Source organism: Diplotaxodon limnothrissa, linkage group LG8 (assembly GCF_057381915.1).
Source record: "Diplotaxodon limnothrissa isolate DT_005_m linkage group LG8, D_limnothrissa_male_GT1.1, whole genome shotgun sequence".
Lineage (NCBI taxonomy): Eukaryota > Metazoa > Chordata > Actinopteri > Cichliformes > Cichlidae > Diplotaxodon > Diplotaxodon limnothrissa.
Genome location: NC_140603.1, coordinates 29,438,035 through 29,561,540, shown reverse-complemented (window position 1 = coordinate 29,561,540; position 123,506 = coordinate 29,438,035). Strand labels below are relative to the sequence as shown.

The 123,506-nt window shown below is 42.0% G+C and overlaps 3 protein-coding genes across 5 annotated transcripts; 2 read left to right on the top strand and 1 right to left on the bottom strand.

Moving 5' to 3' along the window:
- The first annotated feature begins 3,254 nt into the window (after positions 1 to 3,254).
- btbd17a (BTB (POZ) domain containing 17a) lies at positions 3,255 to 8,420 on the top strand. Of its 2 annotated transcripts, XM_085361086.1 has the most exons (4): positions 3,255 to 3,518; positions 3,867 to 3,869; positions 4,918 to 5,209; positions 7,346 to 8,420. In XM_085361086.1, exons 1-4 carry the CDS (start codon positions 3,434 to 3,436, stop codon positions 8,418 to 8,420), a joined length of 1,455 nt encoding a protein of 484 aa, XP_085217212.1. In that variant the 5' UTR covers positions 3,255 to 3,433. The 2 variants fall into 2 exon arrangements, with proteins under 2 accessions (XP_085217212.1, XP_085217213.1); XM_085361087.1 differs by lacking the exon at positions 3,867 to 3,869 and having other exon boundaries at positions 3,434 to 3,518.
- A 3,412-nt stretch (positions 8,421 to 11,832) lies between these two features.
- On the top strand, positions 11,833 to 50,106 carry map2k6 (mitogen-activated protein kinase kinase 6). Of its 2 annotated transcripts, XM_085361646.1 has the most exons (13): positions 11,833 to 11,893; positions 12,059 to 12,182; positions 31,523 to 31,589; positions 33,254 to 33,302; positions 33,830 to 33,943; positions 35,422 to 35,541; positions 35,976 to 36,092; positions 36,217 to 36,268; positions 38,163 to 38,290; positions 41,042 to 41,119; positions 41,857 to 41,996; positions 44,803 to 44,848; positions 45,720 to 50,106. In XM_085361646.1, exons 2-13 carry the CDS (start codon positions 12,092 to 12,094, stop codon positions 45,795 to 45,797), a joined length of 1,080 nt encoding a protein of 359 aa, XP_085217772.1. In that variant the 5' UTR covers positions 11,833 to 11,893; positions 12,059 to 12,091; the 3' UTR covers positions 45,798 to 50,106. The 2 variants fall into 2 exon arrangements, with proteins under 2 accessions (XP_085217772.1, XP_085217771.1); XM_085361645.1 differs by having other exon boundaries at positions 11,833 to 12,182.
- A 68,261-nt stretch (positions 50,107 to 118,367) lies between these two features.
- On the bottom strand, positions 118,368 to 119,728 carry kcnj2a (potassium inwardly rectifying channel subfamily J member 2a). The gene has a single exon (XM_085361084.1). The coding sequence runs from the start codon at positions 119,726 to 119,728 to the stop codon at positions 118,451 to 118,453; it is 1,278 nt and encodes a 425-aa protein (XP_085217210.1). The 3' UTR covers positions 118,368 to 118,450.
- Between the last annotated feature and the right edge of the window lie 3,778 nt (positions 119,729 to 123,506).

The window sequence follows — 123,506 nt, the reverse complement described above, 5'->3', positions numbered from 1 at the left end:
CCGGGTTCTTGAAACACTTTAATGGAGTTTAATAGAAGAAGGATAAAGGATAGGTCTGGAAGTCTGACGCTGTTACAATCTATCCAAGAGTTGGGGGCTTTACTGAGATGAGTCCATCTGATGATCTGGTTAGCTAGTATTATTAAAAATGAAGTGCCTTCAGACCCATTTTCTCTCTTATAAGTCTCTCTTGTACATGAGACATTGGATTGCAATGGGACTACCTGTATAAATACCTGGAGTGACGTTTAGGTGAACTAAATCTGACAGTCTGGACGAGACATTTATAGCTCGGTACCTGATGTTGCCTGCTGGGAATGAGAAGTGTAGCTGTTGCTGTGCAGGATTCCAGGATTTCTCTGTTATTGGAAGAATTATTGATTTAAACCAGTTTATAGAAAGTCTGATATTTTTGTTGTTATGTAGTTTGTGGGTTCTTTTAGATACAGTAATATATTATCAGTGTCATGGTCCCTGTGTCTCACTCTGTTGGCATATGTTTCTCTCTCTCTCCTCTGGCTCCACCCACACACCTGTGATCGTTTACTCACCTGCCGCTCACTAACCTGACTCTCATGGCCACTACTTAAGGCAGTGGCTCACTGCTTCTCATCGCTGGATCATTGTGCAACCTGTGTTAGTGTAGCTCTGGCTTAATTCAACTCTCTGATCTCTTGTGCTTTTCTAGCGCTGATCTAATCGTCTGTTTCTTGTATATAGATTACCCTGGACCTGTCCTTGTTTCCCTTCCTGGATTCCTGAGCGTGAGTGTTTTGGCAGAGTGGCGTGGAGCGAGAAGGAGCATGGCGTGTGTGATCGCAATCGAGCGTGCATTACCCTTCCCTCCTTCCGGTGGACCCTTGGTGCCCTCTACCCTGCACACTGTATCTAACGCCTGGTGTTCTCTAAATAAACCCTTTGACTTTTATTCCAAGTTCTTTGAATCTGCACTTGAGTCTGTTTGGCCCACATGACGATCAGTGTAGAAATTAATTTTGTGTTCTAAACTAAATAGCTTTTGATGCTGAAATTTTGACGTACTAAAATGGCAAGCAGTTCTATGTGGTGACTGTAGGTTTGCAGTTAAATATCCAAGTAGGAAGGACCACCAGAGTTTGTCAAAGCCTTTTTCTGCATTAATATTGCTGTTGCTTTGGCTGATGAGGTTGAACGGTCCTCTAACATTGTTTTTCGCTTCCCTCTTTGTATCTGTTTAGTCTGATTCTCTCTTTATGAAAAGGTGTTGTACTTGTTTACGAAAGCATTACTTATGGAAAGAAATGTTGCTGAATTAAAAGAAAGCTGTGAGCATCACAGGAGGAAATTTTATCTTTATCACTTTATTATGTTATGACATAAATCAGAGATACCTGGAAGCCTGGAGGCAGACGACCAGGCCGACTGGTTGTAAATCTTCTAAAGGATGGAAATGTTTGCTCCCATGAATGTGACTGGATATAATTTAAGTAAATAATGTTACAGGAAGGCGAGGCCACTAAAAGGCTACTATCACTGACTGACCAAACATCCAGACACAGAGACCTCGTTTCTATCCAGAGTCAGACCGTGATAAGAACAGTCACATGATCACATCATTTAGAATCGACTGCACTAAACACGATAAACATAAACAGCCAAGACATCGGCTGTGGACTCTGAGTTTTAGTTTGCTTTTATACATATTTAAAAGGAGATTATGAGGAGATTAATTAGAGACGGTTATCGATGGTTTAACTTACTCACGGTCCTGATGAAGCGTGCCGTAGCCTGGAGCTGTGAATAAATTGCTTGTGTCTCTGTGTCACGCACATGTGGTGAACGGGGTGAACAGACTGACACACTTATCAGGATGTGGAGTTTGTAAATGCAGGCGGGAGGATATCCCTGATAAAACTGCTACGCTTTAAATATGTCAGTTCACCGGTCTTTATTTGACTTGATAAATAACTACACACTGTCAAGTTCAATTTTTCATTTAAAGCCTGAACCATGAAATAATTACAAAAAAATGTAAAGTTTTTGAAAGTGGAGGATTTATTCTAAAAAATAAAAAAATGTAACATTAACCTGTAAATATGTCTTTTAATTTACATCATATTCGCTACTTCTGCCTTTTTTTAAAAATGTATTGCTTGAAAATGTGTTGTGCAATTTATTTTGGGGTCATTTTTGGGAAAAAAAAAACTAAACTGATAATGAAAAAGACTGAAAAGCTCAACATCATAATGTCAGACATCCTCACCACCAAACCAGAACACCTTCGGGGCACTCCTACTGCTATCCTGTGTAAAATATTAATAATAGGACTCACCATCTTAAACCATCTCCGGGGGGTTAGATTGACTCTGGAGGTCAGGTTATGGGATACAGCTGTTACAGAGCCTCCAGATGTTTTTTGGCCCATTGTTGCCCTGCTAATCTCCACCAAATGAGACTGTGTGTGTCTGCAGGGGGCTGCAAACACCCTCACTGCTCTTCCTCCACATGCAGATACCATCCAATCATGTTCTCTGAATCACCCCAAAAACACACAAAAATACAAAAATACCAGAACTTCACTGCTCTAAAGTCTATGTATTGTGTTTCTGTCCTTCTCCTCGCGCCCCCCCCCCCCCCCCCAATCAGGATCTATAAAAAGGGTCCAAGGAAAAAACAGTGGTGATGCAGCAACAGGGTCATGAGCAGCCAAGACTCACAGATGCACGTGGGGAGCTGCTGCAACTCAAACTGCAGAACATTCATGCTGGTTCTGATAGAAAGGTCTCAGACAACACAGAGCATTGCAGTTTGTTATGTATGGGACTGCACAGCCGCAGACCAGCCAGCGTTCCCACGCGGACTCCCCGTTCACTGCTGAAGGCACCAAAGATGGGCACGTGGGCAACGGAATATGGCCGTCTGATCACCACGGCCCATCTTGTTAACATCTTGTTGCCAGATACTGCAGCACACCTTCAGGGTCAGGACTGTTTTGTTTTGTTATATATAAGTAAATATAAATAATTAAGATTATATGAGGTGTTTTTGTGTTTTTGTCTGTGGCCTGGAGAGAGACTGATGTCAGCTTGACAACTAGGATGATTGCAGGCATTAACAAATTATCAGATGACTGTGTTTTTTCTTCTTTTTGAACATCCCAGCTCTACCCCCCCAGCCTCAGCTTTGTTAGTTCCCCACAGCATCACTGCTGGATCAATGATGTCCAGCCAGCGTTGATACCCAAGGATAGGAAAGTCAGGATCAAAGCGGTAGTCATGGAAACAACCCCGGCCTGCTTCCACCCACAAATCGATGGTGTTGGTAGTGGTGGTGGGCTGGACGTGGTGAGGAGAACCCCCAGTCTTATCCGTCATTCGGGCGCAGACCCCATCATCCTCCGAACAACAGGAAGCAGAATTCCAGGATAGACGGGGAAGGACAGTCAGGAGAAAAGATGGTGAAACAGGCTGCTCGCATCCACGCTGGGATGCTGTTTCTGGCTGTCTGCCTTCAGATGGAGGCTGCCGCTTCTGCTGCAGGTACGTTGAGCACAAATACAGAACATTTGAGACATGCGGCAGTTTCTTTGTGTTAAAAGTCAATTCTTGCTCTTAGAAGATCGTTGGGTTGTCTTTCTGTAATATTGCCTTATTTATCTGTAAATGTCTCTATAAATTGAACTGAATTCATTCTCATGGAAACAGATTTTGATTTTGAGTGAGAGCAAACGAGTACTAAGGATGTGTTTTCTAGAAGTACATTTAAAGAGCCAAACTGTGAAAGGAGCAGGAAATAGTTTTCACTGAGATCACTTTTTACATTTTGGCGGCTGTATGAAAGAAAAAGTGACTTGACCTTCTTCTTTTTTTTCTGGGACACAGTGATAGCAGGTTTTTTATTTTTCAAACTCAGGCTTACTGGTATTTATTTTTAGCAGTTTACAATCAAATAGTTCATATTGGTGCACTTTCCCACATGCATTTGAAACTGGTCTCTCGTGTGCATGAGTAGTAGATTTATTTCTAATAATAAGTGCTGTACAGTAACAGTGGCTCTACTGTTACTGAGTTTTTTTTTAAACTCTTGACATCCACCTTTTCGCTGGGAATCCATCAGGGGTTAGGTTTGGGTTTTATTTGATGTTAAATATGAAGCTAAAAGGTAAAGAAATAAACAACTTTGGGTGTTTAAAACTGCTAAAACAATTATAAAAAAGAAGCAGATGTTAACCAAACACAACTGGTGGCGGAAGAGGTAAATAAAAGCAGTTTTCTTCAAAGCTTCTAAGTCCAGAGAACAAAACAAAATATATGTGGGGGACATTTTTTTTAAGATAAACACATGATTCAGACCAAATATTTTGTGTAAGCTCCCTAAGAAAGTGCAAAAATCAGAGAGACTGTATTCACTGAGTGAATCTTCAAATATGTAGCCAAACACACTATTTAAAATTCTGTTTGCTGTGGTTCTCTCATCATCTGGACTCTTTTGAGGATGGTCTCCTCTCCTTCAGACTCCTTTGAACATCACAGCCGACAGACAGAAGTTGACAGCGTGCTCTGTTTGTGTCAGCGTGGGGAAGAAAGTGTCAAATATTTATAATGAATCAGAAAGAGCAACTATACTTTGAGAATATGAATCGAGGCTCACATCCCTGCAGTTACAGTAACTCTGTGGTCTAGCAGAGGAAGGAGGGGTGGCGGGGGTGCGCTGCGATGCAACCGCCTCAGCTGAGACAAAGCTTTAATTAAACATGACCCACAATCCTTCATTATCCAGACAGCGAGCGCAGCTGGGCTGATCAATGGCATGGATTTGGATGATACTACCCCACTATCTGCCCTAATAAATAACTCACACGCAGCTTTGTTTTATTTATGAAATGCATCCAATCCTTTAAATTCACCAGCTCCTTCTGCTTTCTCAAAAAAAACCCAGGCATGGCGAAAGCTGAAGGAGCCCAGGATGGTGGCAGCAACGGGGACACCATCAGCCATTCCTTGGTCCTGGTGCAGCGTCTGGAGGCCCTCCTGATTCAGGGCAATGGAAGCGACGTGTCGCTGCGGGTGGAGACACCCAATGCGGACGAGGTGAAGGTGATCCAGGCCCACGCCCTGGTGCTCTCCCTGCAGAGTCCTGTATTTGAGGAGATCCTGCTGAGCCGCAACAGCAGCATGCTGGTCCTGAGAGAGAGCTCCGACTGTGCCTCTGTGTTTGACAAGTTTATCAGGTGAGGCGGGAACAGAGGATGCCCCTCCCCCCCAGCATCAGGGGAACATACACCTTTGTCCTTCAGGGTCACTTCAACTAAGTTTGATTGAGTTAGCACACCCTCTAGAGGGAGGAAGTGTGAAACTGCAGCTCTAAATATGAGCCCATCAATGATTACAATGTAAAGCAAATTGACTAATGAGGAAACTGCTGTGCTGTTCAGTAGCATCTGCTGTAGTGTAGCAGCACCGAGAAGCCTGCAACAGCAATCAATAAGCAAATCTATTTTTATCTCAGCTGCTAATGAGATTAATCAAAACACACATTACGCTTCTTTTTCTTATTCTGCTTCGATTAAACCTTCTTGTTCTAAAGAGAACCACTTCGTTTTGATGTTAACTTAAGGTGTATTTTCTGTTAACTGCCTCTGGTTTGATGTTTGGATCATTAATCTGCTCATCCAAGTGCTTTTTCTTTAAGGAAAATTTAATAAATAACAAAAATAACTGGATTCGTGACTACGTGAGAGCACTCTGTGAGGGGGAAATCATCATGAAAGGAGGCCACTGTTCTGACTTTTTCTCATTCTCAGTCATTATCAACAAAGAATGCTTTCCAGCTGCTGGAGCAACAAGAGAGGTTTAGAGTCACCTGAGGTCACTATGAGGTCTTTAAAATGTTACGAATCCTGATGATTCAAGATTTTGTATGTGAGGAAAAAGGATTTTTAAGTAAATTATGGATTGAAGGGGACAAACGAAGGCTAACATTTCTCTGTGTTAACCTAAATTGGGATTTATTATTATTTTTTGCTATCATTAAGTTAGTTTGCTAATACCCCTGTTCTGTCATACTTTAAAGCAGAGACTGTATATAAAAGATTCAAGCTGTGTCCCAAAACATAGGCCGCATCCTTTGGAGGCTGCATTTGTAGACCGATTACCTCACTGCCAGGCGATGAAGGCTGTCCCAATTCGAAGGCTGCTCCAAACGCGGCCGAAAAATGCGTCCTTCATTCCCCCGAATTTGAACGATGGGTCGGGCTTATCCTTCGTGGCCCAACCTATCCCAGAATTGATAGCGCGGCCGAGCCAATTCCAGTTTCCAACAATGACGGCAGCTACTTAGTTTTAATATTACTCTAATTACACTTTCTGGGTCACAAATAAACTTTTAAAATATGTTCAGACGAAAATGCAGCTGTGTAAACTTGAAACATCTGCCGTTTATCAAGACATCACATATTTGCACAAGTGCTCTGATGTTTTCGGAGACGTCTGTTACCCATCAGATCGATAGCTATCCGGAGATTCAAGGGTCACTAAAGCCGGGGGAACAGTGAACTCCCAGCACATTGTTTTCAACCCTCCCCCCCCCCCCCCCACGGGTCTGTCGCTACTCATGTTGAACATGATATATAAGTCATTTAGATAACTTCAAAATGTTATTGTTTGGCTTTTTTCAGTGTTTCATTTGTTCCTGAGTAAATCGGTTTGGCTGAGATTAAAATGATCAGATTAGATTACATTAAATAAACTTTATTAATCTTCCGTGGGTTTCACACAGCTGAATAAACACCAAACAGAAAACTGATTAAACAGAAGTGTGAGATGGTTGAGAATTTACGCCAGTGTCCTGCCATAATTTAGATGGCAAGGAGCAGACAGCTGAGTTTATTAAACACCACTGAGACAGCGGTGACGCAAATCTGAAGGCTAGACCCTCCCATTTCACAGCCTCGCACTTCCGGCGTTATCGGTCTTTGAAGGACCCGGCCCACGTAGACCGCGAAGGCCGGGTCCTCCGAAGGATGCGGCCTAGGTTTTGACATACTAATCTTTGGGAAAGTTACCCTCAGCCCCTTTGATGTGTACAGTTGGTAATTTAGTAAATAATGGTCCCAGTTACCTGCAACCGCATTAACAGAAAAAGTGCAATGTTATAATTATTGTATTAACTTAATTTTTCTATGATACCTAATTTGAAAGGTATCATAGTCAAAACCCTAAACCTAACTCTAGACTTAATGGCAGTGGATGCTAAGACTTAAGATGTCTGCTATGAAAATGCAGCTTTTCCAGCTTTAGCATGAGTCTAAGAATGTCTAAAATACACCCAGCAGTGGTCATAGAGTCAGCTTCTCTTCTCTGTGCAGGTATCTGTACTGTGGGGAGCTTTCTCTGCGTCTGGACCAGGCCACTCCTCTACACAAGCTGGCCACTAAGTATCAGGTGCTGAGTCTCCAGCAGGGCATCACCCAGTACATGACCCAAAATCTGGCCAGGGACACCCTGTCAGGCCACGTGGCAGGCTGGTACGAGTATGCCCTGCAGGCCGGGGATGTGACTCTGAGGGACAGTTGTCTTCAGTACATGGCCTGGAACCTGTCGTCTCTTCTGCAGAGCGGCGAGTGGGTGACCATCAGCAGCCAGCTGCTTATGTCCCTGCTGCAGCGTTCAGACCTCATCCTGCAGAGTGAGATGGAGCTCTTCTCAGCCCTGGAGGCGTGGATTATCCAGAACGATCCGGACGGTTTGACGGCTGAGAACGCTTTGAGAGCTGTGCGCTACGCCATGATCCCCCCACGGGAGCTTTTCCTCCTACAAACCCAGTCCACAATCCTGGCTCGCTATCAGGAGTCGGTGCGTGACCTGCTCTACATGTCCTACCAGTTTCACTCGGCCTCGCCACTACAGATGGCCAAATACTTTGACGTGAACTGTAGCCTCTTTGTGCCCAGGAACTACCTGTCCCCAGTGTGGGGGTCCCCCTGGATCGTCAACAACCCGACACGGGACGACCGCAGCATGAGTTTCCAGACCCAGCTGGGGCCCAGCAACCATGACGCCAACAAACGCGTGACTTGGAATGTCCTGTTCTCCCCGCGCTGGTTGCCCCTGAGCATGAGGCCCATGTACACCGAGACGGGCGCCATGCAGCCGACTCGCGTAGAAGGCGGGCGTCCTCGCATCATCATCACGCCTGCCACGTCCAGCACCGACTTTGCTGGAGTGAGCTTCCAGAAGATGGTGCTGGTGATGGCTCAGCAGCAGGGGAAGGTGGTGGTGAAGCACGTCTACAACTTCCACCAGAGCACAGAGGAAAACGGCGATTTCTTGGCCGAAGCTGACCTGTACCGCCGGACATCTGAATATCTCATGGACAGCTCCCTGTTCCTCCATATTGTTGTGAAGCCACTGTACCAAACCCTCATAAGCACCAAGAATTAACCTCACTCCAACCCTCACTCATATCCCATCATGGAGACGTGGACCTGAGTCATTGGAGTCACTGAGCAAATAAAAAACAAAGATCCTGATTCAGGACTGCCTGAGAGCATTTTGTGAGGGTAAAATCATAATGGAAAGATGGTGACAGTCTTTATTCGTCTTGTCCAAGTGCTGAAAAAAACTCACTAGAGGACCAAACAGAAATTAATCTGCCACTGAAATTAGTCCCCAAGAAATGCACCATTTCATCCAGGCTGAAGAGTATTTAATAAAAACACAGCATCCAACTATCTGAGAAAATTACTGCACCATAAAAACCTTGGGTATTAAAGTTTAAAGTGACGTATGGGCTAACACGCTAATAATTTTGGTCTTTTTATGGGATTTATTGGCACTCAGGAAAATGCAGAACATCACCAGCTTCGTCCTTTATTCTTGAGGTTGTTCCTTTGTCATACACTGATTTGTTATTGGTGCTATTATACCCCATTTACACATAAAGGGGTCACAGCTGATATTCACTGCCCGGTGTGCACTGATCTAAAGCTTTGCTGATTAAATTATACCCTGATGTTAATGTTTGCTGATGGATTTTGTATTAGCTGTTTTTGTTTTTTTGATTATATTTTGTGTTGTTGTGAAATATGGTTGAAAAATTGTAGATGGCTCAATTTTTTAAATCAGTAAATTGTTAATTCAGTGCTTACTGGAAAGTAAATTGATTTTTTTAAACATTTTTCTTCTACTTGTATGTTATAACTTATTTAGAAACCCAACCTGTACTCCTTCTCACCGATGTCGCAGCACCTCGTTAGCGAATCCATTAATGTGATCGATGCTGTTACTTACATCCACTGCTGCATTAATCAGTGTCGCCTGGTAATAAAGATTGTTTCATAAGTTTTAAAAACTAAACTGAATATTGTCCTGATTGTCTTCCGGCTTATGTTTTGTCACCACATGCAAAAAATTATTTTCTGGCAAATGTCAGTTTATCAATTGTTTTTTTTTTACTTTATCAAATTTATTTGTCAGATATAAAAACAAAACAAAACATGTAAGTAAGCAGAACCAAGCTTACATTTAAAATTTTAAATCATTTGGCTCCCAGCTATCTATGCAAACTCCTTCCTAATAAACGAACTCCCTAATAAGTCACTTAGATCTTCCAATCAAACTCCTGACGCAACCGAGGTCTCGTTTGAAGTCCAGAGGTGATCGGGCCTTTGCTGTCGTAGCTCCCAGACTCCTTATATTCATTCCTCTGAGTTGATCCAGTCTACAGCTGCCCTGGGGCGCACTGACAGAGGCGAGGCTGCCGGACACTGGCGCCACCGGGCCCTCTGACCACCACCAGTAGGCAACGGGTGAAGTGTCTTGCCCAAGGACACAACGACCGAGACTGTCCAAGCCGGGGCTCGAACTGGCAACCTTCCGATTACAAGGCGAACTCCCAACTCTCGAGCCACGATCGTCATATTGTCATATTGTTTCCTGCCCTCCTTTTAACTGTTTCTTTTTATTCTGTCTTATCCTTTTGCTCTGACCGACTGTGAAGCACTTTGGTCAACTTTGTTGTATTATTATGTGCTATAGAAATAAATTTTGATTTGATATTGCAACTGCTTCATTTAAGCAGACCAAAAAAAAATGCTTGCCTTAGATGGACACAACGCGTAACATCCCCTCCAAATCTAATAGACTTAAAATAAATAAGAAAAATGAAAAATTATGATATTTTTTCTTATTAAAACCACAAAACTGCTTTATTACATGCAAATAAAAGTTTTTTTTGTTTTTATCACATAGATGTACTATTATGGCTTCATTAACATGTACTGTAGGATAATCCTGATATATTTCTGTGTTTAACTTCTACTGTGATTCTCAGGTGTAAGGCAAAAATTCAGAAAACAGATCACGTCGATTCCATCCTCCTCTTTCAAACTTACTAACAAAAACATGCTGAGACAACAGAAAGAAGAAGTGACATGAGCTCGTCACCGAGGACTTGGTTTCATCTTCTGAAACGGAAAAAACATCATGAACTTTTCTGTAAAGTCAAGTGTTGTTGTGATTTCTAAAATATTGTTGTGTTTTGTACCTCGCAGCCCCTGTAACGTCTTATTAACGTGATATTATTGCTCTACGGTTCACAGCGTTTTCTGTCTGGATTCTTTGCAGACACCTGAACAAAGAGTGTTTAAAACACCTGCGATTCATTTGATCAAGTTTCCTTTTATGCAAATTTATATTTTTTTTACTTTTCACTGCACTGACATCACTGCTGACTCTTCAGATGATAATTCTATAAATAATAAAGTGATGCACAGAGCTCAACAGCAGAAAGCTGCACAGAAATGAAAGGAACAGTAATAATAATGCAGCAATAATTCTGCTGCATAATCAGTGCTTGAACTTTTGTACTTTGCTCGTTGCTCATATTAAACTTGCTCAGTCTCAAATAAAGAAATCAGTGCAGGCTCGAGTAATCCCTGAGCGCCACGGGTTTAAACCTTACTGACCTGCCACACTCACCTTTCTCCCACTGACTGTTTTTGCTTTCTCTGTGCTGACTTTGATCCATGGTATGATTTAATCAGCTAATTTAAAAAACATTGAACCAATTTCTATCATAATTCTTCCTTCGGATGTTCCCTATTGGGGTTGCCACAGTGGATCTGCTGCCTCCATCCCACCCTGTCCCCAACCCTCAGAATGTCCTCCTTCACTACATCCGTGATCCTCATTCTTTTCCTGGCAGCTTCATCTTTAAAATCCCTTGTCCATTGTATCCACGATCCCTCCTCAGCACACGTCTAAACTCTTTCAGCCTCGCTTTTCTAATTTGTCTCCAGTCAATTCAGTTTTATTTATTAAGTGGCAAATCAAAACAACAGTTACCTGAAGGGGCTTTATATTGGAAAGCAAAAACCCCACAAAGGTCACAGCGTATGGCCCCTGCATGAGTCTGAATCTCATGGAACTCTCTTCCTGTTAAAAGGGAGTTCTTCCTCCTTGCTGTTACCAAGAGCTCCCTTAGGAGTTCACTCTCTAATATCTCTAAGAATAATATAGAATAATAAGAAAAGAAGCTGAGAGTGACTTTTTAACGAATACAGATTGAATTTATTACAGAATGTGCAGATTTCTTAGCTGGTGCAAGATTTTTTTTATGTGTTTTACAAACTATTGCATCATGAAATCGATGCTGAAAATGTACAAAACCCACCAGAAATGAATATAACAGTCAGTGTTTCCATTGCATCCTGTGTGCACAGACGAAACCCACACCCACTCTTTTTTAGGATACGTTACAAACTTCAGCGTCTTTGCAGTTTCGAAAATAAAACGCCGCAGCGCTCACTACATTTCCCACAAGCCTCCGCGGCCCAAGCAGGAAGAACGTTCTCTCGCAGGGGCTCACACTGATCCAAGTTAGGAGCTTTCCGCTGCCAGCCTTGGCCCATCATGTAAGTGCTGCGGAGAATTCTTTGCAGTGCATTTGCAGAATTACCTGATTTCCCGACGGCCGTGCATCCGTCCCGGCGCCCTGCGCACGGACGCGCACGCTTCGGACGCGAAAAGGCTCCAAGTGCATGAAGATCGAGGCTTGTGTTTTTGCATCTTTGTTGCAGAAAGCGAGCCGCTGAAGCTCCAGTGCGAGGGCGATGGAGGGAGGGAGTGAGAAAGAAGGCAAAGTCTTTTGTGCTTCCCCTCCCCCTCATCAAAGCAAAGGGGAAATGTCTCAGTCGAAGGGAGGTAAGAATATGAAACCGATGTGTGCAAAACTAGCGATATGCAATCACGGCTGCACGAGCTGCAACGTGCACCGCTGCAGGTCGAGAACGGCCGGTGCATTTTAAAGTTAGACGGCTAAGAAGGGTCAGTTGCATTTCCTGTTTGAGATCTTCCCCTTTGCACAGTTCCTGGTAAGACGATGCTGTGTGGACTCACTAGTACTGGCGCTATTAGCAGCGCACAGGCAGGGATGTAGAGCACGGGGCGCCTTAATAGTCACGAGATAGACGGTCTTTATTAGGAACTCTGCACGAGTTGACGCGTGGCGCGTGCACGCTTTTCGGGGTAAATCATGAAAGCCTTGTCGCGTGCAGGGCTCTAAATATGTGGTTTGGTGCATAGGGGAGGGGGTGGTGGGGGGTGGCATGACGTGACAACCTGCAGCTGTCAGTGGACAAGTTTGTGTGTTTGTAGGCTGCAAATTTATTTCAGGTCGTGAGGAGAGAAAATGCAACAAACTGATGGCAAAGCGACCCGCGAGCTTTAAGGTGGAGGGTTCAGGAACAGGGCGCACTCTCTGCGCTTTGCAAAGTGTGTCAGCTGCTGCTTCTGTCCAGCAACTGGATATGTGTCAAACCCCTGGGTGTCCACCGATGTGCAGCTTTCCCCCTTTTGCATGCCTGTCACACTTTTGACCCAACTTTACCACCCTGCAGCAGCAAGAGGTGGAGGAGGAGCTGTGCTCAGCTTCCCCCCTGCAGCCTCTTTAAGATCATCAGTGAATGGAGCTTGCAGTGGAAGAGCCAAACAGCTGCAGTGAGAGCAGCTCGGGCCTTTTTTCTCTCCCCTCACCGTGATTTCCAAGAAGTGCAAAGTGAGGCTGGTTTGTTGCACAACATGCAGCATTCTCTCTCTCTCTAACACACGCACACATGCACGCACTGAGAGGCTGCACAGGAGGTGAACAGGTAGGAGAGAGCAAGAGCCCCCCTAATGGTCAGATCCTGTTTATCTGCTCCAGTTGAGTGTCCACCCACACGGAGGAATTGTCTTGTTGCAGCCAGCTTATCACGTGGTGAATAATGCAACACGTTTTATTTATGTTTTGTAGATGAATGAGTTGGTTTGGGACTTTCCTGAGAGCAGAAGTCGGTTTCTGTTGTCATCCATTGACGTCGGTAGAAGCAGAAAACTGCACATGTGCAGTCGCACGAAAAGTGGATGTAGGCCCAGTTAAGATCTCGTCTTTGATTTAAAATGACATCCACTTGGTCACCTTTCAGCTGAGAGATGATTTGGTGATCGCTCTGCAGCTTTTCTCAGTAGGTGAATATATTTACTGATGTCTGCACGATGACAAGTCATTATAACATCTGCTCAAAGCTTCTGACATCTTGGACCTGACAAATATTTCTCCTTTAGTGTGAAACAGTAAACATCACAACAGTAAAAACTAGCCTCAGACCGATCATTTAAATGAAATGCAAACAAAAAAACAAAACAAATTAAAAAGATGTGTTGTTTCTCTGACTTTCTGTGGATTAGTATCAATACTAATAGATAAATACGCTCTCGTAGTACATTTGTAAATGATTAAATTTCTGATTAAAAACTCCACTGAGGTTTGCAAGAACCCTTCGGCTGATCACAGAGCACACAGCGTTATCGCCACAGGCTAAAGACGGAAAAGTTGGCAGCATTGTTAACGGGGGCACATTTTGCTGGCTGGCTGGCCAGGTCGCGCCCCCAGGTGTGTGTGTGTGTGTGTCTATGGTTGCGCTGAGCGAGTATTTTCACCTCATGCTGCAGAGGTGCGCTGTGTATTTGCATTTTATGCATCAAAAGCTGTTCCTTAAGCTACATTTTCAGACAAAATTCTGAGAGATATTTGCAGAAAGTGAAGTTAAGAAAACAGATTTTGGAAATGTTGGAAAGTGCGGCTCTTTCTTCTTCATTTTCTTCTTGGCTTTTTACATGCTGTGTCACATATGTGATTAGATTAAAACAGATTACAAAATGTGATCTTTTATAGACCGATGAAATTACAGAGCTGTGTATAAAAGAGTTAAAAATAGCTCCACCAACTATTCAAATTCAAATTCAAATTCAAATTTTATTTGTCACACACACACAACCATACACAGTATGACATGGGGGTGAAATGCTTGTAGCTGTACAATGCCCGACCATTAAATGACAGAAGAAAAGTTTTACAATATTTACAATTTACTACAAAAATTTACAAATTAACTTAGGAATTTACAGTAAAGAATGTGCAAATAGCAGAAGAGATTATAAAGATAAGGATTATAAATTATAGGAATTATAGGATTATAGGAAATGTGTGGTGGTGCGTGTGGTGACGTGTGTGAGAGTCCAGTCTTATAGTGACGTGTTGGGAGAGTCCAGTCCTACACCTGGTTCAGGCCCCGAATAGCCTGGGGGAAGAAGCTCCTCTTCATTCTCTCTGTTTTGGCCTTAAGGGAGCGGAAGCGCTTCCCAGACCTCAACAGTGAGAAGAGTCCATTGTTGGGATGGGAGAGGTCCATCATAATCTTCCTAGCTTTGGACTTGCACCGCTTGGTGTAGATGGACAGCAGGTCAGGGAGCTCTGATTGAATGATGCGTTCTGCCGAGCGCACCACCCTTTGCAGATCTCGTCTGTCCTGCTTGGTGCTGTTCCCAAACCAGGTGCAGATGTTTGACGTCAGGACGCTACTACTATGGTAAAAATCTGTTCAGACATGAATACATCAGGATGAGGAAAAAATACATTTTAATATGAAATAAAAGGACTCCTAAAGGCCTTTTACCTAGAACACATTTTGTTTATTCCAGCTTTGTACACTAGGGTAATATAGAGCAGTAATAAGTCAACTATAAAATATAACAAAAAAATTTATAATTTACTTTGTCGCACATCATAGTACGCTGGTTATCTTTGGGTTTTCATAATTGTTACGGCTCTGATTTCTAGTGAAATTCTCATACCAGAGATGTTGGAGCCAACAAATATTTTGACTCGAACAGACAAAATACTGCTCAAATACAGAACTGAATAGAGTTCAGAGGTGCTTATTGAATTTTCTGACCTGCTATGTAAACAGGAGAATCCAGCGTTTTCTCGTGGGTTTATATTCTGTTTGTTGCAGGAGTGCATATGCACGCATGCAAGAAATCATTGAAAAATATCTATGAAGTAAATGTGTACGCTTTGCAACATAATTTATGGTTGGTTATCACACCCAAAAAGTCTATTTTCATGAACTATATTTCATCATTATTCATCACAATGTTGCGTTTATTGGTTACATTACATTACATATTACTTGCTATCAATAGCCTCATAATTTATGTTGTGATATTTCAAGAAAATTTGTAGTAATGCCATTTATGACGATATAGAGGTAACTGAAGCGCACAGGAACCAACAGTTATTAGTGCAAACTAGGTTAAAGGGAAGTTTCAACCAGCGACTGTCATTGATGATAAAGCAACTTTCAGCTGCTCCCTTATTTTTTTTTTAAGGGGTCGTCACAGCAGACACATCAGTATGATAAACTACCCAATGTGCCAGCAGCAGAAAAAGTAGAGCAAAGTACCCTGGGTTAGGGCTGTTCGATATAACGATATATATCGGATGACGATATAAAAACGTCTATCGTTTCATTTTACGCCATCGTTTGTTTCGTGGTGTCGCAAAATAAACTGTTTACGGCAATATTTTTTCATCGTTTTGATGGTCACTGTAGTGGCTATATTAATTTCTTAAAGTTCTCTCTTTCTCTTATATTTAATATAACCACACTACAGACGGACAAGCGCCTGTTTTTATGCGTTGTCGTTAGCAACAACGACAGTAAAACCATCGTGTGTCCGCTTGTTTATTTTCCACATAAACCTTTCACAATAAAGCTCAAGATCCTGTTGAGACTTTTAAAAAAAAAAACCTGAATCACGTGAAAGATGCAGAGTATTTACGGATAAGAAGCAAAAAAGAGCCGTCAGGTGCTAAAAAGTAAACCTTTTCCCCGCAGCACGCCGTGTAATAAATACTCACAAAGAAAACGGCGGCCGTTACAACTTATATCTAAAAATGCATCATTTAATGCATCGGTTAAAACACTCGACTCCAGGTACACGACGCACAGCTGGAAACACTTCACGCAAGTCGAGCTGCCCGAGATTCACAGAATTTACAGAAAATGTTAAATCTTTGTGATTTATATCAGGATATGAGATTTTGGTCATATCGCACAGCCCTACCCTGGGTAGTGTTTTCTCTGGACATTTTAAGTAAAAGTAGAAAGCAACTGCTTACTAAAGTAACTCTGGAGCTGCACAGTATTGCCAGATAATAAAATTGAAATTTTTTACTTTAATTTACTTTCCACCTGAGATGTTGTATCTTGGGCCGAGTTTTTTAACCAGTTGCTTTTTGACCTCCCATATAACTTCAGGTGTTCAGTAGTTTCCATCCGCAGCTTGTTCTTCCTGTCATACGAGTTCAACTCAAGCTAAATATTATACCAGTATTATTGTGCATGGTTTGATATGGCACAGCCCTATTCCATGTGTTGGGTTGATACATTTTAGTAATGCCACACTGTTTCTTTAAAACTTTCAGTTCCCTTTCCACTTTATTCCGCAGCTGTTCCAGACCTTTTACCAGAGCAACATAAGTTAGTGTCAGCAGAAAATAAAGTGAATTTTAACACATACCATCTGTGTACAATATGAAGAGTTAAAAGGGCCCAGTGCTGAACCTTGTGGAACCCCAGAAGTGAACCAGAGTCAGTGTTATTCATTTGTACATACTGATGTGTATCATCAAGGTAACTATGTAACCATTTCTCTTTAGTTTCCATTAGTAATATGTGAACTACACTCATATGCAATGTATGTTCCTCTATGCTTTTAATGAATAACAAATACAGGCCTAAAATGAGACTTGAAGAGAACATTAAGGCCTACCTGGAGCCCACATTACCACAGCAAATGTCTCCCCTCTCTCTAAACACTGAAAGATTTACTGTGAAATGTAAGGACGTGGCTCCGGATGGGATTTAAATTACAGCGAGAGCGGCAGCTTCACAGGAAAACAGGAGGTAATTTCAGCTGTAATTATTGCCTGGGAGGGGCTCAGAAATTGCTCACATATGCATTCTAGACTGGATTCAAATGATTAGGGGAGGTAAATATTCAAATGTTTCATCTCCCCAAGAGAAACGACTCGTGTTCTTAAATGTTGGTCAGTCAAATGTTTTAAGAAAAACTAACGTTGACAGAAGTGTGACTGAAGAAGAGAATGTGATGAGGTTTGAGCTGCCTCTCCTTCTGTTCTGACACGGCTAAAAGTCTTGCTGCTGCTTCTACTTGAATGTTGCCCAACAAGGTTTTTACCCTGACTGCTGTGCACTGTGCACAGTGACGGCCCTCCCAGCTCGTGTCCCGCCTGCAGCCCCGGCCGGCCCTCGCACCCCTTGCACAAATGTCCCGTTTGTCATGCAAATGGAGGCTGCGTTTTCAGCTGCGCGGATACTAAATTTGCTGTTTCGACGGACTGATTGTTGGTCTGCTTCCAGTTCTGTAGTGGCTTTTTCCCCCCTCTTGCAGTTACAGTAGAGTTGTTCAGAGCATTGTTCAGATGATCCACTGGATCCAGACAACAAATCATTCCTTTTTATTCCAGCCCTGTTGTGTAGAGAATAATGAGATATTCCAGAGTGTGTGTGCTGTGCAGAAAATGTCTCAATGGAAGCAGGATTTGAGATTTTCTTGCTGAGGCGAGATGAGAATGAGGGCGAGGATCTCATTACACAGCTCTGCACTGTAAGATAGTGAAGGCAAATAAACTGAGTGCAGATGGATGCAGATGTTAATGTACTCCTTGTAATTGCTGCATGTTTACCCGTGGGCTTTTTGACTCCAACCTGCAGCTCTTCTGTCTGTGCTGCTAAATTTAGAATTGCCTGAAAAATATATGAAGATTGATGATCAGTCCTCCTGCTTACATGCCAGCTCCATAAAACACTGAGCACCATGCATTTGAAATCATCCTTTCGCCCCTTCAGTGGGCCGATGTGTGACTGTCTGGATTTGAATGCTGAACGTCTGCCTGAAGACAATTTAATTATTCTCCAGCATTTCACTCCTCATTTAGACGACAATGTAGAAAAGTGGTTTTACTGGCAGCTATTTTCTCTAGCTAGAATTTAAAACCTGTATAAATTGTACGAGTTCAGTCTGAAGGTACTCTTCATGCTGACATTACCCAGCAGTCAACAGCTTTTATCCATTTATTTTTTTAAGCACTTGTGTTGAATAAAACAACCCATCACCGGTTGCAGTTAGCACCTCGGCAGTGGACGGACAAAAAGGACAATTTCAGCCGGGTTATGTTTGGTTACATGTTTGTGCACATACCGAAAGAAAAGACATTTTTTTTGATGGCTGGATTTAACAGAACATTTAGGTAATCACAGTTATAACATGTTTCTCCTTTGCTCGTTTGGTTCTTTTTGCATGTTTAATCATCAAATCATCATATTTTACTGAGGACAGTCTGAACCTTCAGCTACTGACCCTGAACTGTCCCAGTGTCAGTTCATTAATGTCTCTTATGTTTTGTCCACCGTGCACTGTAACAGCTAGATTTCTCAATGAGAGTACTTCGTGCAGATGGCTGCAATTTTAATGACGCGGTTTAAAATGGGTTGTTTAGCCTTGATTTTGTTGTGGCTCGGTGTGTTTATAATTGTAATGGACTGCCCTTTACAGTACTGTTTTAAATGTACATTTAACTTTTCTTTTTCTCTAATTTGTGCACGTGTGTGTGTGATTGGATGTAAAGACAATGAACGGACTCTCATGTCCTCTGCCTTTGATCCTTGTTTTTCTTTTCTTTTTTTGAATTGATGAGTAACCAATTCCATCAGAGTTGTTTGCCTGTTCATTCCACATGTTCTGGCTCCGGCCGTGGATCGAATTTTGACTTGGGATGGACGAATACATTTCCTTGGCATCACAGGGCAAAGTGTGATATTTTCATATTGTTATTGATGGCTCCAGGGCCATCAATGTAACTGTCTAATCAGGTTTTCATTCTGTCACAGCTTGGCACCTTGCACGTGGCAGAAATGTGTCTACCGGTGTGTCGGCTACAAAGAAAGGCCAACCTGAAAAGTATTTTAATCCATAGTTAATGTGGCAAAACCTAACCAAAAACTGACAGCAATGAATATCTTCAGATTTACTCCCCGAGTTTGTCATTTATTTGACCCCCCATGGTCTTCTCTTTATGTGGCTTCTCTTTATCTCAACACATTACATGTCCTATTTTAGTATTTTCCCTCAATTTGCAAAGCTTTAACATCAAAACATTGTGATTGGTCAGTTGCAGGAGCAACACAAACAGCCATATGTAATCTAAAACAGGTCAAAGATGTTAATTTCGGTTTATCTTACAAGGACGCTTAATGCAAGGACACGGTCTCCCATATTAACTGTATGGATGCAGAAATTATAGTTCATGCCGCATCGGTGACTCAGTCTTTTTAAGTGTTCTGGAGGTGAAGACCTATTTGTTGACCGTCATGAGTACAAGAGGCAGTCAACACTCTTCCCCGCTGGTGGGTACATTATTAAAATAGCCGTATTTGTCATGTAGCCCACATGCACATTGGTTGGTTTTGCCCCTGGATTGTCCAGGATGTTGGTTCCCAACTACGTCAGTAATTTATCTATTTTTTGATATACGTTGAATTCATGTCGTCTGTAGTTGTTCACATGAAAATATTCTCCAACTTGTTGAGCAACAAATTAAAAAATAGCACTAGGAAGATGCCAGTCATCCAGGTCATGGTAATCTAATGCGCTTGGAAAGAAAAGCGACTGAACTAATTTATGTATGCTTCACCCCTCATACAATCCACCTACGATCCAGTTTTGAGATCCTTCCCAGGCGCCTTAACGCCCGCTCACATCTTGCCTCAGTTGATCTCAATAGGTCACATGATGGGGTGAGGCAAGGTCTCACAATGGTTTCACCTGAAATCTTGGCTGATAATGACTCACACAGTTTTTCACACCTTGACTTGTGTGATGGGGCACATGATCGATAGTGGGTCAACGGCCCATTAAAGGGACAAAGAAGCTTCCGGATGAGAGGTGAAAAGTCCTCAACAGACTTGAAGTCCACTCGCTTTTCTTTCCAGTCGTCTAAGAGAAGCTTTAAATGTTTTTTATCTAAACTTGTGACGCTAGTTTGACCCCATGGGACAACTCTATTGGCAAACCAGTCAGTTAGCCAGCCAAGTAGACACAAAGCGAAGTGTTTAAGCCAGCAAGATCTTTGATGTCCCCACATATTTAAGCCTTGGGAGGCCTTGCAGTCTTGTTCTCAGGTATTTGACCTGGTTTCAGCCTGTTGAAACAGCATTTGTGCTCTGAAGTGACCTGAAGTCGACACCCCGCTTTCTGCGAATCATTCAGGTTGAACTGAGTGCAAAGGAAGTGTAGCAGGAGCCAGTGACGACATGATTCCCAAAGGAGGTTCCAACAGCTGTAACCTAAAGGAGCTGCAATCTTTGGAAGTGTAGAGTATCTCACAAACTGCCAGAGCGGTCGGAGGGGGGACAAACAGCCGAGGGGCTCTGGCTGGAGTTATTTTCAAACCAGCCACCAGCCGCCCTCCCCTCTGTGCTGCTGTCTTTTACTGTCCTTGTGTCAGTATTTGTTGTTTGCTTCCTCCCTCCCTCTGTGATTGATCTCTCTTCCTCTGGCTCTGTGGAATTCCATTGAGGAACTCTTGGGATTGTTGGAATTCCAGCCGGAGTGCATGTGTGGGTTAGCAGCTGGCACCATGCGTTCCCCCCGTCATCCGGGCTCATTAGCCCTCAGGCCCTCACACATTGAGGCTTTCTGTATGCACTCTGCCTCTGTTTCTGCAGCACTGTCTTTCCTGCAAACATTCTTCTCTGCATTATTTCCTTTTTTCTTGCTCTCAAACTGTCATGCATGACATGCAAGGCTGGTTGCATGCTCATGCTGGGTGGGGCAGAAACTGGAAGCATTGTCTCCCTCGGCTCTTCTCTTGTCACCGTCACTTCTTGAGACGGAAATAATTGCGTGTGTTATATCTAATTACTCACCTTCCTTGTTCTCGCCGGTTTCAGTGGGAACAAGGAGTGTCTCCGTGCAGGCGCTCATCTCCCGTGGCCTCCCTCTGGCATTTCACTGCATACTTGAGCTCATGTGCTGCAAATCACCGGGAATGATATGTACTGCTGTTTTTAATTAACCCACACTGCCACTACCACAGTGTTCAAGTTTGATATTGAGCTCAGCAAGAATAAAAGGAGTTGTGCATGTCAGTTATGTAACATAATCTGAAGAAAGAATAGTTTTAGCTTGCTCACTACACTTCCTTGTATGCTTTGAAATGCCTTTTTATGCAAGTACTTTACTGACGGGCAGTCTTGAGTTATAAGCACTTTAGTTTATCATGCTATGCTATGTTATAATTCCACTCCACTACCTATCAAACTGAAATATAGTAGTTTGCACAAGTCGGCACCAAAGTCAATGAATTACCAGGACTCTGCATCAAAGCAGGAAGAAAGTAGCTAAATGGAAAGACTGTGTTCACACTCTTTCTCTTTGAGGCATTCAGATCTGATAAGTTTGAGTTGTTTCCTCCTTTCAATCCAAATTCTGTATTACAGTTTCCATGCTGGCTTTTAAGCCTTTAACTTTCCCATAACATGGATTTTTGGTTTAGCTTTACATTGTCTGTCTGGCTACAACCTAAGTGGTAGCTCTCGCTTTGCAGCAATTTGTTCTTTAACCTGGAATAAAATGGACTGTATGTATAAAGTTTTTGCTTGAGTGCTAAAGTTTTCTAGTGTGTGTAAAAGGTCTGCATGGTTAGAAAACCCAAAGTCCACTGCAAAGTGAGCTGTTTTATAGGAAATGCTGTTTGTTTGGCTCGCCTTCGGATGTGAACCAAATAAGCTCTTTATTTTTTATTGCAATATCCAATGTTTTAGGAGGTAGCACAGTTAATGTGTGTAATGTTAGCATTATCGTTAACTGTCTGCATGAATGCCAAAGCTGTGTGGAGTATGTGTAAACTTTAAAATCTGATCTGAAGCCAGTGAACACTGACCTGTTGAGGGCTACTTTGTAGTGCAACCTAAACTTAGCTAGCAGAGACTTTAGCTGTCATGATGCAGGTAATTTGGGAAATGCTAACAACGCTGCATGAAAATATTGTGTACCATGTAATGTAGCGTTTTCTTTGTGTTAGCATTTCTTTTTTGTGTTAGCATTTGTAAACTGTTAGGTAGCCTGGACTCATAGAATCTGCGGTTACGTTACATAACCAAGATATCAAGGCGTGGCCCTTAAATGATGGGGTATAAAAAGTTGCAGTGTGAGGAAAAGCGTCTGAATCTCTTCTGGTAGATGTAAATTTAAACGAGAGACCTGCCAATGAGCAGGTCCCTCATTTAAATTCATTTCCCTCATTTGTCCTTTTACTTGAAGAGTGTAGCAAAAATTGTGAAATTGCTGATTGTCAATTTTTGGCACTATAACATCCTTACTTGAAGCATAATTTAAGGATGTGGTCTTGTATTTTGTTACAAAGCCGAGCTTGTGCATTTTCCTTCCAGCCACAGAGATTACATAATGCTCTGCCCCTCCAACCCTCCACCACCTTCTCTCGGCTTCTTTCCTACACCTCTGTTTGCTCCTCTCTTCTTGTCATTTCTCATCAGAGTTGCAGCAGATTTTGAGCTGTGCAGCCCTCAAAATGCATCTAAAGCAGCGCTTTAGATGCATTTTGCACCTACTGCCCTTATTGTTCATGTTGGCCCTGCTGCATGTTGCCACTGATTTTGCTGGAATATGCCATGCATGTTAATATTCCCGCAATAGTGTGGAGAATAACGCTGTCTCCTGGCTTTGAGGAACATGTTGTCTCTTGTCTCATGATCTCCTTGCTGCTGTAAGGCAGAAGCATTTTTCACTTGTGGAGGAAAAAGGATGCTGTCGCTTCAGTGTGATCACACAGTGAGGCTTTTGTCCTGACACTGAGGTCAATCATCTGACAAACTTCCAGGTCTGCTTAATGCATACAACAGTGCTAATCTTTCCTTTCTCTTAATGTGGAACTTGTCGTTACTTCCGCTACAGAGGTTGTGTTTTTATTTGTTTGTTACCAGGTTACCTTTTAAATCCAATTCAAGTTCCATCAGGCTGAGAAGCACGGATGAGTTGTTGTTATTGCCGGTTCTTGTTCTCACCTATAGAGAATATTATGTTAAAAAGTGCTATTGGCCTTTTATGCAAAAGTTAAATATGAACTCATTACTTCTGTTCTGCTGTGGTTTCTTTGACTGTGTTTAGTGCTTAAACTGATTGTTTATCATGTTGCATCTTTTTTGAATAGTGATAGAATCCACCCATGTCTCCTAAAGGGAAACACTAGTGTTGTTCGTATCTTTTCTTCCTGTCAGTTTTAAATTTGCATTCACAAATCTTTTGCAAGTAATAATAATTAAAAACAGCGTTAAACTATTGAAATGAAATGGTCCGTGTCCTGTCAGCTTTCATTGTTTGTGTTGCACTTAGTGTGAAGTTACTGTAACAGCAGGAAGTGGAGTTTTTGTAGTCATTCCAGTCAGCTAGCGAGAAGCATTTGTGGCAAATTAGCAGTCATGCTTTGGCGTCTCAAATCTCTCCATCATATAAATATCACTTTATCTCCTTAAATATCTTTTGGCCTTGTCCAGGCAGCACTCACTTTGAATGCTGTTTTAGTATGCCAGCTGATGTTAAAATGGAGAAAAAACAGTGGCAGTTGTCAAGTGGATGGTTTGATTCATTCATGCTTTAATGCTGTATTTTTATTTTTTTGTAGTTTCTTTATAATATACTGCTGTAGACATTGTATATTCCGGTAAAATGTAGACATGGAGGGATCTTTGGATCTTCATCAACGGACTGATGTGTTAAAGCAAGTCAAAGAGAAATTACATGTTTATTTTTATGGTGCTGTGAGCGCAGAGCAAAAGCTGGTAAATCTGAGCTTCTATAAAAGGACTAAATTTGTGAATATGCTTCATTAATTGATGTATTTGTTACATTATAACAGGAATAAATTTAGGATTTTCCTCTGCTGTATTTTTATCTGTTCCTCCTTTCTGAGCACAGTTTATTAAGATCTCCATCATACAGGCCTCGAGACTGGTTGGTGACCTCCCGGAAACCGGTAGTGTTTTAGGAAAAAAAGTGTATTTCCTAACCGGCTGGTGATTGGTTCCTGGAGGTTTCTGGCTGTTGCCAGGTGAAATCACCACAAATCTCAGTGTGATTCGTTTGGTTGCCTACCATTTGTGTAGAAGATGGCAATGTGTCTGGAAACACTCGCCATTTACTCTCTGAGATGTAGTGAAACTTTTAAGTTGGAAGGGTAGAATGTTCCCTTTCAAAGGAAAGGCTGTGCTAATATTGTAACATATTTACAAAGGTGGAACTTTTACTTTTAAGGCAAACATTCTTCTTTTTTCAGTTTGCATCAAACTTTTCAGGTGCAGTACAGGTGTTTGAGCATTTGCAGACAAGTCGCTGTCCATTTGTTAACAACCAAAGTTGTTAAAAGTTGTGACACTGTATGTCTCCTTGCAACCTTGCACACTAGCAATTGACTGGTAGACTGGTTGTTTGCAGATTGTTGGCACCAGGTCTCTAGGCATGTGGTTGACACTTGATATTGAACTTACTCTACAATAGCTTGTGTTGTATAACCATATCCATAATAACCATGTGGTCTCTGTTAGAAATACTATAACTACAGTCCCTCCCCCCCAGTGGGAGCATCTTTGGTGCTCTTGGTATCTTGCCTGTGCTATGTTTCTTATCAGGTGAATAAACTAAGGCATGTTTTACAATATATCCAGTAAATGCAGTCCTCACTATTTCAGGCAGTGTTTTGCTGCCAAGGAGGAAGGCTAAGATTAGCCAGGTAGCTGCTGTGATAAGCATCAATGGATGTTGCAGACAAGTTTAGCTAACATAAACCAGAATAAAAGTGTTTTATCTAATGAAGCCTGTTTGACTGAATGATGATTTAGGCTACTATTTGATTCCTAAAAGGATTGTTTGGTTTTTGGATCAAATACTCTCCTAAGCTGTCTTTCTTCTATCTGATCTTAAGGTAATGTGCACGCTATCCCATTAAGTAAAATACTTTTGTGAAGGGAAGAAATCCCCTAATTTATTCCAGGGCTTATCTGTCCACTTGCTTAATCGTTATGAACTACCCATTAGCTGTTTCTGCAGCTTAGCTAAGTTGCCGTTAGCTCACTATTTATATCTTACTTGCTAACATATCACAAACAAAATCATATATGGGGGAATGGTAGCTGACTAGCTTCCCAAAACTCTGATACTTATCTCAGTGTAATATCAAACAGTTCATAGACTGTAACAAAGCAGAGATTTGAAGCTAACATTTGGAGTGGCTGCTAAGGGAACGGTTAGCCAGCTAGCTGTAGTTTTGGCTATACAATTAATATACAGGTACAGTTGTTGTTATTTTGCTGATACTCAGGTGTACAGTATCTACACTGGTCTGTCTGCTGTTGGAGATATACATTAGATACAGAGGAATATAATAGCAGAGGATACTAGCTTTATACTACACTGCAGTTCACTTCACAGCACCATTGATAAGAATTGTTTATGGGGATTGTGCAACATTCCTGTAATTATCTATGCAAGTATTTGGGGGGAAAGGGGGATTTGTTTAGTTGCTAATGTGATAAACCACTTTAATAAAACATAATTGTCTCCTGGTCTCCTACTGAAACACACTGGCTGTGTTTTTTTTTCAGGAGTGGAACTCATTTGAAGCTTTTAACCAAGAATTCTTTGACTAATACCTAAAATTCCTGCCAGGAATGAAGTATTTCCTGAAGCTGCCTTGGCTGCCAGAGACCCACCAGACTTGTTAAGGCACATTGAAAACATACTTAAGTATGTCTCTACAAGGCTGTTGCTTAAGTGTGTTGTGCAGACTCCGTGCAGGTGTCATCTCTATGAGTGTTTTCTGGTCTTCAGTGTGAGTTGTTAGCACAGTGCTGGTTTCCAGTTGCTATTGTTGTCTGTGTAAATGCACGTAGGAGGGGCTCAAAGTGACATTTTGGTATAACAAAGCATCTTTGGAAAGTGGAGACCAGGAGGCCGGCAGCAAGAGGCCACCGGTGGAGGGCCGCATAGCACAGCGGCATCACACCCTGTTAGGAAAAAATGTGGGCACACAGGAGTGTGTTTGATCTGACTTAAGCTTTTTTATTTATTATTTTTTTAAATTACAGATCCGCTCACAGTCACTTGTGTGTATGTTTTATCTCAGGATAGCAATGTGAGAAATCAGAGTAATTGCTCTGGCAGTGCTCGTCAGCTTTTTGAAGAGCCACACCTTGAGTTTTCCTTTAAATAACATGTCACGACATCAAAGGGCAGCAGACTCTGTGGTTTCCTTAAATGTTACCTTTGAGCGTGCATCAGCTGCTCCAAGCATCGCATGCTTTTCCATCCATTCACCGGGAAGTACGCAAGCAGATCCAACATGACTGCCTGGCAGCAAACGCTGTGGTTTGATTACCCTTTGACAAGCAGCCTTCATGCTTTTGTGTCCTCATAAATTTATTAATGACAGTTTTTGCATAACTCTGCCGAGTTATACACATAGAAAAACTACAGCTTCACCCACTTTCTTAATTGTTCTGTCTGTTGTTGTCTCTGAGGGTCTAAAGGAACATGTTCAAATTTAGGATCTGAAGTTTGTATTTTAACATTGGGGTTGAATTTTGCCCCCAAATGTGGGCGATAAGCAGCAGCAGTGTATTCTGAGCAATGGTTAAATTAAGCACATACATTACATAAGGTCCCACAATATCAGTCACCATATGTAAAATTTGGCAGCACCTTATGATAAGAATCATCAATAAAAGGTGTTTTTTTTTTAGGTTTATCTGTAAACATCATTGTCATGTCTGAAACTTGTTTAAAAGGGCATATTATGGGCCATGTGATATGGCAGTGATAAATCACAAGACGGTGAACTCAGACCGCTCTTCTTTTCCTGTTTCAGCCACTGTTTACTTTCATTTTCACTTGCTTATCTACTTTTGCTTTCACTAACAGCTGAGTTTGGTCAAAACTCACGGGTCAACTTTGAGAAGAGGTTGTGGTTTGAGTTAAATGTGTCCATTCACAACATGAAGAACGGTTAACCCATGTGTCAGAATATCACGCTGAGCAGATTTTCCTATGCATCTAATCGTGCTGCAGCGGGGCCTGCAGATCGGCAGCTGTGTTTGACTCTGCGGGAATGAGAGCGGGTCATCTTGTGGCCATTTTTCTGTGATAGTTTGACTGTTTAAGAAACCTTAACCAGTCCGTGCACGTCTCATTCACACATGACTTTCAACATGCCAGAAGTGTGAATGGCGACTGTGTCTTTGGGAGCTGCACAGTGTTGCTTTCTGACCGCAGCCACTTACAATAAAATGTGCTAACTTTGTCATTAGACTATTAATAAGAATTTCAGCACTCGCTGTTATGCCGTATAGCACGTGGCTTTCTTCAGCATTTCGGATACACATGTGGGTGTAAACCTCTATGAGTAAAAAAAAAAACCAAAAATCATTATGAGTACAGGAAGGAAGGAATTACGCAAGATCTACAGACATGTCTGTGCTCTCCACATGTTCATCATAAAGAAACAGGACAAGGACAATTCCTTATTTCATCCTCCAGGATGCTGTCTGCACATGATATAGCCTGTTGGATATATGGCTGTGTAATTATTGAGTGCACTTTTTGTGTGTGCATGTGTGTAATGTGCATTATAGACTACCTGTTGCCACATTGAAGTAGTTATTATCACTAAGGCCACATAGAAATGTGTCCATACACACTGAAATGAGCAAAAGTGTCTTTAGATTAATAAAAAACAAACTGAAATGACACATTGAGCTCAAACAGCTGTTGTTTTGTCAGTTTGATGAAACTCACAACCCAGATGAAGAACAACAGTACAGACACACGTGTTTATTGCAAGGACAGAATAAAACCTGGGCGTAGCTTCGGGGTCAGAAAAAGGAAGCCTGCGTGGAAGTGCATCAAAGCTGCGTTCTATCTGATTGCTGTGGTTGCAAAAAGGCTTCTGGTTCTACAGAAGTCTGTGAGCCGTTTCCTGCCCAGTTTCCGGTTCCAGTTACTCATTTTGGTTCATTAAAAAAAAAAAAGAAGTCCATTCTGAAAATATTTCAAAATGGAGGGTTTGTGTTGTGAAACCACACATTCATTGGCTAACGAGTGGTCAATTACAAGTCTTGTTATTTTTTTTAAGGTGAAGGTGATGAAGAGGCTCATCTCAAGGCTCTAAAATGAGACGATGATCTCTCAGTAACTACAGCCATCTATTATGGAGCTGTAGTTTACTTATTTAGTGCTTTTCTACTTTAAGTGCTTCTTAGTGCTTCTTTCACACGTTCATACAGTGCATTCATTCATTTCAGGCACTCACTCTGTTACCAGTTATAAATTATAATGAAATAAAAAAACCAAACTGAGCAAAAATAAGTGAAACTCTTTAATAACTGTTAACAAATGATTTAACGGCAGATTTGAGACTTTTCTGCGCGCGACTGCTCGCCTGTCGGATCAGTCCAGCGTTCACGTATCAGGAATTTGTCATAGTTCATTAGCTTACCAGCGGTGTGAGTGGTGTTTAGTGAATGCACATAAATGTGTGTTTGTAGCAGGATCCACACAACAGCTGGAAACAACGAGCTAAACTTCAGCTCCCGTTAATGTTTATTCACCGCAGGTTATTTTCATTACTGGGAATCGACAGTAATCTGACCCATATTTGGTCTTTATTGTGGTCAAATTTAACTGACAATTTACTCTGTAATTGATGTGAAATTGTAGAGCAAAGTTTCTGACTCCAGACATTTCTGTTATTTTTCAGACATGCATATTTGGATATTAGTGGGTCACTTCCTGGCCCGTTGAACATGCATAGACACCAGGGTTTCCTCTCATTTGTTTTGAGCTGCTAAACTGAAAGCAGGTGTCTCATACCAAAGGTCAGACCTGCATGTGGGTGTAAACTGCATGGTTTTGCTTTTTGTAGAGCAGGCTGATGGGGGTGAGCAGAGGCACAATATCTATCCATTTCTTCCCCCTAAGACCCATCTGGAAATGAATCTGACGATGAGCAAACTCTGTCTGGGCTAAGCTGCTAAGAGCCAGTCTGAGGAGGTTGGAGTCAGTTGCTACCTGCAGACGAGGAGAGCATCGACACACTCGAGTGCGCGCATTAACGAGGCGTCTGGCCGTTAAACTGTCAGTGTAGCATCTCCACATGGAGCAAGCACACCTGGGCTCCCAGATCTCCTTTTCTCCTTCGGCTTCTTGTATCTCAGTGTCAGTTAGGATCTGGATTCACCCACTGCATCCAAGCGTGAGTACGGATAAGATGCTGTATCAGCAGAAAATGGAAAAATGCAGACGTAAAGCACCGCATTGTAGATTGATCCAGCCCAGGTCAGGGATTGCTAACTGCGGGATCTTTCGGTCCCTTTTGCAGCAGTGGGCGTTTTTGGCTTTTCAGTGGCCGGTTGCTGTTGAAGAAGTATGAGGTCATCTGTGTTTGAACAGTTGATCATCCTGGAGTGCAGATATATGCAGGTATTTCTTATGAATTTCCCGCTTTTAATGTTGTTGACAGCTGCACGTTGGCTGAATGGACAGAAAAATGCACATAATCAGGTTTACAGAGCGAGCGCTCTGGTGTTGCCGAAGGGGAGAAAACAAAGGCCGAGGAGGATGATGAACTGATCTCTCATCCTGAGCTATGTTAAGAAGTATGCTTTCATTTTGGGGTACGCTCCACTGCCAGTGAACCCATCCTCCGGAGCCTCATGAGTCTGCTCTGTGCTGCTCTGAGCTTCACTCAGACTCCACTGTTACACAAGTTTGCACAAATACAGGGAGTTGCAGCAGATATGTGATTTACTGTAATTCAACCAAAACTGTCATCTTGAGGTTTTTGCTTCTAGAAGTGTCGAAAGAATTCTTCTCTTGGTTTGATGTCACAGATCTTTGATATTTGTTTGTATGGAAGTTTTAAGACAATCTCACAGTTTTGCAGTCATTGCAGGTAAAATGTAGTCATTTGTATGACTCTCAGACTCTATTATGAACAACTAAAATACATATACAATGTTGCCAGATTGTGTAGTTTCAACCCACATCTTGGCAACCCACAAACCAGTTCAAGGAGCTAACCTCGGCAGACAGATCAGGTAGACGATGAAGAAATCGTTGCTTCCACACTTCAGCTCTGTGTCACATGTGCAACAAAGTTGGAAAGATTTTCACCACTTTGAGTTTCATTAATCACAAATCCCTAAGTGAAACGTGATACAAACAAACAGTCCATTAAGTGAATTAAAACCAAATTTCTCATGAAGTTGGTCATCCTCCAGGTGGGACCACTAAGGATAAATTCATTGAAATCACTTCATCTCAGAATCTTCAGGAATGCTGAGAAGGCTGAGAGGTGGCAGGCTGGTGGATTGTTGCTGAGCCAGCAGTAATGAGCTTGTACTGGACTGCTGTGGTGATGAGAGCCTGTAACCTGTGAGCTCCGGGTAGTCACCAAAAGAATAGGGTTGCAGGCACGAGCAGGACGAGCTCCGGGGTGACGGGAGTAAGGGCACTCAGACATGCTGAGGGAGCTCGGAGTAGAGCCGTTGCTCCTTCATGTCTAAAAGAGCCAGTTGAGGTGGTTTGGGGCACGCCCAGCTGGGACGAGACGCCAGCAGGAACTGCAAAGTGCTGCTGGGGACAAGGACGTCTAGAATGCCCTGCTGAGCCTGCTGCCACAGCAGCCTAACTTTGGATATTTGGAAGATAATGGATAGGTTTTGCTTGTCAACAATTAGTTTGGGGGGAAAAAAGCTTTTGCTGTTCTTTCACTGGGAGACAGAAATAGACTCCCCGGTGTCTGTCTCCCTCTGCCTCCTTTCTCCTCGTTCGTGCAGAGCTGCACATGCACAGCTGCCCTGTTGTATCTGAGCAGCTCGCAGCTCCACAATTAACTTGTACCATTAATGCTGGTGGTCAGTGTGGCTTGAATCATCAAGCTGTATCAAATACTCCCCAGTTGTAGTCAGTGGTTCTGACGACGTCTCCTGGTGTATTTTATTTCAAACTGTTCATGCGGCTGTAACTCTCACAGCTTCTCTCTCGTGTTGTTTTGTGTTTGTTTTCAGGTAAGAGGAAGCGGGTGCTCAAGCTCCCCAAGGAGGCGTTTGAGCAGGCTACCAGTACCAGCTCAGTGTAAGTGTCATTTCTGCAGAATGTTACTGAAACATGCACGCATGCTTCTATCTGTGTGATTATTTATCCCGGTTTGCACGTCTGACCCTTTCTTAAATCAAGTCAGAAAGCTGAATATGTGAAATGAAAATCTGTGCAGCAGCAGGAAATAGGAGGAGGAAGTTACGCTCCCACTAATACCATCTTTCTCTGTAAGCACGCTTTTACAGTCAGCCACACCCTCAAGCAGTGTGTGAACATGAAAGAGTAAATTTCTTTGGTCTTAATTACCCTGATAACTGCACGTTCTCGCCACAATAAAAGCCTCTGTTTGGAGCTCTTTCTCCACATTTTTGATAACATGAAGCTCAGTCTGCAGCTGACTTTTGATAAGAACAGGTTTTCTGCAACCAACAAAAAGAGTTAGTGTTCAGTGTATTTTTAAAGTGTGTCCTCTTCATTAAGAAACCTGCAGCTGCAGAGGCGTTTCTGGTTCAGAGCCAACTTGTAGATGAAATGTCAGAAACACTGTGGCTGCATTATTGTGTTTAACTGTGCTTCTCATTGTTTTTAAATTACAAAAGTATCTGTTTAATAGTGTATTTTTCTGCTTATTTTAATTTCTTATTTTGTGTATTGCATCTTATTTAATATATCTAATTAATCTAATATTTTTATATAGTTTTGTTATTAGTTGTTTACTATGTTTTTTTCACTGTAGTATAAACAGGTTAAGCGAATAGTATAAAGCAGGGATGTCGAACTCCTGCAGGTTTTAGAAAACACCCTGTGTCAACACACCTGGATCAAAGATTAGTTCATTACCAGGCCTCTGGAGAACTTCAAGATATGTTGAGGAGATTTAGCAATTTAAATCAGCTGTGTTGGATCAAGGACACATCTAAACCCTGCAGGACGCCGGCCCTCGAGGCCTGGACTTCGACACCTGTGGTATAAAGGATGGACGCAGTTTCCAGTCCTGAAAAGTGGAGCTCTCTTCCACAGCATGTCTTTATCCTGTCTTCCTTCTCTCACCCTAACCAATCGCAGCAGATGGCCCCGCCCCTCCCTGAGCCTGGTTCTGCTGGAGGTTTCTTCCTGTTAAAAGGGAGTTTCTCCTTCCCACTGTCACCAAAGTGCTGCTCATAGGGGGTCATATGGTTGTTGGGTTTTTCCCTGTATGTATTATTGTAGGTTCTATCTTATAATATAAAGCACCTTTAGGCGGCTGTTGTTGTGATTTGGTGCTGTGTAAATAAAACTGAATTGAAGCCAGGTCTTGTTACATCCTGTCTCAAAACCAAGATCGTAAAAATACTCAGTTTTAGGTTTAATACCAAACAGATGTTGCTGCTTCCGTCTCTCATATACAGTCTGTGTTCTCTCCACTGGCTCTGATGGGGAAAAAGCTCAGTTATTTATTTCAAGATTCTGACTTTTTCTAATTTTAATCGCTGCTCCCAAAGCAAAGGACATTTACCTTACAATACGAAGCACTCTGAGGCGACTGCTGTTGGAAGTAAATAACATAAAATTGAAGTGAATTGAAAGCCAGAAGCATCTTTTCATAGTTGGTGGTTTTTGCAGAAGAATAAATTCTGCTGTTTTGTGCCTGAAATGTGCGACGTGTCCTCTAAAGAACACTTTAACCTGCTCATATGTAACCAAATGTTTTTGTGTTTCAGACCCCCCAGAGATTTGGATTCGAAAGCTTGTGTAACAATCGGAGAGAAGGTAATTTTATTCCTTTGGCTCATTTACTGTCTTCTTTTCCCCCTTTCCTAATCCCATTCAGGGTTTGATGCTTGTTTTTTCTCCTCTCGTCGCGGTCTCTTACATAACTTCTTACTTTTTTCCTCCTCCCAGTGTAATTTTGGTCGATCCACATAGGTTGGCTTAATCGCGGCTCTGTTGGCTGTAAAGAATGTCCTGATGAACATTACAGCCGAATTGAACACTTCTGATTGTGGTTAGACTGGAATGCTTTTTATTGCCCATCAGGCAGTAAAAATATTTATTTTAAACTCCTCAAATAAGTGGAATTTTCCATTGGCAGGGCTGGCTGCTCGTTCTCTGTTCGAGTTGGCCACAAGTCAAAGAGATTTCTTTTTTTCTCGTGTTTGAACAATTGGAAACAAAAAAAAATTAGGAAGTATCCTGCTGCATCGTGGAGGAGACTTTTGCATGGCTTTAAAGAGACATGAGAGATTCCTCGCCCTGTGGGTTTGGTGTCCACTGGAACTTGTCCTCCATTTGTGCAGAATTTCGAGGTGAAGGCAGATGACCTGGAGCAGATCTCCGAGCTCGGCAGAGGAGCGTACGGCGTGGTGGACAAGATGAGACACGTGCCGAGTGGCCTGATCATGGCTGTTAAGGTAAAAGGAAAGACGATTTCCAGACTTCAGGAATGTTTATTTAGCCACGAGCCCATTAAAGCAAAGTGACAAACACACAAAACACACTCGCTCCTCACCTGATGCTCTGCTTTTGGAAATGGAAATGGAAACTGCTCGTTTTATAAATGGAGATCCAGTTATTCCATGCAAAAACTGCAGAGCGCACAGGGAAGGAGGTCAGGATGGGACTCTCATCATCATCTCATCATGATGTTAATGATGATGATCGATCCGTAGGCCTGCAAAACACCTGTACATCAAACCAAAATACAAACATACTGATATATATACACACATACATGCGCAAACACAGTCGACACAATCTACATGACATAAAATAACAACTCAGTCCTGGAGTAGGAAGATGTATGCACTCATTAATCCACTGTTGAGTTACCATGTGCGTCACACTTGGCCCACAAAAACAGAGACAACGGCAAAGTCTGTGTGTAAATATAAATATAAAGGTCAGTATAAATATGTAGACTTGAAAATTACAAAACTGTTCCATAGTTTTTGTTCCACAAATAGAAATACAAAAGGTTTAATCTGTGGTTCCCCCAATCTGTGTCAAAAATCTGAATCTGTGCGTTCAGCAGTTTTAGAGTTTATGAAGGATTTTTGATTCCTGCTTGATTAGTGATCCTGATTGCTGTTCTTTGAAATGAACATAAAAGTGCAGTTTTGTGTGTGTTGACCGCACACATCACTCTACGTATGGCAGTGAACAGTAACGTATGTGGGTGGAGTGGTTTGTAAAGCAAACCTAAGGATCTTGTGGACATTTGTTGGGTTTCTCCTGCTGGGCTGACAGATCAGGTGTTCTTGGCCGTCCAGCTGCCAGGTTACTCTGACTCTGATTTTGTGTTGGTGTCAAACCTTTTTTCTCTTTTTTCGTCACCACCTTGGGTATTACAGCTGGAGCTTTGCTTTTATTTATTTACCGACCATTGTTACTCCAGAGGAAACACTTTGCAAATATCCTTCCTGGGCATTTATTGCTTCATTCATTCTGTTGCATATTTCTCTTGCATTAGTTTTTATTGCAAAGCTAAAACACATGAGTTTATTTATTATTTAATTTAAGTTTATAATGATAGTGATTGGATGGTGTAAATATTGTATTTCTCTGCTCCTCATTATGTGGTATGGGGAACTGAAAAGTCAAAGTGAAAAGCTGAGGTGGGGATGTAATCACATTCAGACTCCGTTTAGTTTTACTTGATTTTAAACTTTGACTTGAGCTGCTCTGCTCTTTCCCCTCATCTGCAGTTTTTGGCCTTTCTCTAATCTCTAACCCAGATTAAAAAACGTCATGTCTGCTCTTCACCTCACGACCAGCAGTAGGATAATGCTACCCGTGAAGAGGCTGCACATTTCTTGCCTGTCTCCCTGCTGACATCACAAAGTGCGACTGTTTTCGCTCTGACGGTTTGTTTCTTGTCATCCTTCCTCAGCGCATTCGGGCCACGGTGAACACTCAGGAGCAGAAGAGGCTGCTCATGGATCTGGACATCTCCATGAGGACAGTGGACTGCTTTTACACCGTCACCTTCTACGGAGCACTATTCAGAGAGGTAGAGTCACAGAAAGGCTGCTGCTCGTTATTCATTTTCTTTGTGCGTTCGTGGCAGTGTGTCTTTTTGGAGAGAGGAGTGAAGGAAAGTATCTTAATATATTCCATAGTGCAAAAACAGTGAACTCTCCGTTGTTCAACCAGTCAGGACAGAGTCATTCAAATCTCTCACAGAGCGGTCTTGAAGAAGTAATGGATATAAAGACTAAAACAGTTTAAGAGTGGGGTCGGGGGGCACCTCTGCAGACCGTCTGATGCAGAAACTTCCTGCAGCAGTGAGTGGATGTTCAGGATTTCCTCACTGGGTCTGAATCACTGGAAAATCTGTCACTTCCTGTCTGTTTGGAATCCGGCCGGCGCCTTTTTGTTCTGCCGCTTTTTTCCTTTTTTTTTTTTTGTCCTGATCTGTTTCCAAATCTGCCTGTCTGTTGCCAGGGCGACGTGTGGATCTGCATGGAGCTGATGGACACCTCCCTCGACAAGTTCTACAAGCAGGTGATTGAGAAGGGCCTGACCATCCCCGAGGACATCCTGGGAAAGATCGCTGTCTCAGTAGGTTCACTTAAAGCGGCATAATGTGAATGATTAAAATTTAATGCGAACACTCAACTTAGCTTAATGACACATACGGGTTATGTAACGCTCATTTGCTTATTGATGGCCTTTCTCATTACAGATAGTAAAAGCTCTGGAGCATCTCCACAGCAATCTGCAAGTCATACACAGAGGTAAGAGCCTTAGATTGGAGACCCATTAAACTCTCACTGCCAATTTCCTCTCAGCTGCACGCGGCTGCTTCTGTTTTCCGCTTCCATTATCCCTTCAGACTCTTGCCAGATCTTACTGGAGAGCCACAGCAGTGCGTCTGTGTTAAAGCAGTTAAACGAGCATCCGTCTCTGGTTCTGGGTCAGAAAACGGTGGATTGCAGCCTCACGTGTGCGGTCGTCAGGCCGGCTGGTGCAGCCTCAGCAGCGATGGGGCGCTGAACTGGACCGAGTGCTTCAGACCACTCAGCTGGCGGGGCTGCATATGACAGCACATGTATCGAGCGCAGTTAGATTGAACGTTAGCTGTCGGATTATTTAAGACAATAACACGATTCTGCTAAATTTATGAAAATGTTCTTTTTGTCCTTGGAGTGAGTACATCCCATTTTGGGTTATTTAGACTGAAATACTCAATTTTGCTCTACATGGGCCTGATATCCACTGACGAGGACATTATACTGCTACTGTTCTATCAAAATTTTAAACGAATATCTTCATATGTGGCTCTTATTTTTCATAAAGACAAAAATAAGGTAAAAAAAAAAAAAATCTGGTAATTCTTTGTTTTTACATTTATTGGGCCCCAATATGCCCAAATAGCAAAGAGAAATTAAAAATGCATGCTGTGGAAGAGTTCGGGTCTCAGGAGGTTAAAGGCCAGTCTGTGAAAATATTGTCGGACATAAACCGGTCCATGGTGCATAAAAGGTTGGGGAACTCTGGGTTAAAGCATCATCGCTGCCTGATCTGCACTGGAACACAAACGCATCTCAAAATACGCACAAATTATTATTATGTTCAAATCACTATCATTACAGAGACGATGCTGATATGATGTTGTGTTGAAATGTAAAAGAAGGCCTAAATTAGTTGAGGTTTGTCAATAATTTGAACAAATCTTTAAAATAAAAATGCTCAGATTTTTCGTAAATAAGCAGAGTTTTTATTTACTTTGTGCTACTAATTCTTACTCTGCTTTGCAGTTCATAGAGTACAAAGTTAGCTTCCTAGATATTAGTGACCAAAACAGTCTTTAGTTGTTAAGAATAAAAACACAGTTTATGTCACGTAATGTAATAATGATGTTTTCACGTGTTAGGAGAATCGTTGCACCACTTATCATTAAATGTTAGTACGTTTTTGTCAAAATAAATTATGAAATTCTTAAATAGCTTCACAAATATGTGATAAATGAAGTGTGGTTTGTACAATGGCTATCTGTAAAATACATTGATACATGATGTTGGTGTTCGCTGCAGTGGATAACAAAGTTTTTTATTTTTTAAATTTTGCTTTTGTTTTCAGTTTTTTTTAATTATTTTTCTCTAATTATTTTTGTATTTTTATCAAAGTTTTTTGTGATAATTTTTTCTTTTTTTCCAGTATGTTCAGGTAAACAAAATACATATTTTGCTACGTTTTGCAAGCATCTGACTTTAAGCCTGGTAGTTTTTCACTTCAGACTTGCCATTAATTTAACATTTTGTTAAATGTATATAATAGATTTAGTTAAAACACACATTTGAGGATGAGCAGCAGAAGCTTTGCTGAACTAATATGTTGTAGCCACAGAACTAAATCTTACAAACCTCATGCTGGTATTTTAAGAGTTGATCCTTCCTGTGTCAAACCTCTGTTACCACCGTGTTACTGTTGTTGGGTCAAAGTTGTCAAAGTCACCGTTAAAGCAGCTATACGTCACAGAAATGAAGACACCCGTCGGTCTGTAACAGCGACCGCAGTCTGCAGCTAGGTCAGCCAGCTGCTAGGTCAGCCAGCTGCTCTCTCAGAGGGAAACAGAACTAACAGAGCGACTGTTCGCTAAAAGTCCTGTTTGTTTGGCCGTCTTTCCAGATGTGAAACCCTCCAACGTCCTGATCAACACTCAGGGCCAAGTGAAGATGTGCGACTTTGGCATCAGCGGCTACCTGGTGGACTCTGTGGCTAAAACCATGGACGCTGGCTGCAAACCCTACATGGCGGTAAGCAGCGCGATGCTTTAAGGAATGAAGTGAAAATAAATGAAGTGTAAAATAAAATTCTTTCTGTAATTAAAAGTTTAAAAAGTCCAGTGTGAGCTTCCTAAAGAGCCACCAAACACAGCTCAAAATCTTCTCACTTTGTTGATTGTTTGATTGATATTATTTTGTTATAACGTCCAACGTGAAGTTGAGTGTGTGAGCTGACAGCTCCATGCAACGATACGACGTCTGCTTGTCGTCATCCGAACGCCATTTCTGGAAACTTTCACGATGTTCTGTGGCGAGATCGGACAGTGCAAACATCAACTCTGTTTAATTTATCTTTACTAGTTATGAACGCTGGGCCTCCTAATACGACCACGCAGTATTTATCAGTCCAAACTTTCCAAACCGGAAGGTAACTCAGCAGGTGAGGAGCAAGACCAGGAGGATGCACAGTGTCCAGTTGTTGTCCAGACGAATCATGACTTTGAATCAGGAGGAGAGCCCGATGCACTCACTGCAGGGGCACAAACACGAGGAGACATATGAGGGCTTCAATGACGCGATCTAAAGACAGCAGCTGTGTCCAGAGATGCAGGAGAAGATGACCATGAGCAGGAGGTTCTTCAAGTTTAAAACACAAAGGCTTTGGATTCTTGTAGGACAAGTACTGAAACTTTTACACCTGTTAATGAATCAGAAGTAGTTTACAAATGGAAACTATATGAAAAACTTTAAATTTATAGGTATTATAGACATTTTTTTAGGCTTTTAGCGTCATTTTGTTTGTGTACCTGTTGTTACGTCCCAAACACCCCCCTCCCTCCTCCTGCTCCCTGTTATGCATGCCGGTGATGTGATCGTCCGTTTGTCTGGATTCTAAAATGGACTTTGACAGTCAACGGTCACTTTGACCTTACAAAACACAACTCAGGAATTCATACGCTTTAGCCAAACGTCTCAGAGTTTTAACATTTACAAAAAGTTCACAGGTCATTTTACTGCGACGGCGTTCTGCAAAAGCACACAACTCGGGAACAGCAGGCGAGACTTTGACCTTATTTCACAATTGTTTGAATACTGATTTGGTGGCCACCTGTTAAATGCCTTCAAGGGCCTCGCTCGCTACATGCGTTTTATCATCTGGAAAGGCAATAAATATAAACCGCAGCAGGTTGGCTGATGCATCTAACTACGAGGCAGTAATTCTACACTTTACTAAAACTGAAAGCTTGGAAGCGTTTGATTGTTACAGGAGTGTGTGTGTCCTCGTAGACAAGAGAAAACTACAGTGTAATTGAGAGAAACGTGGCTCTGTTTTCCTGGATTGAAGAAGCGACTCTTTGGATTTCCAGGAAAACTTTCTTATAAAAATGAAATAATGCTGCGTCTTTCGGAACGATCTGGATAACTTAAAATTCCAAGAAAGCCTCCTAGTTTACGCAAGGATCCAGTCTCATGGAAGCACATAATTCCCAGCCTGTTCAGTTTAACCAGTGTTCATGACCACCGGAGGAAACATTCGTCTCACGCACCTCATTCAAACATCATTTGGTACACTTCAAAGATTTAAGGTTATGCTTCTAAAATACATTTTGGCCAATACTTGGAATCACAAAGAATTAAAGGTCAGGCTGAAGAGCAGCAGCACCTGGATTTAGTCCATGCAGGTCAGAGAAACTAGACAAAGATTGTTAATAATAAAAAAAAAAACGTTATATACATCGCCAACTTTAAGCTGCTGCCAATCAGCTGTTTTCCAGATAAAAATCTGTTGGTGCTCGTAAAAGTAAAAATTCAGTCACTGGGTACATGCAGCCCCTGAACCATGACGGAGCCTCCACTGTGCTTCACAGACACTCCTGTTGTGCTTTATGTCTGTCAAACTTTCAAAGATTATTATAAAGAAATGTGAACAAATGTTTTTCTGTCTGCTAGCAACTAAGTGTCTACATACACCACTTAAAATTGGTTCTTTGCTAAGTTGTCAGTAACATGTAGACACCACACTGGTTCAGCCTTTGAATTAGGTGCTCTTTTTCATGCTTCATTTCACTTTTATTTATATAGCACCAGTTCACAACAAAGTGCTTCAGTGATTCATAGGTCAGTGTTCAGCTGCGTACCAAAAGCATTCCTCTGAAAATGGTCAGATACAAGGACTGGGCTGAAAAACGGCCAGTGTCCAAAGGAAACGCTAAAATATCTCCAGAGAGCTGGAGAACTATTGTTCAAGGCCGCTTTAAAAAAAATTACAAGTAAGTCTGACTGCCTGGATGGTTGTTAATGACACTGTTATTGCTGCAGTCTTGGTGTCTTCAGAGGTTTCTTTGAATTTTGAGGATTTGCGCTCATAAAAATGCAGCAGCACCCACGTCAGCCTGAATGTTGACGAATGTTACGACACGTGGATACGTGAGCAGGTATCCCGCTTTGGACGGACAACAAAGGGAAGTATTTTTACCTGGGGGGGGAACGTAGACCAGAACATACTTCCTGTCGGTTTTGGCTGCAAACGTAGATTTTGTGCATTAAAAGTGTCTTTAGATCTGCGACCCCGAGTCCCTCATTATCATCCACACGCTTAATGAGCCAGTTACTCTTTAACCACTCGGCAGGCCACTGGTTGGCTGAGGGTATTTAGAGCCAGGTACGTTGCTCGGTCTGTGTGTGCACAAGAGCTTTGGGATTACGGGGCAGCGGGGCTGGTTATCCTTGACAACGGCTGCAGTTATTGACATCATCATGTGACCTTCTGTCTGTCCACAGCCGGAGAGGATCAATCCTGAGACCAACCAGAAAGGCTACAACGTCAAGTCGGACATCTGGAGTTTAGGAATCACGATGGTAAAGCCGCCTCGCGCTCCTGCATACGTTTGTTCACCTTTTCTGCATCGCTGCAAAAAAACACGATTATCAGTTAAAAATGAAAAAGTCGTGAAATATTCATAGCTTTGCAGCTCAGGCCGGACCGAGGAGGATGTTGGCATCAAGGACTCAGCAGTTGACTCGCGCTCGTCTCTGCCTGTTCGATCGGCTGTTCGAGCAGCGAATGTTCCAGCACAGTCTGAATTTTAAAAGGGCACTAAATGGGTTTTAAATAAAAGAGGAAAATTGTGATTTCAGAGTAGTGGAAGGTTTTTGTAATAATTGTAAAATGAAGAATGAGTGGTCCAGACTGAGCGATCAGCGTGTGGGATAAAACCTGCCGGGCGCTGATTGTTGGAGCACCTGTTGTTCCTCGAAAGCTGAACTGAAGGAGGTGAAGCAGCTGAGGAGGTTTTAGTGTGAAACTCATTAATGCTGCAGTAGCAGTGAGAGGAAAAACTACAGTAATGTTAAAAACTGTAACGGATGTTTGGGAAGCCACGTGTGTGCCGCTCTGCTGGAGATGAGTGGGATCTTTAGAGTGTGCTTGTTTTGGGGTCAGTCATTAAATGACGCTGCGACGTGGGATGGATTTGGGTGAAAAATCACATGAATGCAGCTGTGCAGATATGTTTGTGTCAGGTTATGTGTTTGTGCTCACTAAAGCACTAAAAACGCTCCTTGACCTCTTTGTTTTTTTGTCTTGTTTGGCTCAGATCGAGCTCGCCATCCTGCGCTTCCCGTACGACTCGTGGGGGACACCTTTTCAGCAGCTGAAGCAGGTGGTGGAAGAGCCTTCGCCCCAGCTTCCCGCCGACCAGTTCTCCCCTGAGTTTGTGGACTTCACCTCTCAGTGGTTCGTGTTTTTCTGATTTATTTTCTTGCTTTGTCCAACTTTCTTCCAGCCTGATCCACGTCTCAGATTTACACCCAGATCTTTACACAGGAGAAGCCTGCAGAGTCGCGAAGCTGCTACAGATCACAGAGAGATGTGTACTGATCCCAGCTGAGTGGGCTTCAGATAATAAATATTCTAAAGAGAAAAACACGGGTCTTTGAGAATGAACTGCTCAGGGGTTTCCATGTTTAATAGTTGTAATAGTCTCTAAACACTGAGTATAGTTTTTGATTATATTGTTTTCGTAATTGTTGGAAACGAAAATAATTATGTTTGAGATATTCATCAAGTTCCTGTTGTGAGTAAGAGCACAGAGAGATGGAGTATAAACAAAAGTAAAGAGAGAAAAGCGGGATGTCTTTGCGTTTGCGTATCGTTTTTGGATGTTTGTCAAAAGCCGAGCGGCTGTTTCGTGCATCCTCTTCTGTAACGTTACTCCTCCAAACTGTAACCGCACCATTGAGAACGAGATTATTGTGTTTGTGCCTCCAAGATCAGATCTTCTACATGCCAAAAAATCTTTGGTTCTGTTCTTTCTTTGTTGCTTAGTGACACATGCAGGTATTTGTGCAGCGAGAAGACGTACGGCGAGTGAGCTGAAAGGATTTTCTTAATTTAAGACGGGCATCACAACCTTGCCTTTAAGAAAAGGGAGGCCGTGATGATGCAGGTGTAAACCTCACCTTACTCCAGTGCAAATGATGTCCAGTCAGTCAGAAGTTGTATTCATGCATAGCTCTGGAAGTTCAGGAATTGCAGAGGCTGCTGTGATGCACAGTGATGAGGGTTCATGAAGTAATAATGTCAGCTGGTTAAATGGCAAATGGACTGATTCTTATACAGAGCTTTTCTACACTCATAATCTGATGGATGCATTGGGGAGCAACTTGGGGTTAGTATCTTGCCCAAGGATGTTTGGCGTGCAAGCTGCAGCAGCCAGGGATCAAACCAGCAACGTTCCGATCAGCAGATCTGCTCTTCCTCCTGAGCTACAGCCACCACAGTTGAAGAAGGAATGAGGAAGAAGTGCAAAAAACCTTCAGAGATTAAAAATCACAGATGAAAAGCAGATATGGTGGACAGATTTGGTGATTTTTACCCTTCAGCTGTAAAAGGTTGATGGGGTATTGTTTCACTGGTGGGCCGGCGACATGGACACCTAGGTTTGTGAATGCAGTAACTTAAGCAGGAAGTCACCGAGGATTTTCAAAATTATACCACAGGTGTAGATACTAAAAATCCCGAAGTTTGAATCTCAGTGATCTCAATCTTTGTCCAAGTTTTCTGAAAGCTTTGTGAATGCACTGACCTGAGAATGAGGTTTTATTTATACAGCGCCAAGTCACTGCAACAGACTCCTCAAGGCGCTTTATGTTGTAAGGTAGACCCTACAATAATACATACAGAGAAAAACCCAACAATCAGATGACCTCCTGTGAGCAAGCACTTTGGTGACAGTGGGAAGGAAAAACTCCCTTTCAACAGGAAGAAAGGCTTATCGGTAGACTGGTGGTTGCCAATATTTTAAATACTGTTTCACTCCACCTGCACTGCAGCAACGACCAAGCTGAAAATGCAATAACATTTATTTAAACTTGAGTTAAAAGCAACTGGTCTGTTTTTTTAGGTACTTGAAGATGTTTCACACCAGAGAGGTTTCCTGAAAGCTGTTGGGTTGTCACCTTGGAGGTGGTCCAGGTGGATGTAGGGCCATCTTAAATCGTCTGTCTTCTCTGTCCAGAATGCAAATGTTTGGATGCTCAGGAGAGTCTCTTCTGCTTGTCAGTCCAAATATATCGCTGAGCTTTGTCCTGAAGATCTGACTCGTGTATTGTTCAGTTTTCAGTGATCAACTTTTAGATGATGTGAAGAAGTGTTTGGGAAGACAAATGAAATGTCTTCAGGAAGCTTAAAGAAGTCTGGCAGCCTTTGGAAGACTGAGAGCTTACAGTGGCATGCAACAACAGCTGGAACATTGACAAGAATATCTCCTGTTACCGGTTGTTCCACATAGAACTGAAATACCCCCCACCCCACCCACAACATGCTTAACATGCAAATAACTGAAGAACCTTAGTAATGTGGAAACTGCATAATTGTGGCAGTGATGTGAATACTGAACTCTTTTCGCCCAGCACTGCCAACACCAGCAGACTTCTTCTTCCTGTCACTAATGTAAAGTGATGCTGCCTTTAAGCAAAGCCAAATTATTGAATTGTTTTTCTTTTCTTTGTAATGTTTTTTTTTTTTTGGCTTGTTTTGAACTTTTTGGGGGCCGGCTATTTGCTGGAGTAGTGCATGTTCATCTGGTTTCCTATGGGAGATTCAGGCTTAATGTGCAGCTGCTGAATGAACGTGATGGTCAGACGCCTGCCTGATGGTGTTCTGTGAATCTGGGTGAATCTGAAATGCTTACATGATGTATGGCTGCTGACCTGAAATAACACTCGATCACACTGAGAAACGAGTCGTCCTCCAGTTTCGATCATTGTTTCCTGGTGATATCAGAAAATGATGCCGCACTTTGAGCAGTACTCAGAATGCAGAAAGACACTGATGTGACTATGTTCTTTGGTGCTTGGGTGACTCATCGTGCTTGGTTGTATTTTTTCTGTTACCTTGAAACCCTCGGAGGCTGGCAGTCTGCGACTTCTCAGATGCTTTCATAGAATAACACTGAATCAGACGCTGGAACAGATCTGTGGCAAGAGTGGGGAAGTCCACCATTTAATCTTCATCTTTGCTTTTTTTTCTTCTTCTGCAGCTTAAAGAAAGTTTCCAAAGAGCGGCCGACTTACACAGAACTCATGGTGAGTGTTTCTGTGTTAACAGATTATAAGCATGACTTCCCTGCAAGCACCTTGTAATGCTGTTAATCAAACACTGGGGGGTGCACTTAGATTGTTATTTACAAACCCTGTATTTGACGCTTGAAGCCAAGATGCTTCACTGGTCTCATCCATGGAAGGTTTACTAAAGGTCCAGTAAAAGCTCAGAGTATCAGGGGGTGCAGGTGTTTGAATGGCTGCAGCTTAATCAATTAAGCACAAAGAGACCCGAAATGGATGCAAACGAACAACAAAAGACACAAAAATGATTTTTTTTTTTTTAAATGTGCAAAATGACCATGAACCAAGACTTCCTACAAGCTCTAAAATGACCAAGTGATGCAAAATAAAACTCAAATGACTGGAAATCAACAGAAGACACAGAATTAAGAGCTGCAAAGTCACCAACAAAATGAATAGAAGCAAAATGATGCACATACATGTGAAATCGGCGCATAAGGACAACAATCGGATTGTTTACAACTAAGATTCATGAACCGACTATAAACAAATACAAAATGTCCACATAAAGATGCAAATCGTGCCGTTGAAAAGTTGAAAAAAATTCAATTCAATATAATTTATATTGCGCCAAAGTATGGCAACCAGATACAATTTGACCAGAAAAGGCAACAAAGGTGTCACTACAAGAGATGACAACAAATGAGTGTAAACCAAGTGTCAAAAACTAAAATCAGATTGAAAACAGCTGCAAAGAAATGCTCTAATGACCATAATTACAATGCAAACTGCAACACAACAACACGACAGCCTCAAGGTTCAAGGAATTGATGCTTTAATTGCTTTTTTCTGATTTGGCTCCCGACTAACTCGGTGTCCGTTTCCTCCTCAGCAACATCTCTTCTTCACTTCCCACGAGGCCAAAGAAACCGACGTGGCTAGCTTTGTGAAAGTCATCTTGGGAGACTGAGTGCACTGGAGGGAGGGGGAGGAATCTGTTAAAAAAGAGGAAACAAAAAAAAAAAATCCAAGAAAAAAACACCAATCGCAGCCCCCCCCACCATCCCATTTACCCGCAGGATTCCCTCTCACCCCTCCCTCCAGTGGCAGACAAACGGAGCCCAGAGGAGCCGCTGACGAAGCAGAACGAGGAGTCTGTCCCCGCCCCCCACCTGGCCTCAGCCCCCCCCTCTGTGCATCACCTGGCACGGTGGGAGGAGTTTGGGAGACGGGAGCCTCACACAGAATCTGGAGTAATTTATGATGTGTGTATGCAAAGCCTCCCCGTTTGATTCGATTTGCCCCGCCGCTGCGCTCCTCCTCGAGCGCTGTTGTTAGCGCGCTGACTCTGTGGCCTCCACAAGGGTCGAGTCATAGTTTCTTTTTTGCTGAAAAGCAGAAGCGAGAAGATGTGCAGATTATATAAAAAAAAAGAAGAATGATATAATCTATCTGTGTATAATCTAAATGTTTGCATACTCGAAGCAAGTGTTGCATCAGATTATTAATTGACTGCATGTACAGAATTTCTCTCTGGGTAAAGACGGGCTCATGTGGCCAGTGAGGAACAGTTGGAGAGTCCGATTGTTGACTTCAGGGGCTCCCCCCAGTGGTCACAAAGAGGTACTGCACTTACACTGCTTTCCCCCCTGATTACAGTGGAGGTCAACTACACATTTTGGGCTCTTGGCTGCCTGTGAGCGTGAATGTGTGCGAGCTGGTGCATGACATGTGTGTGTGGGGCATGTTCACAGAGCTGCACGGCTCCAAATCCAAGTAGAAACGCAGTTTTCGTGCTCCGCAACATTTTTTTTTATGGATTTTCTGCAGCCTCGCTGCCCCTGTAAGAGCTCAACAGGCAGGGCAACACTCTTACGTTGCTTTAAAAGTACAGGCGACTGTGCATCTGCACATCATGTTCAAATGTGACGCATGTAATAAAGAGCTTTATTTTAAAACTAGTTAGTATGGTAGTCTAGTACAAGCATAGACTGTATATTAAAGATGGAAATGGCCACCATGACGCCACCGTGTCAGCAAGGTTCTGTAATTTGAAAGGCGTCTAAATAAATTGTGAAGTTGTGCTTTTTGATGTGACTGTACCCATGTGGTCGGGGTGCCCCATCAGCAAACTCAGCGATGACTGCTGGTTCAAACACGTCCATTTATTTTTAATGTATTTCTAATTTGACCCCTCAAAAGACCCCAAACAAAAGATGTGAGAACAATGAAAGTTGCGAATAGATCTCAAACTTTTACACTTTACCGTGATATTGTAAAGTAATGTAGCCAAAAGCACCAAAGTCCAATAGATATGAGATTCTGAGGTCCAGCAGCTTTGGCTGGTTTGAAGCCACTGACTGCTCCGTCCCTGATCCTTCCTGCGTGAAGCTGAATCGCAGATCTTTGAGACAAAGGCGGAGCCGAGTCGCAGCCGTGCAGCTTCGTGTCGCTCACACACACTTTAAATGTCGGGGTGTGTGTTTGCGTGTGCGTGTGGGCTGTGTGGGGGAAGATTTTCTCCTTGTTGTCTGTACTGAGCCAATCACAACCCTCTCCACTCACCATGAAAAGAACTGGATACTATTGCTATTATTATTATTAATATTAATTATTGTTATTATTTAGATCCAGGTTTTTTCTCCCCCCTTCGACATACTTACTGCAGTTTCTCTTATTTATTATAACTGCTGTTTTCCCTTTGGATACTTGACCGAACCATTTGAGACTCTCCTCACGTGTTTGTGTGAGCTGTGTATGGTTTTTGTTTTTCTTTGTGTTTTTTTTGTCGTGTTCTTCTTGGCTCAAACACGTGAAATGCTTTTAATCTGTAACTTGCAAGCCTTCTGTGTGCCTCTATATAGAAACCGTCTAAGGAAAATGAGATGTTAAGAATGATGCAGGGATCCGCTCCCTCCCTCCTCACACGCTGCATGGCATCATAATCCCACTTTGTGTTCCTTGTTGTACCGTAGCTCATGCTCGTTTTTTTATGTTTTTATGCTTGTGTTCATCTCTCTCGTTGCCTTTGTTCTTGGCCTCTTTCTCGCAGTGATTTCTGTGGAGGCCGAGCTGACGCCTTCTAGATGTCATGTAAGAATTACTCTGATGTCAAAACGGGAAACTTGAAGTGTTTTAAGTGGCAGAGCTGAATTATCAGGTGATTTCTTCTAATTTTGACTTCTGGGGCCTTAAACTGTGTCAAAAACTGAACCAAAAACACTTCTAATCTGTTCTGACAAGACTTTTACCCCCGAATCTGCTCGACATTACAGCATCGATAAATCGTCACTATACAACCACAAACCCTAAAACTCGGGGGTCCACCTTCAGTCGATTTAGCTGTTAGAGTTGCAGTCAAACTGGACATCAACATCATTTAAAGCTGTATTAAATTATTAGTTTATACGAATTTGAAAGAACTTTTGGGCCATCCGGGGGTACAGCACCCTGTAAACATATCATTGATATTTATAGTCCTATACACGCATCATATTTGCTTCTATCTATTCATGCTTAAGGTCATCACAACAAAAGGCTTCTTCCCCGGACACTCCTGTCTGCCAACACTCCCTCAGACGTGGTTTGCTGCTAATATCAGAACAGATCCGGTATACACACCTGCAAACAACTCAAACAATCTCAGCTGTAATCAGAGCTAACTGAGAGAAAACAAACTCCAGCTAACAAAGTGGAAGGAGATGATAATGCTCCTAATTCCTCCTTACCACGTCCATTAAGAAGACTTCAGTTTTCCATTCCAGCATTCCTGTCTCCAGGATCATACTGTGCACGCATCCGTCCAGGTCTCAGATATTGAAACACAGTCGTGAGACGTGCAGCAGCAAAACAGACACACACCCCTCCCTGAACCCGATTGAAGCTGACTTAGGACCCAGTTGGACTTGATTTATCATTGTGTAGAGGCTTCAAACACACAGGAAATGTAGTCGGAATAAACAAACCTGTGTGGCACTGGGCCTTTACCCGACTAGCTGTCCTCCCTGAAGTTCAAAAACATGTTAAACTCATAGAAGACGTCTGAATAATGATGAGCTTTGACTGAAAAGTCAGAGGACACGTTTCCTCAATACTAACTCGGCAGATCTTCCTTTCGCTATTCAACCAAACTGAAGTCGATGCAGAGCTTAGACAGCTCAGTGAGTGCTGAGGGCTGTAAACTCCTAGATTCATGGTTGGGAAAAATGGTTTTTAGCTTTTATTTTTTGTCAACCAGGACAATTTTACGACTGAGCAACCACATTTACCCAAAAACATCATCTGTGGACCTCTGGGGCTCTATTTTAAAGAAATAATGTTCTCTCTGCTGTTTTGCCAGACTCCAAAACAAAGTCTCCTGCCCTCAGTCGAGTACAGTTCGCTCTGTCATGTTATCAGGGAAGTTTCCTGTTTTGATGCAGAGTAAAAACCTTCCTTTCACCCTATAACCTGCTCCCCGTTGGGCTCCAGTCCCACAACCTTTGGCTTAGATAATTCCTTGAAGTACTGCGAACACGCCCATGCCCGCCTCACAAAGCTGTCTTATTTTTCTTTATGAAGCTCTCACCGTTCTCTATTTTTCATCTATAGTTCTCATTTTCTGACTTCACCAACTGTTTCTCTGTGGTGAAGCTGAATGTGAGGACTGGCAGCAGACAGAAGTCATCGCGGCGAGGACATTTAAGGGCTTCCTCATTAGTGCATCTCTGTAGCGAAGATGGAAATATACTGGAGAGACTTTTAATTGACCCTAGTGTTTTTAGGCCATGATGAAATTAACAAAATTCAAGTCACACTTTCTGGAAGCAGAGCAAAATTATCCATCACAGGTCGAACCTCGAGATTCTTTTTTTTCCATTAGTGAAAAATGGTTATTAACCTAACTTAGCAAATGTGACCAAAGAGCTGGAGCCAGGCTTAGGAGGCCGGGAAAGGTAGTCGAACTCGTCATGGCACGCGTAGACTCGGAGCAGTGGATTTAGGTTTGTGTGGCGTTCGTAGGTGTTTTAAGTGCCTAACAGTACATATCTGTGGTGTACATTTACATTGAAACACTTGTCTGTCTTCGTGATTGATGCTTAAACACTGTTTTGGTCCTTCAGTTCCTGTCCTGGACCCACTGACACTGCAATTTGCTGTGATGTTTTGCACTGTACCGAGGAGTCATATCACATTGTCACATTTACGAGTGTGTTACTGTAAGGAAGCAGTCATTCAGTCGATGAAGGGTTGCCCTGTGTGTGGTCATTTTCCATCTTTTTTTTTTTTTTTTTTGTGAGAGGGAGAGTTTGGAGTTAGAGGTTCTGACTTTTATTTAACTGAAATTGTGATACTGTAAAAATTCTGAAATAATACCAAGCTTTTCTTCAACTGCTCACTTTGTTTTTGCTGCTGTTTGCACTCGTCGGCCATGCTTAGTCTGTACAGCTGTCAACATCAAAGATGAAGGGTGACACTGACCCGACGGAAACCTGTTACAGAGCAAAGGCTTTTATTGTGAAAAACCTTTTTGCAAAAGCCCGCGGATCGCGTTTGGTTATCATGTTACAGGTTAGCGGCCTTGTAGTGATTCTTGCCCACAAATATAGATGGAAACATTTAGTGCCACCATATAAACGACACCAAAACCCTTTAGTCTAAATAAAAATGAGCCATTTTCACACAAGCTCTCAGACTGCAAGGATGCAAACGTAAAGCTGAAGCCTCGGTTTATTTATGACCCTGTTATGTTTTTACACAGGACTGTTTATCATACCTGACCTGTTTCATTTATCTATGAAAGATTTTTAAATGATTCTAATGTCTTTTTGTCTTTGATGCAGACAAAGAGTGAAAATAGCTGTGTGGCCTAACTTTTGGCGTCCAGTATTTGCTTCAAGCCTTACGCAGCAGTAAATCACAGCGCTCGTTCTGTTAGCGCTGATTCACCACAAACATCACAATGTAGTTGTTAAACTCTTTGCTCCACCACGAGGCCAATTCCTCTAAACGACACTCTGTAGGAGAAGCGGTTTAAAAAGATGTGGCAGCATTTTTACCCACAGAACTGTACGGCCGGGGTTATAAATGAGGCCACTCAGTCACCTGAAGGTTAAACACAGTTTACTGTGAGTGTAGAGCTGACTAACTGGTGATTGACCTGAGTTCACGTGTGAAAATGGCTTCACTCGGCGTGACTGAACGTCTGCCGAGAGCTTGTACAACTTTAAGTGGGTTTAGTGTTAAAATCAGTGGGAAAAATTTAAGTTCATGGTTGCAATTCAGAGGAGATTAAATTAAATATTTTATAGCTGCCACTGTACAATATGAACTCATAAAAGACAGAATTCTGACATTCTGGATTGCACGCCGCTTTCCAAACACGTCCACACAATGTGCACATGGTAAATTGCATTTTTTTTTTAGTAGTTTCACAAATTTTTTCCACAAAATAATTGAAAAAAATTCTTTAGATTTGTGTTGAAGAAAGAATTTTAATTTTGTAGTTTTGCTTGTTCTGCCAAAACACAAGAATATATAATGTATGCAGCTAAGTAATGGGACACGTGCTACTGACATACAGAAAGAAGCAGGAGAGTCACTTTATGTGGTTGCATCAAGTTCTTCATAACTTAAAGCTACTTTAGTTTCTCTTACACTGAAAATAAACATTTGATTAAATTCTATATTTGGGTTTCCACAAAGGACAGTTGTATAGACAGCACACACACACACACACACACACACACACACACACACACACACACACACACACACACACTAATGAGAAACGCAGCAGGTTTTGTCTGAGACCCTTCTAACTCCACACAACTCTTTGTTTCCTCTGCTCAGCGCTGACATTTCTGGTCCACAGTTGATTCATGTTCACTTTTCAATAGGCTGTAATGAGAAAAGAGTCGAGTTTAATCACACGTCACATGGGATTTTCCTCTGTGTGTGTGTGTGTGTGTGTGTGTGTGTGTGTGTGTGTGCACATTTGTCTGTCCCATCGTTGTGCTGGCCAGAGAGCTCTGCTATCTTTACTCTGCTCTTCCTCTTTGGGAAGATGCTGCCAGATAAAACAGTCATCATGCTTCTCCTCCTTCGTCAGAGCTGCACCCAGAGAACGGTTTTCCTTTTTGTTTAAGTGCTCCTTTATACATGCCTGCCCACACGTGGGAATTCCCATCCATGAGTCTAATTGTGGCCCGCTCTCACCTGCTGAGTAAAGCTTTGTCGCTGTGCATCAGCAAGGGTAGGATGTCCGAGTGGAAACTGTCCTTAGTGAGCAATCTGTTTTCACATCCCTCCACAATTCACCCTCTTAACCTCCAAGTTCATCCGTGCAGCGTCCAACAGCAGGCATCCGTTAAATCCAGTAGACGATTGTTCTTTACTGGAACGCCACACACTTATTTATTTCGTCTTTTTTTGATTTTGAATGTCAGACAGAGAATCAGGAAATTTTGCTCACCTTCTTCCTCGTCCTCCAAATGCGTCAGCAGATGAATGAAATGCATCAAAAAAGCCTGCTTTGTGTGGGAGGCTCCTCCGGGCCTTTGGACGTGCGTTTGGCCGGATTATATCGAGTGTAAATCTGTCGTCTGTGAACCGTGCTGAGCCGTCTGTCGAAAACTACAACGAGACTTGTGAACCGTGGCGCTTTCTGTTTCTCAGTCGCAGGTGGTAAACTGCTGGTACACACAGCTGTATGTGATGTTTGCGGTGTTGTTTTCCTTTATTCGGGGAGGGGGGGTGGGAGGTTGCAAAATAATCCAGAGATGCTACTGTATGTGGAAGAGAGCCTTTTTTGTTGCTGTCGGGTGGGTTCGGGGGGTCGGGACGCTGTGCCCCATGGGAAGTGAAGTTCTCAGTATATTTACACGTCTTTTAAGCCTCTGCTAAAGACTGATGACTGTTCATTTAGAGCTCAATGAATTTCTATAAATATTTTAAATTGCTCAAACTGATTGTGTGCAATTGTAATGATGGAAATTCAATAAAAAGGTATTTTTACACAATAAGCTCCGTTTGCTCTGTTGTTACAATTAGTTCTAGAAGGTGAAAGGTCATGGAGGCAGAGATGGCAGACAGTTTTCAATGGGACCGTTTGGTTTAACACAAATGCTACAACTGCATTTATTATACAGAACACTTGGTTAACTTTAAAATTAGGCTAAAACACTAAAATGCTCGTATTCATTTTGCATGGCTTTGCAGACAACAGGGCATCTTTCATTTAAATTACAGTTGACCGGAGCAACCTGCTAGCAGGTAAGGAAACTGCAAGGAAGAGGTTTTCGGAGCTGCACCTCTTTGCAACCAGTTTCACCTACAGCAGCTGCCAGCAACCACTCACCAACCAGACGTGGATACACACTTCTCGCAGGTAACTGCCCGCCACGTGCTCAGTGACCTGTTTCTCTATAACGCTGTGTGCAGTGATTGCACCAGTATGATTAATGCATGCAGCTTGATAACCAAGCTTGCTAATATTAGCTGCTAACTTTAGCCCTTCCAAGAATGCCCAAGAAAGAGGAAACTCCTCAAAGCAGCCGCAAAAGTTACTGGAAAGGTTTTACATCTTGTCTGGAGGAAAACCACTGAGGCAAAGGATGTCCGCTGTCACCACGACTCAACTTCAGATAAATGGAAGGCAATGGATAGATTGCGACGGAAAGCCGCTTAGTAATAACTCTGCTTCCAAGAAGTACTTCTTGCTACTTTATAAAGAATCTAGCATGATTGTAACCATAGAACATTTTCTGTTACAAACATGCAACATGGAAAGAAGCAGGACAAAAGTCTGACATCTTATAAAGAAATGGATCTGAGCCCAGACCCCCCTGATTAAGTTCTCTCAGGTTCAGGTGAAGCACCTATGCTCAAAAAAAATGAAAGGAAGACTTTGATCAGAGTAAATGGCCTGTATTTGTATAGCGCTTTTCTAGTTCGTAAGGACCCCAAAGCGCTTTACACAACCAGTCATCCACCCATTCACACAATGGTGATGGCAGCTACATTGTAGCCACAGCCACCCTGGGGCGCACTGACAGAGGCGAGGCTGCCGGACACTGGCGCCACCGGGCCCTCTGACCACCACCAGTAGGTGGCAATGACCGAGACTGTCCAAGCCGGGGCTCAAACCGGCAACCTTCCGATTACAAGACGAACTCCCAACTCTTGAGCCACGATCGCCCCGATAGCATCAAGCTGGATATTGAGCTGGTCAGTTAAGTAGCAGAGGGGATTGTTTACCAGTTTCGGATGCTTTGGTGTCAATGAAATTAACATGTGCACTAGAGGGGCAACGATGAGACAACCACCAAAATAGGAATGATTCCTGCCCTGTCTTTTCTGACTGTTTTTTTTTTTTGTTTTGTTTGTTTTTTTTAAACTAGTTTTGCGTTTGGTTAGTATCGGTGTTACTACTGGTAGCATGAGGTGATACCTAGACCTTACAGAGGTTGCACAGATCTCTCCAACTCATCCAGGATGGCACATCAATACTTGCCATTGCCAGAAGGTTTGCTGTGTCTTTTAGCACAGTCTCAAGGATGAACAAGGTGAGCAGTGCCAGAGCTACAAAATGACCTCCAGCAGGACACCGGTATGAACGTGTCTGACCAAATGATCAGAAACAGATGTCTATGAAGGTTCTCAGTCATCCAGGTCATCGTAGTCAAAGGAGCTTGCAAAGAAAAGCGTCTGGACTTCTTTAAGTTGCTAAGTCCCTCTGTGGGGGGTCACTCCCACTAGGTTTATATCTGGGACTCTCCACCATTTGACCTTAGAACTGAAGAAGCTTCTCGGATGAGAGGTGAAACGTCTTCAAGCAACTTAAAGAAGTCCAGACGCTTTTCTTTGCAAGCTCCTTTGACGATCAGAAACAGACTTCATGAGGGTGGCCTCAGGTCCGATCATCCACTAGTACTCATCCTCAGGGCTCTGTGCTCCTGACCAGCACCATGGAGACATGAGTGTACACATTAGTTTTGACCCTCTCACTGAGCTAACTCAGCCAGTCCCTCAGCATTTTTGTGCTCTCTGCTCATGATGAGTTCTTCATGTTAAATCACTTTTTGCTTTTTAAAGAACTTATTTTAACTCAACAACAAACAAAAAAGGAACTTCAAGGGCAAAATTGCGTTATACTGCTTCACTTCGATATGTAGTCTGCAAGTAGGGCCGACGTGGGCCGCGAGTTTGAGACCCCTGGCGTAAACCGAACAGGAGCAGGGTGGAGAGAGACAGCCAGAGAATGTTTTTTGTCCTGCCTCTGGCCACGCTTCTGCTAAATGGAGTTTAGTATTTAGTTTGATTAGTTTAGGGATCAAGTGATCATTCCTCTTAGATTGAACCAAATTGTGAAGTTGGAGAGTTGTCGTTAGACTCATTTTTTGAACCCATTTGTTACACACTTTTGAAAAGGGTGAAAGAAAAGTTGTTTTTTGTTTGAAGACAGTTTGAAGCTCGTCAGCGATGGCAGGAATTCTGCGAATAGTGAAGTATCTGATTTTAAGGGGGCTTCCACAATAAATGTGTACTTTGATTTTCTAATCTACTATAGGTCTGTAAACTGATTTAAATTTGTCTGCGGACGTCTTCAGGATGGTCTTCTTGTTCAGCTTTACAACACTTTCAGTTACACATGGAGCTCCTCTAATATATATAAAAGCAATGACCCTTCGACGGGAATTGAATTTTGAAGAAGACGACAAAGTCGTATTGAGCCAAATCTGCTGAGTAGCGTGACTGATGAGAGATATTTAAAACCACAAGATGCTCTGACATGTAAAATCAAGAAAAATTTCCTATGCTGCTCTATTTCTAGATCACAAATTAAATTGAAGCGCATTAGTGGCACTGACCACGTTAACTCCACTGGACAAGAGGTCATATTCGCTTGAGTTGTATCCTTCTATTGATGCAGCATTCAGATGATGCTCAGGCGGATCTGATCTACTCATCAGCGGTGTATTAGTATCGCATTGAGATATAGTTGAAAACATGGCAACTAAGTTTAAGTGTTAGTTTGTTATTTGGAGCAAATGGGGTTTATGAGCATCTGATCATTGCTAAGCTGAAGGTTTCTATAGGGACAATGCTTGGACTAAGATAAGATAAGATAAGATAAGATAAGATAAGATAACCTTTATTAGTCCCACACGTGGGAAATTTGTTTTGTCACAGCAGGAAGTGGACAGTGCAAAAGTTATGAGGCAAAAATTAGAATACAATAAGAATAAATACAGTACACAACTGTACAGAATAGAATAAAATAAAATACTATATACAGTAGAATAAAATAAATATACAATAAGATAAAAATAGAATACAAATACAAATACTATATACAACTGAGTAAAAATACAACGATGACAGAAAGGATTATTGCACTTAGTATTATTGCATATGTATGGATGTGTGTGCTTGATCAGTTAAAGTCTTTATTATGGAGTCTGACAGCAGTGGGGAGGAAAGACTGCTAAAGGCTTTATCGGATCAGCTAAATCAAATGCATGACCAGAGTGTCAGTACGTCGAGCTTTATTCACTGAGAAATAGAAAAAAGAACTTCATTGGGGATTACGGACGAAAAGTTCTGCCAAAAGAAGGCAGGAATCAAGGACAAAAGCTCGAGGTTCTCAGAGACCACCGACATACCAGTTCATAATGGAAAAAATGTCCTATTTACTCATAAATTCTAGTTTGAGTTTAGTGACCACAATAAAAATGGAGATGCAACAGTGGAACAAGCCCACATTGAAACACGGTGGTATCTTCTATCTCGATTTGGACATCTGGACTGGAATTACGGACATTTCCTTTTTACGATTCCTCATAAATGTGATCTGATCTTTGTCTAACCCTGAATTACAGACAGACACTCTCTCAATAAATTACATACAAACAGTTATACTTTGCGTATCTTTACTGAACACAGTGAGAAATGATTCGCTGTCCAGCCTGAGCTACAAATTCTTCAAAAGCGTCTTAGAGTCAGATGTTACAAAATGAAACTCAAATTAATTCACCGGTTCAAAACAACAGTCACCTCTAGTATACTTTTGTAAAGTAAAGACCCTACAATAAGGGAGAGAAAATCCCAATATCAGATAACGGCCTATGAGCAAACACTTGGTGACAGCAGGAAGGAAAAACTCTTTTCACAGGAAGAAACCTGATCCAGCCCTAACTACATGCTTTTAAACAACTGAAGGCTCTGCCTCCCATTCTACTTTTAAATACTCTACAAGTAAGCCTGCAGTCTGAGAGCAAGGTGCTCTAATGGGGTGATACGGCACTATGAGGTGATGGATGAGATGTGTGAGCTACTGAAGTGTCCCTCCCATAACTAAAGTCGTACAAAGTTACTAACAAACTGCTTATTTCCAGAACTGGATGAAAAACTTGATCTCAACAGCTTTCAAAAGATCTTTAGAAGATTCGTTAGAGATGCATCAAAATCTCTAAGAGGCATTTTTTTCAAAATAAGACAAACTCTCTACAAATAATGTCGTTGTGTCATAAAGATCACACTGAGATCAAAACATGTAATCTAGAAAAAGATAAAAATAAATAAATAAATAAAAAAACACCTCTAGAAGTCTTACCATAGCTTTCATGTGTACACTCTTAAACAGTGAATAGGACTGATGTTAATGGAAGGACACCACAAAGGAAACCAGCTGTTTAGCACACCAACATGGAAACCTCATTCATTAACCTCACACAAACCTTCCATTCCTGTGAAGCACGGTGGAGTGAACATCAAGGTTTAGGCCCACATCAGCACCTAAAAGCAATATGTTTACTTGGGAACTAATATATTAAAAAAGGTGATAAAAGTCGTCAAGGACCTGATGTTAAACAAGCAGTTTATGGTCACACTTTTAATAATTGCAAACAGTGGGATCTGGCACTGCCTCGATCCGTGGAGCACGTCCCAGTTTTTGCAACCAACAGATTTGGAAGTAAAAGTGTGTGAAGAACAATTCAGTACTTGAAAAGCCCTTAATCCAGGTGCTGTTGTGGAACCTGAAGTGAGCTGTTCAATCATCCGAGAAATGTTGATGAACGGAAGCAGTTTTGTTGGAGGAACATTCAGTTCCGTAGCACTGGGTAACACCGCATAACCAGCAATCTGTGTAGGGTTAATGTTTTGCTTTAGCCACATGTTGAATAGGCACAATTTACACTCAACAAAAATATAAATGCAACACCTTTGTTACTGTTCCCATTCCCCATGGGATGGACGTAGAGACCTAAAATTCATTCCAGATACACAATATAACCATCCCTCCCAAACAGTGGTCACAAATCAGTCCAAATGTGTGGTAGTGGGCACATCTGCTATATTGAGATAATCCATCCCACCTCACAGGTGTGCCACATCAGGATGCTGATCTGACATCATGAGTAGTGCACAGGTGTACCTCAGACTGCCCACAACAAAAGGCCACCCTGGAATGTGCAGTTTTGTCTCACAGCAAAATGCCACAGATGCCACAAGCAATGAGGGAGCGTGCAATTGGCATGCTGACAGCAGGAATGTCAACCAGATCTGTCGCCCGTGCATTGAATGTTCATTTCTCAACCATAAGCCGTCTCCACAGGCGTTTCAGAGAATATGGCAGCACATCCAACCGGCCTCACAACCGCAGACCTCGTGTAACCACACCAGCCCAGGACCTCCACATCCAGCAGGTTCACCTCCAAGATCGTCTGAGACCAGCCACCCAGACAGCTGCTGGAACAATTGGTTTGCACAACCAAACAATTTCTGCAAAAACTGTCAGAAACCGTCTCAGGGACGCTCAACTGCATGCCCGTCGTCCTCATCGGGGTCTTGACCTGACTCCAGCTCGTCGCCGTAACAGACTTGTGTGGGCAAATGCTCACATTCGATGGCATCTGGCACGTTGGAGAGGTGGTTCCCATTGTTCAGGGCAGATGGCAGCTGAGAATGTTCCAGTTCTTGCATGGCCAGCATACTCACCGGACATGTCACCCATTGAGCATGTTCGGGATGTGCTTGACCTGCGTATACGACAGCGTGTACCAGTTCCCACGAATATCCAACATCCTCGCACAGCCATTGAAGTGGAGTGGACCAACATTCCACAGGCCACAATTGACAATCTGATAGACTCCATGCGACGATGTGTTGCACTGCATGAGGCAAATGGTGGTCACACCAGATACTGACCGGTTCTGGGTCCCCAGACCCCCAATAGCGCAAAAAACTGCACATTCCAGGGTGGCCTTTTGTTGTGGGCAGTCTGAGGTACACCTGTGCACTACTCATGATGTCAGATCAGCATCCTGATGTGGCACACCTGTGAGGTGGGATGGATTATCTCAATATAGCAGATGTGCCCACTACCACACATTTGGACTGATTTGTGACCACTGTTTGGGAGGGATGGTTATATTGTGTATCTGGAATGAATTTTAGGTCTCTACGTCCATCCCATGGGGAATGGGAGCAGTAACAAAGGTGTTGCGTTTATATTTTTGTTGAGTGTAAGAAACAAGATGTTCGAGAGGCGATCCATCCACAGGAGACCGTCCTTTGTTTATTGATTTAATAGCTCACCAGAAATCTTCTAAAGTACTAGAAACACAAGTGAGAAGCGGACTCGGAGGTGAAATGAAAAGCACAGAGTTGTTGCTGTTAAACAGTTTCAAATTTTAATTCCTTTTTTCAGTCTTGATTAGAGAGGTTTACACAGAACTGAACATCTACCATAAAACATGTTGGGTTAGGGGTGTGTTCAGATTTGTTAGCCAAAAGCTCAAAAAATGAGATGTTACAATTTAAGTTTCAATCATTTTGTCAAACATAAGGCCAGAATGGGCCTGACGCAAACTCTAATCCAGCCCCTGGACAACTTTTTCACACTGATACAGATCTCTCCCACAGCCACTCATACTAAAGCAAATTATTTCTGCTATTTTTACATTTATTTCTGACAATTTAAGCCCAAGACTCAAACTGACAGATTGCTTTCTGCATTACATACATGTAGAAAAATTACAACATACTGTCTAAATTTTTAAACTTTCATCACTGTGCAGCTGAACTACTTAACATTAATAAAATGGGGATTTTGAGTGGGCTTTCCAGCTTCCATCAAAGATCATGTTTGAAAAAGTAAAAAACAAAACATATTTTCTAAGGTATAAATGAAGAAGTAATTGGTCATTCGTATTACTTCTCAAATCTATTTTTAAAAGACTAAACATCACAGCAGACTTGCTTTCTTATCTTTCTTTCCTTTGATTGGGCTCCTGGCATGCGACCGATGTGTTTGTATAGTAAAAAGTCACGTAGTGCAGCAGCTCCAAAGCGCTGCGCTTCAGTCAGGGCTGGGAACTGGACCTGTTGAACTTCCCCGCGTGTACAGTGTGAGGATATGCTGTGCAACAAAAACAATAATAATAAAAAATAAAAACACAGAATCTCCTGAATACCCTGAAAAACATGGAGCTGGATGAGCGCGTGAGGGGCTATGAAAGGAAAACAAAGAAGCTAAACAGAGTGCTGAGAGATGGCTGGACGAAGAGCGAGGAGGCCCACGACAATGTGAACCACCTGCTCCTGCATACTGCCTGTTTTGACGCACATCCCCCCCCCACGCCCACTCATCCACTTTAATGTTGGGAAGACGAGTGTATTTTAAGCTTCATTCTGCACCACACAACATCTTCCTTCCTGCCATCTCTTTGCCCCTGGGGACCAAAGTTCAGCCTACAGTTTGGAACCCCCCCATCCTGCATTCGTAGAAACGAAAATAAAGCCTCAAACATGCACCAATTTTATGTTTATTGTTCAGTAAACTTCACCACATTGTTTTTTTTATTTTCATCAACAGTTTTTTTCTTTGTTTAGTTTTTAATTCCCCATTAATGAGTTTTATCCGTGAATCACTCACGTCATCTGAGCTTCCTCTTTGCCTCAGAGTGTGTTTACTGTGTCACTGTTACACAACACTTTGATTTATGTATTACAGAGGTATTCAGATTTATTGTTCATTCACACAGCAGGTGGAAGGTTTTGTGTTTGCAACCACAAAACGCCCACTGAATGGACTGATCTTTGGATGGATGTGCAGGTGCTTAAATAAGAATTTGCATGCGGTGTGTTACTGAGTTACGTTCATACGGTGGATTAAAGGTTTTTTGTTTGGCAGCTGACTCACACATGCTTTTAACATGGTTGGAAACATTTTGGATGTAAACAAAATTGAAATCCCAACATAAGAAAATATTTCCTGAAGCCTCCCGAGCACTGAGGATGATTCACAATCTCATCATCGCTAATTTAAAACATAAAAAACAAAACTTCAAAAAGTCAAAGCATTCATTAGAAATATGGCAGCAGTTGTCTATAAATAATTGCAAATTACAAATAATTACATGTATATTAAATGAACTTTAATGTGTTAGTGAACAGCTTCTGGTTTTCATTGTTTAATAGCAAATTAATGCACATAACTTACAGACATTAGTTTGGTACTCTTAAAATTTTTAAATGATATTTAATGTCAACCATGTAAATGTAAAGATTTAAAGTATCTGTATAACAGCAAAACTTTGGCACAATTGGGTCATCCAGTAGGACACTGATCCCAAACACTGCAGCAAATCTGCGACAGAAAGGCTGAAAAAGAAAACCTCAATGTGACGCAGTCAAAGCGCAGACACCAACCCAGCTGAAATGTGTTGACGGGACCTTAGGAGATGCTGTGCATGAAAGCAGGACAGCGAAATTCAATGATCATGAAAATCATGCTTATGCTCACACCAAAGGGAACCCAACATGTTCATAACTGGCTCAAACTGAAGTTTCAGCCTTCAAAATAAATAATAAAACAAAAAATAATCTTTGGTCTCCTATGAGAAACAACAACTAACAAATTCGGAGCCTGTGATTAAAGACAGCTCCACCTACTGGCAGGTCTGTACGAGCAAGGAAGTCACATGTTTGACAGCAAGAAGGTTGGAAGAATCATTTACAAGGTAAAAGACAATAACAAAATATTCAGGAAGTTCAATTCCAGAAGATGATTGCTCATAGGTGTGACTGTAAGTGTGAGCTGTTGTCTGTGAGCCAGACTGGCGACCAGTCCTGGGCAGTGTTGGTCAAGTTACTTGAAAAAAGTAATCAGTAACTAATTATTCGCTTACGTCAGTGTCATGAAACACTCTCGCGAAAAAATCACGGTTTTAGTAATGCAGTAACACAGCGTGGTTACGGGAAAGTAACAGTTTACGAGTAAAACAGCCGCCTCAGCTGTTAATTTGATTAACGATCAGTGTGGGATGTGTCACTTTCCTGCTGCCATGACTTCCTTTTTCAATTCTTGCAATAAAGACCTCTCAGCTCTCCTCTCTTTTGTGTCTTTTCTGGCAGTTCATGGTCATATACACTAGGGATAGGCCAGCAGGGGCCTTCCAATGAAATGTTTGTGTTCCAGATTTTTCCCTAATACCTTACAGTTCCGTTGTATGTTGCAGTGCAATTAAAGCTTATCCAAAGAAATACGACCAAAATAATAATAAGTAAATGAAACCACCCACTATCATTGTTTTTGTGTGCTCGTTTTACCAAATGAGCATTAAATAGGGCCCTCTAGCTCTGTTAGCCATCATATGGAATCTTAAATGAAACCTCAAATGACATGAAATACTATATAACCAAAAAATGTTCAGCGGAGATGGAAAAAACTGGCCCCTGGATGAACCCAATTGCTGACCCCGGATGCACAGCGTTCGTGCTGCAGGATCTGAGCCACCAATTATACGTAGAGCCCAGCAGGAGATTCCTCGCCGCACGCCTGCCATCCTGCTGCTGTTGCTGCTGCGTGCACTGGTTTGAATTTCTGAATATAAGCGACTGGCTTCCCATACCGACAGCTGATGATGTCATGGAAACTCTTCTGAGCAGCGCACTTAAAAAACTGGAGAATGATTTATAATGAAATGCAGCCCCTGGGACTTTTTTTCAGGGAGGTTTGGGTTCGGCGCTGGACTCTGAGGGGGGAAAGGTTTTTTAATGTTCATTAAATTTATGCTTTTAGGTAACGAAAAGCAGCTTTTACATCCTGCCATGTCCAGCCTGCAGACATGTGCGGCCTTAAAGGAGCCCCCACAGCTTCTAACTGTAGATGTAGCTCATCAAAGACTCACTCAGCTCTCTCTTTCCGCTCTGAAATGAGCTTAAATGCAGTTTTGGGAATATTTTCAGTCTTCTCAAGGTGAGAAAAGATGTTACATGAACAAAAAAGCTCTCCTCAAAAATCCCAGATCCTTAATCTCCTCAGGCTGCTAATAGACCAGGCATGCCAAAAAACTCTTTGTGAGGAGAAGAGCTGACACAAAGGAGGGGAAGAACTGGACTTATTTGGAAGGAGGATGAGGGCCGGCCCTGGAGGTGGTGGTGAAGTTGGAGGTGGTGCAGAGGGGGAGTGCGGCCCATGCACCTGCATTAGTGTAGCTTCTTGGGAAAGAAAACAGGATCTGGAAGTCAAACAACATCCTGCAACCCCCCACCTCTTCCTTTCCTTCTCCTCACCTTATCCCAGAAATGTTTATGCGGGTTTTCCTGCTCCTCAGTGTAGACAGAGAAAGAGATGAATCAGTCGGAGTTAGACTTGTGTAAGGGTGGGATGGGTAAGGGGGAACTTCCATCTGCCCCTGACATGTTCATTCATCTTTTTTATTCAAATAGTCCCTCTGGGAACAAGCGCCTGTCTGATCCTGATGTGGGGAATGAAAACACAATAACACATCATCACTCTGCTCTAATCTTAAAATACGACTGCTGACTGTGACGCAACTTCTTTTATAGTAAAACTGATCCCTGCTCTGGGAAAAAAAAAATTCCAACAACCAAATACTGTAACACTTGTGAATCACATCCAGCCGTGCACACGCTTCCTGGTGCAGGTATTACTTCCTTGATGTATTTATTTTGGAGTACAGGGATGGGAGGTAAAAGAAGAAAAACAGTGACTAAGGAGATTTTGAAAATGCACTAAAGCAAAAACGAGGAAACCTGCTGCAGTGATACGTGCCTAAAGTCAGTCCATGCTTTCCTCACTTAGCCCGTAATTCAAGATAGCAGTCAAACAGTGAAAAACAGGAAAATGGAATTGGACGCGCTGCTACAAAAAACTACTACAAAGAAAACAACCAAACACAGTAAACATTCTTTTACGTGTCTTATTTTACGCGTTCCATATAAATCTCCTCAATAATATTAAATCCTTGCAATCGTAGACTTAGTACCTGTAAAGATTCCCCATTATTGGAAGCTGGATTTGAAAGCTTTGAACTGCTACATCACAGCGTGTGTGGAAATATACAAAAACATTTATTACTGTAAAAACAGAACAATCATGTAATGTCATTATACATTATACACCAAAAATATCCATTGTAACATTTTTAAATGATTAATTTAGAATTAGGCAGTTTACATTTCAATTCAATTCAGTTTTATTTATACAGCGCCAAATCACAACAACAGTGGCCTCAAGGTGCTTTATATTGTAAGGTAGACCCTACAGTAATACAAACAAAAAAGAGAGAAACCCAACAATCATATGGCCCCTTATGAACAAGCACTTTGGCGACAGTGGGAAGAAAAAACTCTCTTTTAACAGGAAGAAACCTCCGACAGAACCAGGCTCAGGGAGGGGCGGGGCCATCTGCTGTGATTGGTTGGGGTGAGAGAAGGAAGACAGGATAAAGACATGCTGTGGAAGAGAGACAGAGATTATTAACAGATATGATTCAATGCAGAGAGGTCTATTAATACATAGTGAGTGAGAAAGGTGACTGAAGAAGAAATATTCAGTGCATCATGGGAATCCCCCGGCAGCCTACGTCTATTGCAGCATAACTAAGGGAGGATTCAGAGTCACCTGGTCCAGCCCTAACTATATGCTTTAGCAAAAAGGAAAGTTTGAAGCCTAATCTTAAAGTAGAGATAGTGTCTGTCTCCTGAATCCAAACTGGAAGCTGGTTCCACAGAAGAGGGGCCTGAAAACTGAAGGCTCTGCCTCCCATTCTACTTCTAAATACTCTAGGAACAACAAGTAGGCCTGCAGAGCGAGAGCGAAGTGCTCTAATAGGGTGATATGGTACTACAAGGTCATTAAGATAAGATGGGGCCTGATTATTCAGTCCACAAGTCTCTCCCAGCCGGAATTTGCGTGGAACTGTCCATAATCTGAGCCACTTTTTAATTTCCTTTAGATTGACTGAGCTGACCCAGCCACGTGGAGCCATAAACCAGGGTAAACATAATGCCAATACCAAGCCTGGATAAATGGGTAGGGTTGCATCAGGAAGGGCATCTGGTGTAAAATCATTGCAAAATCATTCATGGAGATGAGTTTTCCATACCAGATCAGTCACTTTACCTTACTTCACCTCCGGTTGTTGTTAACCAAGTTGGTCAACGGAGCACTGGTGGAAATGGTGCTACTGTTGGCTGAAGATAAAGGAAGAAGAAAGAAGGAAAGAAGAGCAGGAGTTTGGTGGTGAGAGGAAGGCCTTTAGATGTAAAGTGAGAGAGCTGACTGATATAATCGAGGGAAAGGAAGGAATCAAGATTTATTGTCTGTGTGCTTCCATGGTGCAGAAAGGAAAGAAGAGGAATCAAAGTCAGTAGAAGCAAGAAATACATGTGTGTGAATGAGAAGGAGACAGGTGTAACAGAGGCAGAGAAGGTAGATGAGTTGAAATACCTGGTGTCAAACATCAATGCAACAGACAGGCAGGAGTGACAGAAGAGAGAAGAACGAGCTGAAGATGAGCACATCAGCTCAGGGTGAATGTTTTGGAGACAAAGTTAGAGGCAAGGCTGAGCTGGTTTGGACGTGTGCAGAGGAGAGATAGTTGATATATTGCAAAGGATGGAGTTTCCAGGCAGGAGGAAACGAGGAATACCACAGAGAAGATTTATGGATATAGTGCCGTGATGTGGTGCTCCAACATGCTTGGAAATATCATCAAATTGCTCCTGGCTGTTACAGTAGCTTATTGTTTTTCCTCCAAATCATCAGCATTTATAGTAAACCACAAAATGCCTTTGATGTATGTAAGTTATACCCTATATGCTGCATGAAAAAATGTAGATATCAGGGTCATGGGAATGTTGTTTAACTGTTTTTTTTATTATCAGAAAAATAAAACCTCTTCTCTTTATTGGCTTTAAATCTAATAACTTTCTCTCAATACCTTGAATTTCATTGGATTATTTAAAGTAAAAGTCTTTAATAGTGAAAAACCCGAAAAAGGCCCACAGCTTCGGCCCAGCAGCACTGCCTTCCGTAATTCATCAGCATATTGATTCATTTGCAAAGACTGAGTCGCACAGCTGATGCAATGCATTGAAAAAACTTGGGGAGACGCTTCTTGCATAAAGTATTGTTATACTTTACTAAACTAACCACACATGCACAGAGTGCTCCTCATGCCTGTGGACCACAGAGGAAGCAACGGCCCAAGGAGGAAGTGAGCATGTAACTTGTATGTGGGGCCAAGGGGAAGAAGAAGTGTTAAAGTTATTAGCCGAGTGGGAACGGTGCATTTAGGGGGCATCCTGTGCACAACAAATGCTTCCTGATCCTGCCCACAATGTCACAAAACAAGCAGAGAAGGACGGGCAGCGGAGAGCAGAGGAAAACGGAGAACTCGAACCTCCAGACGTGAACCTGCTAACAACAACACACAGGTGGAAAATATACAGCACCCATGGGAAATTACAGCCAGCTTCAATAGAGGTCCTCACACTCCTGAATGGAAAGTCTGTTTTTCATTTTAGCAGACACATTCCTGAATACACACACACACACACACACACACACACACACACCTCCTGACTTGCAGCACGGATAGCTTATTAAACTGCAGAGAACATCAAATTACTGGACATTATGAAATTATTGAATAAAATCTGTGATGCAACAGAGCAGCAGGATTGACAAAGCCATGTTCCTGGCTCTCCGCCAGCCCTTATCAGCCGCAGGTTGTGCAGCGCTGTACCTGAAGCCGACAGTGATCTGATGAGGCTCATCAGAATCGAGATAATAGGTGCAGGATGTTTTCATCCCTGGATCTGGACATTTGCGCCTCTCTTCAGTCTGGGTTTTCTGTTTCTGGCTTAGGAACTGTTTTCATCAAGGGTTTTAGGCTTAAACTGAAAAATGTGAAATAAGCTGGAGAGCGGGAGAAAAAGAGGATGTTTGCAGTCATCGGTGAAGTTTAGGAGTAGAGCAGTGTTTAAGGGATCACATGGTTAATGGGAGAGGGGTACTTTACATATGTTGAAGAAATCCCCTTTATTCAGAGGGACATGAAATCATTCCAAAAAAAATAAGAGACCATGAATAGAAGTAAAAATGGACACACAAGTTAGGAGTCCTAAACGTGCTGCAACCAAAAATAAAATAACAGCTGCAGCTGGGATACACCTGCATGAGCAGGAAGTAACTTAAAAGTAAAAGCTTTCCCGAGACGATCAACTCAGTGAGCAGCAAATACTTTCTTCTTCTCGGGAATCTTGCTTCCTGTCTGTTTCTGGACAGTAATGTCAGCTGTGCAGGAAAGGCAGGAAAAACTGAAGAAGAAAAATCTGACGTGCAAAAATAAAAATGTCACGTTCACCCTCCTGTTGTGTGCACCCCCACGCCCCTAACTGTAGTGTTCCGGTCACAATTGACCAGTTAGTTTCAACAGCTCTTAAATTAACACAAGAAACATTTTTCACCACCAAATACAGGTCAGTGGGTAGATCAATGGGTCATTCAGCGGGTTAGAGGCCAAAGGGGGTGGGGTGGGGTGGATTCCCATTCATTTCCTATGGTGGTCATAGGAACACTACAGATGTAACAAAGTTGATTAAAACACTCAAAATTCAACGAAAGAGGTGCTTATCACTTTTATGTGTTCAAATGCACAGTGTGGAGGATGTCATAAGGCCTCGAAGGAATCGGATGTAAAACACAATATTTATGAGTTTTAAAAATTTGTAAATCTGTCAGATTATAACTGAACACGACAGGAAGGTTAAGAAAAAAAGTCTGTTTAGTCACACCAAAGCAAAAACAAAGGTGTTTTGCAAAATAAAAGGAGAGTTTTTCCATTTTGCGTTCGACTGTAAATTGTTTATAACGACAAACATTTTATGGAAAAGTCATCATCTGAAGATGTACGCCTACCTTAAATATATTACTGCATGCAGATTTAATACAATTTAAAAAAATAAACTGAGCTCTGCATCACCTGAGTTAGCTAATCTGCTACAAATCTACAGCTAGGCCGTTATCTGATGATAATAATAAAAAAAAAATGATGAGCTTGCCAAGTTTGCAAAGTATGGTCGTCTCTTATTAGACTGGATTGAAATGTCTCCATTTCAGCTAATGTTAGGCAGAAGAAAATGCTGGATTTAGCTGAACGCCTTCCTGATTCAATGCAAACAGAGCAGCGGAGAGAGGAAGATGCAGACAGGAGAGCAGACAAGAGGAGATGCAGAGATGAAGGTGGATCCAGGAGCAGAATCTTCAACAGTAGCAGCAGGAAGAGGCGTCTGTGACTCTGGAGCTGATTCAGGAACTGAGTGGTTCTAAAGCGAACATGGCTGTAGCTAATGCTAGCAGGCTCTGGAACAGGAAAGGTGATTTGAGGTTGACTTGGCCCTGAAGAAACTGGAAATGGAGCGTTGTTAACCAGAGTGCAGGGTGAGCAGCAGTGAGAAGAAGAGGAGCGGGACCTTTGAGGTGCTGGATAGCAGAGAAGATGAGGAGCTGGCAGGCTGAGCAGCCATGACCACAGCTAGGGGAGCCAAGTTTTAAGGGGTTTAACTGCTCAAGAAAAAAAATCATGTGACCATGATGTTTTTTTGCAAAGTTTTTATTTTTGAGCATGAAAGCCATACAGAGGTGGGAAGACAGGCAAATAAGGAGAAGCAGTTACCAAAATGAAGCAGAGTTTTCGTTTTGCTGGTTAATGTTGAAAACTTTGGCGAGTACGTGTTTAAGCTTCCCTGCCATCTGATTCCTAAAGCCGGTCTATTCCTGTGTGTCCGGTCAAGAGGGGCTGTAGGTGCTCCTGCTGTGCCTACGTGATGTGACCCAGTGCCAAAACATGCGTACCACCCCTGCCAAAGGCCACCCCTCTGGCTTTTGTTTGGTCGGCTGGCACTGACAGGTTCAGCTGTTATCAGAACTCTTGTAGCAATCACACCTCACACGCCCTGGAAAGAGAGGATGATGCACGCATACCAGGGCCACCCTGCTGCTGTTTTCGCCCTCGCTCTTTCATCAGTTACTTGTTTTTGTGTTAACAATCAGAGTGGAGCTTAATGCTGCAGTTGTCTGAAATCAACAATGAAGCCAACGTGAACTCGGTCGTATTAGATTATTCTGTTATTATATGTTACCTTATATATGTAATCAAAGTAGTTGAATTAGAATACTGCTGTAGATCACATTATACCCTTTAATATAGAGTGTGTGAGCTGTATGTAGTTTAGTTCTCATTATACTTTTGAGTTAACAGAACATATTCACATATTAGTTCATTAGATAAATGTGCATCACTCTGTATCCTTGATCTGCTGGGAATGTGTTACACTGTTTTCTTGACATGCTTAATTGTTGAATCATGAAGAGAAGGTTGTAAGCAGGAGACTCTGTGTCTAAAGACAGGGGAGATAGACAGACCACATTCCACACCCCCACCTTACAGAAAGCAGAGAAACAACTGCCGAGGTCATAACTTAGGCGCTGTAACAGAGAAAAAATGTGATGTTTTGGCTTTTACGACTAGCTGGGGGCCACTAGAGACTATAAAAAGCTGAGCAACCCGTCACCATTTTGAGACATGTGCCTGACCCTCTGGTAGCATCTCTCCTGTCCGGACGTTGTAATGCTCTGACTGTTGAATTGTATGGAAATAAATGATTGTTGATTGAGCATTTATACACCGAGTATTGTCCCTCCTTCAGCCCAAAGATTCAAAGAATTGGGAGAATTCAACAACTTGGTGCCGTGTGACCCGGATCTTTGGTGTGCTGAGGAGGTGCAGATTTGACCTTTGGTGAGATCGTGAGGCGAGGTGAACAGAGGACCGGTCCAAAAATAAAAAGGTAAGCACAGCCTGTTGTATTATAAATACCAAATGTGCATATTGGGCTTTCCAAATTAATCTGTTCACTGAGTCACATGTATTTTCACAGTAAATTTGTCGGTGTCTGGTTTTTGGCGCAAGATACTAACAACATAAGTTGAGGCTGAATTCCAGTGTGTTAAATAAACTGCTTCTACCGAGAAACTAATAAGACACTACGTTGAGCTAGTTGCAGTAATCTGCTTCTACCGAGAAACTAATAAGATACTACGTTGAGCTAGTTGCAGCCACTTTACCTTCCACATTTAATTTTGTCTAATACTGGCTTCTGTAGCAATAATACGTTAGAATTTCTTCTGAAGACGCGGCCATTAGTCCAGTACATTGAAGTCGAGGTTTGTTTATTTTGTTTATGGTGTCAGTGACGTCCTGGCTTTTGCCGGCTATGAAATAGAAGTCGATTTAAGGAAAAGCAGATGCTGGCTTCACGGTGCGGTTGAACGCTGGCAACGCGAGAGCGAAACACGTCCGTAGGTTTGGTTTATGATACGGCCGTGTTCCGGTGGTGCGGCCGTGAAGTGCAGTAGTGGTTGGTGCTAGTTTTAGTACATTGGATAGAGGTTTTGACGGTGGTTTGTGGCGTCAGTCGAGTTTTAAAGGCTGCGGTCATAATACAAAGTAAAATTTTAAGTACATAGAGCAAAACCTGGTTTATGATGTCAGGTATAACTTCGGGGATGCAAGCATCACTTTTATGATGCGACTTTGCCCCGTTGTGGCGGTCATAAGCGCAGAGAAAGGGGTATTTTGGTCTATGGTGCAGTGTGCTTTAAGAAGATCTAACAGTTGAGCTCAGAAGTTTCTGTGTAATCTTCCACTGATGAGGAACGCTCTCTGTGTGTCTCACTGATGGTGTAACGCGCTGTGTGTGTAAGGCGCGCTCTGGCCGTGGGTGAGGCACGCTGAGTGTGTTTCTGTGTGTGAAGTCTGAACACAGTGACAGTGACGGTTGATGTGTTTGATTAGGAGGACACTAGAGCAAAGACACATTTTAGGATCAAAGGTTGATGTCTAGTGTACCTGTGGAACATTTTGCCTATGGAGTGGCGACCCTCCTGTTCGTGGACGCGCGGCCAGGACCGGCGGCGTCCGGGTGCCGAGGTGGTGACTTGGGGAGGTGAGGGCCCCCGCATAGCTACGGAAATAACACTGGAACGGCCGTGTAATCACGGGTTCACATTTATTCCGGACTAGAACAAGACACATTTTGCGAACAAAGGTTGAGTCTAGATTAGTAAAGAAATATAAAAAGGTTGAATTCCTCGTTTCAGTGGTTGAAATTGTTGTGTGCCTGTCCCCTGACGAGTGTGAAATTAAATAAAGAGGGAATTTGGAGCCACATAGAGATAGACGGGCATAATTGGGTGTATTACTCTGTGGTGTAATAAAAATAAAAAGGAGAGATAGTAAGAGGTGTGCAGTGGAGAATTATGGAGGAGTACAGAGAGGAATGTGTTGGGAGACTGGCGTACAGTTTACGCTGTCAAGGTAGGCGTGTTGCCTGCTTATCTGTTTAACATGTGATGAAAATGAAATTAAATAAATCTCTTAGTGTGTTAATACAGGAAGCTGCGGACCTGGACCAACTGCCCCCACAAGCACAGCGGCCGAAGCAAAATTATAGGTAATGGGAACCACACCCAGCACGAATCAGCAGCTGTGAAAAAGACAGCAGCGAGGAGAGAATTAGAGGAGAAATTAAGAGAAGTTTTAACACATAAAATTGGGGCCAACAGACTTGTGGAGGTTGGGAAGGCGTCCGGAGCATCACAACAAAAAGGTGAAACAAAAACACACAAGCAGAGAAATCTGAGAGAAAGGCTCCTTTTAAGGTAACGCCTAGTTTGAGAAAAGATAAAATTAACCTGCTTTTATACAAATGCACATACACGCAATGAAGAAACAGCTTACACTCATGAACACGTGAAGATTTTCCAGCAAGGTTAAAGAAAAATTAACATACTTAAATGATGAAGTCTATACATTACTGACAAAGAAATCCTCTGGGTTGCAGGACAACAATTTAACTAAAAAAAAAAAAAAAAAAAAAAAGGAACACTGGTCTAACCAACCAGGCAAGACACAACAAATTTAGTGGTTAAAAGATTCAAATTGTGACATGTTTTCTGTTGATTGATTAATAAAAGTGATTACTGAATGAAAGAAAGTTCCTTTTTTGGGCTTTTAAACATGATCTTAAGAATTTTAACATATACCGGTGTTGTCCTGTCAACTTGGTGGGTTAGGAGTTGATTATATCGGGAGACAAAAAACAAAAAAAGGGGGAGAGAAGGCTGACACAGGGCCTGGCCCCATTGTCTCCCCTCTGAATAACACAGCCAACACAACATCATTTTCCTGTTCGTTTGTTTTTGTTTTTTGTTTGTTTTTGTTTTGTTTTGTTTTTGTTTTTTCTATACATATTTAATTACAGGCTGCTTTGCCGGCCCTGAAAGCCGAGGCTGACTGGACTCCTGCTCTCCCCCATACGTGACACTGACCAAATGCTGCAACAGCTGGACCCACAACAACGACCTGAGAATGTCAACAGACCTGCAGGAATGTGATCTCATGCAGCCGAGACGGAGAGCACTAAACCTAAGGCCCGTTTCACTACACGGGGGAAAATTCCCAGACTGCGTCAGCTGACAGAGCTGTGACGAGACGCCCGCCAAGCCCGAATGAAAAGTAAGGCCGAGCGAAAGAATGCTGACCTTGATAACTTTGCATTCACACTGTGCAGGACAGTGATGGACCAACACGGATGATCGGGTGGCGAAAAAGGGCGTGACCGAGACAAGAGGAGTAACTGAGGACAGAAGGCACCTCAGAATGGACAAAAACACAGAAGAAGATGCAGGTTTCACCTGCGGTGAACATCGACACTGGAGAAAGGACTGCCCCAATTGGGGTCAGAACCAGGACGGACTGAATTTTGAGCAGCAGCAGCAGCAATGGTCGCAAACAAACTGAAAAGGAGGGGGGCAGGACCCCAGGGCACGCTTCAGGCCGTGGTTTACCCAGAACACCAGAACAGGAAAGTGATGAACACACACACACACACACACACACACACACACACACACACACACACACACGGGAATGCTGATTCACTGAGAAGTGATGCACACACATACACATGCACACGCTTGTGCAATGAAGAGTGATCCACACGCACACACACATACACGCTGATGCAATGAAGAATGCTTTGCTTATGCTGATATGCAAAATGCTGCACACAAACATCCCAATGCATAATTTTTATGAGGAGCCATTGATTTCCATTGATTACTTAGAATGTGTTATATGTCACCCAGAGGGCATTTATGTAGATTTTAGGAATAAGGTCTAAAAAAAGTTTGGTTATGAAAACAATGTCTGTGCGTGATGTCTGTTTATGGCTCAAGGCCTTGACTGAATTCTTTGCTGTGCTTCACACAGCCCTGATGAGGAACAGTGGCACAGAGTGAAGATGATGAAGTAATAGTGTAAGTTTAGGTTGGAGTACGGCATTTTCTGTGATTGAGTTTTAATTCAAGGAGGAACAAAAGGTGTTACGGCACCTGAGCTTCTCATTCCCACACAATATTGTCCCGGCAGGAAGCAAAATGTTCCTGTGAATTTCTGGTTGATTGTTTGGTTTTGTTTAGCGCTAGCTTGATTTTATCAGTGAGCTTTGGCTTGTGTTCTTTCTCGTAAGCGAGAGAGGGATAGTTTTATGCTTGGACATGTCTGCAACGGGCCCTAGTTTGTGTTATTTTAGTAGTATTTTGTTGGTTATGTCTGTTTTCGTTTTTGTTACAGTGCACTGGAGAAAAAATATCAGAGGTGTGATCCACCGGTGGTGATATGTTGATATTTTGTGAGTTCATGATTTAACAATCAGCTCTTTAAACCAGGCCTGAAAGATTGAAATTTAAAGCGCTATAAAATATTATTACTGTAAACAGTTGCAAAGTGTGCTTCTCCATGATTGTAATTGGCTTGGGAGAAATTCACTTATAGGGAACACTGATCTAAAAGGATTGCACCGAGTCAATCCGGCCCAAAAAACAACAAGGAATTGTTTTCCTTTAAAATGATGACGTCATCTTGCTGGTGATGGAGGCTCGAATAGGTTGCGCGGGAGACTCCATTATCAGCAACATCTGGTATGAATGTGTATGGAGGTATGCATGTGACTGGACTGTGATGGACTGACGACTAAAAGTTTTGACTGACTTGATACTGAGACAATGACTGCACCAACTTTAGGATTAGTAAATGCCAATAAACAATTCATAAACAATTCACCCAGCCGACAAGAGAAGGGTGGATGCTTCGCTTTGTTTTGTTTTTTCAGGAGCAGGGGGATAAGAGAGACTGGAGGAGGAGACTCTAGCTTCACATAAGTATGAACTGCAGACTTAACACTGTGGTTGCTGATTTTGAGTTACCGATGTTTGCATTAAGAAAACTGTGCTATATTAGCTGTGTTTTGAGTAAGGTATCATGTTATATTATTGGGAATGCCAAATGCTACAGTGGAGAAGACTTTTGATACCACTCATGACTGGAATATGTTATTATTAACCATAGCAGGCCACTGTAAAAAGTCAATTAAATTTTATAGAGGAAAATCGCCAAAATTGAACAATACCTATGAATGACTGGCCACATTCAGAATAGAGATATGCAATAATAAACATTGGTCCACGTGATTTAGGTTCTCACTTGAAATAGTAAGTTATTAAATGTAGAATATAATCGACAGGGACATTTGATAGGATGTGGTACTGAAAAAGAACAAGAGCAAAGTAAATAAAGAAAATATTGTGTTTAGTTTGGATAAATTCAAATTAAAATGTACCATTACACTCAGAGGATCAATATGAAATAAAACATATGCAAAATTTGTAGGAAGTACATGACTGATAACTGTTCTGTCCTGAGCGTTTGTTTCTAGAGCACCCACTTGACCACACCAACAGTTTCTCGCCACCGAGGAGGGGTACTTGCAAAAAGAATAAAATAAAAATCTGAGTTTAACAAAACATTTTAAATGTAAATATCAAGCTTACCTTTCTTTTTCCATGAAATGTGCTTGTGGGCACGCCAGCCATTTTGAAAAGGTGGGCAAAACAATTGGCAAGGCCACACCCCCACACATGTGATATAATGTTAAAGGTACTGTTGCCCTCTCTAAGAAACATCAGGAATTAGAGGAGTGGCAAGTAGAGTATGCGAGCTACAAGCAAAAACTAAAATGTGTACTACAGTGTGCAAAAATGAAATACTGGGTCATCAGGGGGTCATGAGGGACATTTATAAAACTAAAAGTCCCACTAACCTTAAAGTGCACTTGAAAAGCTCACACAAGAAGGTTAACCTAGCTTACCTAGAAGACCTCATCAGGGGGAGCACACTCCCCCTCCTTGAAGAGCTCACCCACTCAACCCGCATCCCCAGAAAACAGCTAACCCCAGATAAGGCAGCGTGATGTATCCCGAGACAACAGGACTGGGACATCTAAATAAAGGTGTGAAACAATCGCCTTCAAAAGGTTATCAATTCACTTCAACCAAAATTAGGACCACTCGGTGCGGCAAGAGTTAATAGTTATTAGTCTCAACACCCAAGGATAACCAGAAGAGCATGACTGATATGATGGAACTGGGATTTTGTTACACTTAATTTTTGCAAAACACAAATAAAACTAAATTGAAACTAAGGATTTTCAGAAAATAAAAACTACACTAAACTAGCAAAGAATTGGTAAAAACTAATTACAACTGGTAAAAATTGAAAATCTGGAGTCGAAACTAAATAAAAATAACAACTAATGGAAATGGCGAAAAGTTTAAAACCCTGGTGCAGAGATTGGCAAATCTGACCAGGAAACGTTATAAAATGGATTGTCAGGATAGTCAGCGTTAAAGCCACTTTTGACAGTCCATACTAGGATGGCATTGGACATCTTCGGGGTGGAAAAGGGTTGGTGTGACCAAGGTGTGGTTTGGCTTGTTGTATGTACATTTCAAAATGTTACAGCTCTGGATGGACCAGTTACCAGATATGATGTCACTAACCTTCTCTTTTAAGTGTCTAGCTCCAATGAATTGACACATGGGAGTGTGTCAAAAAGGGGGAGTTGAGTCCGAACATCAAACAATGGTGTTATGAACATTTTATGACTTTATTTGTGTGTTTAATAATTTAGCTATGGTAAAACTTAAGCTTATAATGTGGTAGACTTAGAAATGGTTCATTAATTTTTGATTTCTTTTACACACACATAGATTATGATTAGAATAGGTTCTGAACATAATATTTTAAACCAAATTTGAATCATTAGAAGAACAATGGATAACAATATTAGATTATCAAGGCTAGGGAGAGAGGTGTTTTGGTTTTCTGTCTCTTGCAGAGAAAGGAACAGACACCAGACGGGGACCCGGAGATGTGAGGACCCTTCACAGCAGGGACAGATGTAGGGACTGCCGAGACAGCAACTGGGGTCAAGTGTCATGACGTTTGGGCTCCTGGAGAAGATGGATCCCACAAACACAGCAATAACCATGAAGGGGTTGGCGAAAACCAGGAACACCAGACCAACGAGGTTCAAGAGGCTCTTGGCAAAAAGGGGGACACGCCGGTGACCCCAAAATACACAGATCTTTGTTTGAAATCGGGGCAGAATAATCCCCAGAACTGTGCAATGACTAAAGGGTGGTCTAACCCCGGAGGTCGAAGAAAGAAGCGGAGAATCACCCAACTGGAAGATACTGGTAGCTGCAGCAATAAAAATAAAGGTTAAAAGCTCCTTAGACAGAGGTTCTAGTCTAAGTACATTTGAAAGGTATAAGGGGGCATTAAAATGGGAGTGGAAAACTGGAGCACCAAAATAAAGCTGTGGGAGAATTGGGGAGTGATGGGAGAGTCATCTGTAACTGCTGTTATGGTTGTAAATCTAACTTTGCTTGCATCTGAACTGCGTGAACACAGAGGTCATCCCACATATGGTCCACCCGTTAAAGGGGGACAGAGGGCCTCAGGATCAAGAAAACTTGGACCTTGCGACCCTGGAGTGCATGTTGTAAGTGATCTCTTTCAGAGATCAAAAGGGGGAATTATTAGATTATTCTGTTATTATATGTTACCTTATATATGTAATCAAAGTAGTTGAATTAGAATACTGCTGTAGATCACATTATACCCTTTAATATAGAGTGTGTGAGCTGTATGTAGTTTAGTTCTCATTATACTTTTGAGTTAACAGAACATATTCACATATTAGTTCATTAGATAAATGTGCATCACTCTGTATCCTTGATCTGCTGGGAATGTGTTACACTGTTTTCTTGACATGCTTAATTGTTGAATCATGAAGAGAAGGTTGTAAGCAGGAGACTCTGTGTCTAAAGACAGGGGAGATAGACAGACCACATTCCACACCCCCACCTTACAGAAAGCAGAGAAACAACTGCCGAGGTCATAACTTAGGCGCTGTAACAGAGAAAAAATGTGATGTTTTGGCTTTTACGACTAGCTGGGGGCCACTAGAGACTATAAAAAGCTGAGCAACCCGTCACCATTTTGAGACATGTGCCTGACCCTCTGGTAGCATCTCTCCTGTCCGGACGTTGTAATGCTCTGACTGTTGAATTGTATGGAAATAAATGATTGTTGATTGAGCATTTATACACCGAGTATTGTCCCTCCTTCAGCCCAAAGATTCAAAGAATTGGGAGAATTCAACAGTCGCAACCGATTCACAGTGACCACTGAAGAATCCTGATAATAGACCATCATTAGAACAAAGTGAGCTGCAGCCTATCCCTCTGCTGAGAACAACTTGCACATGACATGTGATCAAAGGCCACACACACCACACCATAACACACCTGGATTTGATCCATGTGCTAACCTACAATGAAGAGCATTGGCAAAGTCTCTTTACTGGGAACTTAGAACACGAATTACTTTAGGTTTGAAGAGGACAATGCATCACTCTAGGCTTCAGATTCTCACATGGTGTATGTTGTGTGTATAATAAACTTCCAGAATAAGACCAAGGCCAGCAAAAAATATTTTATCATTATTATCCAACATTATCCAAAGGATGCATTATGATTATATCCACAGTTTAGAAATGAGCCCACAGGATGTTTGAAGCAACCAGCAATACTTTACCATCCATCCAGACATTGGCAACAAGCAATACATTAATTTTTTCCCCTAATGCTCAAAGGTTCCTGAGCAGCTCAAAAAAAGCTCCAAGAAAACATATCATACATAAATGATGTATAAGAGAACAGATAAAATGTTCTGAATGCCTAAAAATACCTCCAGAGACCTGCCTGCTAAAGTGGTAGAACTCCAGTTTCAAAAAGTTGGGCTTGTTGGTTCTAAATGTAAATAAAAACAGAATGCAATGGTTTTTAAATCTCATAAACAAAATGCACAACTTTAATCTCAATATGAGCTCATTTTGAGTTTGATAGTAGCAACATGTCTCATAAAGTTGGGATAGGGCCGTGTTTACCACTGAGCAGCATCCCCTCTTCTTTTAACAACACTCTGGAAACATCTGGGAACTGAGGAGACCAGCTGCCGGACCTTTGGGAGGAATGTTGTCAGAGGATTCAACTAATCTACAGTCTTCTGTATCATATTTTTGATGTTGCTCTAAAACCTGTACATACCTTTCAGCACTGATGGTGTTTGGATGTGAACCAGCATCTTAAACTTGAGACACCAGAAGCATAAAGATGTTTCAGCCACCAGCACGACAGCAAAGAATGATGAAAGATCTGAGTCCATAATGTTGAGCTCCAAGTGTTGATGGTAATCATGTGCTCTATTTGTGTATCACAGATATCTGTGATACACAAATAGAGCACATGATTACCATTAATGCACTTTGATATGGCCTCCATCAACGTCGACCTTCACACAGACGATTTGCAGACCACCGAGTGTGACCAACCTGATATCGTCCGCTGAGCCTCGCTCACACGTCTCACAGCGGCTGCTCCGAGGTCGCACAAGTTCAGGGCCGCCGAAGTAGGAACTGAGGATTATCTCCACTCTCCCACATTTCAGCGCAAGGCAGCCGTGCTATGCCACAAACGTGAAACTCTACCCGGTAACAACAACAACGCACCTCCATGCTTGAAGGGACAAAGTGGAGGTCAACAGCCTCAGTAAGTCTTCTCAAGCTCCTCGAGGTAAACAACCTCTGGAGTCACAAGCTAACATGGCCTTCACGTGTATGAAGGCAGCTTCTCGTTACAGAAGCACGACACCAGAACGTCTTCACTACAACCAAAGGTTTACTTTCTAATTTTAAAGAAACCTCTAAATAGCAAAGAATATCACGTACACAGAGAGGTGCTATTTATTACTGTTACAAAACAATATTTAAAACATTCAGTTTATTAACAAGACTAAAGAAAATTCTTGGGTCCAGGGTTGTGATTGGGTTTGGAAATAGGTTTATTTTCAGAAGCTAGACGATGTCACCTTTAAATGAATTCTCAGTTCACATCAGGCTGGTATTTCAGTTTTTCTGTTGAGCTTCCAAACCGTGACTCTAAACTTTGCCTCTAATATAATCCATCTTCTGGTCAAATAGACATTCACAAACCAGCTGAGAGCTGTAATTTCCTCGGAGTGTCCTGGGTCTGCCCCTTCTGCAAGGACATTCCTGACACACCTCACACCTGCTAAGATCCCTGGACCCCCCCAATCCAGACCAAGCACAAATCAGAAGACTCATAGCCCCGGTGGCTTGACCCATGGGCTTAACCCAAAGAAGCCGCATGGGCCAGCACTCCAGTGGACCCACCGCCCCCTGCTGGTGCCGTAAAGATCTCAAAAAAACATGAGAGGGTGAATTTCTGACTTTACCTTTTTATACAAACATAAACATATTTTTAAAGGGTTAAAATGAATCCATCCAGACAAATGTAGGTCTATTTTGTCTAGTTGCCGTTCTTTGATCTTACATAAATAAATCAGTTTTATGTTCTTGTTAACACCCTTGCAGTGGAAACTATATAAATATATGATGTTCGGTTAAGTTTACAAAAAGCACAAGCTGCAGGGAGAATGGCATGATGGCAGGTGTTTTCCACCTGGAACCTCCGTGCGGATAACACTTACCACATGTAATGGTAGAGATAAATAAAGTGATAAAGTTGGATCAACAGCTCTGAAACAGTTTAATCAAAAACTGATTATTGTCCTCATGAAGGCAGCTTTACTGCGCGGCTGTTTATTAGGCTCCATTAGTTTCAGCCAGGTGTGCCTAATAAACTGGGTCTTTTGAGTATTTTACTTGTCATTGCCAGTAACGGACACAAATGCTATAAGAACAGCAGTACAGCGAGTAGATAGACTATACACAGACCGCCTGTAAATGAAGGCGCACGGTCAAGTGTATAAACTTAAATAAGTGAAATCTGCAAACTCTTTTGGAAACTCTTCAATAGCCATAAGTTAATAAGTCCAGAAAGACCTCTTGTGATTAAATATGAAGACTACAGAAAGGGCAATAACTCTGAACAATAGCATTTTCCATCAACCGAAAACATCATGTCAGCAAAATCTAAAATAAGAGCCCCACACTGTGCACAAGTCATGGAATTGTTTCACGTGGTAGACCGCAGGGAGGATTTGATTCCCAAAGTGTAAACTTCCCAGACAAATCCACGCAAAGGTTAGGAGAAAGCAGAGCTGCAGAGATGTTTGGCAGCCGCACACAACTTCTCCCCTTTTGCATCCATTGTATGCTCCTCTCTATTTCCACTCACTCTTCCTCTGTGTAATTCAAGACCCCCAACACTGTCTCGGGGTAAAACCAGAACATCAAAGGAGTTGCTGAATGGATAAAAAAAGCCCAGAGATGGTGTATTCTTTCTTCTGCTGCTGCTTTGACTCGTTACATTTTTTCCATTTGAAAAGCCTGATCAGGTTCCCTGATTGCGGCTTCTTTCCCTTGTTAAAAAGAAAATAGAAAGAGTTACATTTAGATTTGCTGAACATCTACCCGGAAACTTCTGCATCTGCTGTAATGGCTCACTACATCTGTCTGCCTATCTTTATATGCATCCCTTCAAATAGCAAGTGTGAAAAGCTGGGTTGATCTTGATTGATGGGTCTGAGCAACCATGAAGCAACAGTACTGCTGCACAGCGTTTAACTGAAAGCTCCAAAACAACTGGAGATATTAGAGGGTTATAATAAAAAGGTTTTTAAGCTGTCTCATAAAGGAATGGGTTACTAATGCAAAAATATACATCAAGTCTGTCTGGATGCTGAGTTTTCCAGGTGTGCCAAGCCTGTGGCTGCACAATCAAAGTTTTTTTTTTTATTAATCAGATGGATGCAGATGGATTTGTGTGTTTTTATGAGCCTCTGCTGCACATTATAGCCGGTGTGCACAGCAGACGAGAGTCAGGCCTTGTACATGGACTCAGAAGAGTCTGTAACATCAGTAGGCAAGAAGTTCACAGCAAGCCAAAACAACCATCAGCACACGGGGAAATGTCCTAATGGCCCGTTTACTGAACCAGTACATATATTAATGTCTCAGAACTTTTCACCTTTAATCAGAAATTTTCATCACAAAAAAATGTGGCATTTATGGGTGCGTGATTTGTCCTTTACACTTTTATTGGTTCATGTTAATACGACAGCACTTTAGGTCCATTAAAGATGAAGAAAAAGTAAATGAAAATAAAATAAATTGAATTTTTCCTTATTTGCTTTGCAGTGTATGAGGACACAGGTCTGCACAGGAAACTGAAAATTGTGCTCATATGAATTTTTTTCTGAAACTATTATTTCATGTCCACATCTTTTGTTGAGGACTTTGCATGAAAGGCGAATGTTTAAACATCTCTACAGGGCGGGGACAGTTTGTGCTTCTTTTCAGCGACTTCATCGCTTTAATTAATCAGGAATAACTTAACTGCTTTGTAATGTTTGTTGTCAAATGGACAACAATAGCAGCTGATTGTGGCCGCTCTGAGTCACGCTGTGAATTTATCATCTTTGTTTGTTGCGTTGTCTTATTGACTATACATCAAGATACGCATCAAACTCTGTGAGTAGGACAGATGCGCAGATGGCTAATTAATGCTAAAAATAAGCCTAATTTGCTGCCCTCTCTCTTTCCTTACCCTCCTTCAATCCACCTCGCTCTATTGGCACAGTAATGACTCAGCAGGCTTTGTTTGGAGGCTGCACACAGTCATAATCACTCCACTGTGACTGACGTGGCACATTTAAACCCAACCCTCCCCTAATATTTACACAGCGAGATTCGGAAAAAACAATATGATACCATGCAGGTGTTTCTTTTTGTAGCTGTGGAAAACTGGGCAACAGGAGGTGCAAATACTCTGTTATTCCCACTTGAGATCCTTAATGGGAATCATTCTGTTAATAGGAAAGGTGGGAAACACCAACAGAGTAACTCAAGCCTGGGTATCTCTGACACGTGCTCATAAGGAACTATTTTTGAATGAAGCCTTAAGGAGAAAGGCAGCACTCATAATTTACCTGTCAGTAAAGGGGCACAGCTGCCAGTCCACGAAATACTCGTACAGACACATGCAAGCAGAGGTCAGAGGAGACAACAGTGGCTGTTAGTACTTCCTTAAAGAGATGCATTTCTAGGAAGCTGCGTCAGCTCTTACTTTGTTGCAATCAGAGTTGATTTACCAAGATTGAGTAAGATTTTACTAAAACTTCTCTTTGGGGAAATTACCACAGAGGCAGAGCACTGATGTGCAGCCCAGCAGCGCTGCCCTTCAATTCAAACTCTATTAGCTTTCACTTTTCCAATACAGCCAATCAGAAAACAGCGCTTAACATGAAGCACAAATATTCTGTCACTCAGACTGATTAGCTTTCAAGATGATGAGGTTAACATCCAGCAGGTCAGCCCAGCTGTTTTTAGAACATGGTTCTTTCACTTTACGCCATAATGCTTCAAAACATCACATGAAGCCTAAAGTGGAACTTTACTGTTGCCAAATTTAATCAAAACTAAACTAAAACTAACAAAAAGGGAGAAGTGCAATGGATGAAAGTTATAAATTCCATCATTTTGGACTTTTCAAGTTTAGAAAACACTTATTCATTTGTTTTCATGACAGTTTATTTGAGTTTTAGTGCACAAAAAGTCACGGTGGAAAAGCAGGTGTGCTGAAAAAACCTGGTTTAGTGAATAAAGTCTTAATGACTGAGGAGGCTGAAATGTGTCAGTGCAGCGCTGCAGGGCCGAGCTGCGATAAACTTTTAGTAGAGGTGACGTTGGCCAACGTCCGGCCTGAGCCGAGCGGCCGGCTTGCTTGTAAACAGCTCCCCCACTGTGTCACACCGACTCCCGCAGCAGCTGGTTCCGCCTATTGTTCCCAGCTCCCGGTGAAAGCGTCACACTGACACCTCTCAAGGGTGTCCCCAGAGCGACCCAAGGCTCCTCGTTCACACAATTCATCTCAATCTGTCAGAAAAAACAGAGGCCTGTAACGGAGAGCTCCAAAACAAGCGGAGAGACTGAAACTCAGAGAACGAATGAGAACGTAAATAATGGCAAAAGCATGAAATGGCATCGCCTCAACAATTCAAGGCAATACTTTTTTGTAAAGACTTGACTTTTCTGTGAAATCTATTAATAAATTATCATTGTTTTTATACCACTACTCCATTGTTTTGTCTTGGCTGCTTTCCCTTACCTGCAGCCATTCCCCTAAACGCACACATGCTGCGAACAACACAGTTACACTAAACTGTAACTGTATATGATACATTTTTGTGCATTAAAATTGTTATTAAATTCCAAGAGAAATAATGAACTGAATTCAGAATTCAACATGAGAGCATGTACTTATATTATACAACAGTAATAACAGTTTATGGACATTACAGTGCTGCAAACATCAGAAAATGTTACCCTGTTAAACTTATGAAATGACTGAATATAAGTCAATATAAGTATGATAACATATTTTACACTAAGAAACTGTTACTGTATAGTATACTCTAAAATGACATTTCAGTACTAGCAAATCTAAATGGTAAATGATAAATGACCTGTATTTGTATAGCGCTTTTACTAGTTCCCCCTAGGGACCCCAAAGCGCTTTACACACCCAGTCATCCACACACTGGTGGAGGCAAGCTACAGTCAGCTGTCCTGGGGCAGACTGACAGAAGCGAGGCTGCCACATCGCGCCATCGGCCCTTCTGGCCAACACCAGTAGGCGGTAGGTGAAGTGTCTTCCCCAAGGACACAACGACCGAGACTGTCCAAGCCGGCGCTCAAACCGGCAACCTTCCGATTACAAGGCGAACTCCCAACTCTTGAGCCACGATCACAAAGTAGCAAAGTATTTCACTGTATGTGCCGTACAAACAGGTCATATAATGCACAAATACTTATATAAACTACAGTAATAGAAGTATAAACTGTATAACTGTATGAAGTTACATTCCTGCTGCTCATCTGTTTTTCTTACTTGTCACAACAACTCAGAGAAATATATAAATATATAAAAAAGTTACATTGCAAAATGCAATAATTTTATCTTCCACAAATGGAAAAATGAACAGTACGATTTTAAAGTAAATCACAAAACACCTCTGTGTCCTCTTTTCCTCAAAGTGAAAAGATTGCAAACCTACTGACAAACGTCATTTATGACTTTTATGTTGGACTTTTATTCGTGTTTCTGGCCAGAGTATTAAAATAGCTGCCCACGGAGTGAAGCATTCAGATATAGCCTTCTGCTGCTGAAGGACGCGTCCGCATTGCATACTTGTGCTAAAGCCTCGGCTCAGTCCTGCATCGGATTAGCAGCGGCAATGGTGAAATGTTGAGCCACAGCCCACATTTGTGGGTGTGTCTGTGAGCCTGCAGCAGCTCGGACGGGCTGTCAGTTGTTCGTGCAGAAATGTCAGTCAGACAGGTGCACCACGCCGCCACAACAGCACTGCGTGTCGAACACGCCTGTGGGCTGCTGCAGGGCAAACACAGACTATCACTCTGGGGTTGAAAGCTGTGAGCAAACTGGTGGGTAAAAACACCGCCAAAGCTACCAGGCTGTGACCTCTTTGACCCTGACGTCTGCATGTTGCCAGTATGTTTACCGCGTGTTTTTCTTTGGTCACCGAGGGACAAGATTACAGGAAATTTGCCGGAGGACCTGAATCCGGCCCTTCCTTCTATCTTTTTCCTGAAGTTAGGAAGTCCCTCGGTATATTTAGATCACAGCTGTCCACCATGGAAATATCCAAGGCTCCCAAATGACTAATGGAGGGTGAGAGCAAATAAGTTAAAAGGTAAACTCACGCCAGAGCCAAACAAGGTCGAAGAGGCGGCGTTAATTCAGAAACACTGAGGACACAAATCAAACTCGTGTTTGTTCTTGTCTTTTGTTTGTTGGTTTGAAGTAGTTTGAAGTTTGTGACACAAAAGCATCTGAGTGAGGGGAGGTTACAGTTTCACCATAATGCTAATAAACAATACACCAAAGCTGGTTATGGAGCCACGTGTTTAAATGTCCGCCTCTTATACAGCATTTTTCTTCTCTACATGTGGACTCCAAGCACTTTTGACAACATGCATCATTCACCAATCACACACATGCAAGCACTTATTTCTATCGCTAAACACATGCAGGGTTCTTGCACACTTTGCCAGGCAGGGCAGCCAGGGATCAAACCACCAACCTTCCAGTTTGTAGATGACCTGCTGTGACTTCCTGAGCCACAGAGGCAGATAAAGTATCGTCAACAGGAAGTTCCAGTCAATACGACAAGAAAAGCGCCATGTAAATGTCCTCTATTCCCGTGGTTATCTACAAGCTCTAAAGTGGTGGGAGATGTGCACGTGAGTGTGTGGTTGTTGGTCTGTGATTTTAAGTAGGAATACCCTGGGACGGGTCACTGCATGGATTGAGTCAGGAGCCAACTGTAGTGCCCGTACAGCGCTGTCACCATTTATTCCATCACTGACGATGTTGTCTTTAACGATAGGTGTCGCCACTCAGACAAAACTTCCACCGTAGTGCTGGTGTAGCAATAGAAGAAGTTTCCTTTTGCATAATCTGGGATCCCCTGTGCTTCTGTGCTAACATATCATTAAAATGGTCGTAAAAACTCACACAGGGATACACTCTTGTCACTAGGTGCACCCAAAACTAGACTGTGGCTGACTTGATGAGCAGCTGAGAAAGTGGACAGACTGAGAAATCATTCCCTCGATGATGGGAAGACCGAGAAATAAAAACTGATTGTGCCGAATAGCCTGAAAAAGAAAGTGAAATAAAAAGTGAATCGTCGTTCATCTTTATTGGTTTAACAGCTGGCAGATGCTTTTGACCATTAACTGCTCTCAGAACCTCCCGCCCAAGGATTTCCCACAGTTCGGTGTGGTTCCTAACCATGCTGACCTCTGTAATGTGCGCATTCCCTGCAACCAGCTGTCATGTTGCTTCTGTGAGAGAGCAGCGTGTGAGAAGGGAAAAAGGGTGTGATGGACAGGAGACAATAACTGTCGGAGGGTTTACGTCCATTTTTAGACTCCGCTGACCCGTTTCCAGTGTCATCCAAAGATTCCAGAGGATCTGGGAGTGTTTCAGCCCCTGCTGCAGGAAGGGCAGTGCAACTGCTCTGCAACTTGACACTCCATCAAAGAGCCTCTGAAAATAAGGATTTCATCCTCTTGTAATAGAGGGGGTTTTATGTGGAGGTTAGTGAGGCTGTGCCCTCGCCTTCCTGTAATTGTCCCAGTCATGCTCCCGTTTCCATGACTGAGCAGAAACTGAGCGTGAGTGCGATCTGATTTACAGCAGCCACATGTGAACCGGAGCTTATAAAGCTCCCTGACCCACATGTGGAAACTGAAAACTAAAATCGTTTTGCTGATGAATTTCTCAAATAAAGCGATTTGGTCATCACACATCGCTTTGTAGCCGGCGGTGGGTCACTAGGGGGGTATTCCAGGCTCCCTGTCATATGTCAGGATGGTAAATACATATTATAGCAGGGGTTAAGTGGTTCCCTCACAACATGCTCATCATGCTTGTTCAGGCTAGTGTGGAAGCTCTGCTTTCTTCAGCTCTAAAAATGATAAGTAAAAATTTACAAAGCGGCAAACTGTTTTTCCAGGCTAGAAGATGATCTTCTAAATTAATGAGACACCATTTCCTCTCCAGCTCACGAGTTGTCTCCTTTAAGGTGAGTGTTTGACAATGAAGGAGCTACAGTATCTGGAGTCGCACGCGGTGAAGAAGTAAAAATATTAACTAATTATTGGGAACAGCCTTCAGGTTACTGCTATGAATAAAAAAAACCCAAAGAAAAACTTTGCAAGGCTGAAGAACTATTGCTCAAGCCCACTTCAAAATTACATTTTGGCTCCCTGGAAGCAAAAACAAATGAGGGCTCAAGAGTTTTGCACAGTTCTATACTTCATTGAGTTTTGTCACACTGGGAGTTTGTCGGAGATGGTGAGTCTAAAGTTGGCTCTGATGGGTCAGCCCTGGCCAAGTTAGGGTTAGGCAGCTAAAACAGATGGTCAGGTTTGTAGCTCACACTAACCTCCAACTGCCTTACTCAAAGTTTTCACCTTGATGCTTCCTCCATTGTCTCTCAGTGAACTTCACACTGGATGCAGCTGCAATTTTGTGATTGTGATTATGATTGGTCAAAGAAGAAGTGCTGCCCTACTTTCTGAGCCACCCTGCACACCCTTTTCTCATTTACTCACCAGTTCTCAGGTTAAAAGGCCAGCTAAAACCTCTGCTCTTTGCCAGACCGTTGTCACCGTTGTGGTGGTATCAGGCTTGCAAACCTGTGGCTCTCTTTACTGAGTGCTTCCTAGTTTTCTGACCTTGTTCTCTGCTCCTCCTTTTTTGTGCTCTTTACCTTGGCTGGATCTTCTTCCTAACTTACCTGCAAACAAAGAGCTGGCAATTCTTCGTCTATTCACTTGCACAGTCCTCTGCAACTGCCTCCCTCACCTGCACTCAGAAAAAGCAAGAACTTAAACCACAGATTTTTCTCATTTCAATTCATTCCTCAGACCTCCTGAAAAAAGACAAGGGAAGATCTTTCCAATTAAACGAAGAGCAACAAAGACTGTGGCGAGGAAAGAAGGATTCAGTGACGCTAGTAACAGCAATAAAACCATAAAGCTATAACCCAGCCCTGGCCAGGGACAAATAAAAGAATAAAATGAAATGCTAAAAATATATTTTCAAAATTTACAACAGTGGAGCTAACCAGAACGATAAAATCTTCACCGCCAAGAATCCCCAGAGCCTCCTGAAACAGCCCTAAAAGTCCAGTAAAGGTTTGCAGGGCAGTGGAGCGTTCACCCTCATGGAGCAACACGTCTTCCATCCCAGACCTCCTGTGCCGAGAGAAACAGCAACAGTCACTTGGCCAAGCCAACACCAGTCTGGTGTAACTAATGAAGGAGGCTTGGACAGAGGTCTGAGCTCTGTCTGCCACTGGTATCTTCTCCTTCTGTGTCACAGCACAAAAACCAGGACGCTATTCTTGCCGTTCTGCTCCACCTGCAGCGTCTCCACATCCTCCGTACGATAGTCCAGACAGATAAATTCAAACTTGTTGCTGCCCGTGTTTGCTTGAGCTGTAAATGAGCTGAAGTTGTGGGTAGGAAGTAACTATACTTTCAAAATAAAAGCATGCAAATACATTAAATATTAAAAAAGAATTCTAATAAAGCTACAATATAAAGCATCCAGAATATACAATCAACATTACTATAATACCATAACTGAAACACCATTAACCTAGTCTCTGATAGGTTAATGGTGACTTTATTTACCTGCATGGGTTAAAGTGGGCTGGAATGGCATTTTCCATCAGTTAACAAGGTATTAAATCTGATAGGCAGGCTAATGCATGTCACAAATTAAGCACTATAACTAACATCACCCTACACACAAACTGTCACAAAATAAGTCTTCTAGTTGAGTGTAGACTCGCCATATTTCCCGGGGGTGGGGTGGGGAGTGGGGGTGGATAGAGGGAGATAGGATTCCCTCTCTGCTGAACTTCGTTAGCAAAACCAACAAAGAGTGAACAAGAGTGGTTATTGGAGCAGCAGCACAGGTTAGCAGATTATAGCCTCGCAAAACAAATCATTATGTCTGTTGAAGCCAGGACCATCTTTTCTCCATGTTGCACAAACCCCTGCTTTCATGTAGATTCTGTTAATGTAAAGAGTTAAACTTGCATCGCTCTGCTTGGTTCTTGCTCTTGAGGCCACTTGTTCTTACAATTATGACAGAGACAGAAACTAGGCGTCTAATCCAAACATACTCAATTTGGAGAAAATTGGCAAATAAAATGCAAATTAATAACACTTTCCAGTTCAGGTGGACAGCCACTAATCCTTAGGAGAAATAAAAAGATTCAATCTGGGAGTAATTTTCAAAATGTTCCCAGGGCATGCGTTTACATAATTAAATAAAAGCTGTGTTCTCGTTCTTTTAACTAATGATTTCTTCACATTAACTTGTACATTTATCAGTGGAATTCACAAATGCCTCGTTTGCCTTTTAACAGCTCTGACACAGCAGGATTGATAACAGTGTGTTCTCCCCAAAAATCCCTTTCTTTTAATTACATTGTCATGATGTTAAATAAACTTGTACCACCCGCAAGCATGCACAGCTCATTAGCTGCAAATCAAATGTTTGATGCGAGTAAAAGATTACTTCCTTTACCACCTTAAAGATGTGAAAACAGGTCTGATCATATAAAAACTCTTAAATAAGCACAATTACTAATTTTAGAGCACCGACTAGTTTTCCTTTTCATTTAAGAAACCACACTGTTGCTGAATTCTGTGATAAGCATGTGCATCATGTGCATGAAACAGCTCCGCACTTTAGTTTCTGTCAATCACTTGCATTTATCGGCAAAGGTTTTCTGATCGGCAGCTTTGTGAGGAAATAGCAGGTTTATATTTTTCATAAAGATCTAAAGCAGCAAATTGAGAAACTTCCTGGGAAATGCAGACAAAGCTTTGCTTTGATTCTCTTTGGACTCTCACGATCACAAAAAAACACAACACAAAAAGAGGTCAGGGGGGCTGAAACAGGTGAAGCGACTCCAGGTCAAAGGTCAGCTGTCCTGGGCAAGTTCAAAACGACTCGTTTGACGCCGCAGTCTGCTCACATTTCCACATGAGAATCATTATATCGTCTCGGCCAGCCATTTACTCTTGTTTGTCTTTCACCTGATTCTCATATATTCTCACTTTAGATTGTGATCTTTCCAAAATTCAAATATTTAATGAATTAACTGTAAGTGAAACCAAGCTTTAGAAATAAATGCATGTATATGGAGATACTAAAATAATACCTTTTAAGTTAATTCTTGCGCCGTAAAATCACAAGTTGGCCTTGACCTCTTTGGCTGCTTAAAAACAGTGGAAAATCTTTAAATGGGTGGACATTAACCAACTCCTACCCACAGGCTCAGACAACAAAATCTCCCTTCCATAGACTGGATTTTCCAAATACAAGGACCTTTCGTGCTGAAAGCCTGGCCTTGCCTCTGTTGTCAGCACTAAACAAAGTGTGTACACAATGTGAACTATGAGCCAAACTGCTGAGAGTGCAGGCAGCTACATGTCTCTGTGGACATCATCGTCGTTACCGATAATTATATCCAGCCCAGGTAAAAGCAGACTGAGGTCATAATGATTGGTGGAAATAAATGAGAGAAGCTGATAGTTGGTTTGACAGCAGATGGTTGTTTTTTGTCAGGCCTCTGGATTTCACCCAGCTCCACCCTCATCCTCCTCTTTTGTTAAACCAGGAAGGAGCAGAGCTGCTGTGCGTGTCATCATGTAAAAAACACTGAACTGTCATGAAATGAATAAATCAAAGAAACTGAATGTGTATTTAACTTTAACAAAAATGAAACCAAAAGTAGTTTTAATGTGGCAGACTGAGGAATCCTACACTCTGTGTAATGAGCGGATATAAAAATCATATCAAGGCCCAGGCATCTATGATATGTACACTTATATAGAGTGAAAGCCCAACAATTAAAAGACTCCTTCTGTACAACCATCCTCAGCTGCTTCTGCTGGAAGTTTCTTTCTGTTAAAAGGGAGTTTTTCCTTCCCACTGGCCAAAGTGCTTGTTCATAGGGGTCATCTGATTCTCTGTATTATTGTAGGGTCTTTACCTTAAAGCAGCGATCCCCAACCTTTGTTGCCCTACAGACTGGTTTATTTTCACGGACTGGCCTTTAAGGTGTTGCGGATAAATACAACAAAATAAAACCAGTACTGGTACTAAAAAAGGAAGATTTATTCATAATACACGGGAAAAGACGCAGGGAAACCAAATGTAAAAAAAAAAAAAAAAAAAAAAAAAAACATCCAAAAAATGATTAAAACCGATGAAAACATGGCCCGGTACCAAACGACCGTTCTGTGGCCCAGGGTTGAGGACTGTTGCCTTAGAGTATAAAGGACCTTGAGCTGACTGCTGTGATTTTTCCTGTAAAAGTAAAATTTGAAATGAGCTGCGCTGACATGGAAAATGCACACAACCTAGAGGGACAACGCAACACAGAACAAAGGGACACTGACATAAATACACAGAAGGTAATGAGGGAAGTGGGAACACACGGGGAACACAGCTGAAGACAATTACCCATGACCGAGCAGGGAGGACACGAAACTGAAAATACTGACACCAAGATGTGGACCTTAAACACAACACATTACACAGAGATGAGCACAGAGAGAGAGAGGCAGAGAAGAAGGATGAATACGAGGGGATGAGGAGAACACAGAACACAAAGGACGGGAACACGGTACCAGAACAAACACCACAATAAAAGCATGGACACAGGGGAATCCAAATACCAAACCAAACAGTCCAATGGACATAAGGAACAAAATACAAAACCACAGAAAAACTGAGAAGACTGGGTCAAAATGACCCAGGACCGTGACAGTTCATTAAAAATGACGTAGTCGTGAATATATAACTCTACAAGCGCCTTGAAACAACTGCTGTTTTTGATGTGGGCCTATATAAATAAACTGAATCTAAATGCATTCGTTGAATTTTAATGTCTTAATGAACACATGATGTTCTTCATTAATATCATTGATAAAGATAAGGGGGTTCCTTTGGGGGCTATTAGGTAAGTGGTGAGTCTTGTCAGTGGGCGTGCGATGTCCTCACTTTATTAATCAGGTGTGCTTTCAGTCTTATTTGAGCTTTCTCTTTAACCAATCGGTGACAGTGTTCATCTTTTTTATCCAGTTTATGGTGCCGACTCATGACTTCAAGGAGTTGCTGGCTTTTGTTTTTTTGCAGGTGTAGTTTTGGGTAAATCTCTATGTGTCCTTAGTGTCCTATATTTTTAAATAATTCACTAAACAAGTGATTTTCCCAGTAAATCTGCTGGGACAGGTGCCCTTTTTAGTTTCAGCCTTCAGCTATCGCGCTCTGATGCTTCCAAGCTGAGTATTGAACGAGGCTCGTAAACACAAACTGAACAGCTTTTCGCTTTGCTGTCTTGTGTTTCCTTAGCAGCATTCTTTCTTAATGGGAAGAGATTTGTACTGAATAACCTTATGACCAATTCTAAGCATTCACATCAAGCTGGTCATTGTGGAGCATTTTAAAAATGATATAATCTCAGTTTTACAAAGAGTGGACTCTCCAGGCGCTGTGGTCCCAGTGTGTCAAAAGCACCTTGAAGGGGACTCTGAGCTGATGAAACAAACAGCCTATTGATGATCAAATAAAAGGAGCTTCTCTTTCCTCCCCTCTTTATCTCAGGATGCATCTCATGCCTCCCCTAATACCTGCCATCCTGATTAGATGTGGAAACAAAGCTCTGTGCCATCCTTCCTCCTCCTTAATTGCATCATTAAGACGGATCGTCTTGAGATTAAATTAGATACTTTTAAATAGATCAGCGGTAAGAAATTGAAATTTTAAGGAAGCCGAGGCACAAGCCTGTGGTTCTTTGTGCATCTGCAACAGGTTTTCCTCATGTAATGCTTTGTTGGCAAGTTAAACATCGACTTCTTACTTTTTGACCTTTTTTCGCAGTTTCTCTGCACATGGACCACAGTGTTAAAACAAACAGAAAAAGGGCTTTTGGCAACACTTCTGTGCTTGAGGTTTTACTGGTTTGGAGAACTAAGTAAACGAAGAGGATGTAATTAGTTCAGGAAAGTTTGTGTATAGCAAATTCATAGATTTGACTCCAAACACTGGAAAATAATCGCTAAAAATGTGGAAAGTATAGAAACTATGTAGCACATTTCTAAAAACAAAAAAAGGAATGTGCTGAGAAAGTGGTCCTCCGTGCTGAACTGAAGATCACCGTCAATATGTGCATGTGCAGTGACGAGACATTTCACAACCTTCAGACTCACAGATAATCAGATCGCCATCACTAGTCAACAGGGACAAACTGAATGTCTTCTTAACACCATCCAACATATGGCAGGGCCATTTCTCTGTGGAGTTTGGATGTCGCCCCCCGTCATGTCCAGGCTCTCTCCGGTACTTCGGCTTCCTCGTACAGTCCAAAGATATGCAGTTTTGTTAACTGGTGATTTTAAACTGCCCTTGAGTCGATGGATAGCATCCTAGCTTCATTTCCATGTGACATCAGCTAATGTGTATATAATATTTTATTAGGATCAATAACTGCTAATCGTATGTGTACATCATCTGGTCACAGTACTTTGACCCAGGAGACTCAATATTATGTCAGTTCAGTTTTTTACTCAGTGTGTGTGTTTGTATGCCTGTGCTTAGGAACAGATAAAAGTGGTTTTGAATGGGATGCTGCATAAATACGTCCACAGCACTCTTTGGCCTGTTTGTGCTGTTGTGCTCATTGGGATTTAATCACAATGAGAGTTAAAAAAAAAAAAAAAAGCGGGTGTAGATGCTATTTATGTGATAAAAATGGGGCATTTTACCCTGACGCTAGACGGTTGCTAGGCAATATAATAGTATGTCATTCATAATTCAACTTTTGATCTTATGTCATAGTCCTACATGGGTTTGCTTCTGTTGTGGTCTCCTAACTGTCCCTGAGTCTAGGGCGGGTTGGGCAAGTGAGGGCCCACCTCTGAGTGGAGTTTTGGTTTCCCACTTTTCAGCCAGTTCACCTGTTGCTCATCAGTGTCATCAACAATCAGTACTTAAGGACTAGCTCTGACACCCAGTCACGAGGGATGTGATCAGGATCCTTTGTGGAGCGCCTGCATTACTGTAGTCTCATATTCTGGCTTTCCCGTGCGGTTCACTTCTCAATTCCACTTGGCTCCATTGAGCTGGTTTGTTCCATCATCAGTGCTTCACTGGAACACTCACAGCTGTCTGCTTTGGGTCTCTCATTAATCTGACATCTTATTGTTGTGAAATTAAAACAGTAGGATGCTTTCATGGGATGTTGCTGGTGCATAAATACTACAAACAAGACATCAGCTAATATAGACGACAACCTTCAGGGGAGTAAGCTGTACCTGAGTGCCAGGTTTAGTTGCTCAGCTCCTGATGGTGGAGGACAAACACACAGAGACTTTGTGCATTATACACTGCTCAATAGATTTAATCAAACTTCTTTTTAATCAGAGTAAAGAATCAAGTCTATTAAACATCTGAGTTATTGATCTGGTCAGTTAAGTAGGAGAGAGGGTTGTTAATCAGTCTCAGCTGCTTTGGTGTTAATGAAACTAACACTGGAGGAGCGACCTGACTACTTTTGCTGTGGATTATAAAGTCTAGTCTAAGATTCATTCATTTAAACACTGAGGTCCAAGGTGTCATTAAAGAAATAACCTCTTAGTGGAATGATTGCATCATATAGGTAAGAGAGAGAGACAGACACGGCTGGGTGAGCTAGGCTGACTTGCATTGAGAATGAAAGAGGGTAAAGATGATACAGCACTGTGCTGTAAATGCATCAACTTATCTCACCTACGCTTTCAAGGACACACGCTTACTCAGATTTAACAAGTATAAATCTTTTGAGACAGATCAGGATTTGCCATGATGATGGTTGCTTACTAACTAGTTTAGTTGTCTACTTGCCATGCAATGATAGCTTCACGGTTAAGTGATGCTGTTCATGCAGACTTTTCAACCAGTTGACATTTAACCTACATATAGCATCATCACAGTCGGGCTGTTTGCACAGTTCTACAGTAATGCTCTCTCTTCACAGCCAAACTGACACCTGCAATGAAGCTCAGTGAGAAATTATATTCTAAATATCCCGGCTAGAAATCTGTGAACATTAAGTTCAACAGTTCATTTTGAGGCTGAGGTATTCCAGTGTCATCATCTTTTTATGGCATTCTTGTTTTACAATACGCATCAAACCCTTTGTAACCTTGTGGAGACGGGAGGAATATGGGTGTCATAAAGTCATATCATCTGTAAATACATGGAATACTCTGCAGTCTGATGAACGACCACTTACCTGTACTTAAGGTCCATGTTCCAGAGGGACGAGCCACAGTAAACACTGTGGTCTTAAGCACAACTGTTGATTGTATGTGCTTTCAAATCTTTTTTTACCCCCTAAATTAAGCCATATATATATATATATATATATATATATATATATATATATATATATATATATATATATATATATATATATATATATATATATATATATATATATATATATAAATAAAAAAAAACAGGGCATCAGTCATTGTGTAAAAGAAGAGCAAAGCAGATATAATGTGGTTCTAAAATCTAACACGAATATCAAAGCTCTGTTTACCTGGTTTCTATGGAGAGGTGAGAGCTGCAAAACGGCGAGTCTCTAACTAAGGAGTCAGGCAGCGGGAACAGCTGGGGCATCAGACCAGGTGACTGTGGCAAACGCACACGTATGCACGCCAACCTAAACACACAGCACCATTAGCATCCATAAAAAGCCAGGTCTTGTCAGCATTAATCACCCCTGCTGTGTTTTTGCGAACTCTTTAGCAGAGGTGTACATGGACTTCTGAGCAGGTTTTTCCCCAGCATCATGTGTGCACAGCTCATGTTACCCAAAGAACAGCAGCGTTCCTGAAATCTGTTGTGATCTCTTGCAAGAAACTGTGTGAGCATGACAACGTTCTGGTTTTAACCGCCCCAAACCTGTGCAGGTCTTTTTATTTAAGTCTCATTTTCCAGTTTTTTTTCAGAATCAGAATCGTCATTATTTGTGCACACGAACGAGGAATTTAAATCCAGTTTTTAAAGACGGATGTGCCACGTGATTTCTCAGTCACAAAACAACTTTTACAGTGAATGGAACAACAAACAACGCAGTGACTGTTTAATTAAAAAAAGATGGATGGGGCTATTTTAATAAGCTCCTCTCCTTGGCACATTTTTTTGTGTGACTTTTGCATATAAATGTGGCAGATGATGAGGATTTTCTGTCCTTTACATGGTTTTAAATTACACTGGGAGTGTTTCTAAAGTGATTAGTCTGCACAACAGCCTTTTATTTTAAGTAGATTGGGGTCAATTTTAATTTTTTGAATTTACAAAATGTTCATTTTAACTGGAATCGCAAACTGCAGGACTTTATTTGCTATGTGTAATGCCACGAGCTCTATATAACATGTTGTGCGACGTTGGCATGACCCTTTTTCCATTAAACTACTGTCCGCCTTCGAAAAGGATCCTACCTGATTATTAGCTAATACGGCTTTTAGAGAAATGCCCCTTTGATCGTGACTGTTTAAATGAAGGCTCTTTGTTGGTTGCCTTGGTGCTGTCGGGACTGAATTGAGCCTCTGATGCTTCAGCGCAAGAACAGCACACTACTTAGGCTATTAATAAGACTATTGAAGATGGAGTGTACCCCAGCTGCACAAAGCTGCCACTCTGTAGTATAAGTGAACAATTTTGTGTCTTGAAAAGATTTGCCATATGTGAGCAGTGGAAATCATCTTCAGCTACAAGTGCTTTCCACCTCGTTTTAAAGTAAAATTCGAGACTTCATTTACTTTAAGAATATCTGTTCATTTAAAAAAAAAAAAAAAAAAAAAAAAAAAATATCTGTTCTGGGCAAAGAGCAATTCTTAAAGTAAATCACAGTTTTTGCTATTATATTGCAAACAATTAAAAAAGTGCTCACACAGAGTTTGAAGAGCCAAAGATAGATCTTTTTAAATGTCTTATTCAACTTATCCAAAGTCTGAAACTCAAAGATGTTTGATCTCTAACTGTAAAAAAGCACAAAAGCGACTAAAAACTACATCTGAGAAGCTGCAGGTGGTGAATATTTATTTTTGCTTATAGAATGACTGAACGTCAGATCAGTTCAGCTTTATAACTAATCCAAAAGTAACGCTGGAACTCTCCTTTAAACTCAACAGCTGGGAAAGTAAGGAGACTAGACACCAGTATTTCATGTTTCTGGATAAAGTGAAATCAAATAAATCCCAGAAAGTCATAAAATTAAGCCTTGTGGCAAAACGCTTGAAAGATCTTTTGATCTTCAGTGTTTATCACTGGAAGTAAGTAGGTTTTCAGGCATAATTGCGATGACATAATCTTGTTGGGCACAGGGCCAGTCCTGGCATGGCAGCGAAGCCAACTTTACCAAGTCATGCAGGAATCAACGATTGCGTAAAACATTTGTCTCCTGTACTTTATTTTAATTTGAACCACATTCTTTGTCCACATTGTTAATATAAGACGAGCTCTGTTTGCACCCCTGTGGGAGCTAAATCTCGGGGAAGGTGCAGAGTTTCCACCTGGTGTTGTCAAACTACAGCCTCCGGACGCCGATGAGCCTTTCTGTCAGTCAGTTACAAGAATCAGCCAAAAAGTTGTATGCAACTCTTTGACTTTGTTCTTTTTTAGCTGATGTCCTTGTATGGTACCTGCTCTGTCTTCACCTGGCTTTCCCTCAGGAGAGTCAACACAGAGCTGACGTGGTTGGCTCTCAGCGTTATCCCACTCCAGGCTGTGTGTGTCCATAGCAACCACTGGGCACAGCAGGGAGGGTGTTATATCTCTAGTGCATACAAGAAAAAAGTGCATGATGTACTCCTGTGCAGACACGGTGTAAGGTGTGCGGCTGGGACTCCAAGACGCTTTTAGGAAAACTTCACGTGGAAGTATTCTGCTCATTTTCAGCTCTATATTTTCATTTTTTGACTCATGAACTTTTTTTCAAAAATCCTTATTTATCTAATGCTGGGCCTTATTGCATTCCCTCAGTTCATCCGCTGTCTGAACGACACAACACTTGACTGTAAACCATGTTACTTTAGTCAACTTTGATCAGAGTAGGGAACGAATAAAAGTCGCTTATAAGAGTCTATTTTACTACAGTGAGCATTTTTTAAAAGCTGCAGCTCTTTGATGTCCTAATAAAAACTCCAAACAAGGCCGGTATGTTGTGCAGGCAGCTGGAACAGTGTCAAGTAAAAAAAAAAAATTAATTTCTGAATTTTGTAAAATTCATTTTCCAATCCAGTTTTTAGTACCAGCAATAAAACTGCACACGCTGTGGCAAATGTCTCAAAGCCAAAACACATAAAATCAAAAGCATCAGTAACAGCCTGAGTGGATGTTTTGTAATTTGGGTGAACCGACTCTTGAGTGCAACTTTTTACCTCTTTGATTGGATATCATGTCCTGACTGTTATGTTTGGAGGTCAGGCACAAGTTGCAAGGATGTATCCAGGATGTGGCTGCTCTCAGAAAAGGGCGAGAGAAGCAAAGTGCTTGCCAGACTTCTGCCAGTGCAAGGCTCGCTCTCTAAAACAGTCCTGTCCGTTCCACAGCTGTTGTTTTCTCCCCTCTCTGACCCCCCCCCCCCCCCCGACCAGTGAATATACCCCCCTCCCCTCCTCTCTCTCTCTGAATAGTTAATCCCTCTCTCTGTTTGTCTGTAGATATCTGGCGCACGCAGCAATGCGGCCTTATCCCGAGCTTCTGTGGTGTCCATTTAATCATTGACAATGTCTTTGTGTATCTTGCATCCTGTGCGATAAAATCACCATGTTAACAAAGCCATCACCCCTCCTGGCAAAATGAAAATGAATGGCACTGTATATGTAGCTCTGGAGTTACCAATTTCAATGCTAATTGTTGACTTTGCGTGCCCGCTGCAGAGGTGAATGCACTCTAAATGCGTCATGCACAATGTGTTGGCACAGTAAAGCTCAGTTTTAATTAATCTTTTCAACATCAAGGCTGATTCCACACTCGGGCTCCAGCTAGAGATCATATTTCTATTGCTGATTGGTCCAAAAAATGATAGTTTATAGTTTAAATGACATAATAAAAGCACAGAAAATTTATTTTTGTGATATAAGTTCAGCAAATTGTCAAATTTAAAAATATGAAAATATTTTCTGCATTTCTACATCATAAATCATCTTAGCAGTTTGTTATTAATCAAAATTGTTTTGCTGGAAATCCCAGCTACTCTTAGGAAAACTTGCTCATTTTATCCTCCACAGTTTTATTCTTGGGTTCATCCAAAGGAGCTTTTCATTACTCGTAATTAAAACTCTTATTTTTCTTATAATGGGCTTCAGGTCATCCAATATCTCAAATAAGACATAAGGGCGCTCTCTGTAAGACCCTGCTTTGTTCTGATTAATGGTGTCCCACCAGACTTCCACAAAAAGAGATCAAGCTGCTGCTGCTGTGAAGCTAATTAAATTGACCTGACACTTGACTCTTTCCAGCTTAGTATCAACCTCTCGCTTCATTAATGGCTCAGTCACACCAGAGTAAAACAAGAAAAAGGACATCTACCTCCGTGCGACTAAGAGAACACTTGGTGGCTGTCCTTTTGGTGGGAATAATTCTGAGAATAACTGGAATCAATCTAGGACAGCTCAGCGAGGGTTTGAAAATAAGTTTGAGTTGATGTATGAATACAGACACGTCCCAATGAGAGCTAATCGTCTTTTTAGCAGGTGATTCAGTTCACCTGATTACCTATTGCTTGTATTCTGATCATATTTCTATATAAAAACATGGCTGCCAAGCACCTCGTAATATTGCAGCTAAACTCTAAACTATGTCACTATTTATAAAGTATTTTCTTACTTGACTCTGAATGTAAGCAGTTAATGTAAATTAGTCCGTTTCTGTGTATGTGGACATCAATAGAGTTGCATTTTAGTAAAATCTGTCACAGCTAATCCCTGTATTATCACAATCAGTTTACATGTTAATTGCCTACTTTACCCCATTCAGTCAATGTCAGCTGTCACTGTCTTATTGCTGTTTTATTGGTGTCTTGAAGCACCAAAGTCACTTAAAGCAGTGGTCCCCAACATTTTTGTGCCGCGAACCGGTTTATATCCGACAATATTTTCACGGACCGGCCTTTAAGGTGTTGCGGATAAATACAACAAAATAAGTTATTGTATTTATCCGCCAAGTTAACGATAAAACGCGATACAAAATAACGATAAAAACCAATAAAAACCTCGAAAACCATACATTTCACACCCGAGCCTCAACTCCCGCGGCCCGGTACCAAACGACTCACGGACCAGCCTGGGGGCTGGGGACCGCTGACTTAAAGGGCAGTGAGAGACTGTGAGTGGTCTTTGAGTCAGTCATTTCAAAGGTAACAAGATGGCAATAATCGTGGTCATGTTGCTGTTTCCAACAACGACTGTGCCGTAACAGTGCCCCTGTTAGTGCTGCCAACCATGACAGTAAAATCTAAAATTACTGCCGGCTGCCAGTACCTCCTCTCAGCCTCTTAGAAGTTGCACTTGTGGTTTTAATTTGAAAATCCTAAGTTTTCAGAAAACTTGACCTCTGACCTTGAGCATGATGTTGAGGTCACTGAAATTTAGGCTCGTTTAAGTAGATTTTTTTAGATGCACCTATAATATGAATTTTCTACATCGCCTCATTCACACAATTGGGTGTCCATGCCACCTGCCCGGCAGGGCGCTGAAAACGCCCCGTCTGACTTTTATGGCTGAGGGGTGAACATGAGAGCGAGATTCAAATAATATCACACAAACTCAGGTAGTCTCCATGTTTAAAAAGATCAAAACAACTCGATTTCTAGATTTATACTCCTTAAAGGGCGATCGTGGCTCAAGAGTTGGAAGTTCGGCTTGTAATCGGAAGGTTGCCGGTTTGAGCCCCGGCTTGGACAGCCTCGGTCGTTGTGTCCTTGGGCAAGACACTTCACCCGTTGCCTACTGGTGGTGGTCAGAGGGCCCGGTGGCGCCAGTGTCCGGCAGCCTCGCCTCTGTCAGTGCGCCCCAGGGTGGCTGTGGCTACAATGTAGCTGCCATCACCAGTGTGTGAATGTGTGTGTGAATGGGTGGATGACTGGATATGTAAAGCGCTTTGGGGTCCTTAGGGAATAAGATAAGAGATAAGATAAGATAGAACTTTATTAATCCCTCGGGTGGGTTCCTCTGGGAAATTCGACTTCCAAAAAAAAAAAAGCACAGCAACGACCGAAGTTACAGTTACAGAATTGTTATATATATATATATATATATATATATATATATATATATATATATATATATATATATATATATATATATATATATATATATATATATATATACATATATATATATATATATACACATACATATATATATATATATACACATACATATATATATATATATATATATATATATATATATATATATATATATATATATATATATATATATATATATATATATATATATATATATATATATATATATATATATATATATATATATATATATATATATATATATATATATATATACACACATATATATATATATATATATATATATATATATATACACACATATATATATATATATATATATATATATATACACACACACAAAGGGGATAAATAGAATAAATAGGAATAAAAAATAAAAATACAAGTGAATTGCACATTTCAAGCATTGAGTCTATTGCACTGTTGACTATTTACAAAAAGTATTGCACAAGGTATTTAGTAAAGCGCTATACAAATACAGGCCATTTACCATTTAAATCATCAAACGGATCTGTCCACTCAGCTACTGTTTCTATTTCTGACAGTGATATACGTCCTGAAGTCATTTACAGTGTTATGGTTTGTTCTCCAAATAAAAATAAAAATATCAGAACGAGCCCATCAGGAATAAAAACATATTTTGCCTTAAAACTGCGGGATGGCTCTCTGCAGTTAAGCTGTCACAAACAAAACCTATGGGTTTACCCTGGTCTTCAGGGGTAAACCCATAAGAACTGAATAACACCAGCCTGTGAAAAGTCAAAATAGCCCAGATCTGTGAATTAAAATATATTCTTAGGTAAGAGACGATTATCGCTCTTACGTTTTCACTCCGTTCTTCAGACTCTCCTGGTCGTAGTTAAAGCAGTCGTCCTGCGTTTGATCATCCTAAAGAGCCAGGGTGACATTTAAAGCTACTAAAGCTTGAGCAAACAGTCAGCAGATTAACAGTCCCCTGCAGTGATGCCACTCATTACTGCAACCGGAATCACTAACACCTCAGAGTGAAGAAGGAGCTGGTGTAAAAGTGTTAAAAATACAGATATGGGACAGCAGGTTGGCACATAATGGTGTGAAATCACTGTGAGACTCGTCCAGATTCTGACAGGTTAAAGTTTCTTCCTCATGGTCAGATATGTTTGACAACATCTCAGTCACGGCTTACTGAAATACTGCTTTGCCAAGATATTGCTTATGAAAGTAACTTAAAGTAACTTCTGACAGTGAGCTGCAGTAACATCTGCTATGCTCTTTGTTTACTCTTAGACACTAATAGAGTACATTTGCAAGACTTATACTTTTAAATATCCTCCTCTTAAGAAAATAAAAAGTGCTTAAAAATCTATCAGGGAATTTAACTTCAGTCCCATTGGCCTCTTGCTTAGTCATTCTCCAGTTCTGTGTTTAGCTTCCTGCCTCACATCGTCTGTTCACTTTAGCCACAATGCCAGACTGAGACCAGGCAATCTGGCTTCTTCTTATAGATTTTTGCAGCACTAAAGTTTAATATCACACTCGTTCAACCCCTGTTACAAAATGCAAGAACAGGCATCTTGGTCACACAGTAGGAATGAAAGACGCAGCCATCTTTCACCGTTCTGTCCTTATGTGGTTTTCTTAAAATAAAAATAGGTTCATAATGTTGCAAAAACAAAGCATGAAAGGTCTTGAAAAAGGAAAGAAAAAAGAATTCTTAGCAGTTCTTAGATTTTTGCCAGAAGCTAGCAACTCTGTAAGCTAAATGCTAATAGTAGCATGCTAATATGTGCTAAAGCTGAGGGATGGCTTAATTGGCCTCACCAGCAGACTGTATGAGGAAGCAGAGTATGACAGCATCACTTTATCGTGACTGCTTGAGTGGTTAGGGGGATATTTCATAGATCAGGTTCTCACCTTGACCTTTGCTGATAGGTATTTAATGCTCTTTTTCTTTACACGTTGTTACCCATATCTGCTGCAGTTATCTAATAATAAAGGCAAACTTTTACTATTTAAAAAATCCTTTAGAAAACAAAAAATAAGGTGAGGAATTTATTAAATCTGTTTCCCAGCAGCCCTGCAGAGTTTCTTTTTCCTTTCCTTTTTAATATTTAGCACCAAACCAGACTACCTACCAGGTCTATTTTGTAATTTGTAACAGCTAAGGTGTATTTATTGCTCCTCTGGCCTTGTCTTTAATACCCACAATCATCTATATTCTATTTGTGATGTGATTTCAAAGCTAAAAACAGAAAAGAAACAAACTTTACCCTCTGTATTTTTGCTAATACCTCCCTAGCTTTGACCAGCAGTGAGACCAAAGTAACTGGATTGAGAAATGGCATCAGTTAGTTGAGAACAATCCAGGCCAGAGGTACAAAAACAAAACCTACCTTATTCAACTTATCCAATGTTGAACCAGCACTATGGTCTCCACCGACAGCAACAAATCAAAAACCAGCCCCCTCAGATGACCCAGCAGGGTTATGAGCTCCTGTGTATTGTGTCACTGAACTAATGTCACTAAACTATGATGGTAGCGGATGCCACAGGCAGTGCAGTTATGAAAAGCTGCGTCTCCTGCATTCAGTAGATCTACAGCTATCCAACATTACACAACATGATTTGGCTGCTCAGCAGCTGTTGCCCAGAATACAGACCGAGCCCAAATTTAGGAGGAGCACAGAGCAGAGACAATGAATGCTATTTTGCACACATGCCGTCCTACTAGATTATCCTAGATAAAGTGCCATTGATAAATCATGTAAATGTTATGTGATAAATAGTTTAAATCATTGAAGCGTTTTTAAAGCTGTTTATCCCTTTAACTTCAAGGATGTTGCATTTAATGCTTCTGTATTAAATTTTCCATTAGAAATACTAATGGTTGGATATACCATACATATAAATGTGATATACATCTCTGCTATCATTTGCACTCATTTGCACTCTATGTAACAGCTTGATTTTGACACATAACCCATGAGGATGGGTCGGTTGGCAGTGTCACCTCATAGCAAGAAGGTCCTCAGTTCGACTCCAGGCTGCAGCTTTTCTGTGTGGAGTTCCCCATGTCTGCATGGGTTTCCCCTGGATACTCCAGCTTCCTCCCATACCCCACAGACATGCATGGGGTTAGGTTATGAGTTTACATTGGATGTAGATGTGAGTGTAAGGATGAATGGTTGGTGACACATCTCTTCTGTTGGCCCTGCAATAGACTGGCAGCCTGTTGGGTTTGCAGAAGAGAATGGATGCGTGGATTTACCAGAATCAACCTGTAACCTGATGCTATTTCTTATTCCCGATGCTGTGGCACAAAAGATGACTTTACAAAAACAGACATTCACTTTGTGCAACATTGTTTTGCTGCTTTAAATTTAGTAGAGTTGCAGTTAAAAGGCTTTAGTACAGCTTCAGTACCCTCGTTGTCATAAGATTTACAGTTTTGATTTGTTAGACGTAAACGCTGTGAAGTCCACTGTCTGCAGGGTTTATTTTGGCCTCAGGGTTGTAAGGATTACGAGTCGGAATGCTTTTGTTGCAGACCAGATTTGGGATGTCATACCTGATCTCTGGCATGAGCCTTGTGTGCTTGCTTTGTATACCCACTATTGACCCGAACCTCCGCCTGCTGACCCACATTCTAGTCTTAAATGTGTCTTAACATAATTAATTTAGAACTGGATATCAATTCATCTAAATTAGAGTAAACCTCCTCTCATGCTGTTTCAGTTAGGATAGGCTTCAGAAGTGAAAATAAAACCATCTCTAGTTTGTTTGACAAAATGTCCAAACACCCATATATTCAGTCAGCAACGATAGATGAAGAATCAATGCATCAAATCTTCTTTGAGAGTCTGTAATCTGCAAATATTAGCCACCCATAACTTAAAAAATTGCGAGTTAGCCGATCAAATGACTTTTTATTTTTACCACACGTCACTTTCTATAACTGTAATTAGGCAGCACGTTTAAGACGTAGCGACTGCAGTTGAATCTGATTACGCAGAGCGGCCTTGATCCTCATGTCACTGTTTACTGTATGCGTTCAGGTTGGTGCCTGCTCATGGCGGCTGCAGTCGGCTCTCTTTCCCAGCAGCAGACCTGAGAGGGAAAAGCTCGTCTCTGATGTGATTTGTTCAGCGTTGCTTGCCCACTGATGTTTGCAGTGTCCGTGTCATGTTCTATAAAAAGAACAAGTGAGGCTGGATTGAATTAACAAAACGATGCAGCCTTGTAATGATGATGGTGATGATGACGGGAACGCTTCCTAAGTGGCCGTTACTCAGTGCATGTATGTGTGTGTTTGTGTGGTTGTCAGTGAAATGAAGCAGCTGAGGTTTGTTTCATACCACAAGGTGTATTAACCCGTGCGGTGCATTGTTACCCCGTTGTGATCTGCAACAAAAAGACTGAATGACTCTGGTGTTACGCAACCACATCACACCGCCTCTCACATCATTCGCATTCTTTGGCTTTTTTGCCAACCTGACATTCTCATGCTCATTTGATAGACGAATAATAGGAGGATCAGAACTGGAATTTGTTGAACAAACTGCGATGCTTTGACTCGGAAACCTTTATTGTGTGTCCGTAATGCTGCATTCCCCAGAGAGATAATGCTTCCTTAACGTGTTCATCGTCTTTCTGTACGCATGATTAGAAAAATGAGCTGTGTTGGAAAAAGTTATGGAAAAAGTTGCTAAACGATTTTCTGAGGGTCTTTGTTGCATTTTGTTCTAATACATAAAATTAGAAAACTTTGAAGCCTCAGTGTCGTAAAACAAAGCCGCTGGTTCTTGCCAGAGTTTCAAGATGATGTTCTGGTATCCATATCCAAACAAGCTGGACACCACTCATCCTAGCCCTGGGTTCCTTTCTAGCTTATACAGGGAGTGCAGAATTATTAGGCAAATGAGTATTTTGTCCACATCATCCTCTTCATGCATGTTGTCTTACTCCAAGCTGTATAGGCTCGAAAGCCTACTACCAATTAAGCATATTAGGTGATGTGCAACTCTGTAATGAGAAGGGGTGTGGTCTAAAGGGTGGCTGTAGCTCAGGTGGCAGAGCAGGTCAGCCACTAATCAGAAGGTTGGTGGTTCGATCCCAGGCTGCCTCCTCGCTGCATGCCAAATATCCTTGGGCAAGATACTAACCCCGTGTTTGCCTACTGGTGGTGGTCAGCGGGGCCGGTGGCGCCAGTGTCCGGCAGCCTCGCCTCTGTCAGTGCGCCCCAGGGCAGCTGTGGCTACAATGTAGCTTGCCATCGCCAGTGTGTGAATGTGTGTGTGAATGGGTGAATGACTGAATGTAGTGTAAAGCGCTTTGGGGTCCTTAGGGACTAGAAAAGCGCTATACAAATGCAGGCCATTTACCATTTACCATTAATGACATCAACACCCTATATCAGGTGTGCATAATTATTAGGCAACATCCTTTCCTTTGGCAAAATGGGTCAAAAGAAGGACTTGACAAGCTCAGAAAAGTCAAAAATAGTGAGATATCTTGCAGAGGGATGCAGCAGTCTCAAAATTGCAAAGCTTCTGAAGCGTGATCATCGAACAATCAAGCGTTTCATTCAAAATAGTCAACAGGGTCGCAAGAAGCATGTGGAAAAACCAAGGCGCAAAATAACTGCCCATGAACTGAGAAAAGTCAAGCGTGCAGCTGCCAAGATGCCACTTGCCACCAGTTTGGCCATATTTCAGAGCTGCAACATCACTGGAGTGCCCAAAAGCACAAGGTGTGCAATACTCAGAGACATGGCCAAGGTAAGAAAGGCTGAAAGACGACCACCACTGAACAAGACACACAAGCTGAAATGTCAAGACTGGGCCAAGAAATATCTCAAGACTGGTTTTTCTAAGGTTTTATGGACTGATGAAATGAGAGTGAGTCTTGATGGGCCAGATGGATGGGCCCGTGGCTGGATTGGTAAAGGGCAGAGAGCTCCAGTCCGACTCAGACGCCAGCAAGGTGGAGGTGGAGTACTGGTTTGGGCTGGTATCATCAAAGATGAGCTTGTGGGGCCTTTTCGGGTTGAGGATGGAGTCAAGCTCAACTCCCAGTCCTACTGCCAGTTTCTGGAAGACACCTTCTTCAAGCAGTGGTACAGGAAGAGGTCTGCATCCTTCAAGAAAAACATGATTTTCATGCAGGACAATGCTCCATCACACGCGTCCAAGTACTCCACAGCGTGGCTGGCAAGAAAGGGTATAAAAGAAGAAAAACTAATGACATGGCCTCCTTGTTCACCTGATCTGAACCCCATTGAGAACCTGTGGTCCATCATCAAATGTGAGATTTACAAGGAGGGAAAACAGTACACCTCTCTGAACAGTGTCTGGGAGGCTGTGGTTGCTGCTGCACGCAATGTTGATGGTGAACAGATCAAAACACTGACAGAATCCATGGATGGCAGGCTTTTGAGTGTCCTTGCAAAGAAAGGTGGCTGTATTGGTCGCTGATTTGGTTTTGTTTTGTTTTTGAATGTCAGAAATGTATATTTGTGAATGTGGAGATGTTATATTGGTTTCACTGGTAAAAATAAATAATTGAAATGGGTATATATTTGTGGGGATAGGTTAATTGGATAATCCAAATTGCCACTAGGTGGGAATGTGCGAGTGAATGTGAGTGTGAATGGTTGTCTGTCTCTATGTGTTGGCCCTGCGACAGACTGGCGACCTGTCCAGGGTGTACCCTGCCTCTCGCCCTATGACAGCTGGGATAGGCTCCAGCGCCCCCCGCGACCCTGAAAAGGATAAGCGGAAGCGAATGGATGGATGGGTATATATTTGTTTTTTGTTAAGTTGCCTAATAATTGTGCACAGTAATAGTCACCTGCACACACAGATATCCCCCTAAAATAGCTAAAACTAAAAACAAATAATAATTCTGCACTCCCTGTAATACACTTTCTTGATTCTGTGCCATACCTCTTCTGAAGTGAGCAAAGTGCCTTGATCCTTTGCAGAGTGTGTCAAGATGTTAAGGTAAGCACAGGAATGGGGTCGTGTGAAAAAAGCACCATCTTTCAAGGTTTTAAAAAGATCATCTGGTCCTGTTCTACAGTTAAATCTACGTGCACGCCACCATTTAATAGTTTGTGGAACCACTTTTGACAGCAATAACTTGAAGTAATGGTTTTCAGTTTGACTTTATCAGTTTCCCACATCATTGTAGAAGAACTTACACCATTACTTTAGTACACTGAGATCTACAGGCATGCATAAGGTCCCACCATAATAAATCAGTTGGGTTGAGGTCTGGATTATGGCTGGGCAATTGCATGAGAGAAAATCTCCACATGACTTCGTCCATCCAAACGACGTTGTTCAAGAAGTGTTGGTGAACCTAAGTTGTTCTTTTTAAGGAGAAGAGTCTTTCTCTTTGCAACCCTTCAAAGTTAAGCACACTTGTTCAGTCTTTTGAATACATTTTAACATGTGCTAACTGATGTAGACTCTGAGATGTAGCTCTCTTGGTTTTTTGCTGTTTTTCTGAGCATTACACATTCTGACTTTGGGGTGAATTTGCAGGGACATCCACTCCTGACAGGTCTGATAACTGTCTTGAATGTTTTTCTCATTGTAGAATGATCAACTTAAATTCATTTGGACATGACCCATGCTTCTCTACAGGGAGTGCAGAATTATTAGGCAAATGAGTATTTTGTCCACATCATCCTCTTCATGCATGTTGTCTTACTCCAAGCTGTATAGGCTCGAAAGCCTACTACCAATTAAGCATATTAGGTGATGTGCATCTCTGTAATGAGAAGGGGTGTGGTCTAATGACATCAACACCCTATATCAGGTGTGCATAATTATTAGGCAACGTCCTTTCCTTTGGCAAAATGGGTCAAAAGAAGGACTTGACAGGCTCAGAAAAGTCAAAAATAGTGAGATATCTTGCAGAGGGATGCAGCAGTCTCAAAATTGCAAAGCTTCTGAAGCGTGATCATCGACCAATCAATACATGTCTCGTAATGTTGTAGAACAAAAGTAACACATTGATGTTTATCAAAGGTTTCTATTTGTTAAAACAGAAAACCTCTGGCATTGTTATTGCAACAATTATTATTGCAATGTGATTTAATGGGAAAAAAAGATTGACGTGATTTTTCTGGCCTTGGAGTGTCTCGGGATCCCTCAGGAAGGATGCATGAATACCTTGTTTAGCCATGCAGCCAGGCTACACTTAATGATTTGGAAAAACTTCAAAAACCTTCCACACGTCTATGACGAGGCTACGTCTGTCATCTCTGCAGGTTCTCAAACTTGAGCATTTCGCGATTTTCTTTCATAAGGGTTTCTTTCTTTAATCGTTTGCTCCAGCCCTGTTTTTCATTTCTGTTCAGCTCGGGGAGAAACATGGCATCCAGCTGCAGAAAAACAAAGAGTTAAATGTTTTCCCGTTCCCTGTTGTACCTGTTTTGTTTTCCCTCTGTAAAGTGTGAAATTCTCTAGTATCTGTTCTGCCTGTGAGCAGATGCAGGAAATGGAGACACCTCTTTGGGGGATATGATTCATCTGGTCAGCTGCATAGTGAGATCTAATTTTGCTTCCAAAGAAGGCCATAAACAAGGCAGAAATGTGTTGGAAATGCTAATAAATTATTCAAGATGTGACATAACAGCGACATATTGCTTACTAACCTGCAGTTTCACCTGTGTAAAACTAGACAGGTGGATCCCACCCCACAGTCTGCTGTAATTTTCTTTTTGTGACCGAGGAAGAGGACACAGTGTCCTTACCGTTGTGCTGCTACTGATACTTCAGTGAGCTTTCTTTGTCGTTGACTGCAGCCTGTCTGTCAACAACACTGAGCAGAGAAATAACAAAGCACCTATCTGTCAAGCCCACTGCTCTCAGTTTTGCCAAATAATGCCACCAATGCCAGCAGACCTCTACAGCATGCCAGTCACCCAGAAACCCGAGGCAGGGGCCTCTAAAGGCGGTGGCTTCCCACTAAACGCCACTATGACAAGGCATTTATAAAGAATCGAAAGCTGATTAAAGTCCATTTATTTACAGGATGATGGCAGAGTTTTGTCTGCAATAGTGACGGCATTTGGCATCGCACCAAATGAGGGTCAACTACAGCTGGCGGGGCTTCAAAGCAAAGCTGCAGTGAGGCGTTTAGAGTTGGATCGCCAGCTCCTCGGAAAATTCCACTGGGTCTCTGCAGGCCTGCGCGTTTAGGATTCGCCGTTATCACCTGCGTTATTGTTAATATTCCAGTAACTGCAAATGTTTCTGTAACACACAATTACTTCCAGTCAGATATTTGTGGTTTTGCATTAGTTCTTTTTAAAAGGAAATCAAACACTATATGTTTGCTGATTGTAAAAGCACTTAGGTGGTCTATACATCCATACATGCTCAGGCAGCCTCTAAATTTCATGTTTAAATGTTATAAAATACTGAAAAGTAACCTGAGCACCAGGTTACTGCAGTAATAGAACGGTGGTTAGCAAGAAGGTCCTGAGTTCAATTCCACCATCACGCCGGGGTCTTTCTGTCTGGAGGTTCCACGTTCTCCCCGTGTCTGCGTGGGTTCTCCCCGGGTACTCTGGCTTCCTCCCACAGTCCAAAGATGTGCAGTTAGTGGGGATAGGTTAATTGGAAACACTAAATTGTTCCACGTTCTCCCCGTGTCTGCGTGGGTTCTCCCCGGGTACTCTGGCTTCCTCCCACAGTCCAAAGATGTGCAGTTAGTGGGGATAGGTTAATTGGAAACACTAAATTGCCCATAGGTGTGAATGTGAGCTCGAATGGTTGTCTCTGTATATGTGTTAGCCCTGCGACAGACTGGCAACCTGTCCAGGGTGTACCCTGCTTCTTGCCCTAAGACAGCTGGGATAGGTGGATGGATGGATTGAAAAAACCCAACAGATACCACTGGGATCAAAATGAGGTTTCAGAAAAGGGTAATTAATCTCAGATAAGTTATTTTCTCTACAGTTTGTTTCACTGAGTTTGTACTTTTGGAGTAAATAGTTGCATTTATTTATTAATATGACACATTTATAGAGAGGTGTACGGAAGAGGATTAGGGCCACTGGAAAAAAAAAAAAAAATTCTGACTTTATTCTCAGAATTCTGACTTTTTTCTCAGAATTCTGAGAATAAAGTCAGAATTCTGAGATTAAAGTCAGAATTTTTTTTTTTTTTTCCAGTGGCCCTAATCCTCTTCCGTAGAGGTGTTAAAGTCTTAATGTACAAAAGTATATACTAATATCTGAAAAATCCAGAAGAGGTGGTGACCACACTGAGCAGGGAAAAAATTTAAGTTTTCACAGAAGTCCTGTGAAAAACTAGCTACATGCTGTGACTCAATAACTTGTAGAACAACCATCATTCATTGTGGAGGAATTCTGACTCACTCTAATCTACAACTTTTCTGCAGTTTTGAGTTGGCTTTTGCGCAGCTCTCTTAAGGCCTGGCTACAGCGTTTCAGTAAGTTTGAGGTCTGCGCTCAACCAAAGCAGCTTGCTGCTGTGCTTGAGATTGGGCCAGGCTGTAGCCCATGGTTGACTCAGGCTACGTCCACACTAATACGTTTTCATTTGAAAAACGTTTTCTCTCTGTTTGGCCTCCCGTCCAAACTGAGACGGCGTTTTCACTCATGGAAAACGAGGCGTTTTGAAAACGCTGTCGAAAACGCATACATTTGAAAACGGTGCTTTTGCGTTGCAGTGTGGACATTCAAAAACGGAGACTTTCTAAAACGATGATACATGTTAGTCATATGATGCAGTCATGTGACCAATTAAACTAAGATAGCAGAGGGCATTATACAGCAGCTGTTTTGTTTGCGGTCAGTTTTGACAGCCCTACTAAAGATTAATATCAGTCTGTACATACTCCAGGTAGCTTTTCTTCAAAGTTTTTAAGTCTCACTCGCTTTTGCAACTTTGGATTTTTGTGTTACTTGCAGCAACAACTCCACCTCATTGTTAGTCCGTTTAAAAAAACTCGGTGCTTTTCCTCTACCTTTTGCCGCGACGTTTCAAAGAGCCGGAAAGTAAATAAACGGCAGACAGAAACGAGGCAGGCCGAATCTTCTTGCGTTTCACGCATGCGCAGTACTGGAACGTAAGCGTTTTGGGCCGTTTCAATGTGGACGCACAACTCTGAAAACGATGGTGTGGATTCGTTTTCAAATCTATCCGGGCCAGTGTGGACGTAGTCTCAGTGAGTGCAAGGTGCTCAAATCATCACCCCTCCACCACCATGCCTGACACTTTACATGGGGTGTTTGTGCTGATATGCTGTCTTTTAGTGTTCACCCGAAAACATGAATGACAGCCAAACGACTGGTGACCTGTCCAGGGCGTACTTCGCTTTTCGCCCCACCCGCCAGCCTCTGTGTCCCTGAATTGGATAGATGCTATTTCACCTGGGATGAGTTTCAGAGCCTTTCTGATAATAGATGGGCAGATTGGCACTTGTTTGATGAGGCAACTATTGGCCTGCACTACAGCTCTATGCAGATTTAGGATTTTAATCACAGACTTTTTATTTATTCTATGTGTCTCTCTGTCAAATCAGTGTGCAGAGCTTGTTCACAAACACTACCACTTATTTTTACCACTTCCTACATGCTTTAATTAGCTCACCAGCTACTCCCTGGTGCCGTTTGCCGCTGCCCAAAAACAACAAAATTGTAGCCCAGCAGTTAAACAATGGGCTTCACTTCACTGTAAAGCTGAATGGAGCCTCAGATTCAGCTGAATGTTTGATTTAACGCTGCCATTCGATTCCTCCTCCAGCAGCTTTTTCCTAACATGCTCTGTGTCAGTGAGTACTGGCCAAGTATGAGCACGGCTTTACACCCTTCAGTTGATTGTATCCGTTCTCCCATTATTACAGCTCTTCAGCTCTCACTTCCATTGTTTTGGAAAGTATTACGTACACGGGAGGAAAACCATTTTTCAAGCTGACTGCACAAAGCAGGCACTGATAATGTCGTCACGAGCAACACTGTGATTCTGCAACAGGAAGCCAGAATTTCCACTCGGTCCAAATGGGTCATAACTCAGACACTCCACTAGCAAGGTCAAGAAGTCTTAATTGACCTAAGACCTCGGTCGTTCCCGCCCTGGAGCATCTGAGCTGCTCCAAGCCCTCCACCTTAAGCGATGGAGGTTTTGTGTCTTACCAGGCGGGGGTCCGTGTGAAGCAGGAAGACTCTGGTTGGGCTAAAGCCAAAACACAGCGAGGATCACAGGTCTGGGCAACAGCTGGGGCTGTTTGAACGTCAGGTTCCCAGAAGCTTCGATAAAAGCCAGGGGTTCCGGTTATAGTTCAGGAGCACAGATTGTGTTTGTGTTGCAGGTCCAAGCTTTTTACTCCTGCATTGTTGTTTCCAGATTACGGTCGTAGCTCTGAAAGTTTGAACAGGGCTCAACGAGCTGCTGAGCGTGATGTATAAAACACAAATAAATAGTGATAAAAAGTAAACTGTTTGGATATTTGATATCTCAGGCGTTTACACAGGAATAATAGAGTTTGGCCTAACATTTACCTTTGGATGTTTACTCCACTGATACACAGTGTTATTGTTTTCATAAACAGGGCGCAAGTAGAGCCGCACAATAGAAACACAGAAGTGAGAGCACCTACAGCAGTAAGAGCTTCCACACAGCGCTCAACAATGTGCCACTATTCTTCCTTTCAGGCAGGAAGTAAGCCTCAATGTGGCTTTCCTGGTCACAACTTTAAATTAATAATCCAATAAATAAATGCAATATGAAATGGTGTGACCGGAAAGTAACTCCTTACTTTCCCACCAGTGTCGCCCTTCAGGGGTAAACTGGTGCCAAGTTCTGTGTTCAGAGAAACCCAAAACAAAATACATAAAGAAGGAGGATTTCTGGACTTGTATACACTTTTTATTTTAATCTTTTCCTCTTTGTGTTGTCTGCTGTGGATCAAAGCATGAAATTCCATTTAAAATTATGTCTCGTGAAGGAAATATGAAACACAGATCCTGATTTTAATAAGCAACTGAAAGAACTCTGTCTCATTTTCTCTGTCTGCCCCTCTCGATGTGATTGAGATGAATCAGATAGCGTAGCTGCATTATGTAAGATGAATGGAGCACACAGTAACACACATACACTGCAGCATCACGTTCAAAGCCGACTATAGTACTGACTCCGCGAGTTGACATTCGTGTCAGTCTTCCTTAGCAGTAAAGGAATTTTCCATTGACTTGGGGTGAGTTCCAGATTTTTTTTCCATGTCTGCGCTGTTAAATAAAACCAGCAAAGGTTGAAGAAGCTGAGGCAAAGCATGGGAATAATGTTTCCTCTTTATTTGCTTTCTAAGAACAATGAAATGCTTCTCATCAGCTCTGAACACAAATGTGAAATGTGCAGTGTTTCAGATTCTTATCCATCATGTGACAACATCAGGGAGACATCTGACATCGGACAACAAATGGTAAGGTGCCCACATCTTCGGCTTGTATTCATACATGTATGGTTTCCTACTCTTACTGAGACCTCAAAGCGCTTTTAAAACGATAAAACACAAAGTCGATTATATCTCATGTAAACTCGCACAGCAAATAAAGCTTTAGGGGCCGATTTCAAAAGAGTCGAGGATCAAACCTTCTTAGCAGACAGCAGCTCGACATCCTGAGCCACACCTGCTCACAACAGAGGCGGCCATGCCCAATCCAGAATGAATGGCGTTTTGGTGCGGGACATTCAGACCCTCTTTAATCGTAGTAAGAGATTTGGTCCACATCACTGGCAGGATGTCCAGCTTGTGGTTGGACTCTGTCAGGCTGCCCTTTGTCACCGATTCTGTTCATAGCGTTTGTGGTCAGAATTTCTTGGCACAGCCGGGAGGGGGTGGGGGTTACTGGTTTAGTGGGTACTTTCAGTCCACTTAGACTGCTTCCCACTGTGTGACCGACCTGGATAAGTGGCAGAAAATGGATGGATGAACATTTAGTGTAAATATGATTGTTCTTTGGCACCTTTTACAAAAGAGATACAATATTTTGGGGCTTTTTTGGATCCATCTATACAAATTTAAGCCGTTAAATGATGTTGGTAAATGAGCAAAGTGAAAATGTAAAAATGTAAACGGAAAAGTGTCTGAAATTTTGAATAGTTTGACCGAGAGGCAAACTTGTTAAAGACTTTATTCCGTGATTCTGAGCTGAATTCATGATGACTCATAATGAATAAAAGAAAGAAGAGAGAGCGAGAGAACAGATGTTACACAAAGGACAAAGACAGATGAGAGAAAGTGATGGAAGGCAGGATGAGAGATGGATGAGTCCCAAGTATGCAGAAGCAAGAGAGGAAAAAGAAGGTGTTAATCCCTCTTGGGCTGGTGGGAAGCAGGACGAGGTGGCTGGTTAGTGTCACAGCCACGACTGCCAGCACGATCCCTGAGAGTCACACATTTGTTAAGCTTTGGGTTGTGCTACTTTATGAATTGCACCTTTAATCTTAAAAATCATTTAAGAGGAAAGAAACTAAATTTGATGAATCCATGAATAAGAGACTGTGGATCTGGGTTTAATTATGCTGATAATGATCCATTTTCCCTTCTTGTTTCCTTAAGTTAGTCTGTAAGTCTCATTTGTAGAATGTAAATAGATGAATAGATAAATGCATAATATTTAAAAAATGACTTACTAACTAAAAAAGCAGGTTGATGTGAAAGCTAATTGCACTGACTGCCTGCAGCCACTAACCCTGCCATGCATTATTATAGAAGACATGAAGACATTATTACACAGGGGCACAAAAATTTCTGAATGAAATGTTGATCTACTCTATCAGTTCTTTACGAGCATTCATTCCAGTAGACAATAGCCATTTTATGATCTTCAGCTGAACCAGTGACGGAAGTCTGTTAGGGGTAGTTGAGTAATGCTAACATGGTGCCAACCAGGCTATCGACGCACTTTGAAACCAAACATCCTGCCTGAGATAAACCAAAGTCCTTCTTGAAGCCATTCTCACTGCTTAAAAAGCCTCGGGGCACTTTTTAGGCTTTTTAGTTGGGCGTTTATGTCTTTTATTACCAAAATGAATAAAAAGTGTCAAAAGATGCTGAGAAATTTTACAGACTTTTGCTCAAAATAAGATTTTTCATCATTTCCTCCGGAAATTAAACTTCTACAGTACCGCAAGAATTGATGCTTCTGAATTCACTCACATTGTGTTTGCATTTGCAACAATTAATGCAAAATAGTCTTTGCCCCTTTAGAAGATATTTAAACCAGCAACACGAGTTGATTCCGATTGACTTTTTATTGTAAAAGAACAATATAATACCATGTACAATATAATAATAATAATAATAATACAAAATCTGTACATTCTGTGGTTTTGCAGTACATTTGGAAGACTGATACAAAACAACTGCAACAGGGAGGGAGGTATTTACACGTGTAGGATCTGCCTATTGAGCCCAGCGGCTTTCTGTCACAAAAGATACAGGATATAAACGTGTATTGATGCAAACTCTTGTGCAGTTACAGTACTTTTGTTTCTTTGAAATCTTACATTCTCAAGTAAAACAAAAGCGTTACAACAGAGAATGAAAACTCCAGTGGTGTTGAGGCCGATTTCTAGTTCAGCACAAAGGGAAACCGGCTGTACGTAGAGACTTGATATTTATTTAAAAATTTCTTTTAGTGTATTTGATTTTTTGACACCAATACACTGACTCGTATTTTCAAACCTTAAAAATAAAGGTTTGCCTTGAAATGAACTCTTGTGTTTAAGATGAAAAATCTGGCCCATCAAAAGAACTCGTCAGTGTTGCTTTTTTACCACTACATGACCACCTTCTTCATTACACGGGTCCAGATTACGGCTTGATGAAATGGCTCCAGATACAGATAATCGACATTTTAAAAAAGAAAGAAAAGAAAAGAAACTGTACACGTTTTTGAAAAACAAACCTTACATTAAACGGCCTAAACTTTCTACGTTTTCTGTACCAAATCTAATTTTTTTTTTTTTCAGAAACATAACTATAATAATAAAAATAATAATAATAATAATAATACTCTTTGGCATTGTCATAGTCATTATCAAAAAAAAAAGAAGCAACATCATAGCAGCACTTTTAAGAACATTCAGATTCTCATATTACCCCAGTCTCAGTTTAAATTAATGATTTCTGTCAGTTTGATGTCGTTAATACTACCCTGCTCGGCTCTCTTGACGCAAGCAGGCATGTTTCTATCAGTCTGACCAGCTCAAACATTTTCTGCAAAAGCACAAAGCTGAGAGAATCAGTGCTATCGAGTCAAAGGAAAGTTCTCTACAGGTTATTGCAGGCGAAAACTGCATTCAGTGACATCTGCTATGAGGCCAGCTCATGAACAAACAACGTGTACCTTCTTTGTTCCAGACATCCGATTTCTTAACTCTTTGGTTCTGTGACAGTGTCAAAATGAAAGTGTTTTAAAGGGTTTTTTGTGTAACTTCCACTTTTTCTAGCAGCACTAGAGAACTTAAAAAAACAAAAAAACAAAACACCTTTCTGAAAGAGCGTCATTCTCGCTGGACAGAGCAACTGAGACATGCCTGCAGTTTTCAAGTCATTGCAATAGCCTCCGTCCTCTCTGCAGTCACCGGACACTGAGCACACATTCATGGGGACTTGATGGAGAATTCATTCTGCGATATGCACATGGTTCATAGTGCTGTGTTTTGTCATGCTGTATGCAAAGTTCAAGCAGACTCATCAGGACAAAGTCTTACACCTCACTGCCACTTTCCACAGCAGTACCGTTTGGGTTGGCCTCTAACTCTAACCCAGCTTGGCTCGTAGTGCCTTTTCAGAGCAGAGATGCGACTCTCGGAAAATCTCTCACGAGATGTCTTAACAGTCATATTTCGGACTCTCGTCTCAGAGGCCGGGGCTCTAGAGGCACCATGGCTTGGTTATGTTCGCTCTCTGAGATGTTGTCTGTCTGAGTGCCATCAGGGCCGACGCTGCCCCCGTTCCCCTCGTCTGTGTCCTCTTTGTTGTCCAGAGCCATCTCGTTTTCGTAGCAGAAGGAGTTGGAGTTTGAGAGAATGAATTTTTTCTCTGCCAGGTCTCTGGCGCAGCACAGAGGGGTGCTCGACACCTCGTATGTCTTATGGAAGCGGGAGTAGTCCACCTTGTAATAGTTCTTTTCCTCGAAGAGCACGGGCTCAAAGCGATGGCCCCAGAGGATCTCGCTGGCGACATAGGAGCTTCGGCACTGTGTGGTCATCGCCGTCGCCTCGACCATGCCCTCCAAGATGACTACGATTTCAAACTCCGAGTTCTCCAGGTCCTGTTTGCTCATGTCATAGAAAGGGCTGTCCTCATCGATCTCGTGTACAATGGTGATCGGGGAGACCAGGAAGATGCGGTCGACTCCGCTGTCAAAGCCCACATCTATGTCCATCTGGTCGAGGGGGATGTACTCTCCCTCCGCTGTTGTTCGGGATTTGAGAAGCTGGGCTCTCACATGTGCCTCGACCAGGTGGCTCTTCCTTAAGTTGCCCACACGCCACATCAGACAGAGCTTGTTGTCCCTCATGGCCACTGTAGCGTTATGGCTGAAAACCAGTGTTTCATTCCTCTTCTTGGGCTTTGCCATTTTTGCCATGACTGCACCAATGATGAAGGCGTCAATGATGCAGCCCACAATGCTCTGGAACACCACCATAAAGACAGCCACTGGGCACTCCTCCGTTACGTATCTGAAGCCATAACCGATCGTCGTTTGAGTCTCAATGGAGAACAGGAAGGCACCAGTGAAGCTACTAACATTGGAGACACATGGATGGTCATTATTTTCTAAGTCCCCGTGAAAGATGGCCACCAGCCAGAAGACGCAGCCAAAAAACAGCCAGGACAGGAGGAAGGCCAGGCAGAAGATGATGAACATCCACCTCCAGCGGATGTCCACACATGTGGTAAAGATGTCAGCCAAGTACCGCTGACCCTTCTCGCTCACGTTGATGAACTGCACGTTGCAGTGACCGTCCTTCTTTACAAATCTGCTCTGCGGCTGGTGCCTCGTGTGCACCTTGCCCTTGCTGTTGCCGTTGGGTACTGCCATTGTGGCAAGCTTCATGCCGTCCTCCTCTGATGACACAATGCTGTAGCGGCTGGCTCGCACGCTTCCCATCACCTCAGTCTGGGAGGGCTGTGCTGCTTCTGCTTTGGAAAACAGTCTAAGTTTCTGGAAAAAGCGTTGGAGAAACAGTTTTGAAACACTTCTGGGACCAACTCAGAGAGGAAATGGTTACAAAATGAGGCGGGCTGAAGGGATCCCTCTTCAGCCTCACTGGCCTCTGGATGCAGTGCAACAAAAGGAGGGTGAAGTGGTCACTCCTCTTTCATTGGGCGACTGGGCCTCATCAATGTCAAGTGCTACAAGGAAACAGAGACAGAAGGTGTCAATTAGGAAAACTAGCATCCAGATACATAAAGGTAAGTGAGCCTGCTGAACATGAAATCCCAATAGCTTGTCAGACGTGCATGCAGCCTGAGAAAAACCATCAAGAACTTAATACACGGGGCCAGAAAAGCTCACCTCTGTGCCAACAATATTTCATCCTGTTATGACAAACAACAACAGTGATATTTAACCCTCATCTAACATTTCAGCTTCCACTGAGAGAGGCCACACAGTAATTGCACTCAGGTCCCGTTATTGGCCATTTACAAAGTGGACTTATTTTTCTTGGCCGGGGCATGCTGACCTGGTCATTTCTTGCCAGACTGCGGGCTGCTGTGTTTCTATGGGATCTCGTGCTGCTGGTCTTGCACTGCTGATGGATTATGTAAACTATTTACACTGAGAAAGCCCAGATATGCAAACTATTTTCCTTCCTCTCATCCCTCAAACAATATTCAGCAAAATTTGAGCATGCACAACAACCTGCAACTGAAAATCCCCCCTCCCAAAAAAATAAAAAATAAAAAATCAGACGTAGATGCATCTAGGTGCTCAGTGAGGTGAAAATCACCCGAGCTGTTTAGCTAACGCAACTTAAAGTTCATTTTATTATGTACTACTACCATTATTATGACATCATCTAGCTAGTAAGAAAGATTTTAAGGTTTCAAGGAGACACTAAATGTGTGAAAACATTCAACTTGATTCAGCTTTCACCAGGTCAGTTTCAGGGTGGAAATTTGTCATTTTTCGATAGGTTTTGAGGAAAAAACGTGTGCATAAGAGACATGCAGCTTGTTGACGTTCAGAAAGCCCTCAGGGGTTTCTCCTCTCTGCTGCGATAACAGCTGCCCCACGAGGATTTTCTCAGCACAACTAAAACACCTCTCATTAATTTTCCTAGCAACAGGGTCTATATCGACCTAGCACTGCCTCCAGTGCCCTGTTATGTTTTTTCTGCGTTTGTTAGGATCGATTTCTCCTTGTGGCATGAGGCTTTAGGATGGGAAAGAAGTTGGCAGCAGAGAGCAGAAAGTTCCTCCGGGCCTGGAGGGTATCACATGCACCCTTAAAGCACAGAATATGTTGCCACAGCTGAGTCATACTGAAGTTTCACACCTGCAGGATGTTTAACTGGCTGATGCAATTTGGGCTTTTACTTACTTTGATTTAACTTCAAAAAAACGAGAGAAGGCACAGTTGAGTAAAGTTCAGCCCATCAGTACATTATTTAATGTGCATGCTGATTGCAGTGTAAGCTGCACTGTTGACCAGTGTGTATTTTTTTCTTCACACGGTGGCTTAAGTGCGCAGTACAGAAAAACTGCACGAATACAGCGTGTTTTCCTTTTCTCATTCAAAACAACCGAATATTTAACAATTTTTAACTATTTTAGAAAAAAAACAGTTGTACAACATTTCCTGAATAAGTAAACTCAAAATCAAAACTGTTGTTTTATTATTATTATTGCTGTATACACTTTTTTTTTAGCCTTTTAAACGTCGCTAAAAGAGTATCTAATCGTAAAGAGGCGGGCAGAGCTGCTCTCAGGCTGCACCAGATGCCAGCGACAAATGTTAACAGGTGCGAGGGGAAAAAAGGAGCTGCCTTCTGATGCAATCACCCGCACAGAGACGGACAGACCCTCAGACTGACAAAGACCCGCAGGTTTCGCTTCAACCGCAGCGTCACACTCGGGACCTCAGTGTGAAGCTTGAAGCGGTTATGACATGATAAAGTCAAACTTTTGGCGGGCCATCTGACTTCTGTGACAACAGAGAAGCCAGGGAGCTTGCGTGTGGAGAATCAAACCATCACACACGCTCCTCAGACATGCGTAAAGCACCTAATAAAGCATAACATCTTACATTAAAGCGCAAGAGCAGTAGATCTGTACAAGGAACGACTTAAAAGAAAATATCGTCTCATCTACCTGTTGCTCATTTGTAGACCGGTTGGAATCACCTCGGTGAAATAGTAATCCAGACTTCCTCTTGGGTTTTTGGGGGGGCTTTTGCGGATTCTTTTACAACCAGCGTCGTCTCCGTGCGTCTGCTTATTTTCAGTTTTGTATTATTATTATTTTGGAATCAACAGGATAAAACCACAAACCTTCTCTCATCTCTCTGGAAGACCGGTCTCTACTATGTGCTTCGCACTGAGTTCCCCCAAAGCATTTTAAACAGTAGCGCACCGGCACGGCCCGCCCACCGGCTCCGCGCCCGGCCAATGACTGGGAGGAGGGGGGGCGAACGCGCACCGTGGTAGAGGCGTAATAACTCGCTGTTTTTTCTGTCATTTCGAGCGTTTGATCCACGCGAGCGATGAGAACAGGACACAACAAGAAGGAATGGCGAGCAATTACACTGTAGCTGGGCCACGACGCGATAAATATAAAAAACGAGGGGTGAGGGCGAAAAGTTAAAACACGAAGCGGCATAAATATAAATATTATTTTCATGGGTCTAGAAAACAAAACGTCCACGTGGTACATTTGGATGAAGTTTGCGGCTAAGATAAATGCGTTAAAGGTGGTGTGCAACTACTTTATCCTAGTAACACAAACAGAAGAAAATCCGTTTTTTAATCCCTTTCAAACTCGAGGAATCTGGGACTTCCACGCCTCTTCCCACCTGCTCCTGACAGTTTGCTTGTCATTCTTTTTTTTTTCTGTGATATTCGCTGTTTTCTTAGATCTTCTTTTTTAATGTGAGTATGGAAAATGTGCTCTGTTGGAAAGAATGACTCACTCAATAAAGGCCTACATGCCTGTATTATGATATGACTGTCTTTCTCCACTGAGCTATCGAGTTGCTTCGGATGTTTAGACTGTGCATCTGTTGCCCTATAATTTTAGGTCAGGCTCGTAGTTGTGCTGCCTTAAAGCCATTGACTAAATCATTCTTCCTGCTTACTAATTCATGATAAACATTACCCGCAACTGCGTGCTTTTTCACCAAGCCTTTTGTTAGTTTTATTTTTAGTTCTGGGTATTTATAGCAGCGCATATATTTAGCCCAAACCACCTGTGTCAGTGAGCTGTGCGCCCTATGTGTGTTTGCTTTCCATGCCCAATTTCCAGCAATAAAGGGAGCGACACATGCAGCGGGTCGGTGCTGCATGTGGACCACAAGGTGGAGAGCTGGAGACTGGAATTAACCACGCCAGTGCCTCCCACACAGAGAGCTCTGAAATGTGACAGAGGGGAACTCGGGCTGACCTCTTCAAGCAGCTTTGTGTCACGGCAGCACCATGTCTGGAGAATTCAGATGAAATATGTAAACACGGTAGAGTCTTGATGTTAATTACAACGTTTTGACATCAGTAAAGACTAGATTTTTCAGCCTTTTGCACTCCAATGCTTGTGTTTTTAGCCTTTTAAACTAATGCAGGACTGAGAAGGCGCTGAGATTTCTGAGCCACTGGCCAATAATGATTGTTGTTGGCCTTTTTAATAGCCTGAGAGGGTGAATGGAGGGCTACAGCCTGGACAGCTCACCAGTT

What these genes read in the sequence shown, in the direction of transcription:
- kcnj2a (XM_085361084.1), bottom strand. Translation starts at nt 119,728, where the DNA reads ATGGGAAGCGTGCGAGCCAGCCGCTACAGCATTGTGTCATCAGAGGAG.
- map2k6 (XM_085361646.1), top strand. Translation starts at nt 12,092, where the DNA reads ATGGAGGGAGGGAGTGAGAAAGAAGGCAAAGTCTTTTGTGCTTCCCCT. An exon ending in GCTACCAGTACCAGCTCAGT is followed by an intron (nt 31,590 to 33,253) that starts GTAAGTGTCATT and finishes TTTGTGTTTCAG; the next exon opens with ACCCCCCAGAGATTTGGATT. An exon ending in GGAGTTTAGGAATCACGATG is followed by an intron (nt 41,120 to 41,856) that starts GTAAAGCCGCCT and finishes TGTTTGGCTCAG; the next exon opens with ATCGAGCTCGCCATCCTGCG.
- btbd17a (XM_085361086.1), top strand. Translation starts at nt 3,434, where the DNA reads ATGGTGAAACAGGCTGCTCGCATCCACGCTGGGATGCTGTTTCTGGCT. An exon ending in GTGTTTGACAAGTTTATCAG is followed by an intron (nt 5,210 to 7,345) that starts GTGAGGCGGGAA and finishes TTCTCTGTGCAG; the next exon opens with GTATCTGTACTGTGGGGAGC.